At 45.8% G+C, this 144,179-nt stretch overlaps 1 protein-coding gene across 3 annotated transcripts; it reads left to right on the top strand.

The window, feature by feature from the left end:
* Nucleotides 1–62,374: 62,374 nt before the first annotated feature.
* On the top strand, nucleotides 62,375–106,266 carry LOC147663769 (uncharacterized). 3 transcript variants are annotated; one of them, XM_086950208.1, is made up of 8 exons: nucleotides 62,375–62,575; nucleotides 79,954–80,080; nucleotides 81,886–81,996; nucleotides 83,217–83,333; nucleotides 84,991–85,098; nucleotides 91,915–92,019; nucleotides 96,938–97,048; nucleotides 103,304–106,266. In XM_086950208.1, exons 1-8 carry the CDS (start codon nucleotides 62,552–62,554, stop codon nucleotides 103,897–103,899), a joined length of 1,299 nt encoding a protein of 432 aa, XP_086806334.1. In that variant the 5' UTR covers nucleotides 62,375–62,551; the 3' UTR covers nucleotides 103,900–106,266. The 3 variants fall into 3 exon arrangements, with proteins under 3 accessions (XP_086806334.1, XP_086806333.1, XP_086806335.1); XM_086950207.1 differs by having other exon boundaries at nucleotides 96,935–97,048; XM_086950209.1 differs by lacking the exon at nucleotides 84,991–85,098 and having other exon boundaries at nucleotides 62,423–62,575; nucleotides 96,935–97,048; nucleotides 103,304–105,473.
* Nucleotides 106,267–144,179: the final 37,913 nt, after the last annotated feature.

Raw genomic sequence — 144,179 nt, 5'->3', positions numbered from 1 at the left:
TACTCTCCCGCTATCCAATGCTTTCCCTACTGTTGCACTCACTGGTGTGGGAATAGTAATTTTTACCCCTACGCTATCCAACGCTTTCCCTACTGTTGCACTCTCTGGAGTGGGAATAGTAATTTTTACCCTTCCGCTATCCAACGCTTTCCTTACTGTTGCACTCACTGGTGTGGGAATAGTAATTTTTACCCCTACGCTATCCAACGCTTTCCCTACTGTTGCACTCTCTGGAGTGGGAATAGTAATTTTTACTCTCCCGCTATCCAATGCTTTCCCTACTGTTGCACTCATTGGAGTAGGAATAGTAATTTTTACCCTCCCGCTATCCAACACTTTCCCTACTGTTGCACTCACTGGAGTGGGAATAGTAATTATTACCCCTACGCTATCCAACGCTTTCCCTACTGTTGCACTCTCTGGAGTGGGAATAGTAATTTTTACCTCTATTCTATCCAATGCTTTCCCTACTGTTGCACTCTCTGGAGTTGGAATAGTAATTTTTACCATCCCGCTATCCAATGCTTTCCCTACTGTTGGACTCACTGGAGTGGGAATAGTACATTTTATGACTACGCTATCCAACGCTTTCCCTACTGTTGCACTCACTGGTGTGGGAATAGTAGTTTTTACCCCTACGCTATCCAACGCTTTCCCTACTGTTGCACTCTCTGGAGTGGCAATAGTCATTTTTACCCTTACGCTATCCAACGCTTTCCCTACTGTTGCACTCTCTCGAGTGGGAATAGTAATTTTTACTCTCCCGCTATCCAATGCTTTCCCTACTGTTGCACTCATTGGAGTGGGAATAGTAATTTTTACCCTCCCGCTATCCAACGCTTTCCCTACTGTTGCACTCTCTGGAGTGGGAATAGTAATTTTTACCTCTACTCTATCCAATGCTTTCCCTACTGTTGCACTCTCTGGAGTTGGAATAGTAATTTTTACCCTCCCGCTATCCAATGCTTTCCCTACTGTTGGACTCACTGGAGTGGGAATAGTAAATTTTATGACAACGCTATCCAACGCTTTCCCTACTGTTGCACTCACTGGAGTGGGAATAGTAATTTTTACCCCTACGCTATCCAACTCTTTCCCTACTGTTGCACTCTCTGGAGTGGGAATAGTAATTTTTACCCCTATGCTATCCAACGCTTTCCCTACTGTTGCACTTTCTGGACTGGGAATAGTAATTTTTACCTCTACTCTATCCAATGCTTTCCCTACTGTTGCACTCTCTGGAGTGGGAATAGTAATTTTTAATCTCCCGCTATCCAACGCTTTCCCTATTGTTGCACTCACTGGAGTGGGAATAGTAATTTTTACCCCTACGCTATCGAATCCTTTCCCTACTGTTGCACTCTCTGGAGTAGGAATAGTCATTTTTACCTCTACGCTATCCAATGCTTTCCCTACTGTTGCACTCTCTGGAGTGGGAGTAGTAATTTTTACCCCTACGCTATCCAATGTTTTCTCTACTGTTGCACTCCTATCCTGGGTTTCGCAAATCGAATGGGTGGTAAACCAGCCGAGGCTATATTGTCCATCTATAGAGTCAAAACCCTGGCCATTACCAGGTACGGGGCCTCGATATGGGGTTTTAAAAACTTGGCTCATATACAAAGAGAGGAGAATATATTCTTGCGATCCCTTATGGGCCTCCCCCAATCTACTCCAGCTTTTGCAGTCCATATGGAATTGGGGATGGGGTATATTGAAGACACGCTGTCCTTGGCCCCGCTTGTGTCATGGATTAGAACATGGCTTAACCCAGATTTAACTTTAAATCACAAGATCATCAGGGACTGTATGGGGCGGGACAATGTGGCTGAGATCGGGTGGCTAACACATATTAAAACAACAGCAGGATACCTGGGCCGCCCTGATCTATATACAAAACCTGAGAGTTTGATAAGAGAGGACATTAGTTGGGTTAAGACCCACTTCGTAAAGAAAAAGGAAGCAGAAAGAGAGGCTAGTGAAATTATGAAGCCAACTGTAAGGTCTCACTACATGATGATTACATCGTTATCCATACAACCATACTTGACGATAGTTAACAAACCATTTAATCGGTGGCTCCTTACAAAATGTCGCTTTAACCAAGTTCACTTTCTGTTGGGAGAATCTGATAAGTGGTGTAAGCCTCACAAGAATGCTCCCTGCAAATGTGATGACTTTTCTGACCAGGACTTATTGCATTTTGTGGTTTTTTGCCCCTTCTTTAAGAGTGGCAGGGAAAGGTTTATCAAGCCAATACTGAAAGATCAAGAGTTTATGCAGATTAAACCGGCTTTATTATAGCGCACTGTGACTCCAAGGAGTTTCCTGGCGCTGAAGACCGCTGGGGAACCTGTCCAGGTTTTCCCTGTGAGATGGTCCCTTTTTGGGTATCCCCAAGGTGAAACCAGGCATCCCCGGCGTCTGTGGGGGCCGTTGTAGAGATGAGGCAAGCTTAATGCCCAGAGTTGCCGAGTGTGTTCCCTGGTTAGAGTAGGCACCGAGGCGAGAATTATCTAGTCCGTTTGACCCTGGTCCACGACCCTGCCGCGTCGGGAATTGAACCCTGGTCCCGGGCCGTCCTCTGCTTATGGGTCTGCCGCCTCTAACCAGTGAGCCACACCACTCCACCACTCCAAGTGTTGGCAGCCATCTTGGGACCAATATACATGATAGCTAAACTGAAGTCATATTTTCTGTAAATTCACATTATCTTTCTCACTCATGTGAGAATGAAGTCTGACATTCTCAGTAAAACATGTACATCCAACAAGGACAGAGACTGTCAGTTGATTCCTTTGTGTTCTACTGCAGCCTCCTAGAGTGTTCTATAAAACAACTAGAGCGCTAACAGTCCAACTTATTACAAAGGTATAGCACACCTGAAGCCATCTTGATTGGAATAAAGTGGTAACTCTTAAAACATTTAGTGCTGCAGAAAGAAAAATTAGGCCACATTTTGAGTGACTTCTCAAATCCTCTTCTATTTCATTAAAACATTCTGACATGCAGTCTCCCAAGATGGCCACCAGAGACAAAAGAGCCCAAATGTAGCCCAAATATCACCCAGATGTAGACCAAGTATAGCCCAATGACAGAATGTCCCAGAGTGTTCTAAAGAACAACTAGAGTGCTAACAGTCTTACTTATGACAAAATTATGGCACACCAGAAGCCATCTTGATTGGAATGAAGTGGTAAGTCTGAAAACATTTAATTTAAAAAGGAACAAAATGAGGGGGTCCATTTTGCCATAGAAAGTATGATTAGTGCTTCAGAAAGAAAAAATAGGGCACATTTTGAGTGATTTCTCAAATCCTCTTCTATTTCATTAAAAAACAATTCTGACATGCAGACTGAAACATGCACTTTGAATACCAGCAGCAGACTTCCCTGGTGAGCAGTAGTTTTACTACAGTGATCTAATGAACAACTAGAGTGCTAACATTCAGAATTTATGGCAAATGTGTGACACATCTGAATGCCTTCTTGATGGAACCAAAGTAAACAAGCATTGAAAATGCAATAGATCTCGCCCTCGTTTAAGTTAAAGCCATTCTGTTTGTAATGAGGTGGCTTTTTAGCTTTGCTTTTATTAGTGTTTTTTAAACTTTCATGTAAATAACATGCATATGTATGCATATATGTATATGTATGCATGCATTTATATTTGTATTTATATAGATATACAGATTATATATGTTTATATATGTATGTATATATATATATATATATATACGCATACATATATGTAAATGCATATGCATATATATGCATAGATATATGTGTGTGTGTAGAGAGAGGTAGAGGTGTAGAGGTAGAGAGGTAGAGGTAGAGAGGTAGCGGTAGAGAGGTAGAGACTAGTAGAGAGAGACGTAGAGAGAGATAGAGAGCAGTAGAGAGAGTAGCAGAGAGTGAGTAGTAGAGAGTAGTAGAGTGAATAGTAGAGTGAGTAGTAGAGAGTGAGTAGTAGAGAGTGAGTAGTAGAGAGTAGTAGAGAGTAAGTAGTAGAGTGAGTAGTAGAGAGCAGTAGAGAGTGAGTAGTAGAGAGTAGTAAAGAGTGAGTAGGAAAGAGTAGTAGAGAGTGAATAGTAGAGAGTGAGTAGTAGAGAGTAGTAGAGAGTGAGTAGCAGAGAGAGAGAATAGTAGAGAGTAGTAGAGAGTGAGTAGTAGAGTGAGTAGTAGAGACTAGTAGAGAGAGAGTAGTAGAAAGTGAGTAGTAGAGAGTAGTAGAGAATGAGTAGTAGAGTGAGTAGTAGAGAGTGAGTAGTAGAGAGTAGTAGAGAGTAGTAGAGAGTGAGTAGTAGAGAGTAGTAGAGAGTGAGAAGTAGGGAGTGAGTAGTAGAGAGTGAGTAATAAAGAGTGAGTAGTAGAGAGAGAGTAGTAGAGAGTGAGTAGTAGAGAGTAGAGAGTAGAAGAGAGTGAGTAGTAGATAGTGAGAAGTAGGGAGTGAGTAGTAGAGAGAGAGTAGTAGAGAGTAGTAGAATAGTAGAGATTGGGTAGTAGAGAGTGAGTATTAGAGAGTAGTGGAGTAGGAGAGAGTAAGTAGTAGAGAGTAGTGGAGAATATTCCAAAGTTTGGCGCAGCATAACTTGCACAATTAGTCCAATCAAATCATATCTCTTAGAGTCCTTATTGAAGCGCTGAATCTTGGTGTATATTCAAATGCTTTTATTTTCCTTAAGTTTATGTACCACAGCCAGCCGAAACGTTTCGTTCTGTACAACAGAACTTCTTCAGGGCTTTCTTATTTCCTTCAAGTTATGTCGGTATCCTGTTGTCATATAACTAGATATTTCTTCCCAATGTTAGACGAGACGTAAGTACATTCTTATTCAAAGTGACTAGGTATCAATTTTACCCACACAATTCGGGCAGACTTGAGTAATTTATAGCATCCTCAAAGTCAGTCTTTAAAAAATTCCAAAGTATAGGACATGATAATCCAAATCCAAATGTTTCTCAAGAAAAGTCATTTTCAATCGTTCGGAATATCGCTGTTTGGGCAGATATGACCCAGGGACCCCCAGTATGCAAGGGGAATTAGTGGCCTGCGTTGCAGAGAGGTGTAAAAAGGGTCATAGCCTCATTACACCTCGGTGCAATGCAGCCCCCTGGTGCATACTGGAGGTTCCAAGTGGGCTAGTTGGCCCCCAGGGACCCCTAGTATGCAAGGGGAATTAGTTCCCCCTCTTCAAACATGCACGGAGGCTGTGTTGCAGAGAGGTGTAAAAAAGGGTGTGGCCTCATTACACCTCTCTGCAATGCAGCCCCCTGGCGCATACTGGAGGATCCTGGTGGGCTAGTTGGCCCCCAGGGACCCCCACTATGCAAGGGGAATTAGTTCCCCCTCTGCAAATGCGGCAGGGGGCTGCGTTGCAGAGAGGTGTAACAAGGGGCATAGCCTGATAACACCTCTGCAATGCAGCCCCCTGGCGCATACTGGAGGTTCCAGGTGGGCTAGTTGGCCCCCAGTATGCAAGGGGAATTAGTTCCCCCTCTTCAAACATGCACGGGGGCTGTGTTGCAGAGAGGTGTAAAAAGGGGCGTGGCTTCATTACACCTCTCTGCAATGCAGTCCCCTGGCGCATACTGGAGATTCCTGGTGGGCTTTCAGGTCTTATATAGTTAGGAATTAGCATTAAAAAAACTTTGAAATTCACTGAAAAAACCATAGGTTTCAGGCCTTATATAGTTAGTAATTAGCATTTAAAAAACCTTTGAAATTCACTGAAAAAAACATAGGTTTCAGGTCTTATATAGTTAGGAATTAGCATTTAAAAAACCTTTAAAATTCACTCAAAAAACTATGCGTTTTAGGGGTGTTTTAGTTAGCTGGACATTCCACTCATACAAAACCATTGAAATTGCTCCTATATAGTTAGTTGTACTAACTATATTTCGCGCACCCGCAATCCACTGCTGATGATGTCACATATTACATCATTCATGACAAGGTCAGTGACATCACTGATGACATCTCAAATTAAATCACTGATGACATCACTGATGACATCATCCACGTGACAAGCACATACACCTTTTCATACACTAGTAAAATCTTTCATCACTCTTTGTAAAATACAGAGTATGATATTTGAATCAATTGTTACAGCAATACAAGTATCTAAAAACCCACTCAGCGATTCATAAATGTATACACACATCTAATCACTTACTTGTAGATTCACTCATACATGCTGTCAATGAACAATTGAACACTTTCAAAAATACTTATACACCTAAATCGACATTACACACCAGCACACATCCTATTCACATATGAAGTCATCCTACTCACTTATGCAAACAATGGATCATACTTACATATTTACTTAGCTACACACTTATACAAACAAGACTTCATCTATACATTTAGATAGTTAGTCATACTTAGTGAATTATAAAATCATTATTACAAGTATAAAGTTATCCATACAGTCACTCACACAATAATTAAGTCTTATGTATACTTATTTATATACAACTGACACATACACTGCCTTTTATTTTTCTAGTTTGTTGGACATGTACCATTGAGAAATATATTTGCTCATCACCACACACATAAAAATATTCACTCACCCAAACAACTGTTAGAACATGTAGTTTTAACTTCATATATCTAGTGAATCAACTACTCACACATCTTTGAGCAGTCACACCCCCCACCGAACCACACACACATTCACTCTCCCATACAAATACTCAGTTAACTAATCAATAACTAATACAGACTTTCACATAGCTAGTAACCAACTGGAGTACTTGTTTACACAACAACTGACAAAGTGATACAGATATTCAAACAGTTTAGTCACTATCCACTATATTTAGTGAGACACTATAAATTGGTCAAGTAAACAGTCAATTACACTGCTACTAAATCCTCCATCCAAATATTTATTTTAATATATCCGCTCATTCTTCAATGCACATTGCTATGTATATAATGCATATTTAAATAACGAAGCAAACCACATTCACTGGATGATGTCATCAGTGATGTCATCAGTGATGTTTAAGATGTCATCAGTGATGTCACTGACCTTGTCATGAATGATGCTCAGCAGTGGATTGCGGGTGCGCGAAATATAGTTAGTACAACTAACTATATAGGAGCAATTTCAATGGTTTTGTATGAGTGAAATGTCCAGCTAACTATAACACCCCTAAAACGCATAGTTTTTTGAGTGAATTTTAAAGGTTTTTTAAATGCTAATTCCTAACTATATAAGGCCTGAAACCTATGGTTTTTTCAGTGAATTTCAGAGGTTTTTAAAATGCTAATTCCTAACTATATAAGACCTGAAACCTATGTTTTTTCAGTGAATATATATATATTTTTGAATTTGAATTATTGCACTTTTTTAAGTGTATGTGGATTTAACCAGGAATGTTTGGCGAAATGCTAAAAATGAAATTTGCGTTTTTGAAATTATTTAAATTGTAATTTCATTTAAAGCTTCTATGACGCTATAATACTGCAAATGAAATTTCCGATGTATATACCGATGTATTTGGAAAAACAGTGTCAAGGTCATGCAAAAATGATTTATGCCTTGATGGGACAGCTAAATTACATTGATTAAGTATAAATCATGTAGTCTTTTCGCTATGTCCATCGTTTTGTGTTTCTGAACATGTGACCTCGGTGGGAAGGGCGTTTTATTTAAAAATGGCTTTAATCACATACAGCCTTTATGTGAACAAGGGCGCCTGAGCCCGAAACGCGTCATCTGTCGACTGCTGTTTGGTTATAATTAAACATCTTGCCTGAGAACAGAAGTGGTTCGTGTCTCTTTCTTCGCCGCCGAGGCTTTGGTGGAAGTGGAAGGAGAAACCTGTTCGTAATTCTGAATACACGGAAGCTCGACTTTCTTCCGTTTTGACGAACCCTCTCACCCGGAAGCGGCTGCCGCCCTGAAGTCGAAGAAGCAAGTGGTTCGTGGTGAAACATTGGTAGCAGCCCCCTTGCGCCGCCACACGTCACAGGAGAGTAAAGGGTTACTGACCGGCACGAAGAACCAGACGGGTTCGAAGGAGAAGCGGAAGCAGTACCCGGTGAGTGACGACGGCATTGTGGCAGAGGTGGGGAGAGATCAGGCACAACGAAGCGACTCGAGACACGATCCGAGCTGCATAAGTTATATTAACCAATCAGTCAGCATGACAGACGAGGCTGTACGCCAGCGTGAAGCGGCAGCGGAGGAATTGTTCTGCAAAAGACCCATATCAAACTCTAATGTTGTACCCTCTGTAAGCACACCGGCAGGGGCGGATGACAACGAGAAAACGTTACTGAAAGACCTCGAGAAGTACATGCGCTTGGACATAACCAAGTGGTGGGAGCATTGCTCACTTACTAAGTATGCAGAGGTTGGGCGGGTTCCGAGAGGTCTCCGTATCCTTTTGGCCCCAAGTTATGATAACCCCAACCCTGCAATGCTAAAAGAATGGGCACAGAATAACTTAGAAGCTTCCATGACCTCAGTCCGCATTTTAATCAAATATGCAGCAATTGATCGAGTGGAAATAGTGAAGAAAATTGAAAACATTGAAGAAGAGCTAAAAAAATCTGCCAAAGTCGACTACATTAAAACGGCAAAAATTGCCATTGAAGAAAGGCTGCGCAAACACGAGGAAAAAATAAAACAACGTAAAGCGCATAAGTTTGCTAGGGATGAAGCAGACTATAACAACGGGCAAATCTTCACTTTCGCCCGAAAGTACAACAATGAAAACCGTAAGAAATTCGGGGAACAAAAGGGCAAAAGCAATGTGGAGCAAAACGCACAGAAATCTGCTGCAACAGGAGGAGCGGCAGCAGAAAGTATCAGCTTTGACTCTATTTCCATATCCAGTGAATCCAGCATAGAAAGCGGAGAGAGACCTACACCAACAATTGTACTTGATGCAGGAGAAGAATTGGATTTTTTAGTAGCAGAGAGACTGCGGTCTTTGAGACCGAGAAAGGACAGCAAACCACAGCAAAAAATACAAGAAAAAACAGACGAAGAAAAGAAAGAAGAAAAATCAACAAACAAAAAAGGAAAAAACAAAAAGAAGAGCAACTGGACAAGGAGAAAGTAGATTTGGATAAAACCATTATTAACTTGTCTAAGGTACCTTTGTCTGATGCTGAAAAAACGTTGTTGTCTCTGGGTCTTAATTTCTGTCCCGGCCAAACTTTCAATTACAGCTCCACAAGAATTGACGTCTTTAGGTTTGTTAGAAAACTCAAATTGAAAAAACATTTCTTTTTGAAAAATGCCAAAGATAAAGACGGGAGTCACAACAAGGAATGACAACTCATGTGGAAAGTCTAGGGATAAGGGCAGCAGATATCCCTACTTACCTGGACCTCCATGATTTGAATACTGGCGAGGCAGCAAACAGTGAAAATGAATGTGACCCATCTACCCAGATCAGAATGAACAACATCAATCTGCTACAGAAAGGTGCTGGGATCAGCCCTTTCAAGAAAAAATCCAAATATATCCCCATGATGCCGAGGGATGCATTAGACACGTTTCACGACTGTGTGGTCGAAGACATTAAAAGATTGAATAAACAAATACAGTCTGAGAAATTCAAACAAAGAAAACATGTTGAGCAAAAGAAAAGGGACTATGCCAATCTGATGAAGAAATTAGGGAAGAATAACGAAATCATCATTAAAAAATCGGACAAGGGGGGCAATTTAGTTATCTGGCCCCGGGAGGATTATATCAAGGAGGCAAAACGTCAGCTTGACAATATTGATTGTTATGAGCCATCTAACATCAAAAAATACAAACAGGCTACAGATTCACTTAAGAAACTGTTAACATAATTGCGCAGCGATGGCCTAATCTCCAATGATGAGTTTAAGTTTATGCACAATGAAACTCCAATTATACCAGTATTTTATTTAATACCAAAAGTGCATAAGTGTGTTCTCCCCACTCCTGGCAGGCCTATCATTTCCGCTATTGGCAGCGCAGCGGAACAGGTGGGCCAATATATAGACTTTTTCTTGCAGAATCATGTAAAAACACTGCCTAGTTACATCAAAGATACTGGTGACTTCCTGGGTAAAATTAGGAATATTCAATGGTCGGAAGGGATGTATTTAATTTCTTTAGACATTGAATCCTTGTACACTAGTATAGACCACCAGGCAGGATTATCAGCTGTAAAATTCTTTTTGGACCAAAGACCGTGCGAATTCTATCAGCATAATAAGGCTATAGTGAGCATGATGCAGTGGTGTCTCCATAACAACTTCTTTCTTTTTGGAAAGGAGTTGTTTAAACAACTAAGGGGTGTGGCCATGGGACCTTGCTTCTCCCCCAGCTATGCGTGCTTGCACGTTGGCTGGTGGGAGGAGCAGGTGCTCAAAAAAGACTATTCTGCTATATATGAGGAAAACATCATACACTATTACAGGTTCATCGATGACATTTTCATCGTGTGGCGGGGTAGTAAAGACAAGGCGGTGGAATTCATCAATAACATCAACATGAATAGTTTGAATCTCCACTTTACCCACCACATAGATAGCTCCAGCCTGGAATTTCTTGATGTTAAGCTGTATATAGCCAATGGCAGAATAGAGAGTACATTATTTAGAAAGTCCACAGCTGGTAATGTCACACTCCATGCCACCAGTGCCCATCCCAGGCACTTGATAGCCAGCATCCCCTACGGGGAATTGCTACGCTTGAAAAGGATATGTAGCACGGAAGCTGAATTCAATATCTGTGCTGCAGAATCCATGCGTCGCATGAAGGCTAGGGGCTATTCAGATAAAATTGTGACATCTGCCTTAGCTAAGACATCTGCTAGATCTAGAGCCAGTCTATTACCTGATCCCATTGGGGAAGAGCCTGTCCCGCAAGACCAATCTGTTCCATCTAGAGTCTCCGGGGCGGTTGTAAAAGTCCATTGTCCAAGACTGATCACAATCTTCAGTGAGAACGAGCGCAAAATCAGATCCATCATTAATAAGAACTGGAAAATAGTTCTCACTGACCCAGTTCTAAAAATGAGTTTGCCATCCAGCCCCACTATAACATTCAGTAGAGGAAGAAACATGGGAGCTGAATTAGATCTTACCAGCCCTGAGATTAGAACTAGCCCCAATTGGTTAAAACCCAAAGATGGTTTTTTCAAATGCTCCTCATGCCGGGCTTGCAAGTTTGGGGTAAGCACTACAGAATACAACACTCCATTCAGTCCTACACCACATAAGATAATGGGTAACTATAACTGCAAAACTGAGTTCTCAGTATACGTTCTAACCTGTACCTGTGGACTTAATTACATCGGGAGCACAAAGCTACAGGTACATGAGAGAATACTTCAACATCTACGTGCTATCCTACATAGTGATCCCAATTATCCGGTGGCACGCCACTTCAAGCAAGTTCATGATAACAACCTATCTTGTTTGAAATACTATGTGGTATCAGCAGTCCCCAAACCACGTAGAGGGGGCAACAGAGAAGCTTTGCTTAGGAGATTAGAGACGAAATTCATCCTAAACTTCGATAGCAAATGCCCTAACGGTCTGAATAACACCGAAGACATGTACACATGCCTGTAATTAAGTATTCTGAATGCAGCCCTAAATGAAAAGATACATACTGTACAACATTTGAATTTGTTTTCTGTGTAAATCGTGATAATGTTATCCGATTTCTTGATTGTGTTTAGATAGTCAAATTCGTGGCCAACATAGAGACGTTGAATGTCCTTGGACATACGAATTATGACGATTATTTAGTATTCACCTCACTTTTTTTCACTATGGTAGAGACATTGTATTATGTCTTATTCTAGTCGAGGTCAGGTTGAAAGATGTAATTTCATCTTTCCACTATTTTTAATACATTTAGCACGTAACACATCATTTTCACAGGGTATATATGTTTTGTAGAGAAATCTGGGAAGCAGCTTTATTATGCACTTATTCTTTTGTATATCCCCTTTTTTTACTGAAGTCACAATTCAGAGTATAGCTATGTGCATTCATGCAGCTGAATTTGAATTATTGCACTTTTTTAAGTGTATGTGGATTTAACCAGGAATGTTTGGCGAAATGCTAAAAATGAAATTTGCGTTTTTGAAATTATTTAAATTGTAATTTCATTTAAAGCTTCTATGACGCTATAATACTGCAAATGAAATTTCCGATGTATATACCGATGTATTTGGAAAAACAGTGTCAAGGTCATGCAAAAATGATTTATGCCTTGATGGGACAGCTAAATTACATTGATTAAGTATAAATCATGTAGTCTTTTCGCTATGTCCATCGTTTTGTGTTTCTGAACATGTGACCTCGGTGGGAAGGGCGTTTTATTTAAAAATGGCTTTAATCACATACAGCCTTTATGTGAACAAGGGCGCCTGAGCCCGAAACGCGTCATCTGTCGACTGCTGTTTGGTTATAATTAAACATCTTGCCTGAGAACAGAAGTGGTTCGTGTCTCTTTCTTCGCCGCCGAGGCTTTGGTGGAAGTGGAAGGAGAAACCTGTTCGTAATATATATATATATATATATATATATATATATATATATATATATATATATATATATATATATATATATATATATATATATATATATATATTACCTACTGGCGGTCGCCAGTAGGTAGTTATAGTTAGGATAATTTTCAATGTTAAATCTCAACATTCTATTTTGAATAACTTTGGCGCCGGTTGACGAATCTGCCTGAAATTTTCAGGAAAATGGTCTCATGGCGGTCCGGTCCTTCCCTGAAAGTTTGGGGGGGATTCGTCAAGCGGGGGCCGAGATAAAAGGGGGGTCCCAAAACGCGTTTTCCCCATGTTAATTTCCATAGGGCGGTCGATTTCACTTTTAGCCCGAACGGCTGAATGGATTTCCACCAAACTTGGCAAAATTGTAGGGTCTGGTAGCCCGATGTGCCTTTGCTATGTCTCAAGATATGTGCTCCAGTGGATTTTGAGTAATTTAGGTTCAAAAAAATATATATATCTATAGCCGCGCTCCCGTGCGCGCACGGGAGTGCGCTCCAGGCGCGACACGCGACTTGCGCGCAGGAAGCTGATTGGATCTCAGTTGTCTGTAAACATTCTAAACAGTGCGGAGCGGCCGCCATCTTGTGTCTCGGTAAAATCGAGACACAAGGAGTTTGAAAAAAAAGGGGCAAATGACCATAAGGGGGAAGAGTAGACCCCCTCTGACCCCCTAGGTTTGATGTAGGGACTAAAATAGGGTCCTGCAGGGCATTAAAATTTTTTTTTCGTTTTGCGCGGGGATAGCCGCGCTCCCGTGCGCGCACGGGAGTGCGCTCCAGGCGCGACACGCGACTTGCGCGCAGGAAGCTGATTGGATCATAAGGGGGAAGAGTAGACCCCCTCTGACCCCCTAAATCCAGGACTATATTTATGAAGGCCTTGCGCTGTTAGTTTTGCGCTTCCTGTGCGTCAATTTTTGTGACGCACCAGCGGTGTAAAAAAATGCGCATTGTTATGCAATATTTAAAAAGTGACGCATCTATCTAGATGCGTCACTTTTTAAATATAGTGCAACGAGGTACATTTTATTACACTGCTGGTGTTATGCGTCACTTTTCTGTGCGCACTCCTTATGACGTTCCAGATGTGTCATATTTAATGTATGACGAATCATGTTGCAGATACAATATGGCGCAGAGTTTTAAAAAGTGACCCATGTACCTAGATGCGTCACTTTTTAAAAATAGCGTCAGGTATAATGTATGCAGAGGGGGTGTTCTCCTGCAAAAAGCTTTGTAATAGCGACGCAGTGAAAGGCCGGCGCAAAATTTTGACGCAATAGCATCCTAAAAGTGACGCAGGGAAATCTCATAGATTTCAGTACGTTGTTATTACCAAGCTTTTTGCGAGGGATTGCCCCCTCTGCATACATTATACCTGATGCAGATACAATATGGCGCAGAGTTTTAAAAAGTGACCCATGTACCTACATGCGTCACTTTTTTAAAAATAGTGTCAGGTATAATGCATGCAGAGGGGGTGTTCCTTTCAAAAAGCTTGGTAATAATGACGCAGTGCGTCACTTTTAGGATGCAGTTGCGCCAAAATCTTGCGCCTGCTTCACAGCAAACCTTTCACATGGTGCTTTTTCCATGTGAAAGGACACATTACTGGAGTTGCGTCACTTTTGTGACGCACTCCAGCAATGCGTTACTTGGAATGTCATAAGGAGTGCGCACAGAAAAGTGACGCATTGCACCAGTAGTGTAAAAAAATGTGTTGCGTTGCGTTATATTTAAAAAGTGAGGTATCTAGGTAGATGGGTCACTTTTTAAAATCAAGCGCCACATTATATCTGCGTGAGGTATAATGCATGCAGAGGGGGTGTTCCCCCACAAAAAGCTTTGTAATAGCGACGCAGTGAAATGTTTGAGATTTCACTGCGTCACTTTTAGGATGCTGTTGCATCCTTTAAATATAGTGCAACGAGGCACATTTTATTACACTGCTGGTGTGATGTGCGCAGGAAGCTGATTGGATCATAAGGGGGAAGAGTAGACCCCCTCTGACCCCCTAAATCCAGGACTATATTTATGAAGGCCTTGCGCTGTTAGTTTTGCGCTTCCTGTGCGTCAATTTTTGTGACGCACCAGCGGTGTAAAAAAATGCGCATTGTTATGCAATATTTAAAAAGTGACGCATCTATCTAGATGCGTCACTTTTTAAATATAGTGCAACGAGGTACATTTTATTACACTGCTGGTGTTATGCGTCACTTTTCTGTGCGCACTCCTTATGACGTTCCAGATGTGTCATATTTAATGTATGACGAATCATGTTGCAGATACAATATGGCGCAGAGTTTTAAAAAGTGACCCATGTACCTAGATGCGTCACTTTTTAAAAATAGCGTCAGGTATAATGTATGCAGAGGGGGTGTTCTCCCGCAAAAAGCTTTGTAATAGCGACGCAGTGAAAGGCCGGCGCAAAATTTTGACGCAATAGCATCCTAAAAGTGACGCAGGGAAATCTCATAGATTTCAGTACGTTGTTATTACCAAGCTTTTTGCGAGGGATTGCCCCCTCTGCATACATTATACCTGATGCAGATACAATATGGCGCAGAGTTTTAAAAAGTGACCCATGTACCTACATGCGTCACTTTTTTAAAAATAGTGTCAGGTATAATGCATGCAGAGGGGGTGTTCCTTGCAAAAAGCTTGGTAATAATGACGCAGTGCGTCACTTTTAGGATGCAGTTGCGCCAAAATCTTGCGCCTGCTTCACAGCAAACCTTTCACATGGTGCTTTTTCCATGTGAAAGGACACATTACTGGAGTTGCGTCACTTTTGTGACGCACTCCAGCAATGCGTTACTTGGAATGTCATAAGGAGTGCGCACAGAAAAGTGACGCATTGCACCAGTAGTGTAAAAAAATGTGTTGCGTTGCGTTATATTTAAAAAGTGAGGTATCTAGGTAGATGGGTCACTTTTTAAAATCAAGCGCCACATTATATCTGCGTGAGGTATAATGCATGCAGAGGGGGTGTTCCCCCACAAAAAGCTTTGTAATAGCGACGCAGTGAAATGTTTGAGATTTCACTGCGTCACTTTTAGGATGCTGTTGCATCCTTTAAATATAGTGCAACGAGGCACATTTTATTACACTGCTGGTGTGATGCGTCACTTTTCTGTACACAGTCCTTATGACATTCCAGATGTGTCATATTTAATGTATGACGAATCATATTGCAAGGAGTTACAGATACGTCAGTATTTCTGACATATGTGTAAACATAAAAGTGATGCGAGGCCGGCGCAAAATTTTGACGCAATAGCATCCTAAAAGTGACGCAGGGAAATCTCATAGATTTCAGTACGTTGTTATTACCAAGCTTTTTGCGAGGGATTGCCCCCTCTGCATACATTATACCTGATGCAGATACAATATGGCGCAGAGTTTTAAAAAGTGACCCATGTACCTACATGCGTCACTTTTTAAAAAATAGTGTCAGGTATAATGCATGCAGAGGGGGTGTTCCTTGCAAAAAGCTTGGTAATAATGACGCAGTGCGTCACTTTTAGGATGCAGTTGCGCCAAAATCTTGCGCCTGCTTCACAGCAAACCTTTCACATGGTGCTTTTTCCATGTGAAAGGACACATTACTGGAGTTGCGTCACTTTTGTGACGCACTCCTGCAATGCGTTACTTTTGTGTTTAGAGATATGTCAGAAATACTGACATATCTGTAACTCCTTGCGAATTGATTAGTCATATATTAAATATGACATATGTGGAATGTCATAAGGAGTGCGTCCAGATAAGTGACGCATCGCTATTTTCACGTAGCGATGCGTCACTTTTCAGAAATGAGGCCTCCAGTTTATTCACTGTGTCATAAATTTCTTTTCTAACACTCACCTTCTTTCAGTCCTCCTACTTCACTTCCTTTCACCTCTCATACCTTTCTGTTCTTTCTTACTCATTCTCCTTTCAATTATCAATGCACTATATTTCACTTACTCTTCATTTTTTAAGATTATAGCTCTTTGATGAGAATTGGAGGTAGTTCTGAAAAGAACTTTTGGTTTTCTTCTTTTAACTGAAGAGGAACAAAAACAGGGAATAGAAACTGCTCAACAGGAGCAAAAAGAAAAGAAAAAAATTAGGGGTGGGAAGGGCAGTGATGGTTCTCTAATGCCCGAACCATGAGCAGGACACTTTGCTCCCCATAGGTGAGGAGTTGATTGCAGTATCTGCATCTGACGACCCCATGGTTGAATGCAGGTTGGATGTTTGCCACCTGCCCCTGAGATTGATCTCTTCCGGAAGAAGTTGCTCCTCCTGTAGATGTAGAGGCCCCATCTCTAGGAACCTCCTGTGCCAGAGCCCTGACACTTTCCCGGGCAAAATTCTGGGGGTGCCTGGTCTCCACATGTCTGATCATCGTAAAGTTCCCAAAAGAGTACTTTTTTTGGGGGTTACCCCGTGACAGGACCTTTTTGCAGATCCTGCACTCTACTTTTGGTGCATTCACCTTTTTCTGGTCTGCTGGAAATTTAAAGAATTTCCAGATGAAATGTCCCTTCTTCTTTGGGGTAGGTGGCTCTTCATCAATGAAGTCATCTTCACTGCTGGATGATCTGGCAGCCATGATGAATCCAGGAATATGGAGCAGCAAAAAAGGCAGGTCTTTCAGTCACAAAAGTGAAAGAAGAAGTGAAGGAAATGGGTGGGGATTTCATTCATTGTAACAAAAAACTGTTAGCAACCAATGAAAAGTGTTATTTTAGGGTCACATGACCTGACGCGCTTACGATGCGCGCTCGGGTGCACTTCCGGGTGCGTTTACGCAGCGCGATTGTAGGCGCTTCCGGGGCGCACACGTGGCGCGACCGTAGGCGCTTTTGCGTGCGTTTAGGCGCCGCGCACGTATGCGCTTCCGAGGGCACGTACGTTGCGCGCCGAAGTGACGTCATCAATCTTTAATAGAAATGCATAATCATTTTCCATATTAAAAAAAACAAATTTTATTTGTATGGTACGAAATGTTTTGCATTATTATTAACTTTTCATTCATATTTTTTTTTCACGAACGACAGTTGCGCTCTGGGTGCGCTTTCAGATGAGCGCACGGAGAAGCTTACAGGAGAGCTTAGCTGAAAGCTTCCCCGTGCGCGCACCCAGAGCGCAAAAAAAAAAATCATAAAAAAAATGAATACTTAAAAAAAACAGCAAATTGTAAAAAAAAAAAAGGTTAGAAACTCGATATACAAAGGAATTAGCATTTAAAAAACCTATGAAATGCACTGAAAAAACCATAGGTTTCACACCAGTTATAGTTAGGAATTAGCATTTAAAAAACCTTTGAAATTCACAGAAAAAACCATAGGTTTCACACCAGTTATAGTTAGGAATTAGCATTTAAAAAACCTATTAAATTCACTGAAAAAACCATAGGTTTCACACCAGTTATAGTTAGCTGGAAATTTTACTGATATAAAACCATTGAAATTCCCACGTTATAGTTAGTCGGACTCACTATAACTTGCGCGTGCAATGCACTGCTGATGACGTCACATATTACATCACTCATGACATGGTCAGTGACATCACTCATGACATCACTGATGACACCATCCTTGTGACATAGTGACAGACCTCCTCTCAGTGTAAAGTAACCCTTGAGACACATATTCAAAAATAGAAACTGAAATTTTTAAAAAATGGACATACCTATATCAGTTACAACAAGCAATTCTGTACTTCCACTATCTATATACTCATCCACTCATTCACCAACAGTTCTATATAGTCACTCATACATATACTCACTCATCATATGAAGAGATACACCTATACATTCTGTTACACACCGACATTCATCCAAAAGTTACTCACACACATATTCACACGTGCAAATAAACTATTGAACAACCATTTATTTGAAAATAGAGTTATACACACACTTCCACCTTACTTCTATTGAAAATTACACATATTTATTCTCTTAAACAATCACTTATAGAAACACATACTTATTTAAACAGGAAATCTTACAATCTCTTACTCTCACATATACTCAGTTATATACATCAATATTCATATATACTAGATTAAAACATATGTAGTTACTGATAAAGACACTAGTGAGACAGTCATTCACTCACTAACAAACACATATAGACACTCATCCACCCATACAGTCCTGTACATATGCTGTCTTCAAAACACATACAAACAAAGAGTCAGTCACTCATGCATCTATGTGCTAAGTAATACCTCCACCTAACCATATAGACACTCATACTAATACTAATAAAAATATCAAATAACCCATATACATACGCATGTAGCTACTTATCAACACATGTAGCCACTTATACACAAAGTGAAACACTAATATATGTATTTAAATATTTAAACATAACTCACTAATATTTATTTTTCAGAAAGACACATATTCACTGGATGGTGTCATCAGTGATGTCATGAGTGATGTCACTGACCATGTCATGAGTGATGTAATATGTGACGTCATCAGCAGTGCATTGCACGCGCAAGTTATAGTGAGTCCGACTAACTATAACGTGGGAATTTCAATGGTTTTATATCAGTAAAATTTCCAGCTAACTATAACTGGTGTGAAACCTATGGTTTTTTCAGTGAATATATATATATATATATATATATATATTCAATGTGCATTTTTAACACAGTGATGAATTATACCTTCCATTATAGCGTGTGTACCTATCTGTAGGTTGCATAATGTTACACTGTATGTGTTTTGACTTTTGTATTATGGTTTATATTTACCATTACAAAATGGAGCGCGCAGTTGATGGGAGAGATATAGTCCTCTGTCTATGCTCACCACTGTGATGTCACCCTTACACGAATTAGATGTTGATATATATGTACCTTGTTGTGCGTGTGGACACACACATTGAAGAAGGCAGATCGCCGAAACGCGTCTGTGGTGTAGCTTTCTGAAAATAAACTAACTCTGTGACGAGGAACCTCCCAAGTGCTGTTTTCATTCCTGGGGACCAGCTAGGAATTGACGAGCGCAGTGTTTCGCGGCATCCTTCGAGCCGCTGACAGCACCCGCCTACGAGTGCACAGGATTTCGAGGGAAAGGAGCGTTGGACATAGTAGTCTCCTGAGCACCGCCCCCGCGCTAGCAGCAAGGTCGATTGGTGGGCGGTCCGCGACTGCCGTGGAGAGTACGGGAGGACACCTGGAGGACACCGGCTCACACCGGATTTCACCCGGAGAAACCTCGGAACAACACGGCGGGTAAGCGGAACGTCATAAGACTGTTTTTCTGCACTTCTCGATTGATGGCATATCGAGCATAGCGGCTATTGGGGCAAGGCGCCAGGGAGTGTTCATTAATCACTGAGTTTTCTTAAAGCTACACCTACCAAATTGATGCGCCGAAATTCTATCGTGTAACTGGCGCTTCACAACCGGTGCAATGTTCTCAGACACAGAACGCCGCAATGCGGCACAGGACATGTTTAAACATCGAGATAGACGGGAGAGAGTCACGGATAAAGTGCCACCAGTTGACCCACAGAATATGAAAACAAAAGAAATGATGGCCAAATTAGAAAAACTGCATGAACGTGAGATTCGGAAGTGGTGGGAGGCCACAAGTCTCACCAGCTATGTGGAAGTTAAACGGGTCCCACGTGGTCTGAGGGTCCATACGTACCATCGTAGGAGCACCCGGATCCGCAGCTGCTGACCGATTGGGAAATGCATCTAGCTTCTTACACAGAGGGGACACTCAAGATATTAATTAAATATGCTTGGAGTGACCGAGAGAAAGAGCTGGAAGAAATAAAGACCCTGGAGGATGAATTGGATAAGGAATTGGACAAAGAACTAGTGGTCCAACTGAAAACCCAGATGAAATCCCGTCTTACCAAGTATGAATTGAAAATACGTACTAGAAAGCAAGAAAAGTATGAAAGAGACGAGTATGACTATCTGCAAGGCCGCATATTAACGTATGCTAAAAAATATGATGCCTCACGTAAAGCACTCCAGTCCAGTACTGCCCCGGCAACTGAAATCGTCACATCGGAATCGGATGTGACTGAAAATGAATCTGGGGACGAACACCCGAGTGTAGGAGAAGCAGCGAAAACCCAACAGAGAGCACGGGCTGACATCTCCGATGGAAGCGAGAAAACTCCTTTTCACCAGGAATTCGAGGTAATCAAGGGAGCATGGCTGCGAGACGGCAAAACAAAACCGCTAGACATGGCACGACAACCCCAATCAAAAAAACAAGGCGGACAAGGAGATCAGGCGGCGGCAAGCGCGGCGCAAGGGGCAGAGGCAGAGCGAAGCCCAACAACTGGAGCAATCGAACTTGCAGCAACAAAAAGTAAATTGCGACCAGACCATTAATAAGAGCCATAATCTAACTGTGGTGAATTTAACGGATAGAACTTTGACTGATTGTGAAACGAATTTACTAAGCCTTGGACTCACCTTTTGCCCCAACACCCCCCTCGAATATACCCAAACCCGTATTGATCTCTTCCGATTTACACGCAAGCTCAAACTACACAAGCACTTCAAGCTGCGTCCTCACCTGAAAGAATCTGGTGACAAGGGTATGAGACTAACGGCCACTGATGCCCTTACGGGCAGAGAGATGGAAGCTCTTGAAACTCTTGAGGAATTGCGGGAAGGAGTCTCCGCACATTCCCAACCAGAGACTTTGAATAGAGTCCAGAGAGCGCAGGCCCTTGGGATTGAGCAAGACCGGGAAGAAAGCGGGTATAAACCACCTTTGGTATTCATCCCACAGATGCCCTGGGATGCCATCGACGCCTTCACAGAAGCCAGGACTCAAGAACTCATGCAGTACAGAAAGGCTAACCACCCTGTGAAACACAACATCACAGAGCAACAAAAACTGGCTCTACACAATCTCACCAAGGACAATAACATCATAATCAAACCCTCGGATAAAGGGGGAAACGTGGTGCTGTTAACAAGGGACTACTACAGACACGAAGCATTACGCCAGCTCTCCGATACTAACTTTTACACCAAGTGTACTAATGAAATATACTAGGAAAGTATTCGGAGTTATGACAGGTTAATTGGGAAATGGCATGAAGCCAATATGCTGAGCAGAGATGAATTTCTCTTTCGTCGCAATAGCCAACCCCTCACCCCTACCTTTTACCATCTGCCCAAACTGCACAAAGACAGTAAACGCCCACCGGGCCTTCCTATTGTGTCATCCATTGGGAGCCTGTCTGAAAACATGTCCCGTTTCATTGATAAATTCTTATTTCCCCTGGTAATGACTTTATCATCATATGTCCAGGACACTAAGGACTTTTTAAATAAAATTTGAAACATCAAATGGGACGAAGGCAGCCAATTAATTGTGTTGGACATTACAAGTTTGTACACCATCATAGAACACCGGCATGGCCTGGAGGCTCTACAGCACTTCCTGAACTTAAGACAATTAAGATTCACAAAGCATAATACCATGATCCTCGAATTTACTGAGTTCTGCTTGAACAACAACATTTTCTTGTTCGAGGATCAACTGTTCAGGCAGGTGTCTGGAACGGCGATGGGTACCTGCTTCGCTCCCAGCTATGCGAACTTGTTCGTTGGCTGGTGGGAGGAGCAGGTACCCAGGAGCTGTAGCATGGAGGGGTCAGAGGGCAGGACGGAGGGTTGGTTTCGGTACATCGACGACCTGTTTATTGTCTGGCGGGGTACATCTGAGACAGCACAGGCCTACATCAATTTGCTTTATGAAAATGATTACAATCTGCACTTCTCAGGGACAGTGAGTCCGGTGGCAGCGGACTACCTTGACCTGAAGGTGTTCCCTGACAACAACCAAATACACACAGCTCTATACAGAAAAACCACTGCTGGCAATTCCACACTTTTTGCCAGCAGTAGTCATCCCCCGCAACTCATCAAGAGCATCCCCTACGGAGAGCTACTCCGACTCCGGAGAAATTGCTCGAGATTAGAGGATTTTGAGGCAGCAGCGGCGGATTGTGTGAGTAGGTTTCTGGCCAGGGGATATGGAGAAGTTCTATTGAGCAATACCCTGAAGAGAGTAAGGGCCATTCCTAGAGACTCCCTGCTGACACCGAGATCCAACACAAGGAAGGATCCGAAAGCCCTATTGGCCGACAGTGGGAAGTTCAGATTAATAACCCCCTTCTCTGCTGGGGCAGGTCACTTGAGGGCCATGCTTCGCAGAAACTGGCACATTCTCCAGACTGACAATGTGCTCAGGGAGGATTTACCAACTCACCCACTCATCACTTTTAGCAAAGCCAGATCCATTGGGGACCATCTAGTGACCAGTCATTTAGAAAAACCTCCACCCAAGAGCAACACTCTAAAAGCTATGGGCGGGTTTTACCCATGTGGCAAGTGCAAGGCCTGTGCAGGTAGCAGAAGGGTGTTGTCCGTTGTGGTTCCTGACACAGGCGAAAGAATGCAGATTAAGCAATTTATCACATGCAGCACGCCCCTAGCAGTCAATTGTCTAACCTGCCCATGTGGTCTCCGCTACATAGGGAGTACCATTAACATGCTGAAACTACGGATCTTGGAACACCTCAGAGCGATTGATAAAGCAGATCCATCCTATCCAGTCGCCCGGCATTTTGCCGAGAAGCATAACAAAGACCGTAGTCAGCTACAATATTTTGGCCTGGATACCATCAAAAACAGTGCCAGGGGAGGGGATCGTCTATAACGGCTACGCAGGCTAGAGTCACGATACATTATAGATCTGTCCACCAAATGGCCTAGGGGAATGAATAGTGGGGAAGAAATGCTATTCCATTTAGGCAAATAATGTAATACGTCTTCTGTAGGGCCCATCCTGTGTGATTTACTTTCTGGAACTTGGTTCTTGCCCCAGCATGTAATAACATTCAGCACTCTGCGGCTGAAGTAATAATATTATGCTTTTGAATGGTTGGGGCATGATGCATCATTATGGATCAACTGTATGAATTGTATGTTTTATGTGCTATGACCAACTATTGGGACATTGTTTGATGGTATTTGATTACGTTTTCAAAGCCTCATAGACACTGTGTACATTAGTGATTATCCATGGTTTAGCTTATTTCTCTATGATGAATTTTAGGTTCAAAGGGCTCTTTGATTCCTAACAGGAGAATACTATGAAAGATAGCACATGTAAATACATTTAAGTATAACAAATATATGCACTGATTTCCTGTTGGTTCTCTTTTCAGTTTGTCTATGCTTATACAGACATCCTTTTCTTTCATTTCGGGCACATATCCCGTTTCGTGCAAAGGTTGGACTCACTAATTCTTCTCCCTTAATAATGTGTAGTCCTATTTGGCTCTGGTGGACTGCAAAATATCAGTGGACAATTGCTGATCCACGGCCGTATGTTATGTGCATTTTTAACACAGTGATGAATTATACCTTCCATTATAGCGTGTGTACCTATCTGTAGGTTGCATAATGTTACACTGTATGTGTTTTGACTTTTGTATTATGGTTTATATTTACCATTACAAAATGGAGCTCGCAGTTGATGGGAGAGATATAGTCCTCTGTCTATGCTCACCACTGTGATGTCACCCTTACACGAATTAGATGTTGATATATATGTACCTTGTTGTGCGTGTGGACACACACACTGAAGAAGGCAGATCGCCGAAACGCGTCTGTGGTGTAGCTTTCTGAAAATAAACTAACTCTGTGACGAGGAACCTCCCGAGTGCTGTTTTCATTCATGGGGACCAGCTAGGAATTGACGAGTGCAATATATATGCATATATATATATTAAAATTATTTTTAAAAATGTTTTAAGTTACATTCATTATTTATTAAATTTAAGTTTATTTAAGTATTTTAAGTATGTTTAAATTAATTATATTCATTATTATATTACTTTTAAATTACTTTTAAAACATTTTAAAAATTCGATATTTTGACTGTCTATATTTTTTACAATGATATTTTGGAGTCGATATTTTTGTACTCACCTGTTTGAAGATAGGAATTCGATATTCTGGCATTCTATATTTTCTCCACGATATTTTGGCAGGTCTATATTTTGCTCCTTGATATTCTGTCAGTGATCCAGACTCCGCAGGTAAACATTCGAGGAAACGGAGGCTCTGCAGTGCTTAAATAACGTCAGGGTTCCGGCATTAAATGCGGGCTTCTCCTTGGCGGTCCGATTCTCGATCACGCTGAGCTAGCTGTTCATAGAAGGGTTCAGCAACGTCAAATACAAATAAGTCTGTACCGCTATTTTTTCCTTTCCAAATTTAGGACTGGTCATTTATGTTGCCAAAGTGTCTTTGTTGTATAGAAGACGGCTGTGATGCCAGAAACCGGTCCCCGGAAGCTTGTTTCCTTCCTGGTAAAGAATTGGCTTGGTACTTTGGTCTGCCCTGTTCCCATGATGCACTGGGCCAGGGACAGACTAATTTGGATGTAGCCAGGTTCTGGGCTGGGATGGTGCAGTGAGCTAAAAAACGGTGATGGATCAAGCCCCGATCTTTTGACTGGGTAGGAGTGTCTTGCTTAATTCAGATACTCTGTCCATCACCACCCCCTTTTTGAATCGTTTTGGCCACCACAAGTGTGGAAGGGTATGCTCAGATGTGAGTCCCTTCAGGGCCGGCCCTAGGCATGTGCAAACTGTGCACCTGCACAGGGCCGCCAAACCCCAGGGGCCGCCACGACGAGGATCAGATCAGAAGGATGCCAAATCCCCTGGCAGGATTTGGCAGCCTCCCGGCTTCTATTATTTTTTAGGATATCTCGCGCTTCCCCTGTCTCTCTCTCCATCTCTCAGCACGTGTTGTTGTTTTTTTTTGGGGGGGGGGCGGGGCAGTCTCCAGTAGTTGAAGGGGGCCCCTCAGCTGAGCCCTCCGGTAGAGAGCTGAGGTCTCTCTCTCTCTAAAGCAGCTGCTGCTGTCTGCAGCCTGCTCCTCGCTCCTCGCGCTGCTGACCTTTGACTGAAGAGAAACAAAGTATCAACTTCCATTGTTTCTCTTCAGTCAAAAGCCACGAGCCAGGCCCGGAAAGAGGAGGGGGTGGGGGCCCTAGGATGGTGCATTCTCCTCAGGGCACTATTCCTTTGAGAAGGGAGGAGGCCAGGGCTGTGAGGGGTGAGGGGTGGGGGAGGGGGGTTGTCAGGGTTTGGGGGCCTACATGGGCTGGGGACCTCTTAATGTGATTGTGGCACCCTTAAAAAAACTGCTTCCCTGCCTCCCCCTACAAGTTATCTAAAGACACAATTACAATGTTGAAGCTGGCTCTGTGTTTCCACATCAGCATTTTAAAAGCATGCTTACATTTTCTGGATGATTTCAGCCGGCTCGACTACGCATGTCTAACATTGCTAAAGTGAAAGCGATTTGCACACCCCTCTTGAGTGGGCCTCGGTAAATGTGGAGAGCTGGCATGCTGGCATGTGGCGAAGACGCAGTGTTCTGCTATGTGATTGTGCACAGGTTGGCCCATGGTGAATTATAATTATTAGAAAGAACGCTCCAGATGCAGAAGCACTTCCTCAGCCACCAAGTTTGCGACAAGGAACGAGACAGTGAGTAAGTGTATTTTTATTGTTGAAAGGTGAAACAGAGGTCTCGGTGGAATGGGATAACAGGCCTGCAAGTAAGGGAAGATTATCTGATCTCTGTTCAGACAGCCTGTAGGTCCTTTCTCCAACATACGTGCCTGTGTAATATAGTTTGTAATCACTGTGACATTTTTAGGAACTTTTATACATAATAGAAACTGTGTTTTCCGACAAGTCATGGTTCTTTTAAACAAAATACAATTTTAATTGCTTGCTTTATCGTAGTCCGTTTCACGCTCACCCTGACATCTGTTTAAGTCCTCCGAGTCATTTGTTATTCTCTCGGTGTACCAAGTCAACCTTCCCTCTGAGTTCGGTAAGCTGAGTTACAGTGACAATCGTTATGTACAGCACATAGAGGTGTCAAAATGGCATTTGTACAAACATTAATTTTATTGTGAGAGAAAAGCATCCTCATTAAAACATGAATGCATGTGAGGGTGATGTGCTCTCTGCCCACCCTTGTTTGGGCGATATATTGTTGGCAGTTCTTAGTATTTAGTGTGTATCCTTGGCTTGGGATGGTGGCACTTTCCTTTTATAGCCAGAGTACATATGGATACTGGATGAAAAATGCAAACTGATAGTAGAGACCTGCCATGCATTTACTAAAAATAAAAAGCTTGTCTAGTAGGTCAAAATTATTTTGTTTGAAGAAAGTGATCAGCTTACGTTTTGGAGTCCAGGCGGAGGGGGAGAAGGGTGCATGGCAGAGGGGAGAAGGGCGCAAGGCAGAGAGGAGAAGGGCGCAAGGCAGAGAGGAGAAGGGTGCACGGCAGAGAGGAGAAGGGTGCAAGGCAGAGGGGAGAAAGGTGGAAGGCAGAGAGGAGAAGGGTGCAAGGTAGAGAAGGGTGCAAAGTAGAGAAGGGAGCAAGGCGGAGGGGAGAAGGGTGCAAGGCAGAGGGTAGAAGGTTGCAAGGCAGAGAGAAGAAGGGTGCAAGGCAGAGAGGAGAAGGGTGCAAGGCAGAGGGGAGTAGGATGCAAGGCAGAGAGGAGAAGGGTGCAAGGCGGAGGGGAGAAGGGTGCAAGGCAGAGGGGAGAAGGGTGCAAGGCAGAGAGGAGAAGGGTGCAAGGCAGAGGGGAGAAGGTGCAAGGCAGAGGGGAGAAGGGTGCAAGGCAGAGAGGAGAAGGGTGCAAGGCAGAGGGGAGAAGGGTGCAAGGAAGAGGGGAGAATGGTGCAACGGGGAGAAGGGTGCAAGGCGGAGGGGAGAAGGGTGCAAGGTGGAGGGGAGAAGGGTGCAAGGCAGAGGGGAGAAGGGTGCAAGGCAGAGAGGAGAAGGGTGCAAGGCAGAGGGGAGAAGGGTGCAAGGCAGAGGGGAGAAGGGCGCAAGGCAGAGAGGAGAAGGGCGCAAGGCAGAGAGGAGAAGGGCGCAAGGCAGAGAGGAGAAGGGTGCAAGGCGGAGGGGAGAAGGGTGCAAGCCAGAGGGGAGAAGGGTGCAAGGTGGAGAGGAGAAGGGTGCAAGGAAGAGGGGAGAATGGTGCAACGGGAAGGGGGAGAAGGGTGCAAGGCGGAGGGGAGAAGGGTGCAAGGCGGAGGGGAGAAGGGTGCAAGGTGGAGAGGAGAAGGGTGCAAGGCAGAGGGGAGAAGGGTGCAAGGCAGAGGGGAGAAGGGTGCAAGGCAGAGAGGAGAATGGTGCAAGGCAGAGGGGAGAAGGGTGCAAGGCAGAGGGGAGAATGGTGCAAGGTAGAAAAGGGTGCAAGGCGGAGGTGGAGAAGGGTGCAAGGTGGAGGGGGAGAAGGGTGCAAGGGGGAGGGCGAGAAGGGTGCTGCAAGGCAGAGGGGAGAAGGGTGCAAGGGGGATGGAGATGAAGTTAAAAATGTGCCCCCCCCCGGAAACATTTCTGCGGATGCCCATGGAACGCACACTACTTTGTGAGAGAGAGTGGGAGAGAGTGGAGAGAGAGAGAGTGGAGAGAGAGTGTGGAGAGAGAGAGTAGAGAGAGAGAGTGGAGAGAGAGTGAGGGTGGAGAGAGAGAGTGGAGAGAGAGTGGAGAAAGAGTGGAGTGAGGCAGTGGAGAGAGAGTATAGAGAGAGTGGAGAGAGAGAGTAGCGAGAGAGTAGAGAGAGAGAGTCAGTGGAGAGAGAGTGGAGAGAGAGTAGAGAGAGTGGAGAGAAAGACAGTGGAGAGAGAGTAGAGAGAGAGTGGAGAGAGAGAGTGGAGAGAGAGAGTGGAGAGAGAGTAGAGAGAGAGAGTGGAGGGAGGGAGGGTGGAGAGAGAGAGTGGAGAGAGAGTGTGTAGAGAGAGTAGAGAGAGAGAGAGTGGAGAGAGAGTAGAGAGAGAGAGAGTGGAGAGAGAGTGGAGCTAGACAGTGGAGAGAGAGAGAGTGGAGAGAGCATGGAGACAGTGGAGAGAGTGAGCAAGAGAGTGGAGTGGAGAGAAAGACAGTGGAGAGAGAGTAGAGAGAGAGTGGAGAGAGAGTAGAGAGAGAGTGGAGGGGGAGAGAGTGGAGGGAGAGAGAGTGGAGGGAGAGAGAGTGGAGGGAGAGTAGAGAGAGAGAGAGTGGAGAAAGAGTAGAGAGAGAGTGGAGAGAAAGTGGAGCTAGACAGTGGAGAGAGAGTGGAGAGAGAGAGAGAAAGTGGTGAGAGAGACAGTGAAGAGAGAGAGAGTGGAGAGAGAGAGAGAGAGAGAGAGAGAGCGAGAGGAGGGAGTGGAGCGAGACAGTGGAGAGAGAGAGAGAAAGTGGAGAGAGAGACAGTGGAGAGAGAGAGTGGAGAGTGGAGAGAGTGGAGAGAGAGAGTGGAGAGAGAGAGTGGAGAGAGAGAGAGAGAGTGGAGAGAGAGAGAGAGGAGAGAGAGAGAGTGGAGAGAGAGAGAGGAGAGAGAGAGAGGAGATAGAGAGTGGAGAGAGAGTGGAGAGAGAGTGTAGGGAGAGAGTGGAGGGAGACAGTGGAGGAGACAGTGCAGAGAGAGAGTGTGGAGAGAGTGTGGAGAGAGTGGAGAGAGAGTGGAGAGGGAGTGGAGAGAGAGTAGAAAGAGGGTGGAGAGAGTAGATAGAGGGTGGAAAGAGAGTGAGACAGAGAGTGAGAGAGAGAGTGAGAGAGTGGAGTGAGAGAGTGGAGAGAGAGAGGGAGAGAGAGAGCGGAGAGAAAGAGAGAGTGGAGAGAAAGTAGAGAGAGAGTGTGAAGGGAGAGAGGGTGGAGAGAGTGGAGAGAGAGAGTGGGGAGAGAGTGGGGGGAGAGTGGAGAGAGAGTAGAGAGAGTGGAGGGAGACAGTGGAGGGAGATAGTGGAGAGAGAGTGGAGAGAGAGTAGAGAGAGAGAAAGTGGAGAGAGAGACAGTGGAGAGAGAGTGGAGAGACAGTGGAGATGGAGTGGAGTGGACAGAGTTGAGAGAGAGAATGGAGCGAGAGAGAGAGTTGAGAGAGAGAGAGACTGACTGACTGACTGACTCAGAGACTGAATACTGACTGACTGAGAGACTGACTGGCTAGGAAACTGACAGAGAGAGAGAGCAAGATTGGCTGACTAAGAGAGTGACTGACTGACTAACAGAGAGAGAGAGACTGATTGAGAGTGAGACTGACTGGCAGAGAGAGAGACTGACTGAGGTAGAGAGATACTGACTGACTGAAGTAGAGAGATACTGACTGACAGAGAGAGAGAGACAGAGAGAGAGGCAGAGACTGACTGACTGAGAGAGATAGACTGATTGACTGCGAGAGAGACAGACTGACTGAGAGAGACTGACTGACTGAGAGAGACTGACAGAGAGAGAGAGAGACTGACTGAGAAGGCGACTGACAGGGAGAGAGAGAGAGAGACTGACTGAGGTAGAGAGAGAATGACTGACTGAGAGAGACTGACTGACTGGGACAGAGAGAGACTGACTGGGAGAGAGCGAGACTGGCTGACAGAGAGAGAGACTAAGAGAGAGAGAGAGAGACTGACTGAGAGAGAGATTGACTGACAGAGACTGACAGAGAGAGAGACTGACTGACAGAGAGAACAGAAACTAAAGAGGGCCCATGGAGCTTTGTTTACTTTTCTGTTGTCTCCATTTCTTGCTCTTTCCATAACACCTCAAGCAGTAAATAAGAGGCCGTCGAAAGTCCAAGGTTAGACACGCCTGTGATGTCACTGGGTGTGAAAGGGAGTGACATGTCGCTTTTGTCACCCATAACATTTTGGCGAATCGATGTCCATGAGGGTCCGGACCCCCTCTTCCGGGGCCCCCACCTACGCTCCCTGCACAGGGCCACCATGAGCCTAGAGCCGGCCCTGGTCCCTTGCTCACTGCATCATCAGGATTCAAGCAAGCCGGGCCGAAGACGGCTGTGATGCCAGAAACCGGTCCCAGGAAGCTTGTTTCCTTCCTGGTAAAGAATTGGCTTGGTAGTTTGGTCTGCCCTGTTCCCATGATGCACTGGGCCAGGGACAGACTAATTTGCATGTAGCCAGGTTCTGAGCTGGGATGGTGCAGTGAGCTAAAAAACGGTGATGGATCAAGCCCCGATCTTTTGACTGGGTAGGAGTGTCTTGCTTAATTCAGATACTCTGTCCATCACCACCCCCTTTTTGAATCGTTTTGGCCACCACAAGTGTGGAAGGGTATGGTCAGATGTGAGTCCCTTGCTCACTGCACCATCAGGATTCAAGCAAGCCGGGCCGAAGACGGCTGTGATGCCAGAAACCGGTCCCCGGAAGCTTGTTTCCTTCCTGGTAAAGAATTGGCTTGGTAGTTTGGTCTGCCCTGTTCCCATGATGCACTGGGCCAGGGACAGACTAATTTGCATGTAGCCAGGTTCTGAGCTGGGATGGTGCAGTGAGCTAAAAAACGGTGATGGATCAAGCCCCGATCTTTTGACTGGGTAGGAGTGTCTTGCTTAATTCAGATACTCTGTCCATCACCACCCCCTTTTTGAATCGTTTTGGCCACCACAAGTGTGGAAGGGTATGCTCAGATGTGAGTACCTTGCTCACTGCACCATCAGGATTCAAGCAAGCCGGGCCGAAGACGGCTGTGATGCCAGAAACCGGTCCCCGGAAGCTTGTTTCCTTCCTGGTAAAGAATTGGCTTGGTAGTTTGATCTGCCCTGTTCCCATGATGCACTGGGCCAGGGACAGACTAATTTGCATGTAGCCAGGTTCTGAGCTGGGATGGTGCAGTGAGCTAAAAAACGGTGATGGATCAAGCCCCGATCTTTTGACTGGGTAGGAGTGTCTTGCTTAATTCAGATACTCTGTCCATCACCACCCCCTTTTTGAATCGTTTTGGCCACCACAAGTGTGGAAGGGTATGCTCAGATGTGAGTCCCTTGCTCACTGCACCATCAGGATTCAAGCAAGCCGGGCCGAAGACGGCTGTGATGCCAGAAACCGGTCCCCGGAAGCTTGTTTCCTTCCTGGTAAAGAATTGGCTTGGTAGTTTGGTCTGCCCTGTTCCCATGATGCACTGGGCCAGGGACAGACTAATTTGAATGTAGCCAGGTTCTGAGCTGGGATGGTGCAGTGAGCTAAAAAACGGTGATGGATCAAGCCCCGATCTTTTGACTGGGTAGGAGTGTCTTGCTTAATTCAGATACTCTGTCCATCACCACCCCCTTTTTGAATCGTTTTGGCCACCACAAGGGTGGAAGGGTATGCTCAGATGTGAGTCCCTTGCTCACTGCACCATCAGGATTCAAGCAAGCCGGGCCGAAGACGGCTGTGATGCCAGAAACCGGTCCCCAGAAGCTTGTTTCCTTCCTGGTAAAGAATTGGCTTGGTAGTTTGGTCTGCCCTGTTCCCATGATGCACTGGGCCAGGGACAGACTAATTTGCATGTAGCCAGGTTCTGAGCTGGGATGGTGCAGTGAGCTAAAAAACGGTGATGGATCAAGCCCCGATCTTTTGACTGGGTAGGAGTGTCTTGCTTAATTCAGATACTCTGTCCATCACCACCCCCTTTTTGAATCGTTTTGGCCACCACAAGTGTGGAAGGGTATGCTGATATGTGAGTCCCTTGCTCACTGCACCATCAGGATTCAAGCAAGCCGGGCCGAAGACGGCTGTGATGCCAGAAACCGGTCCCCGGAAGCTTGTTTCCTTCCTGGTTAAGAATTGGCTTGGTAGTTTGGTCTGCCCTGTTCCCATGATGCACTGGGCCAGGGACAGACTAATTTGCATGTAGCCAGGTTCTGAGCTGGGATTGTGCAGTGAGCTAAAAAACGGTGATGGATCAAGCCCCGATCTTTTGACTTGGTAGGAGTGTCTTGCTTAATTCAGATACTCTGTCCATCACCACCCCCTTTTTGAATCGTTTTGGCCACCACAAGTGTGGAAGGGTATGCTCAGATGTGAGTCCCTTGCTCACTGCACCATCAGGATTCAAGCAAGCCAGGCCGAAGACGGCTGTGATGCCAGAAACCGGTCCCCGGAAGCTTGTTTCCTTCCTGGTAAAGAATTGGCTTGGTAGTTTGGTCTGCCCTGTTCCCATGATGCACTGGGCCAGGGACAGACTAATTTGCATGTAGCCAGGTTCCGAGCTGGGATGGTGCAGTGAGCTAAAAAACGGTGATGGATCAAGCCCCGATCTTTTGACTGGGTAGGAGTGTCTTGCTTAATTCAGATACTCTGTCCATCACCACCCCCTTTTTTAATCGTTTTGGCCACCACAAGTGTGGTAGGGTATGCTCAGATGTGAGTCCCTTGCTCACTGCACCATCAGGATTCAAGCAAGCCGGGCCGAAGACGGCTGTGATACCAGAAACCAGTCCCCGGAAGCTTGTTTCCTTCCTGGTAAAGAATTGGCTTGGTAGTTTGGTCTGCCCTGTTCCCATGATGCACTGGGCCAGGGACAGACTAATTTGCATGTAGCCAGGTTCTGAGCTGGGATGGTGCAGTGAGCTAAAAAACGGTGATGGATCAAGCCCCGATCTTTTGACTGGGTAGGAGTGTTTTGCTTAATTCAGATACTCTGTCCATCACCACCCCCTTTTTGAATCGTTTTGTTGTATAATTGTCCATTGGTTATTGTATTGTATTTATTATTGATGTCTTGTTTAATGGTCACATGTATGTCTCTTTTCTATGACATGAGTTTGATGTAATTTTTCATGTATGTTGTATAAATGAATATATAAAGAAAAGTGTAGCGAAAACTGACAAGTAGGATTTATAAAAAACTTTAAAAGTATTCAGAAGTTATGCCAGACAAAGACGAAGCAGCTTCCAGGTACAGATCCAGCATAATCTGACTGGTAAGACCGCTAACTGTCTTTAAACCCACAATGCATTACTTGAAACCTAACAGTGAACTAGCGAGTCCCATGCCTAAGCGCATGCTAAACAAATTAAAAAAAAAGCATTCTAACATTCTTCCCATTCCTCGTGAAGGCCAGGAGAGCTTCATGACGAATGGAAACAAAAGAAACACTACACATCCCCCTGCTTTCTAAAAAAACCTTAATGTTAGTAAGTGGGGCAGACATAATATATTATAAATAACTAAAGGATAGGTTTGATAAATAATGATAAAAATGACAATATGTGTGCAATTGGCAATATTGGGAAGATAAATATTGCTTTAAAATGACAATAGTGTTGTTTATAAACAACTAATTAGATCTGGAGTATGAGAAAATAAGGTTCGAAATATTGTAGAGAGTCACACCAAATAAAGCTGTGTAAATCAGCGTAGAGTTTATCAGTTGAACAACTTGTTATTTGATTGCCAAAATGAAGAGTCTCACCTACAAATTGAGGTACTTGTAAACAAACTCACCACCAATGAAATCCAGGGAAGGCTTGGCTAATTGCACGAAGAATCGAAAAACAGCAAAACTAACGTGAAGGCTAATTTATCCGCATCACTGCGGCGGCTTTTCCCGCTGTGTGCTGCATTTTTTAAATTACCACGTTACATGACGAGCTCAGCTCGTCATCAGCACACAGCAGGTAAGCCTCATGAAGAGCTGAGCTCGTCATCAGCATCGAAGTGGTTAATATTTGCCTCAGAAGGATGCTGTATCACTGCGCAGTGAAGGTTGTGTATGCACTGCCAGCCGTCGTTCTGGCAATGTTCGCCAAAGTAAATCCATAAAATCCGCGGTGAACTCAGTATTACGCGCACTGCTCACAAACGATTGATGGAAGGAGGAAGTGATACTCCAATAACGAAGAAGAATACAAGACTCCGAAGGAGAGGCGGGATAAACCAGGATTCAGCCAATCAGCAGTGTCGAATCTGTCGTAGAAAAATCATGAGATTTTTCCGGAAATAATTTAGTATCATGTCGCGGCTATTTCGCCGTTCCGAAGACGGCGCAAAACACATGCAGGCATCGGAAATCCTCACTTCCGGGCGGAAGTGAAGTCCCGGTCTAGTTCTCTGCCACCAATAAGCACTTCCGGGGGAAAACGCTTAGCGCGTAATGTCCCGCCGGATCGGTGCTCCTGATTCTTTGCTGAACCCGTCCTGAGCCCAGCAGGTCACAGAGGTCCGTCTCCCGCTGCTCTTCGTGACGACCTGGAAGTTCCCGCCTGAAAGCGAGATCCGGTAACGCAAACAGTGCAGCTGCGCTGTAGGTGACTTTTCCTTTCACCGCTTTCTGGCGTTCCATGTCCTGTTTCCCCTGGGGTTTTCGTGTCGCACAGGAGCGCTGTACATATCCCTTTCGTGTTGACAGCTAAGCATTTCCCGGAAATATCCTTTGTTCTTGCAGCTGCGCAGGAGCGCTGCTGCTCATGTTTATAGTGCACAGGAGCACTATTGACTAGATACTGGGCCGCGCTATAGCGCTTACCCTGGAGCTTGTTATTAGGGACACACCGCGCAGGAGCGCTATTACATTTGTTTTCATTCACAGTGCCAGGAGCGCTATTCCTTGGTTTTCATTCACCGCGCAGGAGCGCTATTCCTTGGTTGTTCTATTACACACAGGAGCCTTTGTACATTGGTGGTTTTTCTTGCTTTCTTCGTTTATTGCGCAGGAGCGCTTTCCATTGGTGGGTTGCAGAAGCGCATGGACGCTTAACTTGATGACCTTTCTTCATTGGTCCTGCACTTATAGCATGCTGTGGTAAGTCAGAGAACAGGGGCTCATTCCTGCATGTGTTTCGTGGTTGTTCTCTGTAATAGGAGTGGTACGTTATCCTAATTGGGTCTTTTCCTTGTTTCCTCAGACGTGCCCAGACCCTAACCTACTCATCTTCCACCAAGTCTCCTCCGTTCCTTTTTGGCTCCCTTCCCTGGTTCCATCTTGTCCTTGCTGGGTCTACTCCCCGCACGGGTTAGGTGGGTACAGGGGCGGGTGTCCTTGTTGTCTCTGCGGAATAGCTTCACAAGCCCAGGTGAGTCTTGTGGGGCACCCGACATTTAGAAATGACGCTTAGCTCTCTTTCTTCTGGCAGGATCGTCGCCAAAATAAGTGTAGTGAAAACTGACACGTAGCATTTATAAAAAAATTAAAAAGTATTCAGAAGTTGTGCCAGACGAAGGCGAAGCAGCTTCCAGGTAAAGATCCAGCATATTCTGACCGGTAAGACCACTAACCGTCTTTAAACCCACCATGCATTACTTGAATCCTAACAGTGAACTGGCGAGTCAATTGCCTAAGCGCATGCTAAGCAAATTCAATAAAAAGCATTGTAACATTCTTCCCATTCCTCGTGAAGGCCAGGAGAGCTTCAGGAGGAACGGAAGCAAAAGAAACACTACACAATCAATCAATCAATCAATCAGAGTACTTGTAAAGCGCGCTACTTACCCGTGAGGGTCTCAAGGCGCTGAGTGTAGGGGGTGCCGCTACTGCTCGAAGAGCCAGGTCTTGAGGAGTCTTCTGAAGGCGAGTAGGTCTTGGGTCTGCCGTAGGTGGGTAGGGAGGGTGTTCCAGGTCTTGGCTTCGAGGTAGGAGAAGGATCTGCCACTGGAGGTTGTTCTTGGATGCGGGAAACAGCGGCGAGGGCGAGGCTGGCGGAGGGGAGCTGGCAGTGGGGGTGTAGAAGCTGAGTCTGCTGTTCAGGTATGCTGGTCCGGCATTGTGGAGTGCTTTGTGTGCGTGGGTGAGGAGCTTGAAGGTGATCCTCTTGTCGACGGGGAGCCAGTGTAGGTCTCTCAGGTGGGGGGTGATGTGGCTGCGGCAGGGGACGTTGACGATCAGTCATGCGGAGGCGTTTTGGATGTGTTGTAGTCGTCGTAGGTGTTTGGCTGGGATTCCTGCGTAGAGTGCATTGCCATAGTCCAGTCTGCTGCTGACGAGGACCTGTGTCACCGTTCTTCTTGTTTCGGTCGGGATCCACCTGCAGATCCTGCGGAGCATGCGGAGGGTGTTGTAGCAGGAGGAGGAGACGGCGTTGACCTGTTTAGACATGGAGAGGGAGGAGTCGAGGATGAATTCTAGGTTGCGTGCATGGTCGGTGGGTGACGGTGCTGTTCCCAGTGTGGTCGGCCACGAGGAGTCGTCCCAGGCTGAGGGAGTGGTTCTGAGGATGAGTACCTCTGTCTTGTTCCTCATCCAGTCAGCGACAGCCTTCATTCCCTCGTGGAGGTTGGTTTTGGCGGTGTGCAGGTCCTTCGTGAGGGAGAGGATGAGCTGGATGTCGTCAGCGTAGGAAAATGACATTGAGGTTGTGTTGGCGGGCCACTTGTGCGAGGGGGCCGTGTAGACGTTGAACAGCATCGGGCTGAGCCCTGGGGGACACCGCAGATGATGTCGATGGCCTCGGATCGGGAGGGCGGGAGGCGGACGCTCTGGGTTCTGCCGGAGAGGAAGGACGTGGTCCAGTCAAGGGCCTTCTCTTGGATTCCGGCTTCTAGGAGGTGTGTCTTTAGAGTGCGATGGCAGACAGTGTCGAAGGAGGCTGACAGGCCCAGGAGGATGAGGGCTGATGTTTCGCTGTTGTCTAGTTGGCGCCTGATGTTGTCTGTGGCGGCAATGAGGGCTGTCTCGGTGCTGTGGTTTCGTCTGAACCCGGACTGGGATGGGTCCAAGATGTTGTTGTCTTCCAGGTGGCGGGCCAGTTGCATGTTGACGATTTTCTCGATGACCTTTGCCGGGAACGGGAGCAGGGAGATGGGCCGGAAGTTCTTGAGGTCCGCCTTGGGCTTCTTGAGAAGGGCGTTGATTTCGGCGTGTTTCCAGCTTTCCGGGAATGTTGCTGTTTCGAAGGAGATGTTGATAACCTTCCGGAGTTGGGGTGCAATGGCAGCGTCTGCCTTGTTGAATACGTAGTGTGGGCACGGGTCTGACGGAGATCCTGAGTGGATGGAGTTCATGACCTTGCATGTCTCGTTGTCGTTGACGTTGGACCAGGAGGTCAGGCGGTTGGCGCTGGTGGTGTTCACAGGGGAGTTGGGGTCTGGCGTAGTCGGGGCGGTCATGGTGTTGAAGCTGTCATGGATGTCAGCGATCTTGAGGTGGAAGAAGATGGCCAGTGAGTTGCACAGTTCTTGTGAGGGCAGTATGTCGTTGGTGCTGGGGTTGGAGAGTTCCTTTACGATGCTGAAGATGGCATGTATCACTCACAAAGCCCTTCACCAAAACACCCCCTCTTACCTCTCTGACAAACTACAAAAAGCTGGTTGCTCCAGGTCCTCGAGAAGCACTAACGCCCTTGTCCTCATCCCCGAGACTCAAATGTAAAAAGACACAATCACGTGCATTCTCTGATAATGCCCCTACGATTTGGAACTCTCTCCCCAAAGATCTCCGCTGCAACTCCTCCTACCCTCTCTTCAAAAATAAGACTCAAGGTGCTTCTTCTCAACAAATATTGGGGTACCTAACGTCGCTATAATGATTCGGTCCTCTTTTTTACTCTCCTCAACCCACCTCTTTTCTCTTCCTTTCCTACTGTCTCTCCCCCTCTCCCTCTACCCTTCTCTCTCCTATCTTTCAACCTTCCCCATCTCCCTTACTTATCCCTTAGTTACTCTTTCTTCATTTCCCTCGTTTAATTGAAATGCCTTATTCCATGCTAGTTTTATTCACTCTGTAATTTTGTTTCAAGATGTTTACCTGTCTGTAAAGCGCTCTGATACTCCTGGGTCCAGTAGTGCTATATAAAACCTTTTAAATAAATAAATAAATAAATAAATAAATAAGAGCTCTTTGCTGTCATGTGCGTTGTTATTCAGGCAGTCTTTGAAGGAGGATATCTTGGCTAATCTGATGAGGTGGTGATGTCTGAGGGTGGCGTCCTTGTGGGCTGCGTGGTTGTCCGGAGTGCGTTCGTGGAGCCATATCTTCTCCAGTTTCCAGCATGCACGTTTGGAGGTCTGCAGCTCGTCGGTGAACCAGGTGGCTCTCTTGCTGGCATGGTTATTGGAGGGTTTCTTGAGTGGGGCGAGGGTGTTGGTGCAGTCGTTGATCCACTGTCTGAGGTTGTGGGCTGCGGTGTCTGGGTTGGTGGGGACGGTGGGTGGGTTTTGGACGAAGGTGGTGATCAGCTAGTCTTCGGTGACTTTGCTCCAGCAGCGGCGAGGTAGATGTTGGGTGCGGCGGTGCGTGGTTGGTTCATTGAAGGTGAAATGGATGCAGCGGTGGTCGGTCCAGTGGAGTTCGGTGGTGTGGTTGAAGGTGACGTGGGTGCCTGAGAAGACGACGGGGTCCAGTGTGTGGCCAGCGGCATGGGTGGGTGCGGTGGCGAGTTGTCTGAGGCCGAGGTTGGTGAAGTTGTCGATCAGGGTGGCGGAGTTGGCATCGTTGTTGTTCTCGAGGTGGAAATACAGGTCCCCGAGGAGGATGTAGTCCGTAGAGGCGAGTGCGTGGGTGCTGGCGAGGTCGGCGATGGAGTCGCTGAATTGAGCCCGGGGTCCGGGAGGTCTGTAGATGAGTGTTCCTCTGAGGGTGGTGTTGGGGTCGGTGTGGATCAGGAAGTGCAGGTGTTCGGCGGTGTTGAGGATGTCGTCTGCGTGGGTGGCGACCTTGAAGGTGGACTTGTGGACGATGACTATTCCTCCTCGAATTCCATTGGCGCGATCCCTGCAGGTGATCTTGTAGCCGTCCAGGATGGCTATGGCGATGTCGGGCGCCCAGTAGTCGTTCCACCAGGTCTCGTCAGGAAGGCCACGTCTGGGGATGAGGTGTTGAGCAGATCCCAGAGCTCGACGGCGAGTTTGCGTGCGGAGCGGGTGTTGAGGGGTATGCAGCGGAGGTGGTTGGGTCCAGTCCTTTGAGGTTTGGTGGCTCTGTCGCAGGTGAGGCTGCAGGTGTGGCTGGATAAAGGTCCGTAAGTCTGTTTCGGGGCGGCTTGGAAGCAGGTGTGGTTTCGGCCGGCGTTGAGTGCGTTGAGGGTGCTGGCATCGTAGCAGAGTCTGGTGTTGTGGCATTCGCAGGATCCAGGGGTTCTGGCGCTGGGCGCGGTCCAGGCGTGGACAGGTGCAGACGGGCTTGCCTTTGGCGCGCCAGTGGCGCGGCCGCTGCGCGGCCTCCATAAGAGGGGGATAGGGAGGGAGGAGCAGCTGGGAGGCCGGAAAGGGGTGGCCAATGGGGAGCAGGGGGGAGGGGACGCAGGGACACAGTGGCGGGAAGGAGCGGGAAAGGTCGGGAAAACAGGCAGGTGGCAGGGAGCAGGTACAAGGCAGCTGGCAGCTGTGTAGTGGTGTGGGAAGCGACCTGACTGCGAGCAGGCCCCCCTCCTTTCTAAAAAAACAATAAAATACAAATACACCTACTCTATATAAATAAAAATATAACTGTTCGTTTGTTCAAAGTTTTAAATCTGCGAAAGTTCTTCACCGATTGCTTTTTAATTTGGACACAACGTTGGATTCCAATACACGCGTGTTTTTATATACACAAAGTTGGATTTGAATATGCGCGTGTCGAATACGCGGGTGTTATTAATCGAAATACCGAACAGTCACATAAAAATGTAAATGTTCGTTTGTTCAAAATCTTAAATCTCCGAAAGTTCTTCACCGATTGCTTTGCAATTTTTACAAAACGTTGGATTCGATTAAGCGCGTTTTTTATAACCCCAACGTTGGATTCAAATATGCATGTGGCCAATACGCATGTGTTTCTAATCGAAAGCCCGAACAGACCCTATTGATTTGGTTGGTGCGCAACAACTACAAGGGATGCATAGAGACAATATTCTACATATATTAGGATAGACAGTTGGTGTCAGGATGGCAGACCAGGAAGTGGGTGGAGGGAGTGGGGAGGAGTTGGTTCAGTTTGCAACATAATTTATAAGAACAGGGAGGGGGTTGGAGTTGGTTAAGTTTCCAACATAATTTAAAAGAACACGATGCAACGAAAAATAATAAATAACAAAGTTCAGGGCCAATCTTTAGAATTGTGTGGTTTAGAACTAGGCACGGATTGTTTCTCACATGGACAATTATATGTTGCTTGTTCTAGAGTCGGAAGACCACACAATCTCTATATCTGCACAGACAATGGAACAACAAAAACATATTGTATACCCACAAGCATTGTGAAATTAAACATATTACAAACGTGCGCTTACTCTTTTCTTTCTTTTCCATTGAACCAGACTGAGCCACAGCAACGCGTGGCCGGGTGCAGCTAGTTACAAATATAATCCTTCAAAGCATGTGGAGGCTTGGCAACCCTTTCTCCAAGGATGATCTTATTGTGGACGTTTTACCATGATGCCATCTGAACTTTGTTGAGGATCACCAATGATTTCTTCGGTCCTATCTGCACTTTGTTTGGGAATCAGCTAGAACAAATTCATCAGGAGCGTTACTAACAGGTTGTTTACACAATGCAACTCTTTTGAGATTCCAGCACTTTCCATAGTCCAAAATAACAGCATTTTTTTTCATTTGAACTATATGTTGTGGATTATAAAATGTGCTATTATCTTTTGAAATTAAACCAGGTTTCTTAATTCTAACCCATTGACCAATGGACAAATCAACATCATGAATATTATGTTTTTTATCATACCATTTTTTGTATTCTTCATCTTTAGAGTTCAAGTTCTCCATGACTTCTGCAGATGACCAACTAACATCTCCAAAACCTTTAATCCAACCAGGAAACCATTTGGATCTAAGCTTCCTTCCCCTCATGAGTTCAAAAGGAGAACATTTCGTAGTATCAGAAATAGAAACCCTATAAGACCAAAGAGTTTTGAACATTTGGATCTCCTAAGGGAACATTGTTTTTAAAAGCTAATTGAATAGCTCCTTTCAACACTCTGTTATATCTTTCAATCAGTTTCCAGTAGTATTTTATAAAGAAGTGGTTTTATGAGTAATACCACATTTAGACAAATATTGGGTCATATTTTCAGAAGTAAATTGTACTCCGTTGTCACTGATTATCAAAGAAGGAGTCCCTTCACTAAGAAACACTTCATCAAAAAAATGTATTACAGTATTAGTATCTAAGCTCTTTATGATTTTAATTACAGGCCATTTTGAAAACATGACCATCATGGAAATAATATATTTTCCATAACTACCAACAGGACCCATAATGTCTACTGCAGCATTCTCGCAAGGATACTCCGGACACATGAAATCACTCATAGGTGGCCTTAAAGATTTAAGTGATTTATCAGCCGGGGCACACACACCACACCCTTTAAGACCTCTCTCCACCTCGATGTCCAAACCTGGCCACCAAAATCTACTCTTGATTATGGATTTCGTTTTATAAATTCCAATATGACCATCGTGGCACAAAGCTATGATCTTACTTCTGAAGCTAAAAGGTGCAACTAACCTATCTCCTCTAATAAGATTTCCATCAAGGAAAGACAATTCATTTCTGACTTCTCAAAAAGGTTTTAACTCTTTAACCTCTATTTTATGTGGCCAACCAGAATTAACAAATTCGCAAATTTTCTTCAAATTGTAGTCCTTGTCAAGAGCCTCATACCACTCTGATATTTGAATAGATTCTACACCATGGTCCCATAACCATGCGACCTGAACATCTTCCATTAAGGTCATCCTGATTTTCAACTAACTGTGAAGAAAACCTCGAGAGAAAATTAGCGATTGCATTGTCCTTACCAGGAATGTAAACCGCTTTGTTAATGTAGTCTAAAAGTCTCACTGATATTCTCGCTAATCTAGCAGTAACGTTAATCATACCAACAATGGATAATACTTTAACTAGAGGTTTATGACCACTTTTGATAATCACTTCCTTGCCCCACACAAAAATTGTATGTCATCAAAATCTTCTTGGCAAGAACTGCACCACAAAAATTCTGTTTTGGCTTTAAGAAGTTGTCTGATATGAAACATTCTACTTGAGAATGTTTTTATGAATTTGGAGAAAAACTCCACCATGCCAAGGAAGGATTTGACATCATCTTTACTTTTTGGGTTTGGAGCATCAGTTATAGAAGAAACAAACTTTGCTTTGGACCGAATGCCCACTGCGCTAATTTTATGTCCCAAATAATTTACACTAATGACAGCAAATTTACACTTAGAATACTCTACAGTCAATCCAAATTTGTTTGACAAAGAGAGTGCATGTACGAGTTTAGTTTCATGATCAGGAGTGTCCTTCCCCATATCTAGACTATCATCTTGAAATATAAGGACATAATACAAATGACCAGAGATGTTGTGCATAAGGCGCTGGAATACCGTGGCTGCTGAAGCCAGGCCAAATGGAATCCTAGTGTATCTAAAACACCCAATATGAGACACAAATGCAGTGAGGTCTTTGCTTTTGTCTGACAGAGGAATTTAGTGATACGCTTGAGACAAGTCTATAGTTGTAAAAACTTGCATACCTTTAGTTTTAGAAATCATCTGGTTGATTTTGGGAAGTGGAAACTGATCAATTTGAATATTAGCATTTAAATGGCGTAAATCAATGCATAGCCTAATTTTTCCATTGGCCTTCCTAGCTGCGACCAATGGAGAAATCCATTGAGAACTCTCAATTGGCTCAATAACACCATATTTGGCTATATTCATTCAACTCATTTGTCACTTCATCTTTGACTGCAAAAGGGATATTTCTCAATTTATGTATTTTGGGAGCAGCATCTGGTTTCAACCGGATGCAATGTTCAAAACCATCAATTTTACCTAAAATGCTTGAAAAGACGTTTGGGAAATATTTACATAAACTTTTTTCTAAGGAATCACATTCATCTAGAATTAAAACCTGTTCAATGCCAATAGGATCTAAAATGATGTTAAGCTTCTTTTGGTCTTTCCAGCCCAGGACAGATGGACCTTTTTTTGATACATACATTTTACATAGAGCACTTCTGTGCTTGAACCTGAACAAAAGTTTTCTAAAACCCAATATTTCAATGGGATCTCCATTAAAACTCGCAGGAGAAATATCAGGAATTAATAAATCTGAACCAATTTTTTCATTAATTTATCAAGCCATACAGACTCATTAATACTTGTAAAAGGAGACCCTGAATCTGCAGCAATGCAAATATTAACTCCACCCATAAACATTGAGAACATGGGCTTGTTTGACTGTTTGTTACTGGAAGTATTTAGTACGACTCTACCCCCAGATGTAGATACATCATATTCAGCATCATCGCTGTCATCATTGTTAGAATTAAACTCCCTTTCTTCAGTACATTTGACTTTACTGGATTTCTTATCATGACAAACTTTGCTGAAATGACCCACTTTTCAACAAACTGAACATCGGCTTTTAATTGCAGGACATTTTTTGTCATTAGTTAGGTGATTTTCACTCTCACACCTGTAGCAACGTAAGTCTTTTCTATTAGACATATTTTCTTTTCTACTACTAACTTTATTTGGAAGATTACTTTTGGTTTTGTTAGATAATACTCTGGCCACAGTTTCTCTAGTAACTGTTTCTTGTTGAGAAACTTCTGAACTTTTGAGTGCCTTAGCACACCCTCCAGACAGTTCACTTTTACGTGCTACTGCAAGAACACCTTCAAGGGGATTATCACCATTTACCCAAAGTCTATCTTGAATAGAGGGATCATAAGAATGCATAATAATTTGGTCCCTTATTAATTTGTCTTCAATTACACCAAACCTACAATCAATGGCCAGTTTTTGAAGAGTCATCGCATAATCATCAATAGACTCATTTTTAAGTTGCTTCCTCTGAAAGAATTAAAACGTGTAACTCCAATACATACTTTGGGAGATAATAGCTTGATTGAACACATTATCATCACCACCAGCAGAATCCTTGTTTAATTTGTTGTAAATTCTTAATCCTTCTGGACCTAAACTATGCATTAATAAACCTTTTTTTCTTTCATTTGACAATTTGTTAGCGTGGTCATTAGTAAAAAGGTAATTAATAAAATATTCCTTCCATTGTATCCAGGGAACAGGTGGATCGCCAGGAATACATAAGAACTCTTTTGGTGGGTTTACAGTAATGTTAGTAAGTGGGGCAGACATATTATAATATAATCTAAATAACTAAAACATAGGTTTGATAAATAATGATAAAAAAGACAATATGTATGCAATTGGCAATGTTGGAAAGATGAATATTGCTTTAAAATGACAATAGTGTTGTTTATAAACTACTAATTAGATCTGGAGTATGAGAAAATAAGGTTCGAAATATTGTAGAGAGTCACACCAAATAAAGCTGTGTGAATCAGCCTAGAGTTTATCAGTTGAACGACTTGTTATTTGAATCCCAAAATGAAGAGTCTCACCTTCTAATTAAGGTTCTTGTAAACAAACTCACCACCAATGAAATGCAGGCAAGACTTGGCTAATTGCACGAATAATCGGAAAACAGCAAAACACACGTGAAGGCTACTTTAATATTTGCCTCAGAAGGTGGCTGTATCACTGCGCAGTGAAGGTTGTGTATGCACTGCCAGCCGTCGTTCTGGCAATGTTCACCAAAGTAAATCCATAAAATGCGCAATGAACTCAGTATTACGCGTACTGCTCACAAACGATTGGTGGAAGGAGGAAGTGATACTCCAATAACGAAGAAGAATACAAGACTCCGAAGGAGAGGTGAGATAAACCAGGATTCAGCCAATCAGCAGTGTTGAAGCGGATGAAGAAAAATCATGAGATTTATCCGGAAATAATTTAGAAATGACACGTAGGCTCTCTTTCGTCTGGCAGGATCGTTGCCAAAATACGTGTAGTGAAAACTGACACGTAGGATTTATAAAAAACTTAAAATGTATTCAGAACTTATGCCATATGAAGACAAAGCAGCTTCCAGGTACAGATCCAGCATAATCTGACCGGTAAGATCAATAACCGTCTTTAAACCCACAATGCATTACTTGATACCTAACTGAACTAGCGAGTCGCATGCCTAAGCGCATGCTAAACAAATTCAATAAAAAGCATTCTAACATTCTTCCCGTTCCTCATGAAGGTCAGGAGAGCTTCACAAGGAACGGAAACAAAAGAAACACTACAAAAAGGTGAAGTAAAAACAACAAACCCACTTAACGTGTTGAAAGGGGTTCTCTTGAAATAGATTCAGTTGAACAGCACATCCAAACAATCTTCTGTTAATAGTATAATTCTGTGAGCAGCAGCAGCAGCACAGTGTGCGCCGCTCCCGGCAGGTTTAGGGTCTGGAAGCTCGCAGCTCTACGAGTACTGCTCTGTCACAACAATGTATCGAAGCTAGACACCTTCGGCCCCAATACACGAGTATAACTGACGTCAAAGAAGTCAGTGCCCGTCTAGTCACGCTTAAGAGTTAATTCTGCTAAGGTCAGTGGGGGGTGAGAGTCAAATGCGATGAGGGCGGGGAAAGGGGATTAGTTTGAGAGCCAACTGCTTATCGTCATCGCTGCGGCTGGTGGCGACGATTGGATCTCACCCTGGTCAGGCAACTTGATCCCAGCCCACAGGGCCGTGGTGCCCAAATCATTAGTAAGGTAGCTGCAGTATTTGTCTTCATAAAGTAACACCTGCCGTGCTGTAATTTCATTGCTGTAAAGTTTGCCTGGCAATTTGGCGGTGGTAGAAAGCAAGAGCCGCGGGGTGCTTGTGCCGTTCTCCCTTCCTCTGCAGCATCCCCTCTGTGCTGCTGTTCCCTGGCCTTCTCCTTTCCCGTGGTCACGCCCTGCTCTTCAGATGGAGTTGCTTGAAAGAAAGTTACCGGTGAGTTCTCTGGAGGACCCGTTTTTTGACTGTAGTAGGTGCTGGGTGTGTGGGTAGAGAGGGCCGTGCAACTCGCTAATAATAACGGGCGGCTGCACCATAGACCCCAGGGGCAGTGCTCAATTATTGATTTAATTACACTGCTTAACGAGCCCTGTTGGAAAAGCGTGCAGCTACTACAGGGGCAGTGGTTCGAAGAAATACTTTCTATCAGCAAGTTTTTGATGTATGAGTGGGAACTGGGTGTCGGCTTTGAGAGTGTAAAGGAAACCCCCCTGGATTGTCAGTAGCTGCGGGCAAAAAAGAGTAACTAAAATATTCCATCTGCTTCAATTCTGAATTCCGAGATATGTATTGTTAATGCGTAGGCAGTGATTTCCCACGTCCAACCTTTCTGATGTGCTTGGCTACTGGCTCAACTGAGGGAGGGACTCATTTTAGCTTTTGTGTCTGTTGCGAAAATATTGATTTTTCAGCCATGCTTGCGAGTTCATAATTTTAAGTTTAAAGTTGAATTGAAAAGTGCAGATCTTATTTGCAGCTGGTCACAACCTACAGTCAAGTAAGGTAAAGGCTATTATGCCCTACATAGTTTACTTATATCTGAAGTTTATCATTTTTCCTGCTCCTCAGCTAGTGTGTGTGTTTAGTGAAGAATGTTGGGAATTCTGTGATGCAAGGAATGTTGGGTGTCTGGGTGAGTGATGAATTACAGTTAGAGATGGGCTGAGCAGCAGGCAGATGCTCCTGGTGGGTTTGTTGTTACATGGAACTAAGGGTTGACTACAAGCTAACCTACATCTTCTTCACCTGTTTACCTGGACTTCCTATCTGATGTACTTGGACCAGTTACTGAATAAAAGTACTTATGAACTTTACTTGGCTACCAGCGTTTACTTGTGACACAGGGTACAACAAAGGCCATTGCTTATAACGCTGAGGTTGTAAAAACTCACCAATACCTTTAAAGTTAACCACAGGCTACATGTGTGTGTGGGTATGAGCCGCTCGTCATGTCTGTTATTTCTGATATTTATGTTTTATTTGTCTTCATTGCTTGATTTTGCTTGCGAGAAAATGTCACCCATATTTGTTGAAATGTGACTCACAATTACACTGAAATTATGAAATTGTCACACAGAGCAATCTGAAACCTTGGCCGCTAACAGATTGTGAAGGAGGTACACAGTTGTGAAAATACTGACAGCATCAAGCTTATGAAAAGAAAATGCAGAATTTACAGGTAAAGACAGAGTGGATGGAGAAGAGAGCAGCAGAATGAGAGAGCGAGAGAGAGTGATGACGCACATGATGAGTGAGATACTGCAGACGGAGGATTTCAGAAACAGTGAAGAGAAAAGAGTGCGACTGACAGACTGAGACACTGCAGAGGAAAAGAGACGGAAGAGAAGAACAGGGGGGCCTGAAACTCTCTGAAGACAACTGCCCCAGACATGTTCCATTTATAGTGTTGTGAGTCTAGTTCTTTTCTCTGGCCCGTTTATTGGTTCACATCAGCACGTCATTTGGAATGTGACATCCCCATATAAGTGACGTCACCAGCCTGTCAACTTGATTCTGTTCTTCCAGGAGACTCTGCGAGGTCTCTTTCTTTACTTACTCTCCCCATGAGCTCGTTATATGTATATATAATAAATACTTACGATATTCAATATTGACTTCTGTGTCCTTCATAAGAGATGACACTTCAATATGGCGACGAGTTCGGGATTACCTTTTTCTTCGTGATGGGATTGTGGCAGAGAGACGAAGGTTCAGGCAGACAATCCCTGATTTCGAGGCAAGTGCTTACTATCTATTTATTTAGAAGCAAATTCGCTCTAAATTGATTTGTCTCCGTTTACTTTGTGGCTAGTGGTATTCTGGCAGAAACACTCATTTTCCTTCAACGCGTCACCGTCAATGATAGAATCATTCTGAAGGTGACGAACGGCGGAAATTTTACGGGCTTCATCTGAAACATTGTTCAGGCAAGTAGCGAATACTCTTTTGAATGACAGCTGTTTTTTCATGGTCGTAATTGGTATTTCAATGCATGTGTTTTCACAGTTCATGAAGAGAAAAACTTCTGAGAAGAACTGTTGACAGTTGACGTTCCCTCAACTGTCATTCTTCGCATTCTAGTCAGCTTGCAGCCTCTGGTGTACTGACGCTTTTCCGTCATGACGTATTCGACGTAAGTTACGCAACGCCATTTTATGAGTTTATCAACATTTCTTGGTCGGCTGACAGTTTATTTAGTATCAAGTGTCCGACAGAAAGCAGAGAAGGTATTACCTGTTCATATATCCAGAAACCAATTACGAGCAATATATATATATTCGAGGAATTTAGGAAGTTTATTTCTACAGCAATTTTATTATTTTATGTGCTCTTTTCCAAAGGGCAGTTATTTACTGAAAATCGTTAATTCAATTCAGTTTCCCACAATTGAAAGGTTTTGCCTGTGTTTTCATTCTTCGCTAATTTTATTAGTAGTCATCTTATCCTTCAAGGTTAACATTTTAGATGTAGGAAAGCATTTTGTAAATCTCACGCATATATTTGAATCAAAAGTTAATTTTTACTTGGTGATTTACTTGTCAAGAATTTTCCTTTGCTGTGATTTCCAATTGTTATATTGCACGGTATATTAAAATATCATTCAAGTGTCTAAGATTTCAGTACAGATTCCTTATTTTTGAACATTATTGTTGTTCTGTACTATAGTCACTATTGAGTTCCTTATTAAGGATGAAGTTTCAGACTGTAAACACGAGATCATGGCCAGTGAACACAATTTCAGTACACCTGCTGCCTTTCTCAACGATCCTGGAAAACCCACCATGAAATGGCGGAATTGGTATAGAGCTTTCAAAAATTATTTAGTGACGATAAATGGTAAGAAGTTTGAACCAGAATGGAAGAAAGCTATTCTGTTTGGACTTTTAGGTGTCGCTGGCCAAGAAATTTTTGACAGTTTGCCCGAATATGAATCTCCTGCTGGGCAGTTCATTCCTCTTGATGATTTTCAAGAAGCTGTTAAAAGACTAGAGATACAGTTCGTGAGGAAGAAAACATTATGGTAGGCAGACACCGATTTGCTATGAGGAAACAATCCGAGTCTGAAAACGTAGTAGAATACATTGCTAGATTAAGGGTATTAGCTACAAAATGCGAGTTCAAAGATATGCTTGACGAGTATATTTGTGATCAATTTGTTTTCCATTGTTACGAGCACAAAATTCAAGAACGTTTACTTGCCTGCAAGAAACCTACTATTTCAGAGGTTATTGACATTGCCAAAGGCATAGAACGTTCACTTGAGGGTTCTAGAGAATTATCGAAAAATGCCTGCCCAAATTCTAACGTGTGTGTAGTACAAGATAATAAGAAAAAAAGTATTTACTCAGGTTCAAAGTACAAAACCAGCTATAATGCTAATTCTACTCAATTTGTATGTTTTAGATGTGGTTCTCGAAACCACAAGGCTGACTATTCGGGGTGTCCTGCACTCGGAAAGAAGTGCACTCGGTGCCAGAAGGTAGGCCATTTTGCTGGTGTTTGTGGAACTTTTGGCCAGAGACTTTTCCAGAAAACTAAAGTAAGTAATGTCGAAGAATTTGATGAGACCATGTGCTCAATCATTGTTTTAACAATTGGAGATACCACACAGGATGTCAAGGGCCCTTTAGGTGTAGCTCATGTTGGTGAAGTCGAACTTCACATTATGGCTGACTCGGGTTTGCCAATTACTAATATTTCCAACAAAAAGTACATACAGCACTGGCCACACATTGGGCATTGGGTTATTGTCTTCCGATGTAAACCCGAAGGCGTTTGGTGAGTTTCAATATCAACATGTTTGGTTACTTTGAAGATGTGCTAAATATCAAAGGAAAATGTGTGAATACTAAAATGTATGTGGCTGAGCAAGGTAGGAATATCGTCGGCTGGAGAGATTTAGCCAAGTTGAAAATTATTCTCAAACCGGGGGCAGATGATCCTATAATTCTGGATGATGATTTTGTATCTGTTGTTTCTTCTTCTGTAAAGCTACCTGTCACTGATGGTGTCTCTTCCATTTTAAGTAAGTACGAATCCCTGTTTGAAGACCGCATAGGTTGTTTTAAAGGGTTTGTGCATAAAATTATTCTCAAAAAAGATGCTATGCCCGTGAAACACATATTTAGACCCTTACCTTTATCAGTTAGGGAGGAGTTGCAAATGTTGTTGGACAAACTTGTGAAGGAGGGTATAATTGAACCAGCTGATTCAGCTGACTGGATTTTCGGAATTGTTTTGATTTTAAAAAAATGGTGAGTACCGTTTGTGCGCTGACTTAAGATCATTGAACAGAAATATCTTAGTGGACTGTTTCCCATTGCCCAAGATTCAGGCAATTTTAGCTTCCACCGCCGGTTCTAAGTACTTTTCGCTCATAGATCTTAAGTCGGCGTACCACCAAGTTAGGTTGGATGAGGAATCAAGATAATTAACCACATTCATCACTACGTTAGGTGCTTACAGGTACATACGTTTACCATTTGGCCTAGCATCTTCTGCTAGTGTCTTCCAAAAACTTATGGAATGCATGTTCAGCGGTATGAAGGGTGTCCAGAAATTCCAGGACAACATCCTCATTCACGCCTGTACTGTTGATGAACACAATGCAATATTAGAGTCTGTCCTTAAAAAGTTACAGGATAAAGGAATGACCGTTTCTAAAAACAAATGTGAGTTTCTCAAAACAGAGTTAGAATATTTGGGTCATGTCCTGAGTCATAATGGTATCAAACCTAAATTGAATTTGGTAAAAGCAATAGCTGACGCGTCTAAACCAGAGGAAAAAGACTCGCTGAGATAGTTTTTGGGTCTCAGTGAGTGTTATTCCCAGTTCATAGAAAATTATTCAAATATGGTTGAGCCTTTAAGAGCTCTGTTACGCAAGGGGCAACCATTTTTGTGGGAAGAGCAAAATGACCATTCTTTTGGAGAGATCAAGAAAGCTATTTTGAATGCACCAACTTTAAAACCTTTTGACACAATAAGTGTGGCTCAATGGTTAGAGCAGCAGACCCTGATGCAGAGGTCTAGCCCAGGACCAGGGTTCAATTCCCCGCCTCGGCGGGTCTTGGGCTCAAAATTCCACGGACCTGATAATTCTCGCCTCGGTGCCTATTCCAATCATGGAGTCCCACTCTGCAACTCTGGGCAATTGCTTGCTTAATCTCCACAACGGCCCCCACAACGCTAAGGATGCCTGGCCTCCACCTTGGGGGTGCCCAGGAGTGGATGCCTCACAGGGAAAGCCAGGATGGGTTCCACAGCGGTATTTGTACAAGCGCCTTGAGACCCTTGCGGGTGAGTAGTGCGCTATACAAGTATCAATTTACATTTACATTTTACATTTACACAAATGGTTGGAATATAATTACAGTTAATGCTAGTTCCGTTGGCATAGGTGCCGTCTTTACCCAGAAAGTTGAGAGGCATGTTCACACTGTAGCCCTTATTTCCAGAAGGTTAAGTGATACTGAAAAAAACTACAGCACCATCGAGAGGGAGGCCCTTGCATGCGTATGGGCTGTAGACAAGCTTAAAATGTACTTGTGGTGTAAGAATTTTGAGTTGGTTACCGACCATAAACCCCTCACCTACATGTTTGATGGTTATGGTAGGGGAAATGGCAAGGCTTCAGCCAGGTTAGTACGACTGCTTGCCAAACTTCAGGAATACAATTTCACTATAAGACACATTCAGGTAAGGACAATGTCAGAGCCGATTTTCTTTCCCGCTTGCCCACCGTAAGTTCAGAAACCCTGAGGGAGAAGGAAACAGAATGTGTTGTTTCGAATGTAGAGATTTGGCAAGGTTCAGACAATGTTATCTTGGAAAATGATTAGATCAAAGCAATGGAAAATGATCCGGTATTGGCAAAAGTAAAGTGTTACATGTCTTCTAAGTGGCCCCCTGTGCGAAATTTATCAGCCGATCTTAAAACCTTTTTGCAGTTGATGAATTAAGTATTGTAAACGGTTTTCCCCTTAGGGGAGATTTACTTATTCCTCCATCAAAATTGAGAAATCAAATAATCCTAGCAGCTCATAGTTCACATTTAGGTTCCACCATGACGAAGAAAAGATTGAAGGAACACTATTGGTGGCCTGGTTTGGATTTGGATGTAAACATGTACGTTGACAGATGTGGTATCTGTATAAGGTCAGATAAACATTGGAAACCGAGAGTGCAAGAGATGCAACTGGTTTCCATTACAAATTCTTCTTGGTATAAGATTGCCATAGATATGGCTGGACCATTTCAGATATTAGAACACGATTCAAAATTCTTAATTGCTGTAAGTGACTACTACAGTAAGTGGATTTATCAGAAGTTTGTGCATACAATCGACTCTGATACTGTCATCGACTTTTTGGAAACTTGTTTCTCCATAGAGCGAAATCCATGCATTATGGTGTCCGATAACGGGAAACAACTTGCGTCCAACAAAATGATTGACTTTTTGAAACGACATGGCATTCGCCGAGAGAAAACTCCTATATACTCACCGAAATCCAATGGTCAGATTGAAAGAGTCAATCGATTCCTAAAAGATGGTGTCCAGTTGGCTGTGGCTTCTAGGCTCCCTGTGAAGAAGTTCACTCAGGAGAGGGTATTCGCATACAATACCACTCCCAACAGCGTCACTGATTTATCCCCGTTTTTCTTAATGAGAGGAAGGAGGTGTGACAATGAGATTGTTCCTAAGTTTGCATTTAATGAGAAGTGTTTACCAACCCCTGTGACCATAAACGATGATCAGCTCCAAGTCAGGAAGAAATCTAAAATGTATCATGACAAGATACATAGGGCTGTATACAAGGATTTCTGCAAAGGTGATTGGGTACTTGTTAAAAACCTTAACACTCAGCTCAAAGGACAAACCAAATATTTTGACCCAGAAGAAATTGTAGAAGTTACTGATAGTGCCACTTGCCTCTTGCTGGTGCTTCGGGAGGCCGAAGTCGAAGAGTCCACAGAGGCCCTGCTTGTTACTGCGTTGCCGCTGCCACTGCTGGGGGCCACCGGGAGCATCCGGGATCGGTTACCGCTGAAGCGGTGGAGGCGTTGGAGGCGGCGGCGGCAGAGGCGGTAGGAGGCAGGGGGGACATTAATCACTGGCACTAACTCCAGGCGGGACACAGGCGGTGGTATGCACAGGGAGCTAGTCATCGGTGACTCCCTACTGCCACAGGACACATGCTGCTGATCAACTGCAGGCAGTAGTTGGCGGCAGGGCGCCTCGAGTGCAGCGGTGGTCAGTGTCTCGGTGGTCTGTGTCAAGGTGTCAAGGTGGCCAGTCAATGACTTATTGAATCTTACTTCGCTCTGTGTCCGTGATCAGTTTGCCCCTTGACTGAGCAGAGTTGTCAAGGGGCCTTGACTGGGCCTGATTGTCTTCCGGATCCGGTTCAGAGCTCAGAGTTCCGAGTCCACGACCACGCCCCGCGACCGCTGCGCAGACCTTAGGGCTCGGAGCTTTGTGCCTGCCCTTAGCCGAGCCGAGCAGTGCCGACGGTGCACACCGAGCGGGGACCCCCCACCACCCACTGAGCAGTATCCGGAGCACGGAGCACCTTGAGTACCTGGGACGACCGGAGCATCAAGAGTGTCAAGAGCAGCAGCCGGTGTGGGAGGTAAGAGGTAAGAGGTGGTGGTGAGCGCGGCAGCCGTCAGAGGCCGCCGCGAAGTAAGAGCCAGGGGGTGTGGTCTGAGGGGCTGCTAGACTAGGTCTCCCAGCTTGCGGCCCCCGCGCACTCTGCTTGCCCATCCCTCCATCCCCTCTCCCTCAAGAAACACAGCTCAATACAGGGGTCACAATACAGGGGTCACATAAGTACCCCCTCCCCCAGCACGAACTGGCACAAACTTGTCCAGGGACAGAGAGTCACAGAGACTTAGAGCTACCAATTGGCACTCCAACCTTTTAGCTCTGTAACACAGCAGCCTCCTAACAAGGCGGCTTACAAGCAACGAATCTCAACGCTCATCTGGGCCCCAGCCCCATCCCCAGCCAACGACGTATAAAAGATGACGCTGAGGAAGACTAAATCCTGCACGGAGGATGAGGCGGAAGTGAACCCTGAGAATTTAGCACAAAGAAGGGTAACCAGAAGTATAAGTACTCAAAAACCCCAGGACCAAGTCACCGGCACCAAGTCACCCTCAGGCCTCATTACTCAATTCTTTTAGGCCTCAATCTGCCCATCACCCTTGGTAGAACCACCACAAGGTCCTGTGAGCAGTGCCACACCGGGGCCCCCAAAGTCCCCCCAAGCTCAAAGGGTTTCTTACTCCTGCGAGTCCGTTAACGTCGAGACAACTGGGAGCCCGGAAGCATATTTTCAGCCCGTCGCCAGGGTGAAGAGCCCGATCAGGATCACTGCCGACATTCACGACAGGCCCATATTGGGGGGTGAATGCGGACGCAGACATTGAGAGGCCAAATGAGCCTGTCGCACCCTCCTCTCCAAAGAGCACAGGCAAGGGACTGAATGCAACTGTGACATCCCGGGAAACACCGAGGCCTAACTCCCAGGGAATGGAGGTACCAACAATCTCGTTTTTATTAAAATTGGAACAGTCAATCGAACGCACACTTGAAACAACACCTATTAATCTAGGAAGAGCTAATGTCCCGCGAATTGCACAAACGGAGGGATGGAGCCCGTTGGGCTTAACTCATCACCAAGACCTAACTGACCCAATTGAAGAAGCCACTTTTAAAGATTTTAACTTGTCCGTAATAAGAGAAGTTCAGGACACAATGGCTAGGGCACTGCTCTGGCAGTCCACAAAGATGGAAGTCCAAATCGATCTTTTGCAGTCGATAGACCAGCACCTGGCGCGTCAAGACGATACGCTGGCAAAGCTGGAAGGCCTATACGACGCTCAATACGCTCATGCTGCCAGTATTAATTCCTGTGCTGCCATAATCGATAAATGGGCAAGCCTACCAGAAGTTCTAAAAGAGATGCTTGCACTAGCCAAGGGTCTGGGCGAGACGACCATGCAAGAACAAGCCGCACAAAAGCTACCAGTATTGACGACAGAGCACGCTGAAAAGACAACTTATAGCACGGCGGCCAACAGTGCCCCAAAGGAACCTTCAGTAGGGCCCTGTAATAATTACACTTTGGCTGTACAAGGGAATCGTGACCCCGAGGTCTCGGATCTTGATACCTCAAGTGACGACCTGTCTGTCATTACCCTTCTGGCGGAGAAGGCCGAAGGAGCAACGGCATGCGCTAAAGCTCCGTTGTCAAGGAGAGCTAAAAAAAGACTTAAAAAACAACTAAAGAAATCCAAAGCCAGAAGTAGAAACATACCACCGGTGTCATCAACCTTGGGTGCCACTGAAACTAAAAGCACCCCCAAACCACTCTTTCCCATTTTTATACATAAACAGGCATCTAAGATCAGCAAGTCTTATGACGCATCCCTCATTTCTGGCGAGGCCCAAAGACAACAAATCCCTTTTACGGAGGGTCAAACCAACGAGGATTCTCAACAAAGGCCTTCACAGGTGGCAGTTGCCGCACCATCAGGTGCCCCCAGCCCTTTTGGCTGGGTTCCTCAACACAAGACTGAAATAAATCCTAAACTAAACCAGGGCGTCCAGCCAGATCTGCCAAGAGTGGTCTACCATTTGAGGGGCCAGGAAAGCAGCAGCCAGGCGACACAATCAAAAATCACCCAAATTTGACACCAGACCAGGGGGAGTGGCAAGGATTGCCGCGTGCGGATGGTCGATCTAGCACGGCGCCTAATGGGCAGCACCCAGAAACCACTCATAAAAATCCTCCAAAATTAAGCAACCAGAGGCCAAAGCTCCCGGGAGAAAGGGCGAGCTGGTGCTCCATCGCACATAAAAATAAATTAATTACCTACGAGCTGCAGCTAACCCCAAGGTATATAGCGAAAGGCTCATTTGACACCATGAACAGGTCCAATATTGTCCGCCTCTTCGGCCACATTGATTCTCTGGCACAAATTACATCACAAAATATTGAATGGGTGAAATTCAAGAGACAGGAGACAGACACCCACGACGACTCTACCATAATCGGATTTGTGACCCAGCAAGCTCAACAGGCCGTCCTTAAGGAAGCAACACTATTCGCTGAATGGGGCATCGAAGTTGCCGCCCCAAGAGCACTGAAATATCCACACATCCTGATGCCTCACTATGACATACATGAACCTACATCTGTTCTCAAAGGTACAAGGTCCACCCGCCCAGATGGGGGGACAAAATCAGGGCGGGCAAGAACCCCGCTAAAAATCAAAATCCAGCAAAATGACTGGCAACGGAGTGTGCAGCGACCTCAGCAGGTATCAGATCACCCGGAGGTCACATGGAGACAGGGTCCCTAACCTAACTAACAGCAATGTAAACAATGCCCGTGCAAACCCACTCAGGGGACTAGTTGATAAGTTAACCATTATTTCATGGAATATCGCCGGGCTGAGTAACATTTTTAGGGACACTACTACACTTTATTACCTAGCACAGGGGGACATACTGTGCTTTCAGGAAACCTGGGCAAGGGCAACCACTGCCATTGGTGGCTTTTACGAACACTTTAAACCAGCGACCAAAAGGACAATCTTTGGTCGCCCGTCAGGGGGCCTTCCCATCTACGTAAGTCATGCGTGTAAAATTTATACAACTGAACTAAAACTGGGGTCTCCTGACCTTCAAGCCATCACAATAGAGGGGTTGTTAGCGGGTCAAAAATCACGTCCCCTTTTACTAATAAATTGTTATCTCAACCCAATTAAATATCAAACCTCCCAGGCCATGGAATCACTTATCACAACATTGGAAGACCTTTTAATAAACCGGGAGGCCCAAGATGTAATAATCGCGGGCGACTTCAATTCCAGAGGCCTGGGTCTAACCCCGTAGGCACCACCAAGCAAGAAGTCAGCCCCATTGATTGAATTTCTCGTAAATTTTAATCTGCACTCCACCCACAGAACACAAAAAAAGACCCACCCAGAATGGACTGCCAATCCAACCTTTAGAAATGTCTCCACCATAGACTACATTTTCTCCAACGAAGGACTGGCCCACAAACTTTGCAACTTCATAGTGGAGGACAGAGATGAAAGCGACCACAGGCCCCTCCGCGCCACATTCAATCTGGCGCGGGAACAAGTGGAATCACAAGAAGTCATAGGAACCACCACGGGCGAAGAACATCATAAAGTCCTTAAAAGAATAAAATGGTCAACCAACTTCAGCCATAGACTGTCAGGTTATGTAGCCAGAAGGGAGGAAGAACCAAACCCAGTTCACAGTGAGAACATCACACACCTCTGGGAAACACTGACCTCCGACATATTGAAATGTCTGGGCAATAATCACCTTCTAAGAAGCTGCCAATTCTATACTGGGTCTCGCCACTCAAAATCGCAGTGCTTGATACAGAGTAAGCGTGCTCTTAACAAGGCAATCAGGGCACAAAAGAAAGGCACTCATTTGCCAGGGAGGCACTCCATTGCCGCTTTGCGAATTGACTATAAAAAGAAAGTCTGGGAGCACAAAAGACTGCAGACCGAACAGAATTGGCTGACCGTGGTTTCCTTAATTAAAGGAAATGATAACAGCAAGCTTTGGCGCTTCATCAATAGTCTGACCCCCAGAGGCGTGCACAAGGAAAACAGTGTTGCAGGGAAAGTGTGGGAACAGTACGCCAACGGGCTGTACACCTGTGAGCCAAACCGGCCCAACCCCAGAAGCCTTGCGTGGTAGTGTGGCTCACTGGTTAGAGGTGGCAGACCCGAGAGCAGAGGACGGCCCGGGACCAGGGTTCGATTCCCGGCGCAGCAGGTTTCTGGACTAGGGTCAGCGGACTCGATAATTCTCTCGCCTTGGTGCCCACTCTGATCAGCGATCACACTCGGCAACTCTGGGCATTAGCTTGCCTCATCCTCACTAACGGCCCCACCAGACCGCCGGGGATGCCTGGTCTCACCCTGGAGATACCCATTAAGGGTCCATCTCTCAGGGAAGCCAGGAAGGGTTTCGCAGCGGTCGAAGCGCCTTGGGACCCTCCGGGTAAGTAGTGCGCTATATAAATGCCTATACATACATACATATACATACATACATACATACAAGGTGGCGGCTGCAACTATCGAACCCGAAAGCTCCCAGACAGAAGGCCTAAGTTCGACCTGGCCCGGAAAGTTCACAGAGGTGGAGGTCCTAAAGTGCATTAAGGCCATTAAAACCGATGGCCCTCCAGGCCCAAATGGGATTCCGGCCCAGGTCTTCCAAACTGCCTCGGCCTTTTTTGCATCCAGACTTACCCCTTAATTTAACCACTCTTTTGCCACCGCAATTCTGCCAACTTCTTGGAAAGGTTCAATCCTATTCCCTATTCACAAAAAGGGGGATCACACGAACCCGGCCAATTATAGGCTTATAGCTCTCCTCGACATAGAAGCAAAGATATACACTCGCCTTCTTGTAAGGGATCTGGAGGATTGGGTGGACAAGAACGGCATTCTCCCGCTCACACAGACCGGCTTTTGGGCTAATAGCTCCACCCTCGATAACATCATAGCCCTTTCCTACCTCGCGAAGAAGGCCAATACGAGGAATAAGCCGCCCCTGTTCTGCTGTTTCATAGACTACTCTACAGCCTTTGATCGAGTGAACAGAGGTCGGCTTTGGGTAAAACTTGATTCCTGGGGGCTACCACAGGCTCTGCTGAAAGCCATAAAAGCGCTTTACGAGGGTATCTGGGTCAAGGTGAAGCTAAGTCCTACAATAACAACTGCAAGAATCAACACCAATTCTGGCCTTAAGCAGGGGTGCGTCTCGGCCCCCATGCTTTTTAACTCGTATACTGCGGACATGGGGACAGCCTTGAAAGATGCCAACTTAGCACCCCCAAGATTGGAGAAGCTCGTCTTGGGAACGCTCCAGTATGCAGACGACACAGTGGTCATGGATCACACCAGGGTGGGGCTCCAAAGAGCCCTAAGCAGCCTTGCAACATATAATAAAGCAAATGACCTACGGATCAACGTGAGCAAGACTAAGATCGTCATCTTTGGCAAATACCCGCATAAAAAAGAAGCTTCATGGTCCCTGGGGGAGCACCGTATCGTTACTGCCTCATCCTACAATTATCTGGGCACCTGGGTTTCCGAGAGTGCCACTGCAGTCAAACACCTGAAGGAGCTTAAACCAAAAACAGACAAAACCATACTGTCGCTAAGACGCTTAAGTCATCGCTTGGCCAGTCCCTCAGCCGAACCAATGCTGACAGTGCTCAGGGCAAAATTGATCCCCGCCATCTCGTATGGGCATATAGCCTACCCAGGTGCATTTGACAAAGTGGTCAATGCGGCCCAGGCGAAAGCCTACAAGATGGTGCTACAGGCCCCCAGATTTGCAAGGAACAATAGGCTAAGGCTAGAAATAGGCCTTAAGCGACCAGAGCTGGCACTACAGGGGGACCTGTTAAATTCTATATTAGAGTACTGAAAGCGCCAGAACACACCCTAAAGCACTTCCTAAAAACAATCTTTGGTGAAGTGGGCTCCCGATGGCACTCCAAGGTGAACTAGCCATTGATGTACTGAAAATCGAGAGAACAAGCCTGCCCCTGCACGAAATTTCATTTTCAGCCTGGGCTCCAGCCTTTAAGCGCCAAGTCCAGATCATCTCATTCGGGCTTGACCTTGCATCCCTTCGGCAAAACCCACTAACTCAGGCACTCGACAAATCATATATTTCTGGTAAACCCCAAACATACCTGCAAGACTCAGTATCCACCCATGTGAGAAAGAAAATTCTGTATTTTTGCCTCTTGGCCCTCAGGATCGCGGACTTTAACCCTAATTGGGCACGAACGGATGGTGCTGTAGCCTGTCGCCAATGTAATTATCGCAGAGAATCCTGGCTACACTTGCTGTGTTGCTGCTCAAAGTTGGTCAACGACCGTCATCGTTTTCTGCGCCCGACCTTACAGTACTTAGGCTACAGATCTTGCAGAGAGGCCTCGGACTGGTGCCTCTCTGTCTCCACGACCTGTCTGTTAGCCAGAGTTGGGAAATTCACACATCAGGTAAAAATGGCACTCGACTCCCACTTAACGGCCACTAATCCCAACGGTTCTTACAATGGGGTCTGCGCCCTACCGGTGGCCCCAATGATGTTAGCTCACAGTTAATTTAGGGAGTGCCTGCAAAGCAACTGGAATTAATCGCCCCCAGTCATCTAACCTGGGTTGGTTTAAGGGCCCAACGAGGAATCCATCTATCGTCAACCGGCTTTGGTGTATGAATTGATTCTATCGAACTTCTACGTGCCTCTCTTCATCTGTTGTGGAACAATGGAGTAACCAATACTCTCCTCCTTTTAAAAGAACTCTGTTCTGGACAACTAAGCAGTATTAACTGTCAGTATTTTAACCCAAAGTGGTATTTACTTTTTATGTGTGAATGGGGCACGGCGGGGGGGGGGGGGAGGGGATGGTCATCAAGTTTTTACATTGTAAAGATTTTAAGTAATCGTGCAGTTCATCAATAAAATAAGTAAAGTATACTGATAGTGCCATATTGCTCAGAAATGTAGGGTGGCGCAACAAAAGTGATGCTATAAAATTGAAGAGAGGTCAAGTTGAATTGTGGTTCAGTGGTAAAAGTGACGAAGCAAGATTTGAGAATGAATTTTCATAGCTCAAAATATATGTGGGTGAAGATAGTGATGATCTAAATGTACATAATGAAAATGTTCATGATACTATTTCCAACTGTAGCAATGACATAAATGTAGGGGTACCTAGCAAAGATACTTTGTTTGGCACAGATGTTGAACTGTATAATGAAAGGGTGGTTGCCAATCAAGACAACAGTGAATATGTACTCGGTCTGGAGAATCCCAGTACCACGTCAGCAAGCTTTAGTTGTGCAGAGTGTCAAGGTGGTTGGGATGGTACTTGCACCAGATATGGCAGAATATCCAAGTTACCCAATGCATTCAAAGATTTTGTTCTACATTAATTCCCGGTGGTTGAGATTGTACTTGTACCACTTATATATGGCAGTATACCCTATTTACCCAATACATTCATATACTTTGTTTGGCATCAATGTCTTGTTGTTAGAAAGGGAGATGTTGTGAGTCTAGTTCTTTTCTCTGGCCAATCACGCGCTACCCGTTTATTGGTTCACATCAGCACGTCATTTGGAATGTGACATCCCCATATAAGTGACGTCGCCAGCCTGTCAACTTGATTCTGTTCTTCCAGGAGACTCTGCGAGGTCTCTTTCTTTACTCTCCCCATGAGCTCGTTATATATATATATATATATAATAAATACTTAACGATATTCAATAATGGCTTCCGTGTCCTTCATAAGAGATGACACTTCATATAGTCTAAACATTTTCAGTTCAGATTATATTGACAAACGTCCATGCTGTCACTATGGATTTGAGCGGATGTGTCAGTTTGAGGCGTCTGTCGCCGCTGCGACAGGTCTGGACACAGTGAGTGAAGACTCTCAAAGAGCCCTTGAAGTGTCACTCGAAGGACAGGGGGGTCACTCATACGCAGAGTGACCCGCGGGGTGTCACGCATGAGGAAGTGAAACCACCTCGGCCCGGAGACGCGGACAGCACTGCCTAGTACAACAGCGAGCATACGCAGACAGCAACCTAGTGAAACCACAGCGAGCATGCGCAGACAGCAACTTAGTGAAACCACAGCGAGCATGCGCAGACAGCAACTTAGTGAAACCACAGCGAGCATGCGCAGACAGCAACTTAGTGAAACCACAGCGAACATGCGCAGACAGAACGACGGGCTCACGATACCGCGCATGCGTATACTACGGCTCTCGCTCACTAGTTAAAAGATACGAACCTCTAAGACATGCGCAGACAGACAATAGAAGTTCCACATCAAGTACCAGGGACTGAGCATGCGCGTACAGAGCACATCGGAAGTTTAAGTGTTCTTACCCGGAAATGCGTCTGCACAGTAGGAGTACTCCGAAACTTACCTGGAAGCACCTAACAATGCGCATGCGCATAAAGAGAACACAAAGAACCTCAACGGGAAATAAATGGAACTGCGCACGCGCAGAGAGAGAACACTAGAAGCTCACCAGCCTATGTCTGGGCCCGCGCATGCGCAGTGTGTGCACTCTCCTTTTGCATCCTTTATTCCCTGAGCCGGGCGGGGGCGCCAGCAGTGCGGTGACCCGGGGTCGGTCTGTGAGGGGTGAGGTCCGCCTGAGCCCTCCGGGGGGCGCTCTGCTCTCTCCCTGCTCCCCGCCAGGAGCACCGGCCCTTCACCCGCGCCAGGGAGCGCCAGACCGAGGAGCATGTCTGAGGGGGGGCCGGACGAGGTAGGGTTCACCGATGGGGCCCCAGGGCACAGACACGGGGTGGGGGTCGGCTCCTATGAAGCATCGCTGCCCCTCCCTGATGAGGGTATAAGACTCTGCAGCTCAGGTGACCCCAGGTGTGACCTCTAACCCCCAGCCAGATGACCCCATGTGTGACCTCTAACCCTCAGCCAGATGACCCCATGTGTGACCTCTTCACGCCCATCCAGATGACCCCATGTGTGACCTCTTAACCCCCAGGGCCTGTCAAGTGACCTATGTGTGACCCCTTCACCCCCTGCCAGGTGACCCCCGGTGTGAACTCTAACCCCCAGCCAATTGTCCCCATGTGTGACCTCTTCACCCCCAGCCAGATGACCCCATGTGTGACCCCTTCACCCCCAGCCAGGCGACCCATGTGTGACCTCTTAACCCCCGCCCAGGTGACCCCATGTGTGACCTCTTAACCCCCACCCAGGTGACCCCATGTGTGACCTCTTCACCCCCAGCCAGGTGACCCAGTGTGTGACCTCTTCACCCAAGCCAGGTGACCCCATGTGCGACCTCTTCACCCCAGCCAGGTGACCCCAGGTGCGACCTCTTCACCCCAGCCAGGTGACCCCAGGTGTGACCTCTTCACCCCCAGCCAGGTGACCCAGTGTGTGACCTCTTCACCCCAGCCAGGTGACCCAGTTTGTGACCTCTTCACCCCAGCCAGGTGGCCCCAGGTGTGACCTCTTTACCCCCAGCCAGGTGACCCCAGGTGTGACCTCTTTACCCCCAGCCAGGTGACTCCATGTGTGACCTCTTCCCCCCAGCCAGGTGACCCCAGGTGTGACCTCTTCAACCCCAGCTAGGTGACCCAGTGTGTGACCTCTTCACCCCAGCCAGGTGACCCCATGTGCGACCTCTTCACCCCAGCCAGGTGACCCCAGGTGTGACCTGTTCACCCCCAGCCAGGTGTCCCCATGTGTGACCTCTTCACCCACAGCCAGGTGACTCCATGTGTGACCTCTTCACCCCCAGCCAGGTGACCCCAGGTGTGGCCTCTTCACCCCCAGCCAGGTGACCCAGTGTGTGACGTCTACACCCCAGCCAGGTGACCCCATGTGTGACCTCTTCACCCCAGCCAGGTGACCCCAGGTGGGACCTCTTCACCCCCAGCCAGGTGACCCCAGGTGTGACCTCTTCACCCCCTGCCAGGTGATCCCAGGTGTGACCTCTTCACCCCCAGCCAAGTGACCCGATGTGTGACCTCTTCACCCCCGCCAGGTGACCCGATGTGTGACCTCTTCACCCCCCGCCAGGTGACCCCATGTGTGACCTCTTCACCCCCAGCCAGGTGACCACAGGTGTGACCTCTGCACCCCAGCCAGGTGACCACAGGTGTGACCTCTTCACCCCCAGCCAGGTGACCCCATGTGTGACCTCTTCACCCCCAGCCAGGTGACCCCATGTGTGACCTCTTCACCCCAGCAAGGTGCCCCCATGTGTGACCTCTTCACCCCAGGGCCTGCCAGGTGACCCCATGTGTGACCTCTTCACCCCCAGGGCCTGCCAGGTGACCCTATGTGTGACCTCTTCACCCACAGGGCCTGCCAGGTGACCCCATGTGACCTCTTCACCCCCAGCCAGGTGACCCCAGGTGTGACCTTCACACCCAGCCAGGTGACCCCATGTGTGATCTCTTCACCCAGCTCTGGCCTCTTAACCCAGATGTGGCTTTTTCACCCCAGCCCCTTTGCCTGCCAGGTGACCCCATGCCATTTGTGACCTCTTCGACCAGCTCTGGCTGCAACTGAGATGTGGCCCTTTCACCCCAGCCCTTTTGCCTGCCTGGTGACCCCATGCCGCCGTGTGTGACCTCTTTACCCAAGTCTTTTTTTTTCACCCAAAACCCCTGTGCCTGATGCAACACTAAAAACCATGCTCAGGAACTGAAAACTAGAAGCTCCTGAATACAGATGGAAATGTACAGATAAGGCATGATCAGCTGAATTGTTTTATATCAAACAGGCCACTTGGCAAAATGTGCAAATTGTGTTTTTTAAGGGCAACACTACACGTGTGAGTGAGTTACCTCCAAGAAGGGCTTCTGCCACATTTGCTGCGTCCAACATGAGGTGGACATGTAGGGAGGGGGTGGGGAAGCCAGAACTGCAGTGGGCCTTGCCAAGTGCAGACATACGTTTTGGCTCTCTCCAGGGGACCGGGTCAGAAAAGGTTAACAAACTCAAAACAAAGCCATATCTAAGATCCCCATCATTCCCTAAGTGATTAAACATTAAGGTATCCTACCATTCTTTATGGTGAGCTTCAGACGCAGCTTCCTCCTTCTCCATAGGGAGAACTATTTGAGGTTTTTAAGGTCCCTTACACCCCATACTGGTCACAGGCTTCATCATAGGGTCACTCCTTGGTCCCTGTAAATCAGGAAACCCTCAACCATGTTCCAGCGACCACTTTGTATTAACAGGGATTTTAGAAGTTAAAAATATCTAAAGGACACTCCAGTTTCCTATATTATTGGGTGCCTGTTGATGGACAAAAATGTATTCTTCGGGCATGTACGGGGGGCTTACTACCCCACCACCTCCTGCAACGATTTAATGGCCAATAGGTAAAAGGTGATTCATCATTCTTGTGTCGTGGCGGCGCCTGATCGTGCTACCATGTTCGATAACTCTCATTACTACATTCCTGGTTGTCGGTCAAATATGTCTCAGCACACAGGGACATGAGACCCTCGCGGGTGAGTAGCGCGCTTTACCAACCCCTGATTGATATATATATATATTACCTACTGGCGGTCGCCAGTAGGTATATATAGTTAGGATTTTTTTGAATAGGGATTTCTGAAAACTGAATAACTTTGGCGTTGATGGACGGAATTGGCTGAAATTTTCAGGAAAATGGCACATTTTGTTTCTGAGCGTCCCCTGAAAGTTTGGGGGGGGGGTTTCGCCAGCCGGGGGACGAGAAAAAAGGGGGGTCCCAAAACGTGTTTTTAACATTGAGTTTTCCATAGGGCGGTTGGACTCACTTTTAGCTCGAACGGCTGAATGGATTTCCACAAAACTTGGCAAAATTGTAGGGACTGGTAGCCCAATGTGCCTTTGCTATGTCTCAAGATATATGCTCTAGTGGTTTTTACGAAAATTAACTTTGAAAAATATATATTGGGCTACATTGGGCTATATATATGTTAGAGCCCAAATGTAGCCCAATGTAGCCGAAAGATGGCCACCAGAGACAAAAAAAAACAAATGTAGCCCAAATATCAGCCAGATGTAGCCCAACTATAGCCCAGTGACAGAATGTCCCAGAGGGTTCTAAAGAACAACTAGAGCGCTAACAGTCTTACTTATGACAAAAGTATGGCACACCTGAAGTCATCTTGATTGGAATAAAGTGTTAACACTTAAAACATTTAATTTGCAAAGGAACAAAATGAGGGGTTTCATTTTGCCATAGAAATGTTATATATTACCTACTGGCGTTTGCCAGTAGGTATATATAGTTAGGATTTTTTTGAATAGGGATTTCTGAAAATTCTATGTTGAATAACTTTGGCGTTAATGGATGGAATTGGCTGAAATTTTCAGGAAAATGGCACATTTTGTTTCTGAGCGTCCCCTGAAAGTTTGGGGGGCTTTCGTCAAGCGGGGGCCGAGAAAAAACTTGGCAAAATTGTAGGGACTGGTAGCCCGATGTGCTGATCATGTCACATATTACATCATTCATGACATGGTCAGTGACATCACTGATGACATCTCAAATGACATCACTGATGACAACATCCAGTGACTGTATGTTTCTGTAAAGTTAAAATATGTCTTACATATTGAAGAATGAGTGGATGTATAAGTGTCTGGATGAAGGATTTAGTAGGTGCATGACTGACTGTATGAGTGAGTGATTAAATGTGTCTCACTGAGTGCATGGGTTAGTGACTAAACTGTCTTAATCTGTGCATCATTATGTCTGTTGTTCTGTAAACTGCTGCATGTGTTGATCAGTAGCTATATGAGTAACTATATGGGTTATTCAGGGCTCGACAAATCTTAAAAATCTTACTTGACCTGCAGGTCTAGTGACAAGAATTTTCTTCTCGACCTATCACCAATGCCCTCGACCCACAAATTGGTTGCATACACATTTTCTTCAAAACATAGGCAGCGTAGTTGATCTATGACCAGTAAGACATAATCGATTTTTTTTTTTGCCTCATTACTATTCTCACTGCAATGTTTTGAAAGTTACGAGTACGGCCTCACATAAACACTCTTAGCAGTACTCGGGTACACTACTGTACATTAAACATACTAGAGTGTGGCTCCGGATGAATACTCTTAGCAGTACTCAGGTTCACCTCTGTACTTTAAACATACTAGAGTTCGGCCCCGGCGGCTCAGCATCCTGTAATTCTGGGCAAATCACTTTATCTCCCCTTGCCCAACAAAAGCGAATGTGTCCTTGTGTAACGTAACTGGCGCTCATGTAAAGCGCTCCAATACCTTCGGGTCGAGTAAGCGCTATATAAATCTTTTAAAAAAAACACTCCTACCAGTACTTGGGTAACCCGCTGTACCTTAAACATACTAGAGCACGGCCTATGAAAGGGCAGATTGCACCATGGCTTGGAAAAGAAATAACAGTATGACTGGAACGTTTTTTACGGGGTCTTGCAATTGTATTTTATGTCCCTGCTATCAGACCAGTCATGCTGTGTTAGCACAACTAGAGCCATATAAACATTATTACCCTGCTTGCTCTTGACATGATATCGTCATTTTCCATCACTCTCTTTTCCACGTCACTGACGTGGGACCTATCTTGTCAAGTGACAGGGAAGCCTCCCAGTGCAATTTCACACCATAGATTGTGATTACAACCTGCCCCTACATCTGTTTCACTTCCTGATGGGCTCCCCGAGCTGGCATTTCAACTTAATGAAGTCGGCGCCAGCCTGGTCCTCCTCGTGAACGGCCGTTCTTCATATGCAGATAAATGCAAATCACACAGGGAAATAAAAAGATACGCATTTAACGTGGCTGTTTGTACAATTTGGAGTAGACATATTTTCGTTCTTGTCCACTTTTCTCCAGCCTCCTTATATTTATACCACTTTTATCTTTGCCAACCCTCCCATTCACTCCTTCCTTACTGTAGATCGTATTATGCAGCTAAATATTTTTGTAATTATTAAAATAACAAAGGGAATTGTATGGCGCTGTTTACCCTCTGCATCCCGTCGGTGCACCCCCGACTGCATCCGCCTTGCAGAGCTGGGTAATCGAACTTCTTAGCTGTGAGAAAATACAACATTTCCTGCGCTGACATCTGGCTCCTTGACGGGCACCACAGGCAGCTTGTTGCCACCTCACTAGCTACCACTGGACGAGGCACGTTCAGGGAGTTCCCTCTGGTCGCCTGTGCCTCCCTCTTAAACTTCACGAATGCTTTTCGAAATCTCAAACTTCACCTTTCTCATGTGCCTCATCTAGCTGTGGTTCTCAGAGCACTATCAACCTTCTGACCAAATGCAGTTCGCAGTGCTAATGTGATCGCGCATGTTAATTATAATTATGCCTAATTTCTAATCAACTAGGTTTATTTACATTGCAGGTAAGTTTGTGTTTTTCCAGGACTTGAAGTCTGAAACAATAGCACGCTAACAATAGCCCCGCTGTGTGTTAATCCCCTTCAAAGCCACCCTCCCCAACAATCGGAGCAAGAGCCCCTGACCCGCGGAGGTGTCCCCATCCAAGCACACCTACCGTACGGCCTCCTACAAAGAGATCGAGCCATCCTCGGCAGGCGCAGGCTTACACCACGGGCAGAGCTCCACTCGCAGGGCTCTCAGGAGCATGGCTAAACACCCCAGGTGCAGGAGAACTTCTGCTTTGCTGGGGCACCAGCGTCGTTCATGGCCTGCCTCCGATCAAGTGAATTGGGTACAGGGGTTGGCAAAGACAATTTACACGCTTCTCAGGCAGTATATCCTGCGCGCCTCATTGCAATCAGCCAATGAGAAGAAGCGTGCAAACATGCTCTATACACTTTACTGTGCGGAGATTAGCTACCATCTGATTGGCTGATTGCAACTAGGCCTCAGCAGACCGAGCCGCGTTGCAATCAGCCAATTAACACCTTTGCTTTGCTCGCATTTTGTCACAGCAGTTCCTGAACATTTCGCACAGCTGCCCTCTAGAGCCTTCTACCGGCACTGCACTTTAGCACAGCGACAAAGTTCACTCGCCAGGCCGGTCAAGTAGGCCTAAAAACTGTCTCGCCCTGAAAGAAATTGACTCGCATTTGCGAGCGGGCGAGTACATTTTTCGAGCCCTGTTATTGATTGGTTGCCCAAGTATTTGTATGGGAGACTGAGTGTGTGTGTGGGTGGCTGGGAGGTGTATGACTCTGTGCATAGATGTGTGAGCAGTTGATTCACTAGATGTATGGGTTCAAAAGTGCATGTGGAAACCGCTGTATGGGCGGTTGACTTGTGCATGAGTGTATTGGTGAGTGAATGGATATCTCAGTGCTACATGTCAAAGTAAGTACATATGTAAAACACAATACATGTGAGAGTTGACATATATAAATAACTGTGCATAAGAGCCAGTGAATGTGTGAGTGGCTGTATGGATCATTGTGAACTTGTATCAGGGATTGTATAAGAGAGTAAATATGTGTTAGTATATGTTTGAATAAGTAAGGTGTGTATAACTGTATAGTTGAGGAAATGGAGGTGTGATTGATTCTTTGCATGACTGACTAGGTGTGTAAGTAACTCCATGGATGAGTGACAGTCTGTGAGTGTCTGTTTACACTGATTGTATCTAAGGTTATATTAGAGTCTGAAGAGGTTCATCGTATTATCACATGACTGATATCATCAGTGATGTGATCAGTAATGTCAAATGAGATGTCATCAGTGATGTCATCAGTGATGTCATTTGAGATGTCATCAGTGATGTCATTTGAGATGTCATCAGTGATGTCATTTGAGATGTCATCAGTGATGTCATCAGTGATGTCACTGACCATGTCATGAATGATGTAATATGTGACATGATCAGCAGTGGATTGCGGGTGCGCAATATATAGTTAGTGCAACTAACTATATATGCGAATTTCAATGGTTTTGTGTGAGTAAAATAAGGTTTTGTAAATGCTAATTCCTAACTAAATATGGTCTATAACCTATGGTTTTTTCAGTAAATTTTCAAGGTTTTGTAAATGCTAATTCCTAACTATATATGGTCTATAACCTATGGTTTTTTCAGTGAATATATATATATATATCAAACATTGTTTGAGTTACAATTAGTATGACTCCTATAATTCTCAGGGGTATTCTAGTCCGAGCTCCATGGGCTTTGTGTAAGCTGTGTGCATGCATACAGGACCTTTAACTGGGGGAGGTTCTATACTCTGTATGGACTTGCTGGTCCATACAGAGAAAGATGGTGTCCTTGCTCTGAATGGGACTAGCACATTCTTTATACTTGTGTTCTTCTTTTTAAAGGAAAACATAGGTATTTCGAGAATAAGTGTTGCTGTTGAGTGAACACCAATGTTTAATTGTTTACTTCATTTGGTTTTAAATGTTGGTGAATGTGCTCACACATATTATCTGTGGCTTGTCCTGTTTTTCTTTATCCATGAAGAGAAGCTCCCTGTTGCTGTATCTCGTTCTTTTCTCTGTCATGTTTTTTATCAGGTGTATAAGTTAGTGATTCTATTTTAATTTAGCTGTCTATATTTTTCCCTCGGTTTGAAACTTTTTGCGGACCGAGCAGTTGCGTTTTATTTGTAGGAATTGGCCCTCTGGTAGATCCTCTCTAAGGGTGTGCGCTATTACAATGGAGGAGGCTGCTCCTGTTGGTTTTGTGGGAACATTTTTGGTTAGGGCCCCATCTGATGCTGTTAACACCAGGTCTAAGAATTGGAGTTCCTGCTTGATCTCTGCTGTCCAATGCCAGGTTACCTGGACCTCATCAATATATCATCGCTATAATTTTATTTTGTCTTCATGAGGATTATTTCCCAGATATTATCCATCTCAAACATGGGAATATACTGAAACACTGTCCTCACAGCAAAGTTGCTCCCCGTCGATTTTCTGTGCAGATGTTAAAAAATGGTGCCTTCAAATTCAGAACAATTCTTTTTTCAGTGCTAATTTCAGCAATGTCATAATAAATTAAATGGGTGCTGCCTAGTATATTGTTTGTCTCAATATATTTGCTGTGGCTCTCAAATCTTCGTCCTGAGAAATGCTGGTGTAGAGAACTTCTACATTCAGCCCTATATTTAACTCTTCTTCTGGGTTAAATTGTATGTCCTTGAGGACATTTAACCAATGTTTAATATCTTTAATGTACAAAGGCATCTCATATACCAAAGGCCTCAAGAAGCAGTCAACAAAGGTTGAGCGAGGTTCTAGTGTTGAAGCTATTCCTGACACTTTAGGGCGTCAGGGGCTGGGTTTCTATTTTTTTAACTTTTTGGTATGGTATTGAAATAAGAGATTATGAGTCTCTTATTAGCCAGAAAGGCTGCTTCTTTTTTAGGTCAAGCTGGTATAAGCAGTGCGAAGCACTAAATCCAGCGAAGCATCTTTTGTTACTCACTTCCTGGGAATGTGAGACAGGGGATGGGCACGCGCAGGCGATTTCCCCATGTGAGCGCGCACCTTCACCCACACGCCGTGCACATGTCCTGTCCCACAATATGAGAAAGTGGATAACACACAGATAACACAGATTTTGGATGCTCTTTTCTTCAGCTGAAAAAGTTTAAGGTGTCAGATTACCTACATGATCTACAATCTTCTTGTCCCTCATTGAGGTTGTTGTTTTCAGGTTTTGAACCTGGTTACCATTTCTTCTGTTCTTCCCACCTGACCCTTCAATCTGTTTTTCTTCCCTCCAGCTAGAACATCCTTAAAAAGGACAGGTATTTTGTTGGAAGGGGGTTGTGTCACTGTGGGGGTGGGACCATAAGGTGTTGGCCATTAGTACGAGTGTGGAGGTGGGGGTGGGGGTGTGTACAGGACAGGGAGGGGATATCAGCTATTAATCCAAAAACAACAATTGATGGACAGAATGCAGAACAATGTCATACATTCACCCCAGTACAGAGATCTGGGCCTAAATCCATCGTTTCTTTGCTCACCATGCCATTTCAGTTTGAACCCAGCCATATGTAAATCAGTCTTGACCCTGTGCCCAATGGGAACAGCCCAGTCCGCACTGCCAGGCCAGGTCCTCCCTGAACTGGAAACAATCATCCAAGGGCCGGTTTCGGGGTTTCACTCCTCTTCAGCCAGGATAGCTTGACTCCGGTGGCATGGAGAGCACGGGATTCAGGTCTGAGCATACCCGGCCCACTTTGGGTGACAAATGCAAAAACAACAGTTGATGGACAGAGTGCAGAACAATGTCATACATTCACCCCAGTACAGAGATCTGGGCCTAAATCCATTGGTTTTTTTCTCACCATGCCATTCAAGTTTGAACCCAGCCATATGCAAATCAGTCTTGACCTTGTGCCCAATAGGAACAGTCCAGCCCAAACTGCCAGGACAGGTCCTCTCTTGACTGGAGGCAAGCATCCTAGGACCGGTTTCGGGGTTTCACCCCTCTTCAGCCAGGAAGCTAGCCTGGCTGATGAGGGCTGTTAGCCCGAAACCGGTCCCAGGATACTTGTTTCCGGTCCAGGGAAGACATGGCTTGGCAGTTCGGGCTTGACTGTTCCCATGAGGCACAGGGTCAAGACTGATTTGCATATAGTTGTGTCTAAACTGGGGTGGTGAAGTGAGCTAAAGAACGATGATGGATTCAACCCAGATCTAAAACTGGGGGTGATTATCTGAAAAGTGTCAGCGCTCAGTCCATCATCTCCTTGTGTTTGCGATATCCGCTATTAAACCATCTTCTCCATCTTTGGCTCCTCTTATTCTTGTTACTGGAGTTGTCACTAATCCCACCCTCTGAGCCTGAGATGGGTGACCAATCATCGCAGGAATTCCCTGTATTTGACTGCAATCACTCATTCCGTTGTTTTATGTACTCATCTGTTGTGTTTGGATATACTTTTAGTATGAGCACATTTCTTTACATCTTTATGTTGTTTGAAAATCTTGCTCTGTGTGGGGAAAGTCTTGTATCTCGAAAGCTCCTTGTGGACCTTATTGAGTGCTATCTTGTAGATTCCTATCTGGTTTTTTAGGTAGTGTTCGCCTGCTTTCATGTTTATGATCATAGTCCCTAAGTGATGGCAGACACATCCCACATGACATTAAGTATTGGCATAGCCAAGAGGTCTTGCTTTTGGGGCCTTATAAGTATTTTGTTATGCAGCACAATATTCTTGGTGCAACAACATCCAACTGTTGCATGGCTAAACACTTATAAGGTTCCAAAGGCGAGACCTATTGGCTATGCCAATGCTTGTTCCTGTCATGCAGTGCCGCTGCGTGACAAACTCATAGTTAGGCCCCATCGTTTTTTTTAAATGATGTGCATTACAAAAGTTAACATTGGGTAGTCGCCTGCAGACATTTGTAGGCATGGTATGCCTTCAAGTAAATAAACCATGCAAGATAACTACTGTAAGCATTCTCCATACAGTTACATGGGGAACTCTGCGTTCATAGCGCATGCAGCCACAGCACACACAGTTTCCACAAGATAGTTTCTGCTTTAACCACATGACTGCTAAGCTGATTCCTCTCCTTTGCTGGAAATTGTTATATCCCATGGCTCATGACGAGCTCAGCTCGTCATGAGCACACGACCAGTGTACTGCATGACGAGCTGAGCTCGTCATGAGCAGCGAAGGGGTTAACCAATCTCCTGCCAGTGACAATTGCACGAAAATCATAACCTGGAAAAAAGCAAAAATTGTGTAAAAATCTGGCACCCCAATAATTTGAATTTATTTGCGATTACCCATGTGTTAAAACAGTTTTGCCTAGGTCTAATTAAAACCAGATTACCAAATTCATGCGCGGATAGCAAGTGGCTTGGAGAAACGCAGTTGGGATTGTACTAAAAAGTATATCTGTAGTGTTTACGTATGTACCCTACACATATTTTATATAAATTTACAGTTTTATCCCTGAGGGTTAAAAGGTTGTAGGTGTGAGTGGGCCCATTACACACTATTATAGTTGTTGCTCAAGTTAATTTCTAGAAGAATGACAAATTCACAAAGCACAAAGATGCCTGTTTTTACTAAATCAAGAGTTTCTGGAGATTATTAAACTTGGGGTTCACATTAAAAATACCCTCAAATACTCTGCTTACAGTTTTAATTTTAATATTCTGTTAATAAATCCAAAATACGTGTAGCAACAATACATCTTGGGGTTAGTATTTTATGACAATTTATTTAAATATCCTGAACTAGTACTTAAAGGTAAAGCAGGAATACCTATGCATGCTGCAAGGTGTGGATATTGTGGGGACGATTAGAGGTCAGATGGGCAAACGCCCTTTATAACTTGAGCATAAATGTGAGGTAGACTCACACAGACCTCTGTTTCCAATGTTCATACCTCTCTGATGCTCAAAATTTGGTTAGGTGCAAATGTTACTGAATAGAGTGAACAAAAACACAGTTTACTTCTGAGATGTCTAGGAATGCCGGAGAGTTTTTTTTATAGAAATGTGCATGTATTTGTCTAATTTTGTTGAAAGTTGTATATATGTCCCATCGACCTGTGAGCTGTAGCCAGTACTTAATTTGTTTTAAAAAACTAAGTGCCAAGGCTCTCATCAGGAGAACACTTCAGCTTGCATTACACATCGCCCCAGTCATGTTGCCAGTGACGGTACCAACACAACTACTAACCACCACACTCCTACAAGTCCGACTATTCCAGGCCCCAAAACTATAGAAATGGTATGGGCGGCAGATAATAGTCAGTTTTAACGAACTGTTGTGGTCACCTTTAAATTAGCCATACAGCGCCACCTTGTGTCAGACTGTCACATGTGCTGTGTTAACAATTACGTGCCAGTGCCTAGCTCTGGAAACCACTGGCTCAAATTAATCACTGCAATACACACCACTCAAGAACACAGCAAGGGTAACCTCGATCACCATGAATGTTATTGCTATGACACGTTAAGCCAATGAGATTGTGCCCCGAAAAAGACCATAAACTAACTGTTTTAGCAATGTCGTTGTTAGAGAAGGCGTTAGAAATCTGCCCCTCAGGTTTGGGCCATAGACCTGGAGAACTTTGACCCCCTGCTTTGAAATTATGGGCCACTATGTTCTTCGTGGATAAAAAGCTGGGGTGCTTTTAATTAATACAATTAATACATGAAACGTTTGACAGAATATATATATATACTCTGATTTACTAGTTATTACAAAATAAACATTTGGAACAAATTATGGTAACTTCAAGCATGTCCTGTGAATGTGGAGCAACCAAGAGAGTGGCAAAAGTGTCAAAAAACAATGGCTTTTTTTCTTTAAAAAAAACGCCTAAAAGAGGTTCATTTGGAGGCAGAACGCACTCCGTGACGTGCTGTAAACAACTTGCCTCACACGCGGTGGTGCAAGCTCTGACTTTCCTCAACACTCGCTGGGATGTGCACTGGCCCTTATTACCCAGTGTGTCATTGTCTGTATGTGCGACTTCTACAGAGAGCACAATGCTTTAGAAGCAGTTACAGTACAATGCTTAGATCACAAGATGAACCGTGATATTAAGTCTACAAAAGTAACATGAACCCGAGAAAAGCAGGAACATTATGGAGTCTCGAGGTTCAAATACCTGTACTAAATGAATGAACCACTCAAGAAAATGTCCCAGCAAAGGTCGCTGACGCATGTGGTTAGAGCTTTAAATTTCAAGAAAAAGATGGAGAAACAAATGGACCGTGATTTGAGCTGTGCCAGTCCAGACTGACGAACGGATGCTGGCAGCCAGACGGACGAACGTTCCTGTGGGGTGTATTTATCTATGACCAACCCAGCTTTCAAAGGGAGTTTTATAACGGTGCAATAAGAATGGGAAGGTAACCATGGACACCGTACAGGCAGAGAGACTCACCGAAGAGGCAGTGACCTTCCGCAAATATTTGAGCTGCCTTTTGACACTGGTTGCATAATGTTCAGCTGCTGTAATTAAGTCTTCCAAAAACATTCTGTTCGCTTCGAGTTAGACTCCGTTCCATGTTCGACCCACCCTTACTGAGCTCGCTACCTTTATGCCTAGGAGCAAAGTTAGCTTAAACAAGCATTGGCTGCGCGGTCCTGAAAGTGACGCAGCCACAAAAGTGTTCTGCTTAATGAGAAAGAGGGGGGGCGGGTTGGCGCGGCCCTGTAAGTGACGCGGGAAAGCGAAAGTGTTCTGCTTAATGAGTAAGAGAGTTGTGCGCGCTAAACCGAAATTATAAAAAAAACACACGAGTGGTGATGCGATCTGTGGTGGGGGAGAGGGAGGGAATTGAAGCGCAAGCAAGGCGTAGAGAGGCATGCAAGGCTTAATGAGCCATGAACAAACCCACATGGCGACTGCGCACGTGCACGCAAGCTTGAGGCCAGCAAAAGCCTCTGCTAGCTCTTTGAAAACCCCCTTACTAAATGTCTCGTAGAGCAGCGCATGCGCTGGCTCAGGCGAGACCTAAAAAAGAGCCTGCTGAGGTGTTGCTTGGAAGGCAGATGATCCACAGAGGTGTCAGACTGTGCCCATCAGGAAGCAAGATGTACAGCAGCAGGACCCGCAAAGAAAATTAACGTGAATGTAAGGAAACTGCTTTTTGCAGATGCCCCCCCCCATGTTCCTGCCCCCATTATACCTATTAGATGCTCATTTTTAACTCTGACAGTGCTCTAAAGGCTGTTAACCAGGCCCCAGTGCCAGTTCTCTTTCCCTAAAACTGACGTGTGATTGGAATTCCCAGTTGACGAAAACCATACCTCCCTAATTAGTCCCTGGCAAATGGTACCTATGGTACCCAGTGCATGGTTGATAAAAGGGTACCCAGGGCTTGCAGCATTGTTTGCCCTGAGTGACCTAGGTAAGCCAACGACAGCAGGCCTGCTATTACAGACTGCAGGAACGCTGCTCCGTTTGGACTTTGTCCTTACCATGTGTGACAAAGTCACTGCACTGCTTTTAGGATATGTCTTTCACCTCAAGGGAGGCCTCCTGTGCCCTGGAGGCAGGGTGCAGTATACTAAGAGTGTAGACATGTAAGTGCAAGCTTTTATGTTGCTATAGTATCTTTGCCATTAAAGTACATTATCAGTGAAAGGCAGTCCATAGGGTAACATAGGACCTGCACCCTGGCAGACCCGGGTTATTAGCTCCATTATGGTAACATCTAAATATGTCGAGATTGGTGTCAAGCAACGTGCCTTTTCTTCCCTGACATGTATCTGGTGTCAAGGGAAGGCTGACATGCACCCAGAGGGCTACCTTGGAGGTTACCCATCTGGTTACACCAGCTTCCCTGTGCTCTGGCTGGCAAGGCTGCGTTTCCAGCTCCTGCTGCCACCAAACCAAGATTCTGACCTCCAGGCAGCGTGATCACTCCCAGGAGTCAGGAACAAAGGATGGGCAGGAAGGAAGTCACACCTCCCTTCTCCCCAGCGGGCTGGTGAGAGACACATGAAAGCAGTGAGCTTCAGAGGCCACACCGCCTCTGATACAAGATTCTGACCTCCAGGCAGCGTGATCACTCCCAGGAGTCAGGAACAAAGGATGGGCAGGAAGGAAGTCACACCTCCCTTCTCCCCAGCGGGCTAGTGAGAGAAGGAAGTCACACCTCCCTTCTCCCCAGCGGGCTAGTGAGAGACACATGAAAGCAGTGAGCTTCAGAGGCTGCACCGCCTCGGATACAAGATTCTGACCTCCAGGCAGCGTGATCACTCCCAGGAGTCAGGAACAAAGGATGGGCAGGAAGGAAGTCACACCTCCCTTCTCCCCAGCGGGCTAGTGAGAGACACATGAAAGCAGTGAGCTTCAGAGGCTGCACCGCCTCGGATACAAGATTCTGACCTCCAGGCAGCGTGATCACTCCCAGGAGTCAGGAACAAAGGATGGGCAGGAAGGAAGTCACACCTCCCTTCTCCCCAGCGGGCTAGTGAGAGACACATGAAAGCGGTGAGCTTCAGAGGCTGCACCGCCTCTGATACAAGATTCTGACCTCCAGGCAGCGTGATCACTCCCAGGAGTCAGGAACAAAGGATGGGCAGGAAGGAAGTCACACCTCCCTTCTCCCCAGCGGGCTAGTGAGAGACACATGAAAGCAGTGAGCTTCAGAGGCTGCACCGCCTCTGATATGCATCTCTGCTGTCACATGTAGCCTTACGGCTAGAGCGGAATATACGGGAGAGAGCATTGGGTCACCTACTCACTTTAGAAGGTGAGCTTAAAACCTTTAAAATGCTTCAGATAGAATTTCAACACCCGAGCTCCCAAGAGGGGAAATACAACTAAAACAAGCCCTGTTTTGTAGAGTAGGACCATTTCCTTGGATAGTTGAGGATTCCCCAGTGTTACAATACTTACACATTTGGGGGAAATTCAAAGGCGCAGCCTCTGGAGTTTATAATCTCATAGTGCATAAATTACACTCATACCCATTACTCGCACAACTTCATGTCAAATGGCAAGGGTTAATTACTGTAGCTTATTCCAACGGGGAATGGGAAGATGTTATTATGAACATGGATAAGAGAATCAGAGAGGCCAGAGTGAAATTTGCTGTCTTCAAAATTGTTCATAACTGGTACCGGTCACCACAAAAACACAAGTCAGCAGGTTTACTACACCAATCTACCCGTGCCTACACGAGGACTGCGATATACTACACATTTTATTCCAATGTCCAATTTTGAAGGAATATTGGTCTTCCATAACTGCCTCTATACACAGAGCCTTACAAGTGTCCATTCCTTTAACAGGAAAATTAGTTCTATTACATGATGTTACTGATCTCCCAAGTCTCACAAACCATACAAGACGATTGATAGCTGTTGCACTCACTGTAGGAAAAAAATTTGCATATTAAGACAGTTGAGAACACCACAATGCCCTACACACGATGCATGGCTTATTGAAATGTATAAAATACATCCTATGAAAAACTCATTTATAAATTGCAGGACAATGTTGGAACTTTCATCCAAGTTTGGATCCCCTTTCTAGCTAATAAATATTCTATTTCTAGTAATATTTCAGATTTTTTTTCTAATTGGGAACTACAGTAGGGAATCGCTTCCCTTTCCATCTCCTTATTAATTCATTACCATCATTATTTATATTCATGCTGTTGATGTTATTATTAGGACTGTTTGATGCCTTAGACAGTACCACTGTTATTTGAATTAGGATTTACTGTTCACCTATTGGAAATTGTTGAGTTGTGGGAATATCTCCACTTGAAATATTGTATTTGTATGATATTATCGCTACTATCTTACTACATATTGTATACTATCTAAAGCATCTCCTCCCTAGTCCACCTGTCCTATTTCTTCATATCCAGGTTTTATGAGTATCTCCGATATTTTATCTTTTGATATCTGTATTATCTTTTTTGCATTTAGAAATCTGAGAAGTTAATCTTTCATAGTTATTTATTGTATGGCCATAATTTGATTTGTTTATTCTCCTTTTTCAATGTATTGTTTATAAACTGACATGTGCTTCTCAATAAAAATATACAAGAAAAAAAAGATAACAAGGGGAAATCTTTTTTTGTTTTGTGTCAGTTAAGAGTGAGCCCCCTCGGATTAGAGGGTTTGCTATGGTAGTGTTTGGCATAACCTATACAGAGACAGCACAAAAAAGTAAGGAATGGAAAGCTTGAATTCATCTCAGCCAGATGTAATCATTCCTTGATCCATTCCAGCATTTGTAAGCTCACACGTACCATTGCACACAGACAACAACCCATACACAAATCAGTTTTGGCCACGCCACAAAAGGGTCTGAATATCCCGGACACAGTGACCAGACAGATGACCTTGGTGATCTCTTCGAGATGAGTTTCTCCCAGCCCTCCTCAGTCTTTGCTGTTTTGGACGCAGCGGGTTCTTGAATGAGAACCTTTTGAAGTGTAGATTTGTAAGACTGAATATGAGTTCTTCTTAATATTGCAGGCACTCTTACTCTTTCAAAGACACTCACTGCCTAAGTCCTTTGTTTACAGGCCTCCTGCATGATATTATCTGCACCCTCATTTCCTTTTTTGTTTATTCTCTAAGAACAAGACCCATTGGCAATAATGAAGGCCTTTCGATAAGTCACAAGCAATCCTATCACTGGAGAACGAATGGGGGAAGGGATAGTATATAATGCATCATTCTCAATGTATGAAGTTGCTGAACTTGTGATTTAAACCTTGTTGTTCTAGGAGCAGGTTAAATTCCGCGATGTTGCTGCCTGTTTTTCTGAAGAGGATTGGAAGAATTTGCAGGAATGGCAGAAGGATTTTTACAAGAATGTCATGAAAGAGATTCACCAGGCCTTGATCGTACTTGGTAATTTCTCACTGTCCCAATTAGAATTTTACAATATATATAACTCATAACGTAGTAACAAGTTTCTTAAATTATGTTGTGTTATTTTGCACGGTACATCTAGGAAAAATATGACATGCTGTAGAAGTTTAATTTAATTTTTCACAGTATATCTAGGAAAAATATGACATGCTGTAGAAGCCTAATTTAATTTTTCACAGTATATCTAGGAAAAATATGACATGCTGTAGAAGTTTAATTTAATTTTTCACAGTATATCTAGGAAACATTTGACATGCTGTAGAAGCCTAATTTAATTTTTCACAGTATATCTAGGAAACATTTGACACGCTGTAGAAGTCTAATTTAATTTTTCACAGTATATCTAGGAAACATTTGACACGCTGTAGAAGTCCTGGAGAAGAAGCCACAACACAGATATGTGACCCCTCAAGAACATAGAATATGTTGAAGAATACTGATGATATACTTTCGTCCAGGTCTCGCTCATCATGTCATCTGGTATGTTCAGATGCTGAGAAGGTCCTCCAATCCTGGTGGTACAGCCTTTGCGTCATCATATCATGCCCTGAGGGAGCCAGTCCTGAGACCTGTTGGAACTGGCTCCGGTGAAATGGGTATTGAAATGCAGACTTTGGCTGGAGACGGTCTGAGGTCCATGCTTGAGTTGAACTGCAGCCATCTTCAAAAGGCTGGTGTCCTTCTTCACAAGACTCACAGATGGTTTCTGGAAGGAGGACCATTGCGTTTGTGTGCAGGCTCCCAGGTGGACCCTGGAGAGCTTCACCGAAAGCAGACGTGAAATCGAATAGACCGTTCAGTAGATAGGGCACATGATGAACTCACAGACATATCCAAACACATAGATATGAGACACTCTATACATGTCCCACACATGATGAAGGCAAAGAGGCTCTGGTAGGCCAAACTGCACAGGCTTTACACAGGGGTGATAGGCTTTGAGATTGTGCAGGTACACAGGGCTGTTCTCCTCAATAACAGACTTGGCCAGGGAGAAGAGGTGTCTAGAGGAGTGCACTTGAGGTATCCTTTCGACATCTGGAAGTAGCTCTGATATCTTCTCTCTGTACAGCGGGAACTCCTCCGTGGGCACGCAAGATTTTTAAGCTCATGGAAGGCAACACATACAAGGTACATGTGCAGTGTGGCACAACTTCTGACACCCCACAATTATGCATTGGGAAACCGATTTACAGCTGCAAATAGACTGTTGTGATTTCCTGCACTGTAAGTTAAGACATTCTGTGCGTAAGGTAAACCTACACACATAAACGGTTTTGTGACTTGGGCCCATAGTGTGCATATGTCTTCTCCCTAAGTGAACAAGAGTTTGCTTTCCATTGGTTGTATGTGCATTCCTTTGCCTAGCTGCAATTAACCTTCAAATAAGTGCTTGCTGTATAGTTACAATTTGTTAGTGCGGAGTTGTGTAAAGAGCAGCCCGGTGCTGCTGCTGCCCAGAGGACCACATCTAAAGGTCTAGAGGGCGGCATGCAGTCCCCGGGCCGCACTTTGATTATCACTGGTCTAACGGAACCACTCCAAGCCTCCGTAGGTTGTATTCGTATCCCCAAGTGTTTCCGGCACTCCACTAGCATATCCACTAACTTTCTGGTAGCAATATTGTCATTACTGTGAGATTTACATTTACACTTGATATATACAAAGGAGTTATATTTCTTTTGGCCTTGACATCTCACTTGTTTATGAAATATCTCCCCTTTTACCTGGAACTCTGTCACCTCAGATTCTAAAATGTGACTTTTCTCTGTCTCTGACAACAGGCTATCAAATTCTCAACCCTGATTCTTTACTCCGTATCTACAAAGGGAACGATGTGTGTGTACAGGAACCCTTTGAAGCCAGGAGGACAAACCTAAACGAGGGGATTGGCTGTAAGTAGAACCGTCCTGTGCCTTTTGTCTCGATAGTGAATACCCACACATCACAATCTTCCCAGAATGTCATTTGCAGAAATATCTCCAGATAGAGTTATAATTAGATTAGTTATAAATACTGTTTAAAAAAATATCGTTCAATTGCCTGCAGATTTTCTTTTATTATCTTCAGTGGGGTGATGTTTTGATACTTCTGTCAGACTATGATTTAATTGCAATAATCTGGTGCCGCAGAAGAAAATCTTCTTTTCACTTTGCAATGAATTGTAAAGAGTCAAACAGTTTTTCACTATGAGCAAGTGCTAAGAATGTGTCCTCCTTGGGCCTGCTTACCTTCCCTTTTCTGAAGGTTCTGACCTTGTGTATTATGCACATGGGAACCGGGATCCATGCCTTCACCTCTGTGCGCCCCTCTGCGCGCCCCTCTGCCTGCACCTCTGCGCGCCCCTCTGCCTGCACCTCTGCGCGCCCCTCTGCCTGAACCTCTGCGCGCCCCTCTGCCTGCACCTCTGCACACTCCTCTGCCTGCACCTCTGTGTGCCCCTCTGCCTGCACTCCCCTCTGCCTGCACCGCTGCGTACCCCTCTGCCTGCACCTCTGTGCGCCCCTCTGCCTGCACCTCTGTGCGCCCCTCTGCCTGCACCTCTGAAGACCCCATTGCCTGCACCTCTGTGCGCCCCTCTGCCTGCACCTCTGTGCGCCCCTATGCCTGAACCTCTGCCCGCCCTTCTGCCTGAACCTCTGCGCGCCCCTCTGCCTGAACCACTGCGCGCCCCTCTGCCTGAACCGCTGCGCGCCCCTCTGCCTGAACCGCTGCGCGTCCCTCTGCCTGAACCGCTGCGCGCCCCTCTGCCTGCACTGCTGCGCGCCCCTCTGCCTGAACCTCTGCGCGCCCCTCTGCCTGCACCGCTGCGCGCCCATCTGCCTGCTCCTCTGCTCACCCCTCCGTCCAGCACAAGGAATTTACAATTCAGGCATTTTGTGCTAATTACAAAATATTGCTCCTTTCCTTAATTCTCCAAACAAATCCACACAACAGTTTGAGGAAACCAAGACATCTTCTGCTGGATTTGAAAATAAGAGGGGCCTGCTGTCAGATATTAGGCTGTGTATGTGTCATATGTTCACCTTCAGTCGTGCATGCATGTGCACCCGTGTACAGACGCGTGTGAGTTGGTATGTATGTGATTGCATGCGCTCTCTGTTTCTCTTTACAGCTTCTCACCCAGCGGTCAGTCCTGACATATTATTTAGAATCACACACGAGGAAAAGTCCAGCGGGAGCGACACGCAGCTCACAGAAGATGTTGAAGTCAGAAACCCTTCCAGTTCATGTGAGTTTGATGCCCACACTGTACTTTTTAAATGATGCCTTTACTGTGTACATTTTTACTATATTACGACCAGAGGTTCATTGTTAATATAAGACCTAACATAAATAGGGAAACGGAGCATACGTTTGTACAACCCCAAAGTGGTGTTAAGTACTTTTAAGGTAGGGCCTTGTGCATCTGCCATTCTTTAGTATATAGCTCTTCGCGGACGCTCTAGGCTCTCGGCTCGTCTGTTTGCGTGAGAATGTTTGACGCAGCTTTCCATGTGTGGTAACCATTTTTTTATTCTCTTTATTGAAACAACAACTTGGCACTCATGATGAAATATTTAACATCACAATATTTCGATGAGACATTAGTATGATTGTGGATAATGCACATTTGTTCTACAGTAGTTGATTTCCCTCAGTTCACCCCCCCTCCCACTCTCCCTTCTCAATCATCCAGTTGTATTGCTTCTTGGTCTTATCTATCAACCGGTCTGCACATCATCCCTCGATATTCGTTCCAGTTCTCCCAAATCTTAGTCTATTTTTGTGGGCAGCCTCTACTCTCGTAGACCGCTCTTTCTGCAAGCATACACCAGCCCATATCTGCATTCCATCACTTAAAGTTGGGCTGCCACTGCCCTCCACCTTCGGGCAATGTTACTCTTTGCAACCATGAATCCCAATGTCACCTATAAGCGCTCGCTGTTGGTGCGGTCCGAGTCTCCCCATATATTCAGCTGACTCTATCTTGGTAACTTGGTCTCCTCCACCTTATATACTGCTGTCATGTTCGTCAGTATTGCTGCCCAGTACTCCCGAAGAGGTGGGCAAGTGGAAGAAAGTACCGTCCCGTCCACCTCCCCTAGGGCAGAGCAGCGAGTCCATTATTCCCATTTTCTCTAGGGGGCCCTATGCAGAATCTTAAGCGGCACTAACCTAAATCATAGGGTATGGCCCCCTCTCTGGGAGAGGCCGTTGCTTCCAGCCGTTCCTCATCTTCGAGGATGCCCAGGTCCCCCTCCACTGAGTCCTGAGAGCTAATAAGGGGTCTGGGGTGTTGTGTATCATTTTGCGGTACACAAGGGAGAACACTTTTTGTCTAAGTATTGATCCAGTCGAGAAGCTGTGGGCACCACCGTCCCCTTAGGTTTTGCTGCTTTTAAGCCATGGGTAAGCTGGGTGCTAACGATTGTTTTCGTACCAGAGGGCAGTCCTATTGCAGGGACACCCGCTGTCTTGCATGTAGTTCATTTTTGATATGCATCCACTACATCGTTTTAGATTCAAATGGAGTTGCTGTCGATTCAAGTTGCATTGAGTCCGCAGAGTACAAAAGATCCTTAATGCACGATTCCCTTCTGTAAATTGTTGACTAATGTATCACTCAAACCCATTTTTAATCTGATTTCCTCGGCTTGTGGGTACTCAGCTTCATGTGCTAGCCATCCTTTAATTAAGGCCCTCTCTGTAAGGGGACCCCCGTTCGGGTAGGATCCTCATCACTGCCCGTAGTTTTTATCTGAGAAGCAATAACCCTAGTGGATAGCCGAGCATCACCTTATCATCATGTGCTGTCAGACGGGTCAGCCGCCTTGTGCCAGAGCTTCACCTACAGGCACATCCCTACTTCTTCTTACTAAAACCATCTGTATCTACCTTCTGGACAGGTTCTCCCATTGTCTCTGCGGCTTTCTTGGCATCGGACGAAGAGCTAGAGCCGTATCCCCTGAACCGCCATGACTCTGAGCGACAAGAGAGTACCCTTCGCACATCAGGTAAGTGAGAAGGACAGGAGGGCGGGGGACCTTGTTCACTGAGCACTTCCATCTGGAACTTCAGATTTAAAGTTGGATGACTTTAAGCTGGTGGCGGGAAAAGCCACGACTTTGTGTTCTCTTCATCTCTTAGGGTAATCCATGGATCGGTCCACACAAAAGAATGGGCCGCATCGCAAGGTGAGGCTGAGATACCTGGGAGGGGACCTCCCACAGCGGCACCTTGCTCTGGCTGACACCGCTGGTATTCCACCCTGGTCCATGTATTCTCTTTAACCAATCAGGTCCACACAGGAGTAAAACTGCGTCGAGTGAAGCCGGTTAGAAATGTGACCTCTTCCTTTCCTGGTAGCCTGAAGCATCTGTGATTATATTATTCTTCCAGCTCTCACTGCACACATCTGGATGGACGGCTTCCATGATGCCTTCCGCCGTGCACATCTCCATAACCAGATAGTATATATTCCCAGTACATAGACACAACAAGGTTATGCACAGCTCACTTAGAGCATTAGCCACGCCCCCTCTTCTTTCAGCCTCAATGCATATGGTCCATGTAGATCACACTATCAAAGAAAGGTCATGGAGTGTAATGCTTGACTATCTTGATCCTTGGCAGTTTCTCTGGCTAGCATTCCATTCTATTGCTTTTTGTCCATCAGGGTCATTATGGAAGAGGACCATATGAATTCTGTCTGAATGCTTCGCCTCAAACCTCTGCATGGGAAAACATGCCACACCAACAAATTAATCAAATTGCATTTATGTAAAGGTGGTTGTCTTCAAATGCTACTGATAAGCAGAAAACCATGGAATGGAATGCTACACAAAGTAGTAATCAGTGCTCAAATTGACTCCAGCATTTACTTAAATCACGTTTTGTTTTTTCACAATAATGACCTCAACTCTGCATCAAAGGACACAACCCCTGCCTGCAACACTGACTCAACACGCATGAATGTAGGGGGAGAAACTCCATCCTTGGGGTAGACTGGCACCAGTGATTGGTTGTTTTATTTTAGAAGTTTCCTTCAAGGGATCCTCTTACAAATGTGGTGTGTGGTTGATGGATGTGAGCAAACTGTGGATTAAACCCGTTGTATTGTTTCATTCTAAGAGGAGGATTGAGAGCTGACTACCCAGCCCAGTTGCAGTGTGGCCTGAAGCAGAGGTGCTTCTCCTAACAGAAAATGACTGAAACTCTTTGAAATCGATTTCTGAGTGAAAGAAAGAAGAATGTTCAGTGGAATTCAAGTCTGGTGTCCTTCTGTGTGGTTCAGTGGTGTTGCTTCAAGTCTGGTGTCATTCTGTGTGCTTCAGTGGTGTTGCTTCAAGTCTGGTGTCGTTCTGTGTGCTTCAGTGGTGTTGCTTCAAGTCTGGTGTCCTGTGTGCTTCAGTGGCGTTGCTTCAAGTCTGGTGTCATTCTGTGTGCTTCAGTGGTGTTGCTTCAAGTCTGGTGTCATTCTGTGTGCTTCAGTGGTGTTGCTTCAAGCCTGGTGTCGTTCTGTGTGCTTCAGTTGTGTTGCTTCAAGTCTGGTGTCATTCTGTGTGCTTCAGTGGCGTTGCTTCAAGTCTGGTGTCATTCTGTGTGCTTCAGTGGTGTTGCTTCAAGTCTGGTGTCGTTCTGTGTGCTTCAGTGGTGTTGCTTCAAGTCTGGTGTCATTCTGTGTGCTTCAGTGGCGTTGCTTCAAGTCTGGTGTCATTCTGTGTGCTTCAGTGGTGTTGCTTCAAGTCTGGTGTCGTTCTGTGTGCTTCAGTGGCGTTGCTTCAAGTCTGGTGTCGTTCTGTGTGCTTCAGTGGTGTTTCTTCAAGTCTGGTGTCATTCTGTGTGCTTCAGTGGTGTTGCTTCAAGTCTGGTGTCGTTCTGTGTGCTTCAGTTGTGTTGCTTCAAGTCTGGTGTCATTCTGTGTGCTTCAGTGGTGTTGGTTCAAGTCTGGTGTCATTCTGTGTGCTTCAGTGGTGTTGGTTCAAGTCTGGTGTCGTTCTGTGTGCTTCAGTGGTGTTTCTTCAAGTCTGGTGTCGTTCTGTGTGCTTCAGTGGTGTTGCTTTATTGTGTTGGTCCTGATGCAGAGATGCCACTGAGTTCTTAAAGCCAGATCAGTGGTCAGACTGCGAGCTGTAGGCTAAGGTTTTTGACTGTTTCCTCTGCCCTGTCCCCTTTGGAAATGTGTTTGTGATTTAATATTATGTGTGGTTTATTAAAGAGTGGGATGTGACTGACTTTTGTTCTGTGAACTGGAAGGTGTTTCTTCCAACGAAGATGGGGTCGAGGATGTGTATTGCTTTGTGGGTAGGCCTGGTGACGAGTTGTCTTAGTCCAATACTCCTATTCACTACCAATCCCTTATCCTTAAAAGAACCTTATTACCCCTATTCACTACCTATTCCTGATCCTTATAACCTATTTACTACCCCTATTCACTACTCATCCCCGAGCCCTGAAAACATTACCGCTATTCACTACCCATCCCTAATCCCTAAAACACCTTCTTACCGCTATTCACTACCCAACCCTGAGCCCTAAAAACCCCTTACTACCCTATTCGCTACCCATTCCTGAGCCCTAAAACACCTTACTACCCCATTCACTAACCAACCCTGTGCCCTAAAAACTCCTTACTACCCTATTCGCTATCCGTTCCTGAGCCCTAATAACCAGTTACTACTTCAGTATATACTTAAAAAATGTTTCATATTAAAAAAAAAGTGTATTAGTATTTCAAATTTGTTGACATACAGAGGTCACCCTTGAGCTTTTCATATTTGTATCACCATTGCTTAATATGTTAATTAAAACAGAAAAATCTGAAGGGAAATAAATAAAACAACTAACTTAACATAACAGTTGGTTGCGAGAGGTATGTGTCCCAATACATCAGTTCCAACCATCTCCACGTCCACACAGGTACAAGTATAAAATATTGCCCAGTTTGTGTACAATATACGTAGCATCTGTCGCCAGTTTGAACATCATATATTGTTTTGGCAGAATCTTTGTCCCTCATCGCGGGCGCATCTCCTACACAGAAGGCAGCGTGCCAATGTAGGCCAACAATGGGTATGTTGTGCAGCAATCCCACCCTGGGTGCTGGCTTGGTGGGGTGGGTTGTCTCTTCCCATCTGAGCTAGTCGGGAAATGAAGTCAATATGTCCTTAGGTCTGGAGGCCGGTGGCATCAGTTCCCAATAATTGGATAGTTGCTCTTTACAGAACGCAGCTGCCTTTATCCAGGAGGCCCCGGACGGACCCTTGGGTGCCCCCAGTGTATTGCAATTTGTTGTTTGGCCATCAGCAGCTGCATTGCTGTCAGCCGGTAGTTAGCCCGGGGAACCTCTTTGACAGATCCCATTAGGCCCACCTGTGGTGTGCAGTCCGCGACTACTCCTGTAATGTCTTGTACTATATTGAACACTTTGACCCAGTAATTCGCTATTGATGGTCAGTACCACGCCAAATGTAGGAATGTGAAGCCAGGTGTCCTGCATTTCCAGCAGATGCTGTCGGACTCATTTTCAGAAGTTGTAAAGGAGTTCTATATAATCAGTGTAGAAACTTAAAGTGGATTCATCTTAATCTGGATTTGGGGGATAGTCGTTCCAGCCGGCTGCAGCAATAAAGCCATTGCTCCACTGTGAGCGGGTTATCCAGATCAGAGTTCCAGATATCCAGCGCTCGGGTGGATTATTGGGCGTGCTCGTTGTACAGAGGTGTTCAGTCGGGTAATCCGTTTATGTGGTGATGAGTTAGTCAACAGATGCTCCAGGGGTGTCAGAGTGGGGGGTGGGGCCATACATGTGTTCTGTAGTGTCCTACAGGTGGCTCTTAGTTAGTAGTATAGCAAGGTGTCTGATAAATCCGGGGGATCTCCGTCCGCTAGTTGCGGGGGAGGCATGAATCCTTCATCTAGGTAAAGATCTGCAAGAGTAATGATGTGGCGGTTGCCCGCGCACCGTTTAGCATCCCTGTCGTGTAGCATGGGGAAGTGCGGATTTTGCATCCATGGGATGGAGGGGGCATAGAGCACTGTTGAGCCTGCCGGTTTCCTTAATCCATTCCATGCCCACCTCACGGTCTCCACCGTGTCTATTTCTTTGTTGGAATGTGTCATGTCTGATAGAGGGCTGTGGGAGAGGAAATAGGCAGTGTTGCCCCTCTCTATGGCGACACGAGGCTGGTACGGGGTGAGGTATATCAAGTAAAATCCCAAGACCTGTACCTGCCAGTCTCTGGCCTCTACCTACAGAGACCCCACTTGGCAACGCCACGATAGTGCGGAATCTGGGAGGAGCACTGGATGAGGATCTCTCACTTGAAGAGCATGTGAACGGGGCAGCTGGGAGCCTCGATTGCCTTGATTCGGACCTTAGGAATTTGTACCCAGTGTTAGCTGCCCAAGCAGGGTCTCTGATTTCCAGCGGCGTAATTCTAAGTAGATTGGATTACTGCAATGCCCTCCATCTGTGAGCCCCTAATTCTCTACTAAAGAAATTGGAACGCGTTCAGATAGTCCTAGCCAAACTAAAAATATCTCAGAATTCCTCTGCCGCTGGTGTTCTTGGAGCTCTCCGCTGGCTACTCATTGAACAGAGGATTCTTTTTAAATCACTCTGTACAGTTTTTAAGGCGTTGCATAACAACGGCAAAGTCCCTGCAGCCCAGATGAAGGAAATATACCCCCAGCAGGTCTCTTCGTTCTTCCACACTTGATTATGTTCATGAACAGAGATTCAATAAAGTACGGCCAGGAGGCACCTTCCCTGTGAAAGGGGCGTAGCTATGGAACAAGCCACCAGTCGCAGTAAGATCCCAATTTGATCTGTTTAACTTTGGAAGGTGCTTAGAACTTGACTCTTCCCTCATTAACTACTGGGATAAAACTCTGGTTATCAATTGCAATACCTTCTTTTCATTATCTATGTCCCTAGTGAGGAGTCTTCCAGCTAACTAGGGCCAGGATACCACTCTGGTCAGAGTGCGCTCTATCAATAACCAAATAGAGTAGTGCGGAAATTGGGCTTGTGCGCAGTATGCATATAGGATAAAGTCTGCTGCTCCGATACCACCATGTCTCATTGGCCGTGTTAAAACTTCCCAGGCAAATCTGGGTTGTTTGTCAACGTAGGCCAAGGTGATCATGTTGGATTTAAGTCTCCTTTAAAAGGCTGATGGTAAGGGTATGGGCAGATCGATGAATAGGTATAGTAATTAGTGCAAGATTACATGGGGATATTCTCTCCTCTATCCGCGACATAACAATCCATAATTTGCCTCCCACCGTTCTTTCGTATCTCTGCTTCTCGGCACACCCAGGTATTTGCCCGGTCCCCCGCCCAGCGTAATGGTAAGTCTAGTGTGAATGGCTGCGTATGGCCAGTAAGCGCTAGTGATATGGACTTGGACCAAATTGATCAGGATCCCAGAGAACTGGCCAAACTTCAAAAGTTCCCGTATCGTGGGGTTTACGTTTTCTGATGGGTCGGTTATATACAGTGGAATATCGTCAGCAGATAGGGATGCCACCAGCCCTCGGGTTGTAAATCCCAGGCCTCTCTGTGCACGATGCTGCCACAGTCTATCAGTCGATGGATCCATGGCTATAGCAAACCGCAGGAGCGACAGTGGACATCCCTCCTGCGTGCCTCGTGAAATTTCAAATGGACCGGGCACTGTATTATTAAATCTGATCCGTACCGTGGCTCCCGTATATAACAGTCGTATTTGTCGTATAAATTGTGTGCTAAGGCTAATACGTGCCAAGAGAGTGAACAGGTCGACTACTCCAGTGTGTCAAACGGCTCGGTGGCATCCAGCAGGGAGCGAGGGCGGATACTTGCGGATCCACGTAGTGTAATACTGCAAAGAGTGTCTGCAGGTGATGAGAGATTGATCTGCCCTGGACGGAGCTCGATTGATCTGGTCGAACCACCAGAGGTGAGAGCTTTTGTAGGCGAGAGGCCAGTAGTTGACATATATTTTGGTGTCTATATTAATCAACACATATTGTAATGTTAATGATTGCAAACGGAATTACTTATTATTTAATTTATTTAAATCGAATTACTTAAAATCCAATAATTTTAACTGTGACCATTTAATTTGTTTAGTTCTAATTTAATTTCAATTACTATTACAATTTTAATTACTAATACAGTTTTAAGTTGTCTGACCGTAACCATATGTACATGTGTACATAGTTGTGGTTATGTTACTAAAATCAACTTCTCTACAAAGTAAAACACTGAAACCTTACCTGCAATCTAAAGATTCCCAATGTAAGAAAGCTGAGGTGAGGGTAATAAATCACGTTTTTTATATGTGCTGCAGTGTTACATCAGGTGCACCCTTGCTGCATATCCACATGCCTGTTCTCTGCCTTTAGATGGACGAGACATATCGTTTTGGGACTTGTATTAACGGGAGCTCGATGTTTCAGAATTACACAGATAAATGGGAACCACCACCAACCCTACAATCCCAACGGATCTCTGGGGTCGGCTGGCACCACAGTCCTTGCCTATACCTTCCACAGACACCATGGGCCTGTGAAAGGTTTCTGTTCAGGCCCTAGTAGAATAGAAAGCAGAAAAAACCCTCAAGTCCCACTTATATTTTGACCACCAGAGTACATTATATACCACCGTAGACCAATGTGTCTTTTGTCCCCACTTACATTTTCCGTTCTTACTTTTGGTTCATCCCCTCACAGCACAATCAGTAAATCAGAACGTACTACATATGTACAACAACAACAACAACTCACCTATTTTGAGCAACATGCACATTAAAACCTTTGCTTGACTTTCTCTATATCAACAGCATTTCCTTCGGGCCGCACTGCCCTTAGCTGGAGAAGAGAAGGCCAACGCATCGTGTGTGCAAGGGACCGTCCTGGGCGAGAGGCCGGCCCTGAGCCCAGCAGAGGTAAGTTAACAGTACTGGGGCTGGCGGGTGAGTCGTGACTCCCTGATCGCCATGTTTTGTATGTGTGTCGATGCCCCCTTCCCTGAGACTGGACCCTTCTCAGCGATGTACAGCTCCAGTGTTTGACATTAGCAACCCCTTCTTATCTTTCATGTTCAGCCGGGTCTGGTGGCTGAGTGGACTCATGCATCCACTGTAGGGGCCTCTGCTCGACTTCATGGTCATAGGTTCAAATCTCAGCGGGCCTTTCATCCTTCTGAGGTCGATACAATGAATAGCATTGAGTTGGGTAATGATAAGCATCTGTTATCTAGTGCCCTTGGATGAACGCACGCTTTACAAATACACGTTATGTTATGGTTGTTACAAGAGCACATTTGGGAGGATTTTTGGTAGCACAGCATTGGCCTCAAGTCTGAGCTTCATCAACTGGACAAATTAGATTTATTTAAATTCCTAAAAGGCAAGGTTTCCGTGGGAAGGCGATGTTTGTTGATTGCTCTTAGTGGCCGGAACAGGCTGTTTCCGAGTGTTATGCCTGTAAAGAGCACATTTTAGTTGCCTAGTGGAGGTAGTAGGGCTCACCTGGTCTTCGGAATGAAAATACTCCTAATACCCAAAGATACTACTAGCCCCTGCAGTTGAACCTTCTCACTCAGATCTGCTGTCTGATCTTTGTGAAACATCTGCAATGCAGTGCACACAACTGTTTGTGCACCTGATTCGAACTTAGACGTGCAAATGCCTCCATTTAAGTGTGTCAAGTCTTCTTTTCATCAAATGTGAATACACACTTGCAAATGGATTTGCTGACACATCATTATTTCATCCTGGTTGATGGTTTGGACGAATACAATCACTCCAGGGTTGCGGTGTTGCAGGGCAGGGTTGCGGTGTTGCAGGGCAGAGTTGCGGTGTTGCAGTGCAGGGTTGCGGTGCTGCAGTGCAGGGTTGCGGTGCTGCAGTGCAGGGTTGCGGTGTTGCAGTGCAGGGTTGCGGTGTTGCAGTGCAGGGTTGCGGTGTTGCAGTGCAGGGTTGCAGTGTTGCAGTGCAGGGTTGCGGTGTTGCAGTGCAGGGTTGCGGTGTTGCAGTGCAGGGTTGCGGTGTTGCAGTGCAGGGTTGCGGTGTTGCAGTGCAGGGTTGCGGTGTTGCAGTGCAGGGTTGCGGTGTTGCAGTGCAGGGTTGCAGTGCAGGGTTGCGGTGCAGGGTTGCGGTGTTGCAGTGCAGGGTTGCAATGTTGCAGTGCAGGGTTGCGGTGTTGCAGTGCAGGGTTGCAGTGTTGCAGTGCAAGGTTGCAGTGTTGCAGTGCAAGGTTGCGGTGTTGCAGTGTAGGGTTGCAATGTTGCAGTGCAGGGTTGCGGTGTTGCAGTGCAGGGTTGCGGTGTTGCAGTGCAGGGTTGCAGTGCAGGGTTGCAGTGTTGCAGTGCAGGGTTGCGGTGTTGCAGTGCAGGGTTGCAGTGCAGGGTTGTGGTGCAGGGTTGCGGTGTTGCAGTGCAGGGTTGCGGTGTTGCAGTGCAGGGTTGCGGTGTTGCAGTGTATGGTTGCAATGTTGCAGTGTAGGGTTGCGGTGTTGCAGTGCAGGGTTGCAGTGTTGCAGTGCAGGGTTGTGGTGTTGCAGTGCAGGGTTGCGGTGTTGCAGTGCAGGGTTGCGGTGCAGGGTTGCAGTGTTGCAGTGCAGGGTTGCAGTGTTGCAGTGCAGGGTTGCAATGTTGCAGTGCAGGGTTGCGGTGTTGCAGTGCAGGGTTGCAGTGCAGGGTTGCGGTGTTGCAGTGCAGGGTTGCGGTGTTGCAGTGTATGGTTGCAATGTTGCAGTGTAGGGTTGCGGTGTTGCAGTGCAGGGTTGCAGTGTTGCAGTGCAGGGTTGTGGTGTTGCAGTGCAGGGTTGCGGTGTTGCAGTGCAGGGTTGCGGTGCAGGGTTGCGGTGTTGCAGTGCAGGGTTGCAGTGTTGCAGTGCAGGGTTGCAGTGTTGCAGTGCAGGGTTGCAATGTTGCAGTGCAGGGTTGCGGTGTTGCAGTGCAGGGTTGCGGTGTTGCAGTGCAGGGTTGCAGTGTTGCAGTGCAGGGTTGCAGTGCAGGGTTGCGGTGTTGCAGTGCAGGGTTGCAGTGTTGCAGTGCAGGGTTGCGGTGTTGCAGTGCAGGGTTGCAGTGTTGCAGTGCAGGGTTGCAGTGTTGCAGTGCAGGGTTGCGGTGTTGCAGTGCAGGGTTGCAATGTTGCAGTGCAGGGTTGCAGTGTTGCAGTGCAGGGTTGCGGTGTTGCAGTGCAGGGTTGCGGTGTTGCAGTGCAGGGTTGCAATGTTGCAGTGCAGGGTTGCGGTGTTGCAGTACAGGGTTGCGGTGTTGCAGTGCAGGGTTGTGGTGTTGCAATGCAGGCTCTTCACAGCCCTCTTCACTCTTGGTACTAGTGAACATTTCTCCAATAAGTCACTCATCGTTTCTCTTTCAATAACGATTAATTCAGGAGCGTTACAATAAAACAACTTTCAAATATTTTGAGTTTGAAGAGTATGAAGCAGTTTTATGTCTCGGTAAGTTTGCCTATAAATGTGTAATCCATGGGGAATGTGTTCCCATCAACTCAGCCCGCAATAATATCCTGGCCCTCCACGGGTTTCGCCGTGGAGGGCTGAGTTGATGGGAACACATTCCCCATGGATTACCCATTTATAGGCAAACTTACCGAAGCCTGAGACCAGTTCTTGATATCAAAGATACTGATCAACCCTGAGGATGTTCGAAAAGTTCCTTTTCCTGAATGAAACACGTTGGCTGGACATTTTTTCATTTTTATATGTTGGTATCAAAGGAGAAAATTAAGGATTGATTCGGTTTCTGTATAGATACATTGTCTTCAATTTCATTGGAAAGTGATATACCCTCCTGGTGCACCCTTCCATTCAAAATACCACCTCCCCTTAGATCTGTCCACATTCAATATTTTCGTATGTCTGATTGGGAGCTCATTACAGTTTAAATTAAACATTAGATCAATTTGACTTAATCATTCTGAAAGAAACGTGATGGGGAGTCTTATCAAAATTCCATATTTTCCTTCTGTGGCCAAACCGTGCCTAGAGGCAGACACTCCTAGTTTCTGAATGATTGGGCCTATTTTTCATTCCTATGGTTTTTCAAGTTCGAGTAATGTGGCCATTACAGTGAATTTAACCCGGTGGGACATGTGTTGCTGGAAGCTCGCATTGTAGTAGACAAAGTGATTGATCGCCTCTGCAGAATATTCAAGTCTCTAATTTGAGTCAACGCTAGGTCTGATTTCTAAGGGTAATCCAGAGGCCTCCGAACTTAGCACAGGGGAATTTAACGTCGCTCTGCAGGCACTGTTGATGCTGCTCTGGCATTCGAGTCTGATCAAGACTGTCTTGGCCAGGTCGTCCCTCAACCCTGCCAGCTGAGTCACCACAGCCTAGCTGACCCAGAACCCTTCTGAATGTATGCATGTGTTAATGGTATAGCACTAACATAGCCAAACGACAGCAGAGCAATATACAGTGTCAGAAGCAAGACAACAGCCAGCGAGTGATTGGACGGTTAGCTGGCTTCAGGGAGCCAAGTGTCCTGTTCCATCATCGTGATGTGCTGTTCTCTGAAGAGGTGCTTCTTCTACTCTATCCTGTGTTGTCGCAGTGCTGAACGATACAGGCATGTCGTTCCAGATCCTGGCTGCCTAGATGGAAAAGGTTTGCCCTCTTTTTCTTTTTTACACTCCTCGGGCTGCAGGCTGGTGGTGTCTGGCTGCAGGTGTGCTGAGAGTCACCAGAGGTGGAAGCCTATCAGGTAAACAAGCAGGGTGCTGGTCATGATGGTTTTGTCAAGGATGCAGCTGGTTTGGAAGATAGTGTGGACCAGGAAGGAGAGCCAGTGGAGTCCATTATGAAGGGGGCGATGTGACCAGATCACTTCAGGCGCTGGATGAGAGGCGCTGCGGCATATGGATGCCCTTAAGGGCTGGATTCTGAGATATTATTGAGCTCGGCGTTTCCTTCATCCAGATGCTAGAATCTGAGGGCATGAAGAAATGGCTTCCCTTTCTTTAGTAGATAAAGCTAGTACCAGGCCATCTTTGTTTTCTTGGCAGTGTGAGGGCGAGGTTGGTGTCCAGGACGAGTCCAAGTGACTTGGCATTCGGTCAACGTTGGTGTTTGCAGCTGGGAAGGTCATGTAATTGAGCCAGGTATAAAATATTTCCTGTTCTTGGCATATAACATTAGTTTTTATCTTGGTGAGGTTGACCTTCAGCTCAGGGCTGGATATCCAGGTCTAGATGAGATTTGGTAGTGTGTGAGATGTTGGATGTCAGCAGTGGCGTAGCCAGGCACTTGACCGTCTGTGGCGGTCCCTGCCGTTGCTGCTCCGGCTACCGCGCTGAAGAGTGTGTGTGTCCCAAAACTCATGTTGACCGGGCCGGATTGCCCCTGTCCCCAACCCCCTTGCTATGCCACTGGATGTCAGCGTGCCTCTGGCGTGCACCATTTAGGGGCCAGTAAGTAGGTTTTCAGGCTCTCTGGATATGCTTTTCCTCTACAGGTCAGCTGTGTACAAGGGATTGGAAAATTCAGGTTGTTCAAGCATTCAATGCAGGTTAAAATCGAATCAGTTGCTGTTACCCTACTTACCCCCTCCCCAAAAGAAAAAAACTGATTATTTAGAATAGCAACATCAGTGTACAAACTCCCAAATAATTGCAGGAGAGGCATGTATTTATTTCAGTTTGTGTTGCCACTTCAGCCCTCTATTTTTGTATATTGCTTGCATCTATCTGAGCCACTGATATCTTTCTCTTGTCGCGAGAAAGAAACTACATTGTGATTGCTTGTCGTTTGGTCTTCTAAAAAACTTACAAAGCCACTTCTTTACATCTGTATTTTATAAAATTTAACTTTGCCTTTTATTTTTGTAAGCAGGCTCTGTGGTTGCCCCTGAAGTTTTGGTAGTAACAGTGAATGAAGATGATGATGTCAATTCCGTGGATGAAGAGGACTGTGAGATAATCGAAAGCAGCGATGAGCTAACAGGTGAATAACTGTGGTGTGCCCGTTGTAACGGATAGCATTCAATTGTATAAGGCCTCCACACTGGATGCATAAGATGTGCACAGTTGTTTTTGCATAAGCCATCTTTCTGCTGTACACTCTTCTCTGCAGGGTTATATATCCAAATGTCTGTCTCATGATGCAATGACAGGAATGTTTTGCTGCGGACTTCCAGCATAAAGTATAACGCAGGCAATGTTAGTCGTGTAGATCAGAGCTGTGGACTACTGAGCTGTGCTGCGGGCGCCGCAGAGCGTTATCGCCAGGTCAAATGAATGTCGGATGTGCAATGATCGGCCAATTCATTTGATTTCATGTGTGTTTTTGTATTGATTTAAGGCTGAGTTAGAGTTCGAGGGACGGGTTCTCAGCAGCAAAAGAGAGGACATTCCTCCATCTTATTTCAAGTACATTAGGATATAATTCACTAATAAAATAAGGCGAATGGGCTAACCGTCGCATTTGTGAGAGTGTACCCGACAACCATAGTCTAAATCCGGCCCTAGTAATAGACCACGTTTGTGGTCGAGACCATTGCCAAGAGCATAGCAAGGTGGTGTCCACATGTGGTCCAGAAGTGCACTGCTTTCGTGTTCTGAAGGTGCTTCTGTTGGCTCTTGTTGGATACCGTTGCTTGGTTTTACCTCCTGCTCCTTCATATGGGCTCGCACTTTTTCAGGTCGGCTCATGTTAGCCCAAGCTCCTTGCTCTTGGCCCCCGTGTTCCGCTTGTTGGTAGCCACATCCTTGTTTTGGAAGCCACTACCTCATGTTAGCTCATGCTCCCTTGTGTTGGCCACCGCCTTGTGTTGTCTCTTGATCCCTCGAATTGTCTTCTGGCAGATCATGTTCAAGACAGCAGAAGTGATCTATCCTCTTTTTAAATTCTGTGGCAATGGCTGACATTTTAAAATCCTTTCTTCTTGTTCAAAAGTGTTATTAGGCCTCCTCAGAAGTCAAGGAAATCAACATTGAACTATAGACGGCGAGTTCCAAAAGGTTTTCTAGTGCTCAAAGCGTTTTAAGTTCATCTAGTAGGCAAATCTGTCCTTATCCGTACAGACCACATGACAGCAATGTACTACATACAAAAACAAGGAGGGACACACTCTCTCCAGCTGTCACAACTAGGAAAGACCATCTGGAGATGCCCACACATCACAGAATGTTTCTCCTGTCAGAACACCTTCCAGGAGTAAACAATCAGATTGCACATCTGCTCAGTCGTCAGACAACAACTCCACGATTGGAAACTCCACCCTCAAGTTCTCCTCCCACTCTTTCCGATGTGCGGATTACCAGACATAGATCTGTTCGCCACAAACCTAAACGCAAAATGCCCAAACTTTGTATCCAGATATCCACACCCATTGTCCAAGGGCAATGCACTATGGATGAACTGGTCAGAGATATTTGCCTACGCTTGTCTGCCGCTCCCACTCATTCCATTAGTGGTTCAGGAGCTCAAACAGGCGTCCCTGACATTAATCCTAGTTGCACCCACATGGGCCCGTCGACCCCGTCAAACATGCTTCACAACCCCGTTGGAGCACTAAGTAGTTCCTCACCAAAAACGACACCTCCCTCCCAATCTGCTCACTCGGCAATGGAGAAATAAGATATCCAGATCCCAGCCATCTCAACCTTGCGATCTGGCACCTGAAATCTTAGTTTGGCTACCTTAATCTTTCGCCAGACTGTATAAATATTATCAAAGAGGCTAGATGTCCTACCGCAAGAGCATGCTCTGCAGCAAAGTGGAAGTGATTTGTGATCTATTGCAATACCAATCAAATAGATCCACTGAACGCTTCAGTTCAAAATATCATTTGCTATTTTCTACACCTGTAGCGTACCAATTTAGCGTACTCTTCCATACGCTTACATCTAGCTGCAATAGCCGCATACCTACAGAACAGACAACATCTCTCTCTTTTTAGAGTGCCTGTCATCAAAGCATTTAGGTACTTAAACAAATCATTTCTCCAAGACATCCCACATGCTCCAGTGTGGAATCTCAACATTGTCCTCACCAGGCTAATCGGTCCACCCATTGAGCCATTGCAAAGATGTGAAATACAGTTTCTCACTTGGAAAGTAGCTTTCCTCATAGCTATTACATCACTGAGGAGAGTGACTAACTATAGAAGAACCGTTCTTACAAATGCATCAAAACAAAGTGGTTCTGCAGATCAACCCTAAATTTCTACCAAAAGTAATTTTTGCCTTTCATATCAACCAATCTGCTGAGTCGTCTGTGTTCTTCCCTCAACCAGATTCTGTAGCAGAGTGTGCTTTACACACTTTAGATGTGAAAAGAGCAGTTCTTTACTATATGGAAATGACAAAACCTTTCCGCAAAACAACACAACTATTTGTGGCTTTTGCTCCACCACATAAAGGCAATCCAATATCAAAGTGCGGCATTGCAAGGTGGATAGTTTAATGCAATGCTTCCCAAACTGTGTGCTGTGGCTCCCTGGGGAGCCGTCAAACCTAGCCAGGGTAGCAGCGCACCAAGCACTTTAATGCATTTAATGTTGAAGGGTCTGTTGGCTTCAGTTAAACTAATTCGACTTAAACACAAGATGCTGATGATTTGTAAGTGAGATGCCTAAAGCTGTAAATGTGGTGCTTAATTGATGGCATGTCAAGGGAGATGGCCTCCATATTTCACTGGATCACCACGTTCCAACACTCCCAAAGTAAGCAGAAGATGCCCGATTTGTTTTGTTAGAATCATTAATAGTTTTGTTTTTTTCCAATGCATTTTTCACTAATGCACGTTATCGGGAAAGTACAGTTGTCCTCTCTATTAAACACACTAACTATTATTAATAAGTATTGACATTTGTACTTGAACCATAGGTACTTCCAGTGCACATTTTTTTCAGTACACGCACACACATTTCCAGACAGGCCTGCTCTCTCCTTGAGCACAGGGAAATAAAACACCCCATACAGCATAATGCCAACATTTGGAAGCAAGAAAGAGGGACTTTTAAATAAAAATAAAAAATCAGAGGAATCTATTTGGCTTGCATTGATTTGGAGGCAATTTTAGAGAGGAGACAGCAAAAATAAAGCTGAATGTGGTTTAAAAAATCGTGAGTCATCCTTCTGAGACGGGTGTGTTGGCACTTATGACCCGGGTAAAAATGGAAGTGCATGCGCAGAAACACTTTAAAAATGGGACCTACGTGCATGGGGGTGCTATCTTGCACTGTAAGTGGGATAAAAAAGTGTGAGTGTACTCTAAAAAAGGCATGGGCAAAGAAGTGCAACTAGGAATATTTTATTAGAGGTGCCGCTTTAGTAATACGAAAAAACCCTGCATATATGATTGTAATGTAATACCTTTCTCGGCTTCATCCCAATTATTTTCAGGGAGGAAAATAAAAGCACTCCCGAGGCAGGGCTCTCCCCCCCCCCCCCCCCCCCCGATCCGAAAAAAGTAACAGTGGAGAGCAACGGGCAATAGCCAATGGGTCAAGGGAGCCGCGGGTCAAAAGGGTTTGGGAACCACTGGTCTAATGCATTCAGATATGCTATGCAAAAGCAAAAATAACTTTAACAATTTCCCCTAGAGCGCACTCCACACACAAGGGAGGGGGTTCTATGGCATTTCTAGGAAACATACCAATAGATGATATCTGCAAAGCTGCAACATGTCCTACACCGCACACATTCACAAAACACTATTGTGTAGATGTGTTAGCAAGACAGCAAGCCAGTGTGGGCCAGGCAGTTTTACGTACACTATTTCGAACCACTGCAACAGCTACAGGTTAGCCACCGCTTTGGGAGATAACTGCTGTATAGTCTCTGCCAAAGCCTGTGATCTACAGCTCACACGCCTCGAACGGAAAATGCTACTTACCAAAGTATGCATCTGTTCTTGGCATATAAAGCTGTAGAGTCCATGCGCCTGCCCGTCTCCCCGGGTACCTATACCTGTTGCAGTTACATCTTACTTAGATACAACATACATGGACATCTCTTACTACTATTACTAACTCCATCATCACCCTCTGCTGCAAAGAACCTAACAGTGGAGTCGATGCCCATCCGCACTGTCACAGAAAGGAGGAGTCCCCTACCTCGTGACTGGAAAATACTTTTTCGAGCAAAAACAAAGTGTAACCATCCGGACCCAACACTAGATGGCAGGCTATGCACAGCATATGAATCTACAGCTCTACATGCCAAGAACAGGTGCATACTGGTTAAGTAGCATTTTCCTTCGATCCGACAGATATGGGATGGCGATCCGGAGTCACCATTAAAAGATACAGAATGGAGCTCCGCTCAGGCACATGTGAAGCTGATTTCGAGTAACACCCGATTTAAATTGATGCATTTTAATTACCTACACCGCACATATCTGACCCTTCTGCGAATGCATGGGATTTACCCCAATAGAACATATCCAAAATGGAAAGGGCTGATTTCCGTAACAATATGACACTGAGCTGCGCACACCTGCAAACATTCTCTCGATCAGTGGTGTCAAAATCACTAGACATTGTTACATTCCTAGAGAGTTCAAAGTGCGACTTTGCTTAGTCGATACCCAGCCCCAGTAGCTGAAGATCAAATATAAAATTGCTTTCCTGTGGTTAGTGCCGGCACAACGCTGTGTTGCTATTCAATGGATGAGGTTTTGAGGCTTGATTTGGGATCCTGGGAGAGAAATTACTTGTGAGGAAAGCCAAGGCTGTGTATTCCCTTACTCAGGGGTGTATGTCTTTCATGTATCCCCGTAGGGTACCAAGTGGAGAGGGTGGGCCCATAAACCCTGGTATTTCAGTGCCGGTCTTTCGTATCTCGGCCCAGAAGCTGGCAACTGTCGGGAGAGCCAGGCCAGGTGAAGGAACCCAGCCCACTGGGACCTGCATCTCCTGCAGCATGCGTCTCTGAAGTCTAGTCTATTCAGTGACTTAGGGGTGTAATATATCCTATGTAATAAAATGACATGAATCAGTCGGAGTTTGCAGTTGTGGGAGAGTGCCACTAAGGTTATGAATGTCTGCGGGAGTTACGGGACAAGAGTTAGTAGCCTTACACGTTTCACAAAAATACAAATGCAGAAATATACCTAATGTCGACATTTTGTGATTTGCAACCGATGAGAGAATCCTATGATATTGGTTTTAACATATTTTATGATGTATATGATTTTATTGAATCATGAAGTTTATTCATGATGTTTTTTATATGGAGTTTCATGTATTGGCTTTATGATAAGAATTACAGTAATAACATTTTGTACCAGAAAAGATTTTATAATAAATGAGACATCTTTACATATAACTGTGTTCACCGTTGAGATAGGGGAGTGACTGCGTGTAAGGATATATCAAGATCTTATAATACCTAACAACATTAATTTGTATTGTTAATAGCTAGAGTGATTGACACAAAAAAGGTACTCCTTCTTCTTTGTATCAAGGTGGATTCAAGCCTTCTGTCCACCACTTTGTTCTGTACTTTTACATTAAATGGCTAGAGTTTAATTGGCATTCTGGTTATGGTGGGTCTTTCCCATGTTTCTTAGCCTGCATTGCCTTCTTTGGTACCTATGAGTCTTGTCTCATCATGAACAAACAACCAGGGCGAATGTGACCCAACTATTATCCCAACCATTGGGTTTGCTTCTTTATAGATTGGAATCCAGCACCCGTTACCCTCACCTTACTTCGAGATAAGGAAAACAAGGAAAACAGTCTGCTTGATAGTCTAATGCTCTTCTATTGCGTAAACCATCAAGGCTCATTTCAGATTGCTGTCAGGTGAATGTAAATATCATGCTTGCCACCCACACTGTATTGCACAAGTGAGGTGCACTGTTTCCAGGAAAGAGTGGTTAAAACCCCAACCCTGCTCCAGCTGCCTGGTGTGAGGGCCCTTTAAACCCATGATCCCTCTGAGCTCCACACAGCTACTCCTGCACCACCATACACATATAAAAACCTAGGCCACCCTTTTCTCCTTTTCTTCTTCAATTGTTTCAATGAAGTGAATCGAGACAAAAAGTCAGACTGGCTATTTTGATGGTATTTTTAACTCACATCTTGTCTGCAGAGCCTTTATAGAAGATCAAAGTGTGTGGAGATCAGATTCTTTCTGCAGTGGCACAGTTTGTATAAATAGTGCATATGTGTAACTAAATATTCTCTCTGCGGATAAAATCTTATAAGTTAAAATCCAATCACTTAATCTTATTTCAATCCTACAGGTGATCTGAGCATGCACCAACCAATAGAGGCTGCAGAGTCCAAACACAGTGCCACAGGGGCAGCAACCAATGAAAGTTCCATGTGGGAGAAGAACTCCAAGGCGTTCCAACACTTTTACCATGGACCAAACCCTAGAAGCCGACAGCAGTCAGAAACGTTACTGGAAACAAGGAGAGGCAAAGCCTCTCAGAGGGAAAGTGCTTTCAGTATCTCAGAACATAGGCCTTTTCACCCAGGAGGTCCCAGATCTAATGAAGAACTAGAGAGCTGCTTGAGAAATTCACTGCTTCGTAGCGACCTTCCAAACGCACAGTATAATCACATGGCGTATAGGATTACTGATTTCGATAGAAGCTATCTTCAGAAGAGGGAGTTGGCTAGACACATGATGACATATTCTGGAGTTGGGCCCTATGAGTGCACAGAGTGTGAAAAGAGGTTCTTTAACAAGTCCAATCTAAAGAAGCATTATAGAACGCACACGGGTGAAAGACCACATAAATGCACTTTCTGTCACAAAAGATTTAGTCGGACAGATAATCTGAACCGACATATCAGAATTCATACTCGCCGAAGCAAGAGACAGACCCTATGAACGTACTTCGAGAAAGACGCTCTGCCTGTGGATAAGGGATCTGAAAGAACAAAGACTGCCTTTGGAATGATATCCCCTTGCAGGAATAAAAGCATCAAACTGAAATAAATCAAATAAATCACAAGTGGTATTAGTGTACCGGTTAACGGAGATACACATGTAACAGGTCTCTGCAGATAAAATGACAAAGAGAGTAAAAGCACAGAAGTTGGGCGGTGTTACCCGTCAGGCCACATAACCAAAGATACCACTGTGCTCACCATGACCTCACTAGATGAAATCCCATTCAATTGAAAGCACTTACTATTGCTTAGTTGGATCTATTATAGTCTGCGCCGTTAGGAAATTGCTACATGTAGAAATGAAACCTGGTGTAGCCCAGCCACAAATGACACATGCCTTGATAAGTAATGGAGGCCAAGAGAAGGAAAGTACAATGGAGAGGTGCTCATTCCCACGGTGTCCCAGCACCACTGCTGCTGCATCAACCTATCTTGATAAGATGTAAATGCAGTATCTATTTCCTTCCAGTTGATCAACAAATAAGAAGTATTGTGTGTATCCTCAGAGCAGAGATCTTCAAACTGTGGTGTGGCTCTCGTGGGGAATGAGAGAAGGGCGTGATGTGGCGGAGCAGGGCGCCAGGCTCTGGCCAAGAGGACCATTTAAAATACCCCTGCGTACCCACGTGGCGGTGAGCCACTCTGCATTGGGCCACCAATTCCATCTTTTGCCGTTCATGTCCTAGGAAGCTGTGGTGTCCAAAGGGGGTTCAACACAGCCCTCAGCATCTCCCTCATTTCTAATAAAGGGTCTGACTGCAGACACTTTTAGGGTGACCGCGCTGCCAGTAGCATGTTGGCAATGATGTTTATGAGGTCACCTTTAAAAGAGATAAATTCACTGCATTATTCCAATTGGTAAATATTGTAAGAGCTGGCGAGGGGCCTCATTTCTTGTGAAACACCTTCAGCCACCCGTGGTACGTTAGCCAGTAGGACCCTGTGTTTCGGGACTTGTATTTTCCAATTTAACATTTGAAAGAATCCGCTTGCTAAAAAGCCAGGACTGGGTGGAGGTGTCACACATGACATGTGCTGGCCAGTTTTCAGCTAGGTATGGTAAAATGTTAAAATAAAGCAAGAATGAACATAATCCTTTGTCAATTTATATTATGTAGTCTAAACTACCTTAAACAAGATCCTTTTGCTTGTGACATTTTCAGTTTCTCATATCGTATTTTCTGTTAGAAAAAAAATAAGATAAAATGTCGTTTTATTTTCCTTTAGAATGGCCCTGTACTGTGTGCTCCCACTTGAAATGTTTGATTGGGTTGCTAATATTTTATTTTACTTTTATTTATTGTGTTGAATTGAAAAGCACTACTGCACATTTGTTTTTTGAATGGTTCTTAAAGGATGTGCCCTTAATCCCCACTAAAATGTTTTAGCTTGCTTGTAGCATTTACATTTTTTATACATAATTGTAAGAATATATGTTTGTAATTTTGGAGTTCTTCGACAAAATTCTTTTAGACATGGGGGAGCTCTAAATTAAAATGTTTGAACATCATTTATTTGACTTAATTTACCTAATGCAAACTTCTACATTGGAAACCTCAATTGGATGTTTAATTTTAAAGGCATGGTTCTCAGATATTTCAAGTCATGTCTTAGGAGACATCTTGGAATCCGCACTGTGCTGTTTGTTGGTTTGGTCAGGTTTTTCTGATGCCATCCGTCTGTGTTTGTTATATACTGTCACGCTCTGGTTATCATCTGAATATCTCTCTGAATTAGACCGCTGTCTGTTTCTTTGTCTTCGTAGTCTTTCAACTCAAGGTTCTAACACATGGGTTCTCTGGTTCTCTCGCCTTAATAATGTACTCGATCCAGGTTTTTGTGTTCATGGATGTGTGGCATTTTATTATCTGGTGGTTCTTATGTCAGGTTTTAGGCTGTTCATACTGACAACCGACTCCGACCGGCACGGATCATCAGTTTACCAGAGACTTGCCACCAAAGACCTACTGGTCCTGAACCTGAAGAAGCTGAATATGTTTTGTGCAAAATCTGTCAATATTCTAGGCTCCTCGCTTGAAATTTTGAAGCTGGAAAAAAGACTTGGAATTCCAAGTCCTGAAATTGCATCTCTTGTAGTTTGTAGCATTTCAGAAAACCCCATGTGAAAATATTGATATATACACATATTATTAATTGCAAGATCTACCCCGGCACTCCCAATGTTTGATGCTCTTTGAGTGATATATTTTATAAGCAAGTTTTCTGAACATGTTTTGTTACTTGTTCACAGGTAACACAGATCCTAGAAGAAGTCATAAATATTCAATGACTTAATAATTTCATTGGCGTCATTTCATCAATTTCAATTTTGTTCAAAGACGTTTTATACAAGGACTAATTACTTCAAATGGTGGTGTTTCCAAGTTCTGGACGGTACATCTCTATTTCAGTGAAGTTACAACAGCCAATTCTTGTTAAGAAAAAACAACAGCAGACACATGTTTCGTCACAACTCTGCTTTTTTCAAGGCTACATGGATAATAATGACATACATATATGTAAGATTAACATATCCTAAAAATATGTGATTTGAGTACCCAAATGTGCATAAAGTGAGGAAGTTGGGGAAAAAAGGTTTGCGGTGGTGAATGTTCACAAAGTAGTGTCAAGTGCTAAAGAAAAAGATTGAAAAAGTTGGTAGTAGCCCGACTATCCGTAGAAAATTAAAGACAATATAACTGGCATGCAAATTTAGTGAGTCAAAAATCAAGCTAAAAGTACCAAACACAAGTATGAAAGGAGGAAAGAGAAGGAAAGGCAGCTGCATGGAAAACACAGTCCGTGCGAAGTCTTAATTGTTTATGAGGCAAACCTTTATCACGTTCATAAAGGGGAGTCAAGTAATGTATAAAGTATGAATCACGTTGCTGGAGAGTGGCTGTCCGGAGAGCCTCTGGATGTCCTGTCGTATTGCTATAAATATTACGGAAATTGAAAGTAAGTATCTGTGATAAGAAAAATATTTTTGTCCTGTGGGGAGCACAAACCATTAAATGCTTCTTTATAATAATACATACATATATAAAACCAAAAAATGATGTACAGAGTTTTTATTCACAATGTACTGAGGACCAAACTGAATGGCTGTGCATTTGAATACATTTGGTGAGAATTTGTTTTAAATACGTGCCCATAAACAAAGTGGAGGGGGGGGAGGGGCTAGGAAAGTGGAACATGTGGGTGACAATGTACAAACAATCTTATAATCTTCAATGAAAAAAGGAGCAATTTATACAATTAATTTAAAGTTCCCAACAAAAACTAGAGTGATCTCCTGATCTCAGGGTCACAAGCAAAGTATGAATCAGTTCAGTAGACTTTATGAACACCATGCTCCTAAAACAGCTGTATGCATCATGCTAGCGGTAGAGGCTGGTGGGGTGGAGTAGAAATCTACGTTTCGACCCAAAATGAAGTGCAGGGAAAATACCCCTTGCTGGGAGGGTCTTTAGGACAGAGAGGGAAGGGAAGGAGAGGGCAATCCTCCTAAGGGTAAGGAAAAGAAATCTTCAGTCAGAAAACAGGGAGGTCTCAACAGAGATCACTCGACATTGTGGGTATACCTCATAGCAACTAATCTAATTTTTGAGAGAAACTCACATAACAAAGAAAAAGGGGGTAGTGGCAAAATGACAGTGTAGACCTCAATGGAGTAGAAATTATACATAGTTTAAATCACAGTCATAGACTTATGGACATAACAACCAAGCAGAGACTTGTGTCTGCCCTGCCGAGAAAAACGAGCCTCCTTGTGAGAGTCAAACATATTGAAAAGGGAAACAAAAATGAAGTACATTCAAGACCAATACATTCCATCGATGTACAGAGAACGGGAGGATGTTTTTTAATATGAAAGAGGACAGCTTACCTCACCGTCTGTGGTTGCAAAGACGGGGAGGGTTAGGTTGGAAAGCTAAAAAACTGCGACGTCTTAGAGGAGCATTCCTACAAAATACATAGTTCTTATTTGAATGTAAGTATCAAAATTATATCTAGATTTATAAAAGAGGCATCCGTGTAAGTGATCAAGCTCACCTGCCCAAGAGGCAGAAGTAGAACAAGGTACACAGTGGTAGAGGGTTTCAGATTTAATGTTGGAAGGTGCCTCGGTGGTCCAAAGATTCTAAAGAAGTGAAAATCGAAAAAACGTGATTGCCACTGACTATGATATCATGATTTGAATTCCTGTCAACAGAGATGGACTAAGTATGAGCAGACGCCCTTACCTAATCTCGTTGAAAGTGGTTCCGTTATTCAATAAAGGGGAAAGCGAGCCGCTAGGTCTCAAGGCGTGTAGTCTACGAGACGAAAAACGGGGGTGGAGAACGAGATTAGCACTGAGTGGGACTAGACTACTGCCATAGATGATTAAATGACAAGTATAGGATCTTACCTATCAACATGTCGAGTTGTACTGAAGCAGTGCTGACGGCGGCAAGGGCAGATTCGCTGTTGCGGTAGGGGCACCTCCGCTTTATTTTGAAGCGTGTGCAAATGACTCCAAACTCTCGGGTTCCGGTATCTGGGGGGCGAGAGTCAGGGGGAAACATCATTTTACCATAAGAACGGAAAGGAGGGGGCAACATCGTGTTGCATAATAATTCCTGCGGGGTGACCTTACCTAATGACAGATCCCCGTGAGAATACTTGTGTCCATGGTGTGATCTAAGGCAAAGCAACTTACCAATAACACGACAGGCTATTAGTGCTTACCAACAGGGAGTTACCTGGCGGTGCTCAGGGGGCGTGGCTTCCGCTTAATGCGAGGAAACAGAAGGAGGACTATGGAATGTTTGGTTGCTTAGCAACTGCTTGAAAAAAAATTCGAAAAAAGGCTGGGTTATAATTCTAATTCGTAAACAGGGGCTAGTGTATTCCTCTGTACGATGGTATGAAATCGGTACAGGAGGAGGATTGTTTATAAAAAAAATATATATTTTTGTTAAAAACGTAGACGACAGGGGTTCTTTGTATTTGCCCATGGGATAATTGAAAGATATAGAAGAAAGGTTGAGATGCCCAGAGGACGATGTTACTTTCCTGTGATATCGAAATATATTACATATGAGGTCAAGAAATTCAGAAATACAAATTACACGACACATACGTGCCAAGACATGGTGGTAAACTTGTCCGATTGTGAAATCAGCTACCATAAAACTTATCCTACGCAATAAACAACAGAGATAACATATTCATACATTGCGCAGGCCTACAGGAGAAGATGGTACACGCACGTACCTACCAACACGGTGGTAAAGGTGCGGGTCCGAGTGTTAGGTATAGAACAGTAGGATTAAGTAACAGAGATAAAAGGTTGTGTCAGAGGTTGGCCAATTGTGCAAAACTGCTCTCGGACCCATTGAGACCGTGGGAGACGGAATCAAAAAAGTTTATCCATTTTAATTCTCTCACGTTCAGAATTTGGACTATGCTGCCTCCTCTAGGGCCAAGTTTTACATGTTCCAAAACAATCCATTTCAAACTCTCAGGTGGGTGCTTTTCTTTGGTACAATGTTCATCCATAGGTGCTCCCAGCACCTCGCACCTAATTTGGCTGCAGTGTTGTAAAAACCATACCTTGGCCTTCTGTTGTGTCTGTCCCACATATATTAGGTCACAAGGGCAGGTTACACAGTATATCACATCCATGGTATTACAATTAGTGTGCGATTTCAGTTTGATCTGGTGGTGTTTAAAACAGAATTCTTTAGATTGAATGGCTTGTGGACAGGCTTTGCAAGTGCCACAGCGAAAATGGCCTGTAATGGGTGGTAGGTTCCACATGGTTGATAAAGTCGGAGTCATTGGTGTTGTCAGAAAAGAGTACACAACATGGTCCCGTATATTCTTGGCCTTTTTAAAGGAATGCATCGGAGTAGTTGTATTTCCTAGATCTTCCGCAATCAAATTCCAATGTTTGTTGATTGTGCGTTTGATGGCATTACTTTTTGTTGAAAATGTTGTGACACATATCAACCGATGTTCAGTATTGTTGTTGCGTTCAGTTGGTTCCAGGAGAGACTCTCTAGGGTTAAACCATGCTCTCTTCCTTGCTTTTTTTATGAGACGTTTGTGATATCCTCGTTCAGTTAGGCGTGAGATTATCGGATTGGGCCATGTAGTCCTCCTTTTTGCTGCAATTACGACGGATCCTTAGAAATTGGCCGAAGGAAAGGTTATCTCTAAGGCCTCTGGGATGATGGCTAGAGTATTGAAGTAACAAGTTGCGTTCATATGGCTTTCTGTAAAGAGTCGTGTACAGTGTCTCATCCTCCGCCACAATGGACAGATCCAGGAAATCTATTCTATTCCTGTCTGCTCTCAACCGACGCGAAATACCTTCATGTGTCCCTACATCTTTAATTATTTTACTACTGAAGATCGCCATGATGAGGAATTTCTTTGTGTTTCAGAACTGTTTTTACCTCCAAATGAAAGGTGTTGCCATGGGCGCATCTTTTGCTCCAGATTTGGCTATTATTTTCATGTCCACCTTTGAAGATCCCTTTGTACTGAATGACATCAATCCATTCAGGGCTAGTATACAATTGTGGATGCGTTACATTGACGATATCCTACTGATCTGGACAGGAACCGAATCTGAGATTGTGGCCTTCCACGGTTGGCTGAATGGTAGATCACCGGACATTCAATTCACCATTCAAGCAGACAGGAAGAAAGAGAAGGAAAGGCAGGCACAATCACAACACTCCAGGCTGCTCTGAGTCACTTTGTATGGGCTTAAGACAAATTTAAGACAAAATCCTAACTTCTGTGAATACCAAAAGTAGTACGTTTAGGATTCTGTCTTAAGTTAGTTCTGTGAATCGGGCCCTAACTTGGGAAAACCTAGAAGCAGCGCTGGGGCGTCCCATGAGAGCTGTAGAAGGACTGGGAACCATGACTCCAGATTGATGTCACTAGAATCATCTCCGCATCCTGTCTCCTTCCCTTAGCCACTACTCGCTGGATTATAATGAAATGAGGGAAAGGATATTAGCGGTTCATGCTCCAGTCCTACAGTAGCACATCCGTTGCCAAAGCGGCAGGAGCCGGCCTCCAACTGAAGAAGGCATCCAGTTGATTGGTCAGTCTGGATGGAGACAGATCCAAACAGCCAGGGCCCCTCAGCTCACTGAGAGATTGAAATATGGGAACTCGTCAAATATCTGGAGTACCAGTCAGCATTCTGTTGTCCCAGCAGATGTCCCCTATCACAGAGATGCGATGCTGAAGACCGTAATACCAAAAGTCCTTGCCAACCTCCAATAGCATTTGCAATATCGTGACACCCATCCTGTTGATATATTGGACCTCTGAGATGTTTCAACAAATTCCTGATGGTCCCAACAAACCCAGCAAGAGTTTGAGACAGTTGTTTTGGGATTTGATTCCTCTGTTGAACATCTGCCTCCCCTGCAGATGGATCCGCAGTGGGTTTCACAGCCCTACCTGCTGGCACCTGACTCTAGTGTGTGCCGGCACCCAAAAATGACCCAGTCATTCCAGGCATACATGTGTTCAAGCCACCAAGACAACTCTGTATTAGCTTCTGCCGTCAGGTAAATCTGATCGTAATACGACAGTCCTTTGCAAAGGTGTTGTATCTTCAGGTATTACAGCGCACAATACTGCCAAGTCTTGGGGATATTGCTTTGCTTGGATTGATGCCAAGAGACCCGCCCCCCTGGCTAAAAATCTCAAGGACACTGTTTGTCTGAGCATAATTCCCACTTGATAGTCTTCATTTTCTGAGAAGGAAGACCCAGCTGAACACAAATTTAATCCACCTAGAAGCCTACCAATTATATGGTTTAGGGTGGAATCAGCACAGATTTGTCAAAATTGGTCACAAACCCCAATTCCTGGAGTAATGGAATCAACCAGATGAGATGCATGTTACCGCCCTTTTCCCAGCCATAAGGATTCGATCGTCTAAATACACAATCAGTCGCACGCTTTGGACCTCAAGGCTTCCACCACAGGTTTCATTAGTTTGGTGAAACACCATGGAGCTGAAGACAGCCCGAATGGAAGCACCTTGTACTCCTATGAGAGGCCCTTCCAGTGAAACTGTAGAAACCTCCTGTGCGGAGTAAAGTTTGGAATGGTTAAATAAAATTTTTTGATGTCTATCCAATATTGAGGCTGAAGGAGGTCTTGCAAAAGATTGATTCCCTTCATCTTGAACTGCCGGTAAACAATCCAATATCACGAATGGTAATGGTAAAATGTGTACTTGTAAATACGGATGCTGTTCCACCGGTCCGTGTACCTTTACATCTGCCTCTGGTGTATCCATGTGCACCCCCTCTGTATCTGGAAGGGAAGAGGGTTTCCTTCCCTTGCACTGTCTGACCATGCACCACTTTGTTGGTGCTGGTATCCTCTCCGGGGACCCTGGAAGGCTGAACGGCATGTTGATCGACCCCAGGATTGTACAGCCTGCAGAAAAAGGTTCATTACAAACTGTTATTGTTATATGCATTTATAGCGCGCTCGGCTACTCCAGAGAGTGTCCCGGCGCGAAACCTGAGAGGATCATGTGCCAGAGTTTAAAACAAGAATTTTCAGCTTTTTCTTAAAGGTCCAGGAATCTTTGATGCTGCGAAGAGCCAATGGCAATGTGTTCCACACCAGATCGGCTTTCCGAACAAAGGGAGCATCGGCCAAGCCTTTGACGAAAGAACTGGGGGATCTGAGCCAGTAATTGGGAGGAGGAACTCAGCTGTCTCGCAGGGACATAAAAGGAGAACCTCTTTTGTAGATAACAGGGCCCCCAGCCATACAGGGCACTGTGGGCAATCAACAGCATTTTAAATTTAATCCGCACCTCCAATGAAAGCCAATGCAGGTAGCGCAGATGGAGGCGCACGCTACTCCTTCTGGAGAGATCCAACAGGAGGCGGGCGGCTGAGTTCTGCACTATGTGGAGCTTGTTAAACAGATAGCAAGGGGTCCGACATACAGAGCATTAGTGTAGTCCAGGCGGGAGAGGATCAAAGCCCGAACCCCTGTTTCCTTTGCAGCCTTTGGAAGAAGAGGGAGAAACTTCCTCAGCGTTTTTAAAATGCCAAAGCAGGAACCCGTCAGCTTCTTAATCTGGGTTGCAAAGGTTAAGTTCTCCTCAAACCATACACCCAGATTCTGTACGGCGATGCCCAACAAGCATGGCAAGGGAAACCCTGCAGGCCACTGTAGCTCCCTGAAATTGATCGGGAATTTGCCATACAGAAGTATCTCGGATTTCTCCTCATTACACTTCAGCTGGGCCAGAGCCAGCCAGCGAAAGACCAAGAGTAGGCAATGTTGGGCAGAGGTGACCACGACATCGTCACCATCCCAAGTAAACAGAAGCTGAGTGTCGCCCGCATAGGCAATCACCCTAGCCCCAAGGTCCTTTGCTAAGTATATCAGCGGGGTGACATAGATGTTAAAGAGAAGGGGGCTAAGGGACAAACCTTGCTGGACACCAGTGGCCACTGGCTGAGGTACAGAGGCGCAAGGTGGAAGCCAGACCTGCTGCAACCGATCAGCCAGGAAGGAGGTAAGCCAACCTAAGGCGAAACCGGCAATGCCGATCTCCGAGAGGCAAGCAAGAAGTAGGGAGTGAGGCACCGTATCGAATGCCGCCGAGAGGTCCAGCATAATCAGAGCTGCCCTCTCGGCGACATCCAAACACTCCTGGATTGCCTCAGAAACCTCCACCAGTGCAGACTCTGTACTGTAAGAGGCTCGAAAGCCAGACTGAGCAGGCTGCAACAAGCTAGCACCTTCCACACAGTCACTGAGTTGTCTCATGACCACCTTCTCACAAACTTTAGCCAAACTTGGCAAAAGTGAGATAGGGCGGTAGTTTCCAGGGGTCAGGGGATCTAGTGAAGGCTTTTTTAAAGGAGGGAGAATTTTTGCCTGTTTCCAGGTGGCTGGCACAAACACCTTTTTGAAGGAACGCTGCACCTTTTTCAAGGCTGTGTATGTTTTAACAGACTTGCCAAGGCCTTGTCATAGGAGTCTCCCACACAAAAGACCCTCCGCCACAGGTCTGGGTTCTGCAATAACGAGTTTAGTGATCCTTGGATCAATACTCATCAGAATTACATCTGTATTTGGCTCTAAATAGCACAGTTGGTGTGCCCAATTGGCATATAGCTCGCTGGGCTAAATCAGCTGAGGTTTCCAGATCTATAGGTGAGCAGTTACATGAGTTGAATCTAATATTTTAAACATCCTAGATTGAATGGACAGTACAGGCAATGGTATCTTTATAGCTGCCTACCTCCAAGTGTGAAAGATTGATTATTTTTTAGAGTTTTTCAAAGAGTGTAGGGTGAGGCGCTCCAGTGGGAAACCTTGGATCAATGGCCCACCCAGAGCCATTGGTCATTGCACATCAGATCTGATAGAGACTACTAACCGCAGATCCCTTAACGTAGAATTATCCCCAGGCGTGAGACTAGATCCGTAAAACATTTTGCCACAGCATCCCTGCGCGCCAGGGGGGCGGCATCATGCGACTGCCCAGGCGTTGTCCGCGTACGTGATGTCAGTGAGGTCACATAAATCCCACTCCAGTGCGCCTAGGTCAGTTTATTTTCCTTTTCCACATGCATCGCGGATCCGGATCGTGCTTCGGGCCCTTCCCTTTTGCTTATTGCGTTGTGTGTGGGAACAGTATGTGAATGCCTTCAGGTTCTAAGCCATGCTCGTCTTGTATACGCCAGATGTCGGCGACGGATCCTCACCCCTTCTGCATGTGGTGTTTGGGGGAGCACCAGGACTCCACTGATTGTGAGGCTTGCCAGCGGCGGAAACCGAAGTTCCGGCGGGAGCGCCGGATGAAACTTCTCTCAGCTCGCATGTCCAGGTCGGCGTCCTCGCCACACCCGCCCCCTGCGGAGGGTTTTCGGAACCGCAGCCTCCGTCTTCGACATCGCCCTTCTCCCAGGTCGCAGGAGCGTTGCTCACCTGTTGGTAAGTGTCGCAGTTTGTCCCCAAGGGCTGGTTCCTGGCCTGTTGGGGGCTTGGGCTCTCCGCGGCTGGTGCGGCCCCGCGTGTTGTCCCCCTATCCGCCGTTTCCCGGTGTGGGGGTGACTAGAGCCCATATGGAGACATATGAGGCGGCTTTGCAGGCCTCGCTGACGTCTCCTCCTCCTCCTTCCCCTCCTGGGACTTCAGCGGATCCTTTGCAGTGTGCGGGGCCCTCCGCGGTGTTGCAGGCGGCTCCGGCGCCAACTGGTCGGGTCCAAGCTCGGAAGAAGTGGTGCCGTTGGGGTGCAGCCCTTCGTGGGTCCCTCCTTCGGACCACGGTGCCTCTGCTTCACTGCAAACTTCTGCAGGAGTCCCTGTGGTGTCGTGGAAGTTTGCCGGGACTCGGGCCACACCCCTAAGTCCCACTCGGTCCTCGGGACAGGCGGTAGTCATGTCCGAGGCCGAGCCGCAAGGGCTGGCAGAGGGCCATTCTCGTCCGGTCACAGGCCAAGGTTGGCAGGGGACCCCTCATCCCTCCCCAGGTCCCTCTTGCTCCTCCACGCAAGCGGTTGCCTCGTCAGAGTTCGGGTCGATGCCTTTCCGGGGCCGTTCCCTCACCGCCCCGGCTCCGGCCAGCCCCGGCCTCCTGAGCCGAGCGCTGTGGTGGAGATCGTTCTGGTGTCTCCCCTGGCATCGGACGACGATGTCCTGTCTCAGATTGCGGACTCTACGGTGCCAGACCGATGTCGGGTCTTTGACTCATCCTCAGACGCTTCCTCTCCAGAGGTTCGGCGCTTGCTGTTGTGTCATCCTCACCGGAGACAGGCCGACGTGTCGTGGCTTTCTTCCTGACGTCGTCGAAGGACGCCACTTCGCCATCACTGCGGCTGCGGTCTTCTCCGGAGGCGCCGCAGGTCACCCACTCCTCAGTCCCTCTTCCTCCTTTCTGGACCTGGCCCTTCCTTCCTCCGGTTGGCTTGGGGAACAGTCGCCTTAGCTTGCAGCCGTCGCCCACTTAGGAGCTGCATTCCCCACCGCGGGGCCCTATGGAGGCGGGTCCGGCCTTCGCTCGCGCTGTTTCCACGGCTGTCTGAATTTTGCGCATGGATGATCCAGCTGCCCAATTTCCTATGATTCATCTTCCGGAGGTCCTCCATCAGGGCTCTGGTGGTAGGGAGCTGCTGCTTCCCTTTGAATTTTCGCTCCATTCTTCTCTTTTGGGGGCTTGGGGCAGTCCTGCCATGGGGGACCCGGTGCCCCAACACCTTCTGCACCGCCACCATCTGGCGCAGCGTGATCCAGTGTGTCTTTCCCTCCACTCCTCTACCAGAGGCCCTTTTTTGCAGAATGCCTTTCCGTCTCTGCCGCCGCTGTTGTCTCCCCCGTCAAGGGAGGCCCACTGGCTGGATTCCTGGGGGCGCAATATAATCGCCTCATCCAGTGCGGCTCTGCGGGCCCTTAACACGCTAGGTGTTTTCACTGGGTCACTTCTTGCTTGTGGGACTCAGTGGAGTCCCTTTATGTCTGCCACTTCTCAGGAGGGTACCTGTGTTGATTTGAGGCACTAAGTGTTGGATGGCCGGGAGCTGGCAGGGTTTATTCTTCGCTCCGCTCTGGACATCTCGGAGGTGCTTGGTCATGCCATGGCTTCTTCGGTTGCACTTCGTTGCCATGCCTGGCTTCAGTACAGTGTGTTCCCAGAGAATGTTCGGGAATGGCTGGTGGACCTGCCTTTCGATGGCGCTCTTTTGTTCCACACCCATGCGGACTCGGCCGTTCAGAGGTTCTTGGTGGGGCTTCAGCCTCTTCCTTCTCCTTCTCCTCCTTCTCATGCTCCCCCTCAATGACCTGCGAGTTGATCTGGTTTTTGGGAGGTGTTCTTCCGTTGGGGCGGGTTGCCCCAGTTGTGTGATCTGTGTGCTTCATGTGCATTCGAGTCCTCCTTGTTAGGACTAGGGTGCAGTTGGCTGCTTGCCAGCCCTTCTTGTCTGTGTGTTTTTGCTTTGGGTTTCTACACCATACTGGCCCTGAGACTGGGCCTTCTGTTTTGTTCCCTTTGGCTGCTTGACAAGCCTTCTGCAGGTTTTTCCGCAGGTATTTTCTGTTTTCCTCTGCTGTGGATGTTTTTCCTAAGAGGTTCCCATGTCTTGGGACGTAACATGCCCTCTGTGGGGCAGTGGTAGCTTTTATATAGCTCTGTCATGCTCTGGGGAGCTGTGGCTGCCTTCGGGCCACTGTTCTCCATGGCGTATGTTGCAGATGTGATCCTCTTGCTGATAGTTTTGGATTGGCTTGAGTTGCACCCCGGGGTGTCCTTCTCCAAGGTCACTGCGCTGTTCGCCTGGTCTGGCCTGCTGTCTGTGGCCTGGCGCCTTGGCTCTGTCTGGTTCCACTTCTTTTTGGGCTGTGTGTGCGGACTCCTCTCTGGAGCGTGTCTGGGTCCTTCTTCGCCTTCATGCTCTCTGTCTTCAGCTGGCGTCTGGCTTGCCCTCAGTGCATCCTTCCGTGGTGCTCTCGGCATCTGGCTGTGTTTACCGGTGCAGACCTACTGTCTTTCTGCACCATTGTGCCTTCTTGATGCTTCAGTGGGACAGTCGTCCTTGCCATGTCCGCTTTTTCCAGTGGGCCCTGCATTTAGTTCTACCTCTCCTCCCTGGGGATGAGATGGTTCTTGTGTTCTTGTCCCTCTTTCAGGCGCAGTTTGTCCCCGTGGAACTTTGGATGGTTCTTCCAGGGTGACCTTGGGTTTCCCTGTCTGCTTCTGCCTGCATATTGCTTGCGGCGCCATTCTGTCTAGTCTATTGCCTTCTGGCTGTGATAGGCACGGCCCGCCCTTCCTCCCCGTTCTGCGAGGACTTTTGGCTTGGTCTTCTGCACTCGCCTCCCTTTGGGCGGCTGTGTCTTCTATGAGTGCATTCTTTCTGACAGGCTGTTCATCCTGTTTAATTGTTCCTTTTCCTCCCCTTTTGGAATATTGGAGGATGGGTTTATAGGTACTTCGGTGCCCTTATGCTCTGGTTACTCCAGGTCGGGGCCTGCCTTTCACCCCCCCTCCCTTTATTACTAGGGTTCTGGGCCCTCTGCTATCTTCTAGGTTGGGGTCTCTTGGCTGTGCCTCTGCCCCTTTGTTCCTTATGAGTGTTGTCACACTCTGTGATGGGGCTGTCTTGGAGTTTTGCTGTTCCTAGTTTGTCAGGGACTGGTTCCCCTTCATTGTTTTTGGTTGGTGTTGTAGTCCTGCTACATGTTATCATGACAATTTTACATATGTTTTTTGTCTCCAAGGGGGATTATTTCTGTACTGGCAGGGTTGCTGCTCAGGGTTTTGCTCTGTACTTTATTCTTTTACCTGACTTTGGGTATCGCAGTGCCTAGTACTGCTCTTTATGATGTTGTTCCTTACCATTCCTTTTTCCACTTTTTCTGCTCTTTCGCACACTGTTCCTATACTCTCACAGTTTTGTCTGATGGCTCTGCATTGTGGCGCGGAAAAGTTTTCCGAAGGAAACAGACGTAGGCGCGCCGAGGTGGGACTTATGTAACCTTGCTGAAGTCACGTACGCTGACAACGCATGGGCAGAGTCGCGTGATGCTGCCCCCGGGCACGCAGGGCTGCTGTGGCAAAATGTTTTCCGGATCCAGTCTCACGCCTGGGGATAATTCTACATTAAGCAATCTGCGGCTAGAATCATCTCTAACAGATACATCGTTAACGAAGGTAAGTAACTTGTACAATTTCCTGCCTATCAATGGTGGTCCTTCTGATGAATATATGTTCTATTCAGGAGTGCTAAGGAAAGGATGCACCACAGAAATTATAAGGAGGGAGGAGAAGAGTCAAACCAACATGGCTTGATAAAAAATATCTATTGAAGTGCTTTGTCAGTCAATAGGTTGTCTAGAGATGTAATTTTGGAATGGGAATGCCCCCTTGTCATAATCAGAACGCCACCCTGAAGCAGTGCACGTCTTACACAAGTACTTTCCAAGAGGGCTCTTATTTTGTAACTTATATATTATGCTTTTTTAATGTTCTTTCTCCGAGCATTTCTTCTGCTCCAATGAAAGTTAATGAGGCAATTAATTTCTTCTATTTTTTATTATTTAAATCTTCCAGTTGAGAGCTTCAAAGAACTGGTTTGCAATGGCACGTGATACATGGAAGCAACATTAATTTACACCTAGAATGGAAAAAGACAAATGACATGCTTATAAGTCAGGCTGGCTGAAGGTTTACACTTGGCATGGAGCCACCTGATGGAGACTCTTCCACCTGTGACCCTGAAGAACCTCAGAATTGTGTAATGCTCATATTGTATTACATTGTTGTGGGCATTGTACGTATTCAAGCATATCTTGTAGACTGTATATCGCTTGTCGTCTTTTCTTGTCCCCTGCCCCTACCTCTTGTGCCTGTGCCCTCGGATACATTGCACACTACCTTTGCAATGTTGGTGGAATTGTGGTCAGTTGGGGGAAACATCAGGTCACTTTGTGTGGAGCTGTCACGTGAAGTGCAATGAGTTGTAGCGCGCTCTACTTTGGCTTCTGTTGTTACCACAAACACATTGTGGTGACAAGTACGGGATCACGATGTTCCCTTCTACTGTTGGTGGACCCTCTGTTAGATCTTCGGCCACCCTAACATATCTGTCCATGGCTCTTGTGCCATTTCTCCATCTCTTTTCTTGCTGGTTCCCACGTCGAGGATAGATTCACATCGATTCTGTGAGTCAGCCCAACACGCCCCACACGTCTTCTAGGCCACACCGCGCCTGAACTTTGTCCATCAATCCAAGTGACACGCACTGAGTGTGTCATGCAACCACTTCCCAGGCAGAGTCTATTGTGCTTCACTCCTGGCACCTGACCCTTCCGTCATCTGTCCTGACACCCATTGGAGTTGGATCTTCGCCATGTTCACTCCGCCCTAATTTGGAACCAGCTTTGTTGAGGTGCCTCTCTCTAAATGGCCTGAGGTTGGCACTGCTACACAAATTGCTGATTGTGCCCCATTCCTTGAAGAATCGCTGTTATGGGATGATGGCTGGACGCCTAAGATCGCTTCCCCACAGATCTAGAACTCTACTGATCCCCCAATAAATCCTTTTGAATCCTTGACATCAAGGCTGGCCCCCGGGCCGTGTGGCCCCTCCATGTCTCCTCTGGTGCTGGGGTCAAGAGTGGCTGTAATTTGATGGTGCTGAGGACAAGCCAACCGGTCCCACCGGCTGTGCGGATGTGGCCTACCATTGGGGGCATGGTGCAGTGCACACATCAAGGAACCTGCTGTGACCCAGGCCTCAGCAGAGGGTTGTGGCCGGGCAGCAAAAAAGACACCAGCTTCCTATGCCTGGCCCTGGGTGCAGTGGGTGAGACCTCTGGATGACCGGAGTGGGCTGCGTGGAACGGCGGCGGCCCACCCTGTGCCCTGTGCTTGCTGAGATGCTAGACTGGCTGGGGGACTTCTGGACAGCCGGTGAAGCAAGTGCAGATCACCGGAGAGGACGCATGGAGGCCCCCCGGCTCGCCACTAGAGCCTGAGCTGGGGGAGCTGGGTGCAGCCTAGCTGGGCTTCCTCCTCAGCCCACTATGAAGGACACGTGCCACAACACCCAATCAGTGCGGCTGCGGGAGCCGGTGATCTGGTGGACAGCCTGGCCGATGAGCGGCGTCACTCCTGGTGGTAGGGCATCCAAAGGGCCCTGTGCTGTGCCTTGAGGACCACAGAGGGGGCCCCCCTCACAAGCAGACACCACAAACACTGGAGCCTCAAGGTTGGAGCAATGCTCAGCTGTGTTTGGGGACCCCTCCCTCTTCACCTCCCCTTGCTCTCCCCCTGCCATAATGGCCAAGGCCCAGAACCTGGATCCTCGACTTTGGGGAAAAAAATTACCAGGGGTGCACATGCCCGCGCTGGGGTGGCTTCTGAGGCATCTGACGGATGAGATCTCCTCAGCTACTATTCTGCAGACCATCAGGGAGCCCAGAGGGGCACCAGGGATGCAGATTGGAGCAGTGGGCATGGAGGTCTCTCTGGTATGTCAAGACATGCCGAAGCCAAGACTTAGTTCTCCAGTGTAGAAGATTATGTTCATCATTGGCCAAGGAAATGAGGCATCTCTGGGAGGTGTTGGCGGTTCTGAAGCCGAAGGTAGGGATTCGAAGGGCCGCTCCAGACATGATCATTTGTGCATAGTTATGGTCCCAGAAGGTGCAGAGGGCTCCCCCTTGTGTCGGGACAGCTTGCAAAAAACCTGGGAGTATGGTTTGACGAGAGTCTCTCCTTTTCTGCCCATATTAAGAAACTGGCAGGCTGCTGCTTTGGCCTCCTTAAGACCCTGCGGTCCTTTTTCCATCTTCTCCCTCAAGCGGCTAGAGAAACTGTTACCTGTGCTCTGATTCTTTCCCGTCTGGACTACGCCTATGCTCTCTTTGCTGGGTCCCCTGGATAGCTGCTTAAAAAACTTCAGGTAGTCCAGAACACGGCCACTAGACTGCTATTGGGCATGTCGGCAAAGAATAGCATGACCTCTCAATTACGCTCTCTTAACTGGCTTCCTGTTGCCGATCGGGTCAGGTTTAAATTTCTAGTTTTGGCCCACCGTGCCCTTTATGGCCTTGGTCCTCTCTATCTTCAGAAGCGGTTTTCCTTCTATTCCCCGGCTCGTGCTCTTCGATCGGCGACTCAATGTTTGGCCCGCGTGCCCCGCTTTGGGCTTCAGAGTATGGGTGGCAGTTCCCTCGCGGTGAAGGCCAGCGCAGCCTGGAATGCCCTCCCCCTCTCCCTGCGGTCTATTCAGAACCCTGTCATATTCAAAAAGAAACTTAAGACTCACTTCTTGGTCTGTTAATTTCCTCTTGTACCCTTCAGGCATCGCGCCGGGACACTCCTGAGTATCCGTGCGCGCTACAAGTGGATATTACATAACATAACACAACAAGCTGGAACCATTTTTCACAACTTGGTTCAGATCCTGGATTCCAGAGGCAAGTCTCTCCAACTGTTTCATCCTGGAAATGGGCCCCGGAACCCTAATCACCAAACCTCCACCTAGGGCCCCTACCTGGCCCATTATATTGCATGTCCTAACTTGGACAGAGACGTCATACTAAGAACGGCTCGTCAGACTCCACATCTTAAGTGTGACAACGACGAGTTCATGATCTTCCCCGATTACACTACAAACGTACAGCATCAGCGTACATCCTTTGAAGGATTCCAGCAAAAATTGATGTAGTTACAATTTATGCTGCTCTTTCCACCTATCCTGGGGGTATTGCATGGGGGTGAAGCTTTCTTCTTTGAGGCCCCTGAGAACTCATGGGAGTGGGTAGAAGAGCGCAGGTTGCCTTCCGCCGGGGCAAGACTGACTACAGACGCCTTGGACAACTGATCGATGACCACCCCTCCCCCCGGCTCCAAGAGAAAGAGACACCCTGGTGCACGATAGTGGAAGGATGCAAGACTTGAAATCGGTTGATCCTCCTCCGGCACGCGCGAAATTGTCCCTTCGGAGATCTTAGGCTCCGGCTCTAACATTGGTTCCTTTCTTCACAATTTCTGATCTTCCCTACATACTGAGGGCGATTTTGTTGTGTTGCACTTGCATCACACAAGGTAACGCAAGGGCAATGCAACACTCAAGCCAGATTTACGAACCAACACAAGGTCACCTTCCGGTGCTTGGTAAATCTGCAGTAACGCAAGGCGTTGCGTCACTCTGCCCTGGGAAGGCGTTCCATGGGTGTAGCATGGGTGTTCTCACACATCCAACCCTGGATTTTGGTGCACTTCCAGATAGATTCACCATGAGTGGTAGCCCTGGGAAGGCGGCAACATGCTACGCCTTCCCATGAGAGGTCTAGGTCTGGGGGTGGATTGCAGCGATAGCCACCGCTCTTGCCGGGTACTATGCCGCCAGTACGCCAACAGAGATACTTGGAGGCTGGAGTGGGAGCGCCCAATGTTTTCTGAAAGCCTTCATAGTGATCTAATGAGACTTCAGAGTTGACAGAGAGAGGTTTAAGTGAAAGTCATCCAGAAGAAAGTGTAAAACTGCAGACAAATCACAAACAGGTGCCAAGAGATTAAACGAGGAATACTGTGTCGAAAGAGTTGCAGTGCCTTGAGCAAGAGTTTATGGTTGAAGGACTTCTGGATTTTGAATTACCTCCACCAGAGAAAGAGAGACACCCTTTCATAGGAGACTGGGTCTCTCAATCTCCAAACCATCAACGTGAGCCAGAGTTGTAGGGACAGAGCAGAAGGTTAGAGAGTCAAAGTCAATTTAAGAAGTACCCAAGGAGGAAGAAGTGACAGCCCAACCTAATTTAACATTTACATGAGGCCTCTGGCTGGGGTTGTGCTCCCCTGGGGAGTACAACTGGTAACGTACGCAGATGACACACAGCTCATCATTTCCTTCACTACTCAGGATGCCCCTTATGAAAACCTCTCCACCTGTCTCAATAAAGTACGTGAATGGATGGCCGAATCTTTTCTAAAACTTAATGGAGCACAAACAGAGGTGATGATGCTGGGACACAAGGCACCCACAACAGTGGAGGATTGGTGGCCGGATAGTCTTGGCCATCAGGCTAAGCCCAAAGCGCAAATTAAGAGTCTAGGGGTCTGGATGGACCCAGCTTTTAATTTCTCGGTGCAGACCCGGAAGGTAGCTGCTACATGTTATGCTCTCATTAGGCTACTTAGATAAATCATCAGGCTCCTTCCCTTCGAAGCTAGAAGGATCTTAGTACAGGCGCTGATACTGTCGCGCCTAGACTATTCCAACGCACTATACTTGGGCACTCCTCAGGGGACAATTACGATCCTTCAGACCGTGCAGAACTGTGCAGCACAGATGCTGTTGAATGTCCCACGGAGAACCTCTGCCAAACTTGCACTACGTCAGCTTCACTGGCTTCCAGTGCAACAGAGAATCGAGTTTAAAGCTTTGATCACGGTCCACAAGGCAGTTAATAAATTAGGACCTGCACTGATTCAATCAATGTTCTGCCCGTATCTCACTGGTCGGGAGCTAAGATCCAACAACAAGAACTTTCTAGCAGTCCCCAAAACAAGAAGAGTGCGCATGGGTGGCCGACGCTTTTCTCTACAGGCCACAAAACTTTGGAATAATCTCCCAGACTCCATCAGAATGGAAGTAAACCTTCTGAGGTTCAGGAAGATGCTGAAAACCTTCCTGTTTACCTAGATCCTGAGAATGAACGTTGGTCGAAGCGCTGGGATGCCTCCGGTGTGAGAAGTTGGCCTGATATGTAGTGTTTCCAATTCTGGAACCACTTGGTATCAGTCCAAACAAACCCCAAAGATGTCTGGTTGTAAGTCAACCTTGTTAGACAAGCTATCCTAGTGGTAGCATGGACTAAGCAGCCTTAAAGGCTTAACTTAAGAGGTCGTGTTAAGCGAGCTGTTTTACCACATACAATCCTGTAATCAAATGAAAGGACACCACACAAGTATATATTATAAAAATATATGTATTTATTTCTAAATTACTCCCCAGTACTCTTTATGAGGAAAGGGGCACAAGCGTTAAATCAAAAGCACAGTAAAACATATAAAGTTGCACAATTATGGATGAGGGCGGGTGGCCACTCAAACCATATACTAAAAAAGTGGTATAAGAGATACCAATCGAACAGTGGTTAGGCCTAGGGCCTAGAGATTCGCTGGGAGCAGTCAGGACTAGCAATGCTGAAGTCGGGAGTAGCCCACAGGAGACGGGTGCAGCACGGAAAGTGCGGCTCGCACCAATGCAATGTCAATGGTGTGTAAAAGTTAAACAAAGTGAGTTAAAAGATACTTCCGCTGAACCTAGAGGAACAAAACTCAAGACACAGACCCTGGAGGTGTATACCAGTGTGGGAACACCGGCGTTGCAATGTTACCTCACCCACAGGCCGTGGGTGCACAGGGTCGAAGTGGCGTCGGGTTTTGACACGCAGGTTCTTGGCGCTTGAAGCTGAAGATGCTGCAGGCGATGTGAAGGAGAAGTGTCCGGTGGATCCAAGGGTGGATCTGAAGTGGTGAAGACCTGAAAGCAGAGGGGACAATGTTCAAAGTCACTGACCAGTGACCACCGTGGAACCAGGCAAAGTCGGGTGCAAACAGGTGATCAGGGGTTGCTTCTCTCTGCAGCCACGTGGACACGAAGAAATCAAGGACGTCCAGGAGTCGATCACGAGCTGTCCCTCGAAGGCTCTAGCTGATGGCGGTATCGGCAACTCGATTGAAGCAAACAAGCCTTGGCTAATGCAAGCCACGGGGAAAGTGAAAAAGGCTTATTACTCGGACCAGCAAGGTCAGAGCAGGTACTCCTTTCTACAGGAGCGAGGGCAGATCTGGAGCAATCAGACCCACAGTGTAAATCGTAGGTTTCGTCGCCAAGATGGCCGCTGACCACGTGACAAGCAGACGGGATGGCGAGTCGAGTGGCACAAAACAAAAGGGCCCCACGCAGATCGTGGAGATGCTGGAGGGCTGATCTTTGGTGCAAATGCTGCTCGGTTGTGAGGCTTCTCAAACCCCAAAGCACAGAGTCGAGGGTGCCTCGGGTGCTGCGCAGTCAGCGGCTCGGGGGTCTTTCAAGATGGCCGCTCCCACGTCTCTCGGTGCCTCCACGGGTCCCTTCTTTGCAGGGACTGTGGATCGGGCTAGGAGAAGTCTGGGAAGCTGGGTCTTGTCAGGCTCTGCACCCGGGCTCCGGCGGGAGGCGGCGGCAAAACAGACGTCGAGGTGCTGGGTTGTGCCTGTGTTCACAGGGTGGCCCCTCCTAGGCCACAAGGGAGATTCTCTTCAGTCTTCTATTCATCAGAAAGTCGAAGTCCAGTCGTCTTCTTAGTTTAAAGTTGATTTCAGGATGATCTGAGTTGCATTGGCACTGCTCCCACTCTTATTCCAATCTGAGGGGTGGATCTCCTGCTAGGTCCCTCCCCTATGGGTGGGACCAGGAAGGGGGGTGGTTACACCCCCTTTCCTTTGTCCAGGTCTCACTGGAGCTGGGGCTGGGCTGCCCCAGAACCGGTTTGACCGGATTATGCAAGGGGAAGCCTTGTGCTCCCCAGGCACTGTCTGGTTTCATTCAAACCTCCCTGCTACAATCCACTATCTCCTGTCTGGGGTGGTGTCACACCTCCCAGTGACAGGAAATCATTCCTCCAGGCCTCCTCTGCTGAGTTTCGGTCAGCAGCAGGAGGTCAGACATGTGTCTGTGGCAGAAGCATCCATTTTGTGGATCTGAGGCTCTTTTAAAAATCAACCGCGTTTTAGCAAAAGTAACATGTCGTCCCCTCTAGAGGGGTGGAATGCTACCCCCGTCGCCAGGACTGGCGAGGGGGTAGTATTCCAAATCGTATGACACCTTACACAACATGTTTTGATAAAGCCAAACCAAAGTTGACATATAACCGCGAGGATTATAATGCACTTAAAAGTATATGGTTTGGCATTATCCCGGAACAGCTAAGGGAATTGGTCCAGCTGCAGACAGGCTCAGCTCATGCTAGAGCACCATCTCACATTAAACCACGCACTCTGCCTTCAGGATTGTTAAGGCCTGCCATAGGAGTGGCTCACAGGTTTATATGTGTCCAGATAGGTTTAGATATAGGCATACTATATCTAAGCAAGGGGTGATTACACCACCTTGCCCCAGCTGAGTGATCAGCCAGTTGTGTCAATTTTAGATAGCCAGCCAGGGGTCGCAAAAGATATGCTGCAGCCCCTGGTAGGCCTTGGATGCACCTATGCCCTGGGCACCTATAGTGCTCTGTACAGGGGCTGATAAGGTGACCCAAGCCAATCTAGTTATGCAACTAGGGTACATGGAATCCATTTTACAGAGAGAGCAGCTAGCCTGGGGCCCTGATTAGCAGGGAACCAGGCCAACTAAGTCGAAAACCAGCTAAACACAAGGCAAAAAAACCTGGGGTAACCATAGTCAGGTAGCCACCTTCCTACACAACCCCCCCCCAAACGAAAGGAGATAAGGCTATCCTTGTCCAGGTAAGCCTTTATTGCCTGAGTGGCCATATAAGGAAGTACCTGCACTAGCATGGGTACCCCCTGTCTCATGGTCCACTAAGCAGTCCCTCACCCTTGGGGTATCAGAGGGTCTCCACCATAGGGAATCACTACCTTGGGTGTGTCTTTGCAAGTTAGAAGGCTGGTTTGGATATGGAGTTTTTGTCAAAAGCCAAAACTACGTCGTCCCTTACCTTGAGCAGACACTGAAGATCTTGGACGACGTAGAAGTTTTCGCAGAGACGCAAGGGACCAACTTCCCAGAAATCTAACTATAAACTTGCCGTCTACTAAATACACAGCAAAGAATAGAACTAGACCTTTGGGAGGAGGGCCGGTACTGGACGTGATGAGATGAAGGAGGGGTTTTGCTGTCGACCTGCAGAACAACAAGCAAGTGATATTTTACTACGGTTTCTTAATGAGCTACCTAGGCCCCTTGTTACCCCCCCTTTGCCCTGAAGCGCTTAGACCCCTTGAACCCCCAAGTTCTAGAATCCTACCTGCGATCAGTTTTAAACAGTCCTTCGTCCAGTATTTCTTGTCGTGGATGAGAGGGGAAGTCGTGGAGTTGTGACGTGAAGTAGAAGAAGTCCCTTGAAGATACGTTGAAGTCACGCTCCAGGGAACTAGAGAAAACAAGAGGGGAATTTACTAGTGTTCTATTATTGAGTCTCTCCTAAATTCCCTCTCTTCATTCGAACTTACTTGAGTAGTAGAAAGACTGTTGTTGAAGAAGTGGTTCTCTTACTCCCTTGTGTTCAAGCCTGTTGCAACACATTAGAAGATACACCTACTCTCTTCTAAACAACTTTCCCAAAAGATTTTGAGTACATAAAATATCAAATGACTTTTCAATACCACATAGTCTTTACATCTCACAATACAATAAATATGTCTTGCAATGCTTACTGACTTAATCCGGTATTAAGTGAACTAAATAGGCCGTTCAAAGAAAATAAGATTAGTCTCTTACAATGACTGAAAGTCTGAAAGAAAGCGGTCTTAAAAACAAGTATCAAGAAACCATGTGAGCAAAGTCCTTGACCGATCTTTCTTGCGATGGGCGCCTTAACATAGAAGTATCTGAAGTTGCACTTAACTTGTGTCTTTCTTTTCTTTCAGGTTTTGCTCCTTGATCAGATTGCAGATGTCCGATGGCGCAGGGTGTGGCGAGCGTTGAAATTCCTTCAGGCGCGAGGAGAATGCCAGCGCGATCCTTCAGCTACTCCAGCAGAAGGCAAAGCGCTTCGGAAAGCTTGGGTGCGGTTTAAATAGTCAACCGCACCCAAAATTACGTGCGCACGCACGCATCTGCAGCGCTGAAAGCCGAACGCGGCTCTCAGCAAACCAAGCTTCTTCTCTTGTGCGCACTCATGCGTCCGCAACACCGAGAGCCGAACGCGGCTCTCGGAAACCAAAGCTTCCTTCTACCTCCGCTACAAGCCGAAAGTGGCTCTATGTAAAACAAGGCTCAAAAGAAGGAAGGTTCATTTAAACAATGTCTCTTACATGATAATTTACACGCAAAACCTTCGTGTCCCAGAAAACATGCTAACTGTTATAACAACATTCAATATGAAACTGTGATCACATAAACACAACACATTACCTATGAGGTGCCGGTGCACGGGACAGGGGTGGGTTTTCTCGTAATTATCAACCTCTGACTTTCCTAATCTGGAGGTCGAGGGGAACCATGACAGTACTCCCTCCTCAAGATCCCCCCCAAAACGGGCAGGATGGGTCTTGGTTTATCTGGATGACGAGCATGAAACGATTTTACTAACTTAGGAGCATTCTTTAGGTTCTCCAAAGGTTCCCACGATCTTTCCTCAGGACCGTATCCCCTCCAATCCACCAGATAAAATAATTTCCCTCGACTTCTCTTGGAATCTAAGATAGATTTTACCTCGAATTCGGAGTCTCCATCTATCGTTAAAGAAGACGGGGGCTGGATTATTCGAGTGTTTGGAAGGAAGGGTTTGATCAAGGACACATGAAATACAGGATGGATTCTGTATTTAGAGGGAAGAGCTAATTTGACACATACCGGATTTATAACCTTTTCTATCACAAAAGGGCCAATAAATCTTGGGTTAAATTTGCGATTTCCCTTTATTCTCAGATGTTTGGTGCTTAGCCAAACTTTATCTCCAGAAGAATAAGGTGGTTGCAAAGTCCTATGTTTGTCTGCAGATGTTTTCTGAGATTCCTTCGCTTGTGCTAGTTTGAAGGCAGCTTGTTCCTGGATAGACGATAGTTTGGAAACATAACTTGTAATAGCTGGTACAGTATCTAGCTTTTTTATTTCCTCAGGGAAATTTTTTGGATGATAACCGTAATTACAGAAGAATGGAGACATCCCAAGAGAAGTATGATCTACGTTATTGTAAGCAAACTCCAACTGACTGATTAGATCTGACCATTCTTCCTCTGCACTAGTTAACATACAGCGAATAAACTGTTCTATGGTCTGATTAGTGCGTTCGGTTAAACCATCCGTTTGAGGATGGTAACTAGAAGATAGGCGGACTTCCATGTTTAAAAGAGTACTCAAATTCTGCCAAACTCGGGAAACAAACTGAGACCCTCTATCGGAAATGACCACCGAAGGAATACCATGTAATCGAATCACATTTGTCATTACCAGATGAGCTAATTCCAAAGCAGTAGGTAATTTCTTTAAGGGAACAAAATGAGCCATACGTGAAAACTGGTCAACAATGGTCAGGATAGTAGAAAAACCCTTTTTGGTGATAGGAAGTTCCACAATAAAATCCAAAGAAATAGTGTGCCAAGGTTGAGGTGGAATTGGGAGTGGAGTTAACAGACCACTAGGAGCTTGATGTAAGGGTTTGTTTTGAATACAAACACTACAAGTTTCCACAAAATCTTGTACATCCTTAAACATGGAAGGCCACCAAAAGGTTCTTTTGATCAACTCGTATGTTTTCATCGCACTAGGATGAGCAGTCAAAGAAGTATCATGATGAAAATGAAATATCTCTTCCCTGATCTTTACAGTGGGAACAAAAACGAGATCTTGCATAAAAATCAAATCATCTCTTTGCTGAAGAAGAGGGTACTTCTTTTTCCACTCATCAAGTCCTTTAGAAGTTAGTTCTCTTTTGATATCAGAAATCACTGGACAACAGGATATACTAGCTTGAAAGCGAGAGTTTGGAATTACTGGTTGACTTTCATGAGAAGATTCAGTTTGTTCAGTTAAATTGTACCCAATTCTAGATAAGGCATCAGCCTTCAAATTTTCTTTTCCTGGACGATACGTGATCACGAAATCATAATCATTAAAGAACATTGACCACCTCAACTGTCTAGCGGATAAAGCCTTTACAGATCTTAATGCTTGAAGATTCCTATGATCCGTGTATATTGTGACTGGGTGTCGAGCACCGAGCAGGTAATGACGCCATTCTTCAAAAACTGCTTTTATTGCTAAAAGTTCTTTATCGGCTATGGCATAGTTCAATTCAGCTTCAGAGAGCTTCCTGGAGTAGAAGGCTATGGGATGCATTTGGCCTGTGTCAGTATTTCTTTGAGATAGGATCCCCCCAAGCGCCAACTGCGAGGCATCAGCTTCAACAATGAAAGGCTGACTGGGGTCTGGGTGACTTAAGATGGGAGCAGTGGTAAATCTTTTCTTTAATTCTAAGAAGGCCAATTCTGCCTGGTCTGTCCAGACGAATCTTGCTCCTTTACGCAACAATTTGGTGATGGGTGTAATGATCTGGGAGAAATCTTGGATGAAACGGCGGTAGAAATTTGCAAAGCCCAAAAAGCTCTGAACCTGTTTCACTGAAGAAGGGCTAGGCCAAGAATTTACTGCTTCCACCTTGTTGGGGTCCATTTCAATACCGTTAGGGCTGATGATATATCCTAAAAAATCCACTCTAGAAACGTGAAACAGACTTTTCTCCAATTTTACGAATAAAGAGTTGGAAAGCAATTTTTGAAGAATAGCCCGAACCTGCTGTACATGTTCTTCTTCTGAGTTGGAAAAAATCAAGATGTCATCTATGTAGACAACACAACATACATCTAAGAACTCATGTAAGACTTCGTTTTTAAAAAATTGGAAGGCAGCAGGGGCATTACAAAGTCCGAAAGGCATCACTTGGTATTCGAAAAGGCCGAATTTGGTTCTGAATGCAGTTTTCCATTCGTCGCCTTTTCTGACTCTAACAAGGTGATAAGCCCCGCGTAAGTCCAATTTAGTATAAATAGTGGCCTTTTTAACTTGATCTAGTAATGTTGGAATCAGAAATAAAGGGTACCTGTTCTTAATGGTCACGTTATTCAGAGCCCTGTAATCGATGCACGTGCGCAATTCCCCCCCTTTTTTAGGAATAAAAAAGAGAGCTGATGACACAGGCGACTTGGAATGTCGGATGAACCCGTTAGCCAAGAATTCATCTAGGTACTCCCTAAGGTGTAGATTTTCTTTCTCTGTTAACGCGTAAATTCTGCTACAGGGCAAGGTTGCTCCGGGAACTAGGTCTATCCTGCAATCAAAATCCCTGTGAGGAGGAAGTGTGTTAGCTTTCTTTTTATCAAAGACGTCGGAGAGGTCAGAATAAACAGAAGGAACCCCTTCCAACATCAAAACACTAGTAGATTCAGTACTAAAGTCAAGTCCTTGAATAACATCCTCTTTTCTTTTTAAAAGAAAGCATTGATCTATGCAACGAGAGGACTTGAAAGTCAAAGTCTTGGACTCCCAATCTATCTGGGGGTTGTGTGAAATCAACCAAGGAATTCCCAAAATTAGTCTGAATTGGGGTGCATCGATTAAATCAAAAGTAATTCTTTCCCTATGAATAGGCGAACTGTCCATTTCTAAACTCTCAGATTGTCTACTGATGGGCCCGGAAGTTAGCTCTTTCCCATCTACTGCTCTCACTATTTCCGGATGATCTTTTAGGATGGATTTAAACCCTAATTGAGAGAAAAAATGTGAGTCAATAAAATTTCCTGTTGCTCCCGAATCAATGACTGCTTCAACTCTTTTTACTGGAGAGGTGGAAAACAAACTCCTTAACTCTACTATGATACAAAAGTGTTTGCAACTAGACGGTGGAGCAATAGAGGCCAAATTAGAAACAGCACTCGACAAACTGACCTCATCATTAGCCGAGCTTTCTAGTTTTCCGATGGCTGTTGAACAGCCGCAATATCAGAAGCTTTTGTCTTATTTTTAACAGGACGAGTAGGGCAATCCTTAACAAAATGACCTGTCTTCCCGCAGTACAGGCATTGATTCATCTTTCGCCTCTTGTCTTTTTCCTCTTTTGATAGAGGACCCCGAACTGTTCCTATTTGCATAGGTTCTACCGCCTCTACTCTAGAAGAGACCTCACGAGGCGTAGTACCTCTTTCCTTTACAAATAACAATTTGTTATCACTCTTACCTTTTTCTCCCTTTCTTTCGTTTAATCGGTTATTCAGTTTTACCACTAAATCAATGAAGTCAGTGATATCATCAGGGGGTTCCAGAATTTGAGTCACCATGTCTTTTAAATCGTCTCTCAAACCTCTATAAAAGATGGAAATTCTCTTATCATAGGGCCATCTGGCCTCTAGAACTAAGCGATTAAACTGTGAAATATAGTGGAGTAGATCAGAAGTACCTTGTTTCAGACCTAACAACTCGTTATCAGCAGATTGAACAAAAACATGCTTCGCGAAAATCTTTTTCAAAGCACGTTCAAAGTTAGTCAAATTATAGAGAATCGGGTCATCACTCTCCACAAAAGGAATAGACCAAAGGGCTGCATCACCTGCAAAATACGATAACATAAAGGCTATCTTGGAAGAATCATCAGGAAAGGCCGTTTTCTTGGCCATGAAATGAAGATGACACTGTTGCAAAAATATCGAAAACTTATTACAATCTCCAGAAAACCTTTCTGGTGGCGCTAAAGGAGTGGGGACAGGAGTAACCACCTGAATTTGAGTTGGAACTCCGGACTCAGAAGTTGAGCTCAGAAAGGTTGCAGGTGACAAAACAAGCTTCCGCTGAATGGAATCCTGTAACGCTGACATATCCCTACGTAAAGAAGTATTCTCATCTCTCAGATCCTTCAAAATGGCTGCTATGTCCTGCAAAGTTATTTGGTCCATTGCGTCTGGGCGAAAATGTATTCGTGGGCTTTGCCTTCTGTCAAAAGCCAAAACTACGTCGTCCCTTACCTTGAGCAGACACTGAAGATCTTGGACGACGTAGAAGTTTTCGCAGAGACGCAAGGGACCAACTTCCCAGAAATCTAACTATAAACTTGCCGTCTACTAAATACACAGCAAAGAATAGAACTAGACCTTTGGGAGGAGGGCCGGTACTGGACGTGATGAGATGAAGGAGGGGTTTTGCTGTCGACCTGCAGAACAACAAGCAAGTGATATTTTACTACGGTTTCTTAATGAGCTACCTAGGCCCCTTGTTACCCCCCCTTTGCCCTGAAGCGCTTAGACCCCTTGAACCCCCAAGTTTTAGAATCCTACCTGCGATCAGTTTTAAACAGTCCTTCGTCCAGTATTTCTTGTCGTGGATGAGAGGGGAAGTCGTGGAGTTGTGACGTGAAGTAGAAGAAGTCCCTTGAAGATACGTTGAAGTCACGCTCCAGGGAACTAGAGAAAACAAGAGGGGAATTTACTAGTGTTCTATTATTGAGTCTCTCCTAAATTCCCTCTCTTCATTCGAACTTACTTGAGTAGTAGAAAGACTGTTGTTGAAGAAGTGGTTCTCTTACTCCCTTGTGTTCAAGCCTGTTGCAACACATTAAAAGATACACCTACTCTCTTCTAAACAACTTTCCCAAAAGATTTTGAGTACATAAAATATCAAATGACTTTTCAATACCACATAGTCTTTACATCTCACATTACAATAAATATGTCTTGCAATGCTTACTGACTTAATCCGGTATTAAGTGAACTAAATAGGCCGTTCAAAGAAAATAAGATTAGTCTCTTACAATGACTGAAAGTCTGAAAGAAAGTGGTCTTAAAAACAAGTATCAAGAAACCATGTGAGCAAAGTCCTTGACCGATCTTTCTTGCGATGGGCGCCTTAACATAGAAGTATCTGAAGTTGCACTTAACTTGTGTCTTTCTTTTCTTTCAGGTTTTGCTCCTTGATCAGATTGCAGATGTCCGATGGCGCAGGGTGTGACGAGCGTTGAAATTCCTTCAGGCGCGAGGAGAATGCCAGCGCGATCCTTCAGCTACTCCAGCAGAAGGCAAAGCGCTTCGGAAAGCTTGGGTGCGGTTTAAATAGTCAACCGCACCCAAAATTACGTGCGCACGCACGCATCTGCAGCGCTGAAAGCCGAACGCGGCTCTCAGCAAACCAAGCTTCTTCTCTTGTGCGCACTCATGCGTCCGCAACACCGAGAGCCGAACGCGGCTCTCGGAAACCAAAGCTTCCTTCTTCCTCCGCTACAAGCCGAAAGTGGCTCTATGTAAAACAAGGCTCAAAAGAAGGAAGGTTCATTTAAACAATGTCTCTTACATGATAATTTACACGCAAAACCTTCGTGTCCCAGAAAACATGCTAACTGTTATAACAACATTCAATATGAAACTGTGATCACATAAACACAACACATTACCTATGAGGTGCCGGTGCACGGGACAGGGGTGGGTTTTCTCGTAATTATCAACCTCTGACTTTCCTAATCTGGAGGTCGAGGGGAACCATGACAGTTTTGAAGTGAGGCTCCACTAATTTAGGACTCAGCTTCCTCCAATTATCTTCCACCATGTGTGCCCTTCTCTCTTCAACTGAGTTGCACTGTGCTCTCAGGGTCAACCTCTGGCTACCTAAAGCTGGAGGCTGGGTCCCTCTGTTTGGCTTGCTGGAGGGACAGTTCAGGTTTGGGCCCTTTGGGTCCCAGGTTTGGCTGTGCCCAACAGAATCCATCTGTGGGAGGTCCCTAACTACTTTTAAGGGGGCTCCCTCAGGAGTTTTTAAAGTTTTCACCTTACTAGGGCTACTAGTTTTGGTGCCCCATATCTGTTGATGGGGGTGCTTTATTTGACAGGGGGCCCTCTGGGTCTCACTGTCCTTCTTGTCCTCTGCAGCCCTGGACTGACTAAGGCAAGGTAGAGAGGGGCAGGTTACCTGCTCCAGACTGGATCCCACCTGAGAAGGGTCCACTGCTCTCAGAGGCTCTGTCAGGCCAGGCCTAACAACCTCTGGGGCAGTTCCTTCATCAGGGGTAAGATCAGTTCCCTGGGGAGGCTGATCCTGTCCTACTGTCTGGTGAGGGGGAGATTTCTCTTCCTCCTCCATGCTCTCAGTTGGGGTGGAGTGATCCATCATTTCAGGCTTCACAACACACATATCTGTTTGAGTTTGGGCTGTGGCCATCACAGCCCCACCAACCTTTTCAGGAGGAGACTCAGTTTGGGTTTCTGCTGTTATCATAACAGCTTTGCTATTCTGTTTTGGAAGAGCTTCTGGTAAAGATGGGGCAGAGAGTTGCTCAGCCCTACCAACCTTTTCAGGAAGGACATCTTGAATTGGGGCTATAGCCAGTACAGCCCCACTAACCTTTCCATTGGAGTTTACCATTCTAGAATGGATTTCCTGTTCAACCCCAGCCCAGGCTGAGATTTCCAAATCATTACCCAGTAGACAGTCTACAGGCAAGTTTGGTGACACTGCCACTCTCTTTGGGCCAATGACACCTCCCCAGCTGAGACTTACTACTGCCATGGGATGATTTGTTTGGATTCCATCAATGTTTGTTACCTGGTATGTGGCACCAGGTAAAAGTTGCTTAGAGGGGACTATACAGTCAGCCACCATGGTGATGCTAGCCCCTGTGTCTCTAAATGCTTCAACTTTCAAACCATTGATGATGGGTTCTTGTCTATATTTGCTCAAGGTATTTGGGCAATCAGAGAAGTTGGCAAACCCCATGCCAGTCTCATAAACAAGATCATTTGGGGATGGGGACCTGGATAGGCCAGGGTCCTCCTGGGCTCCAAAAGTAAACCCACCCAGATTCCTGGGTGTGCTCCCACTTCCTGGGGGATTACTGCTGACAGTAACAGGAGGTGTTGGAGCTGGCTTTGGAGGTATGTTTTCTTTATTGCCATTCTTGGGACAACAGCTGTCTGTTTTGTAATGCCCAACCTGTTTACAGGCATGACAATAAGGCTTTTTCTCTGTTGAAGAAGTGTCGCGGGGCCCACCCTTTTCATTGGAATTTTGGGGCCCTGGGGAAGTCTTTTCTTTACTTTTATCCCCACCCTTATCTTGAGGCTTGGTAGACTCCTTCTTCTGGTTATTGTCCTGATTCTTAGGCCTAATCCTGGTCCTGACCCATTTATCTGCCCTCTTTCCCAATTCTTGGGGAGAGGTCAAATCTGAGTCCACCAGGTGCTGGTGTAAGAGCTGGTTCTGACAATTACTTAGGATCTGCTCCCTCATAATCAAATTATACAATCCTGTGAAGTCATGTACTTTGCTGCCATTTAGCCAACCCTCCAGAGCCTTAGTTGCACAATCAACAAAATCAGTCCAGTCCTGAGTCTGTGTCTTCTGGGTGTCTCTGAACGTTAACCTGTACTGTTCAGTGGTTAAGCCAAACCCATCTATTAGAACACTCTTCAGGACTTTGTAATTGCTGGCATCCTCATGTCTGACAGTGAGGAGCCTATCTCTCCCTTTCTCTGAAAAGGAGTACCATAAGATTGCTGCCCACTGTTCCTCAGGAACCTGCTGTACCATGCAGGCTCTCTCAAGAGCAGTCATCCATTTGTGGATGTCATCCCCTTCCTTGTAGGGGGGCACAATCTTTGTCAGGTTTCTACTATCATAGGACCTGGGTTTCTCTTTAGGAATATTGCTGCCACCAGTGGCATCTAAGCCACACATTTTCTGTTCCCTTGCTAAAGCAAGTTTAGCTTGAGCCAAGGTAAGCTTAGCTTGAGCCAGGGCTACCTCCTCCCTCTCTATCTGGAGTTGGACAGCCCTCATTCTGGCCCTATGCTCTTTCCTCTGGGAGGGAGTCATCCCTCTCTGAGATTCTCTTGAGGCACTAGAAAGATGAGAATCCCCTGATTGAGATCTCACCCTCCTGTTACCTGGGAGAATTTGGTTATGAGATCTGGAGTGGTGCTGGCCCTCTCCATTCTCATGTAGGTCTAGGTTGGCCTGGTTAAGCCTGGCAACCTGTACCTGGTTTCCCCTCTGATCCTGATCTTCAGGCTCTTCTACCTCTGAGCCTTCCTCTTCCTCTTCCTCCTCCTCTTCTTCTTCATCTGGAAGATCCTCATTCTCAGGGGAGTTTATCCCTTCACCTGATTCTAAGGGAGCCTGACTCACCTTATCTAAGTCATCCTTTTCTAGGAGAGCTATTAGGGAAGGAATGGTAGGGCCTCTGCCCTTTTTTAGCCCCCTGGCTGTGCACAAGGCACTCAGGTCTTTGTGGCTAAGGTTGTCATATCTGGATGTTGCCCCTATAGGGTCAACTGTTACAGGAGCAGAGCCTGAGGCTCTACCTGTATCAGACATGACTGCTAGTGAGGTGTAAGTGATGCACTTACCTACACTGAGTGTTTTCCTACTGTACCTTGCTAGTGCGTTGTAGCCAGGGTGTGCTAATCCCTTTAATCTACAACTACTAAGTTCAGTAGAACTTAATATGCTAAGCTTTTGATTTATATGTACCTAAGGTACTTGATGTGATCTTTCAATTTGATGTAAAGATTGCAATGGTAAAACAACAGCAAGCTCAAATCCGCACCGCTGCACACCAATGTGAGAAGTTGGCCTGATATGTAGTGTTTCCAATTCTGGAACCACTTGGTATCAGTCCAAACAAACCCCAAAGATGTCTGGTTGTAAGTCAACCTTGTTAGACAAGCTATCCTAGTGGTAGCATGGACTAAGCAGCCTTAAAGGCTTAACTTAAGAGGTCGTGTTAAGCGAGCTGTTTTACCACATACAATCCTGTAATCAAATGAAAGGACACCACACAAGTATATATTATAAAAATATATGTATTTATTTCTAAATTACTCCCCAGTACTCTTTATGAGGAAAGGGGCACAAGCGTTAAATCAAAAGCACAGTAAAACATATAAAGTTGCACAATTATGGATGAGGGCGGGTGGCCACTCAAACCATATACTAAAAAAGTGGTATAAGAGATACCAATCGAACAGTGGTTAGGCCTAGGGCCTAGAGATTCGCTGGGAGCAGTCAGGACTAGCAATGCTGAAGTCGGGAGTAGCCCACAGGAGACGGGTGCAGCACGGAAAGTGCGGCTCGCACCAATGCAATGTCAATGGTGCGTAAAAGTTAAACAAAGTGAGTTAAAAGATACTTCCGCTGAACCTAGAGGAACAAAACTCAAGACACAGACCCTAGAGGTGTATACCAGTGTGGGAACACCGGCGTTGCAATGTTACCTCACCCACAGGCCGTGGGTGCACAGGGTCGAAGTGGCGTCGGGTTTTGACACGCAGGTTCTTGGCGCTTGAAGCTGAAGATGCTGCAGGCGATGTGAAGGAGAAGTGTCCGGTGGATCCAAGGGTGGATCTGAAGTGGTGAAGACCTGAAAGCAGAGGGGACAATGTTCAAAGTCACTGACCAGTGACCACCGTGGAACCAGATTGGAACCAGGCAAAGTCGGGTGCAAACAGGTGATCAGGGGTTGCTTCTCTCTGCAGCCACGTGGACACGAAGAAGTCAAGGACGTCCAGGAGTCGATCACGAGCTGCTCCTCGAAGGCTCTAGCTGATGGCGGTGTCGGCAACTCGATTGAAGCAAACAAGCCTTGGCTAATGCAAGCCACGGGGAAAGTGAAAAAGGCTTATTACTCGGACCAGCAAGGTCAGAGCGGGTACTCCTTTCTACAGGAGCGAGGGCAGGTCTGGAGCAATCAGACCCACAGTGTAAATCGTAGGTTTCGTTGCCAAGATGGCCGCTGACCACGTGACAAGCGGACGGGATGGCGAGTCGAGTGGCACAAAACAAAAGGGCCCCACGCAGATCGTGGAGATGCTGGAGGGCTGATCTTTGGTGCAAATGCTGCTCGGTTGTGGGGCTTCTCAAACCTCAAAGCACAGAGTCGAGGGTGCCTCGGGTGCTGCGCAGTCAGCGTCTCGGGGGTCTTTCAAGATGGCCGCTCCCACGTCTCTCGGTGCCTCCACGGGTCCCTTCTTTGCAGGGACTGTGGATCGGGCTGGGAGAAGTCTGGGAAGCTGGGTCTTGTCAGGCTCTGCACCCGGGCTCCGGCGGGAGGCGGCGGCAAAGCAGACGTTGAGGTGCTGGGTTGTGCCTGTGTTCACAGGGTGGCCCCTCCTAGGCCACAAGGGAGATTCTCTTCAGTCTTCTATTCATCAGAAAGTCGAAGTCCAGTCGTCTTCTTAGTTTAAAGTTGATTTCAGGATGATCTGAGTTGCATTGGCACTGCTCCCACTCTTATTCCAATCTGAGGGGTGGATCTCCTGCTAGGTCCCTCCCCTATGGGTGGGACCAGGAAGGGGGGTGGTTACACCCCCTTTCCTTTGTCCAGGTCTCACTGGAGCTGGGGCTGGGCTGCCCCAGAACCGGTTTGACCGGATTATGCAAGGGGAAGCCTTGTGCTCCCCAGGCACTGTCTGGTTTCATTCAAACCTCCCTGCTACAATCCACTATCTCCTGTCTGGGGTGGTGTCACACCTCCCAGTGACAGGAAATCCTTTGTCCAGGCCTCCTCTGCTGAGTTTCGGTCAGCAGCAGGAGGTCAGACATGTGTCTGTGGCAGAAGCATCCATTTTGTGGATCTGAGGCTCTTTTAAAAATCAACCGCGTTTTAGCAAAAGTAACATGTCGTCCCCTCTAGAGGGGTGGAATGCTACCCCCGTCGCCAGGACTGGCGAGGGGGTAGTATTCCAAATCGTATGACACCTTACACGACATGTTTTGATAAAGCCAAACCAAAGTTGACATATAACCGCGAGGATTATAATGCACTTAAAAGTATATGGTTTGGCATTATCCCGGAACAGCTAAGGGAATTGGTCCCGACAGCTGCAGACAGGCTCAGCTCATGCTAGAGCACCATCTCACATTAAACCACGCACTCTGCCTTCAGGATTGTTAAGGCCTGCCATAGGAGTGGCTCACAGGTTTATATGTGTCCAGATAGGTTTAGATATAGGCATACTATATCTAAGCAAGGGGTGATTACACCACCTTGCCCCAGCTGAGTGATCAGCCAGTTGTGTCAATTTTAGATAGCCAGCCAGGGGTGGCAAAAGATATGCTGCAGCCCCTGGTAGGCCTTGGATGCACCTATGCCCTGGGCACCTATAGTGCTCTGTACAGGGGCTGATAAGGTGACCCAAGCCAATCTAGTTATGCACCTAGGGTACATGGAATCCATTTTACAGAGAGAGCAGCAAGCCTGGGGCCCTGATTAGCAGGGAACCAGGCCAACTAAGTCGAAAACCAGCTAAACACAAGGCAAAAAAACCTGGGGTAACCATAGTCAGGTAGCCACCTTCCTACACAACCCCCCCCCAAACGAAAGGAGATAAGGCTATCCTTGTCCAGGTAAGCCTTTATTGCCTGAGTGGCCATATAAGGAATTACCTGCACTAGCATGGGTACCCCCTGTCTCATGGTCCACTAAGCAGTCCCTCACCCTTGGGGTATCAGAGGGTCTCCACCATAGGGAATCACTACCTTGGGTGTGTCTTTGCAAGTTAGAAGGCTGGTTTGGATATGGAGTTTTGAAGTGAGGCTCCACTAATTTAGGACTCAGCTTCCTCCAATTATCTTCCACCATGTGTGCCCTTCTCTCTTCAACTGAGTTGCACTGTGCTCTCAGGGTCAACCTCTGGCTACCTAAAGCTGGAGGCTGGGTCCCTCTGTTTGGCTTGCTGGAGGGACAGTTCAGGTTTGGGCCCTTTGGGTCCCAGGTTTGGCTGTGCCAAACAGAATCCATCTGTGGGAGGTCCCTAACTACTTTTAAGGGGGCTCCCTCAGGAGTTTTTAAAGTTTTCACCTTACTAGGGCTACTAGTTTTGGTGCCCCTAATCTGTTGATGGGGGTGCTTTATTTGACAGGGGGCCCTCTGGGTCTCACTGTCCTTCTTGTCCTCTGCAGCCCTGGGCTGACTAAGGCAAGGTAGAGAGGGGCAGGTTACCTGCTCCAGACTGGATCCCACCTGAGAAGGGTCCACTGCCCTCAGAGGCTCTGTCAGGCCAGGCCTAACAACCTCTGGGGCAGTTCCTTCATCAGGGGTAAGATCAGTTCCCTGAGGAGGCTGATCCTGTCCTACTGTCTGGTGAGGGGGAGATTTCTCTTCCTCCTCCATGCTCTCAGTTGGGGTGGAGTGATCCATCATTTCAGGCTTCACAACACACATATCTGTTTGAGTTTGGGCTGTGGCCATCACAGCCCCACCAACCTTTTCAGGAGGAGACTCAGTTTGGGTTTCTGCTGTTATCATAACAGCTTTGCTATTCTGTTTTGGAAGAGCTTCTGGTAAAGATGGGGCAGAGAGTTGCTCAGCCCTACCAACCTTTTCAGGAAGGACATCTTGAATTGGGGCTATAGCCAGTACAGCCCCACTAACCTTTCCATTGGAGTTTACCATTCTAGAATGGATTTCCTGTTCAACCCCAGCCCAGGCTGAGATTTCCAAATCATTACCCAGTAGACAGTCTACAGGCAAGTTTGGTGACACTGCCACTCTCTTTGGGCCAATGACACCTCCCCAGCTGAGACTTACTACTGCCATGGGATGATTTGTTTGGATTCCATCAATGTTTGTTACCTGGTATGTGGCACCAGGTAAAAGTTGCTTAGAGGGGACTATACAGTCAGCCACCATGGTGATGCTAGCCCCTGTGTCTCTAAATGCTTCAACTTTCAAACCATTGATGATGGGTTCTTGTCTATATTTGCTCAAGGTATTTGGGCAATCAGAGAAGTTGGCAAACCCCATGCCAGTCTCATAAACAAGATCATTTGGGGATGGGGACCTGGATAGGCCAGGGTCCTCCTGGGCTCCAAAAGTAAACCCACCCAGATTCCTGGGTGTGCTCCCACTTCCTGGGGGATTACTGCTGACAGTAACAGGAGGTGTTGGAGCTGGCTTTGGAGGTATGTTTTCTTTATTGCCATTCTTGGGACAACAGCTGTCTGTTTTGTAATGCCCAACCTGTTTACAGGCATGACAATAAGGCTTTTTCTCTGTTGAAGAAGTGTCGCGGGGCCCACCCTTTTCATTGGAATTTTGGGGCCCTGGGGAAGTCTTTTCTTTACTTTTATCCCCACCCTTATCTTGAGGCTTGGTAGACTCCTTCTTCTGGTTATTGTCCTGATTCTTAGGCCTAATCCTGGTCCTGACCCATTTATCTGCCCTCTTTCCCAATTCTTGGGGAGAGGTCAAATCTGAGTCCACCAGGTGCTGGTGTAAGAGCTGGTTCTGACAATTACTTAGGATCTGCTCCCTCATAATCAAATTATACAATCCTGTGAAGTCATGTACTTTGCTGCCATTTAGCCAACCCTCCAGAGCCTTAGTTGCACAATCAACAAAATCAGTCCAGTCCTGAGTCTGTGTCTTCTGGGTGTCTCTGAACGTTAACCTGTACTGTTCAGTGGTTAAGCCAAACCCATCTATTAGAACACTCTTCAGGACTTTGTAATTGCTGGCATCCTCATGTCTGACAGTGAGGAGCCTATCTCTCCCTTTCTCTGAAAAGGAGTACCATAAGATTGCTGCCCACTGTTCCTCAGGAACCTGCTGTACCATGCAGGCTCTCTCAAGAGCAGTCATCCATTTGTGGATGTCATCCCCTTCCTTGTAGGGGGGCACAATCTTTGTCAGGTTTCTACTATCATAGGACCTGGGTTTCTCTTTAGGAATATTGCTGCCACCAGTGGCATCTAAGCCACACATTTTCTGTTCCCTTGCTAAAGCAAGTTTAGCTTGAGCCAAGGTAAGCTTAGCTTGAGCCAGGGCTACCTCCTCCCTCTCTATCTGGAGTTGGACAGCCCTCATTCTGGCCCTATGCTCTTTCCTCTGGGAGGGAGTCATCCCTCTCTGAGATTCTCTTGAGGCACTAGAAAGATGAGAATCCCCTGATTGAGATCTCACCCTCCTGTTACCTGGGAGAATTTGGTTATGAGATCTGGAGTGGTGCTGGCCCTCTCCATTCTCATGTAGGTCTAGGTTGGCCTGGTTAAGCCTGGCAACCTGTACCTGGTTTCCCCTCTGATCCTGATCTTCAGGCTCTTCTACCTCTGAGCCTTCCTCTTCCTCTTCCTCTTCCTCCTCCTCTTCTTCTTCATCCGGAAGATCCTCATTCTCAGGGGAGTTTATCCCTTCACCTGATTCTAAGGGAGCCTGACTCACCTTATCTAAGTCATCCTTTTCTAGGAGAGCTATTAGGGAAGGAATGGTAGGGCCTCTGCCCTTTTTTAGCCCCCTGGCTGTGCACAAGGCACTCAGGTCTTTGTGGCTAAGGTTGTCATATCTGGATGTTGCCCCTATAGGGTCAACTGTTACAGGAGCAGAGCCTGAGGCTCTACCTGTATCAGACATGACTGCTAGTGAGGTGTAAGTGATGCACTTACCTACACTGAGTGTTTTCCTACTGTACCTTGCTAGTGAGTTGTAGCCAGGGTGTGCTAATCCCTTTAATCTACAACTACTAAGTTCAGTAGAACTTAATATGCTAAGCTTTTGATTTATATGTACCTAAGGTACTTGATGTGATCTTTCAATTTGATGTAAAGATTGCAATGGTAAAACAACAGCAAGCTCAAATCCGCACCGCTGCACACCAATGTGAGAAGTTGGCCTGATATGTAGTGTTTCCAATTCTGGAACCACTTGGTATCAGTCCAAACAAACCCCAAAGATGTCTGGTTGTAAGTCAACCTTGTTAGACAAGCTATCCTAGTGGTAGCATGGACTAAGCAGCCTTAAAGGCTTAACTTAAGAGGTCGTGTTAAGCGAGCTGTTTTACCACATACAATCCTGTAATCAAATGAAAGGACACCACACAAGTATATATATATTTTTTTTTTTTTGAAAAAGACCTTTATTGTGAGCATCGCCAACTGTCAGAATACAATTGTCATTGCAGTTCAACTGTACAGTGCACCAAAATTTACATAAATTCCAAGAGCA

This window comes from Lissotriton vulgaris, unplaced genomic scaffold, assembly GCF_964263255.1.
Source record: "Lissotriton vulgaris unplaced genomic scaffold, aLisVul1.2 SCAFFOLD_2969, whole genome shotgun sequence".
NCBI lineage: Eukaryota > Metazoa > Chordata > Amphibia > Caudata > Salamandridae > Lissotriton > Lissotriton vulgaris.
This window is presented reverse-complemented; position numbering and strand designations above follow the sequence as displayed.

Coding starts and splice junctions, on each gene's coding strand:
- LOC147663769 (XM_086950207.1), top strand. CDS start 62,552: ATGTCTGAGGGGGGGCCGGACGAG. Junction 83,334..84,990: donor CAGAAACCCTTCCAGTTCAT/GTGAGTTTGATG, acceptor CCTTCTGGACAG/GTTCTCCCATTGTCTCTGCG. Junction 92,020..96,934: donor CGGCCCTGAGCCCAGCAGAG/GTAAGTTAACAG, acceptor TATTTTTGTAAG/CAGGCTCTGTGGTTGCCCCT.